This window comes from Paramacrobiotus metropolitanus, unplaced genomic scaffold, assembly GCF_019649055.1.
Source record: "Paramacrobiotus metropolitanus isolate TYO unplaced genomic scaffold, Prichtersi_v1.0 Parri_scaffold0000214, whole genome shotgun sequence".
Classification (NCBI taxonomy): Eukaryota; Metazoa; Tardigrada; class Eutardigrada; order Parachela; family Macrobiotidae; genus Paramacrobiotus; species Paramacrobiotus metropolitanus.
In genome coordinates this window covers 4180-134703 of record NW_026570434.1, presented here as the reverse complement: position 1 = coordinate 134703, position 130524 = coordinate 4180, and the positions used below count along the sequence as shown (strand labels likewise).

At 42.3% G+C, this 130524-nt stretch overlaps 14 protein-coding genes, 1 long non-coding RNA gene and 1 pseudogene across 18 annotated transcripts in view; 13 read left to right on the top strand and 3 right to left on the bottom strand.

Moving 5' to 3' along the window:
- Positions 1 to 5417: 5417 nt before the first annotated feature.
- LOC129601105 (uncharacterized) lies at positions 5418 to 6451 on the top strand. The gene is made up of 2 exons (XM_055499832.1): positions 5418 to 5881; positions 6356 to 6451. The coding sequence occupies exons 1-2, from the start codon at positions 5528 to 5530 to the stop codon at positions 6449 to 6451; spliced, it is 450 nt and encodes a 149-aa protein (XP_055355807.1). The 5' UTR covers positions 5418 to 5527.
- Positions 6452 to 10019: 3568 nt separating this feature from the next.
- LOC129601115 (uncharacterized) lies at positions 10020 to 105922 on the top strand. Of its 3 annotated transcripts, none has more exons than XM_055499844.1 (4): positions 10020 to 10055; positions 103077 to 103452; positions 105224 to 105308; positions 105436 to 105922. In XM_055499844.1, the coding sequence occupies exons 2-4, from the start codon at positions 103099 to 103101 to the stop codon at positions 105804 to 105806; spliced, it is 810 nt and encodes a 269-aa protein (XP_055355819.1). In that variant the 5' UTR covers positions 10020 to 10055; positions 103077 to 103098; the 3' UTR covers positions 105807 to 105922. The 3 variants fall into 3 exon arrangements, with proteins under 3 accessions (XP_055355819.1, XP_055355817.1, XP_055355818.1); XM_055499842.1 differs by lacking the exon at positions 10020 to 10055 and adding an exon at positions 102822 to 102990; XM_055499843.1 differs by lacking the exon at positions 10020 to 10055 and adding an exon at positions 102822 to 103002.
- LOC129601114 (uncharacterized) lies at positions 16934 to 18639 on the top strand. Its single transcript, XM_055499841.1, has 2 exons — positions 16934 to 17401; positions 17864 to 18639. The coding sequence occupies exons 1-2, from the start codon at positions 17045 to 17047 to the stop codon at positions 18317 to 18319; spliced, it is 813 nt and encodes a 270-aa protein (XP_055355816.1). The 5' UTR covers positions 16934 to 17044; the 3' UTR covers positions 18320 to 18639.
- On the bottom strand, positions 19630 to 20335 carry LOC129601118 (acidic leucine-rich nuclear phosphoprotein 32 family member A-like). The gene is made up of 2 exons (XM_055499846.1): positions 19794 to 20335; positions 19630 to 19738 (listed from the first exon to the last, which is right to left on the bottom strand). The coding sequence occupies exons 1-2, from the start codon at positions 20302 to 20304 to the stop codon at positions 19644 to 19646; spliced, it is 606 nt and encodes a 201-aa protein (XP_055355821.1). The 5' UTR covers positions 20305 to 20335; the 3' UTR covers positions 19630 to 19643.
- On the bottom strand, positions 30682 to 31272 carry LOC129601121 (uncharacterized). Its single transcript, XR_008692192.1, has 3 exons — positions 31162 to 31272; positions 31000 to 31093; positions 30682 to 30929 (listed from the first exon to the last, which is right to left on the bottom strand). It is a non-coding gene; the product is annotated as an uncharacterized LOC129601121 (long non-coding RNA).
- LOC129601104 (uncharacterized) lies at positions 31373 to 32869 on the bottom strand. Its single transcript, XM_055499831.1, has 5 exons — positions 32864 to 32869; positions 32416 to 32485; positions 32105 to 32286; positions 31762 to 32031; positions 31373 to 31640 (listed from the first exon to the last, which is right to left on the bottom strand). Exons 2-5 carry the CDS (start codon positions 32452 to 32454, stop codon positions 31373 to 31375), a joined length of 759 nt encoding a protein of 252 aa, XP_055355806.1. The 5' UTR covers positions 32455 to 32485; positions 32864 to 32869.
- LOC129601113 (uncharacterized) lies at positions 45335 to 46946 on the top strand. The gene is made up of 2 exons (XM_055499840.1): positions 45335 to 45861; positions 46208 to 46946. The coding sequence occupies exons 1-2, from the start codon at positions 45463 to 45465 to the stop codon at positions 46658 to 46660; spliced, it is 852 nt and encodes a 283-aa protein (XP_055355815.1). The 5' UTR covers positions 45335 to 45462; the 3' UTR covers positions 46661 to 46946.
- On the top strand, positions 51532 to 57506 carry LOC129601103 (uncharacterized; the record flags this gene model as incomplete). Its single annotated transcript, XM_055499830.1, has 7 exons — positions 51532 to 51732; positions 56115 to 56188; positions 56544 to 56633; positions 56690 to 56854; positions 56947 to 57056; positions 57143 to 57251; positions 57406 to 57506. Coding segments are annotated over exons 1-7 (846 nt in total), but the record flags the coding sequence as incomplete, so codon positions are not given.
- On the top strand, positions 57514 to 59077 carry LOC129601117 (uncharacterized). The gene is made up of 5 exons (XM_055499845.1): positions 57514 to 57645; positions 57705 to 57769; positions 58065 to 58346; positions 58428 to 58519; positions 58582 to 59077. Exons 1-5 carry the CDS (start codon positions 57575 to 57577, stop codon positions 58792 to 58794), a joined length of 723 nt encoding a protein of 240 aa, XP_055355820.1. The 5' UTR covers positions 57514 to 57574; the 3' UTR covers positions 58795 to 59077.
- LOC129601120 (uncharacterized) lies at positions 61090 to 61855 on the top strand. Its single transcript, XM_055499848.1, has 3 exons — positions 61090 to 61192; positions 61330 to 61576; positions 61636 to 61855. Exons 1-3 carry the CDS (start codon positions 61093 to 61095, stop codon positions 61694 to 61696), a joined length of 408 nt encoding a protein of 135 aa, XP_055355823.1. The 5' UTR covers positions 61090 to 61092; the 3' UTR covers positions 61697 to 61855.
- LOC129601111 (uncharacterized) lies at positions 62763 to 73161 on the top strand. 2 transcript variants are annotated; one of them, XM_055499838.1, is made up of 3 exons: positions 62763 to 63023; positions 63081 to 63202; positions 72066 to 73161. In XM_055499838.1, exons 2-3 carry the CDS (start codon positions 63100 to 63102, stop codon positions 72884 to 72886), a joined length of 924 nt encoding a protein of 307 aa, XP_055355813.1. In that variant the 5' UTR covers positions 62763 to 63023; positions 63081 to 63099; the 3' UTR covers positions 72887 to 73161. The 2 variants fall into 2 exon arrangements, with proteins under 2 accessions (XP_055355813.1, XP_055355812.1); XM_055499837.1 differs by having other exon boundaries at positions 62763 to 63202; positions 72066 to 73160.
- On the top strand, positions 95632 to 97268 carry LOC129601112 (uncharacterized). Its single transcript, XM_055499839.1, has 2 exons — positions 95632 to 95746; positions 96017 to 97268. The coding sequence occupies exons 1-2, from the start codon at positions 95647 to 95649 to the stop codon at positions 96835 to 96837; spliced, it is 921 nt and encodes a 306-aa protein (XP_055355814.1). The 5' UTR covers positions 95632 to 95646; the 3' UTR covers positions 96838 to 97268.
- Positions 99731 to 101635, top strand: LOC129601110 (uncharacterized). Its single transcript, XM_055499836.1, has 2 exons — positions 99731 to 99858; positions 100658 to 101635. The coding sequence occupies exons 1-2, from the start codon at positions 99753 to 99755 to the stop codon at positions 101476 to 101478; spliced, it is 927 nt and encodes a 308-aa protein (XP_055355811.1). The 5' UTR covers positions 99731 to 99752; the 3' UTR covers positions 101479 to 101635.
- A 4775-nt stretch (positions 105923 to 110697) lies between the features above and the next one.
- LOC129601107 (uncharacterized) lies at positions 110698 to 112448 on the top strand. Its single transcript, XM_055499833.1, has 2 exons — positions 110698 to 111174; positions 111673 to 112448. The coding sequence occupies exons 1-2, from the start codon at positions 110818 to 110820 to the stop codon at positions 112126 to 112128; spliced, it is 813 nt and encodes a 270-aa protein (XP_055355808.1). The 5' UTR covers positions 110698 to 110817; the 3' UTR covers positions 112129 to 112448.
- Positions 112449 to 112705: 257 nt separating this feature from the next.
- LOC129601108 (carbonic anhydrase 2-like) lies at positions 112706 to 118327 on the top strand (annotated as a pseudogene).
- An 11628-nt stretch (positions 118328 to 129955) lies between these two features.
- Positions 129956 to 130524, top strand: part of LOC129601109 (uncharacterized) — a 782-nt gene continuing 213 nt past the window's right edge. Inside the window, exon 1 of the mRNA XM_055499834.1 lies at positions 129956 to 130208. Within this exon, the coding sequence (XP_055355809.1) occupies positions 130071 to 130208 (138 nt within the window). The 5' untranslated portion in view covers positions 129956 to 130070. The remainder of the gene's footprint in view (positions 130209 to 130524) is intronic.

Below are 130524 nucleotides of genomic sequence, written 5' to 3'. Positions count from 1 at the left end.
TCTGTGACTATAACAAACGTCAGGATTGTTGCAGTAGCTACACCATCGCATCTGGTTCCAAACCTTGTTCCATTCCGTACCAGACATTTCAGGTTGTCACAGCAAGAAAGGCTTCCTGAATAACCCATTCATGGAAGATGTCATCCACCCTGAACCAGCACTGATAGCGACCTGCGTGGTTGGTATCCACGCCCAAGATTTCCAGAGTGGAGTGACAGTGGCACATTCCATCTGTTTCGATGTTAACACTTGTTTTAAAATCGGTTCTTGCGGAACTTCCGGCTGTAATATCCTTGAACCCATTAGCATAGATCACATGATCTGCGGCTTTTCCTGTTGGCCTATCGGCACAGGCTCTCCTCCTTTGCATCGCAGTCTTACTTTGGATCCCTCTGGTGCACGAATGATTTCATCCATTGGCCGTATTTCCGCCTGCTGGTTGATTGAATGCCTTAAATAAACGAATCCGCTCTTTGCGTTGCGGATTGCATCGTTCAGCCGTCCATTGACTGACAAAGTCCGCGTCAACTTAAAAGCTTACTTGTTCAGTTTTTTTTGACAATGTGAATTTTAGTAATTCATGCTTACTGAATTCTTGGCTTAGCTCTGATTGCACGGAGCATGTTAGGGAGCTCTGGAATGCAAGGCTCACACACAGCGCTAAGTGCAGAGTCTGTACCGGTATTGCTGGTAAGACCATCGTCAATGTCATAAACCATAACCAAACTAAAATTGTATCCAAATTGCTTAATAATCTAGTTATATACCATGTGGCCAGATATTAGTTATTGGAATAGCGTCGCCATCTTCGTATAGTTTTTTACGTCAGCTGCCGTGAAGATAAATTATCTGGACTGGCCATCACCCTTGCGGTTCGATCAACAGCAGATAAAAATGCAGTGCGGCTGCGGTTTTCCAGTAACCGTGCATTATGCGCTCTCAAAAATAACTCAGTTGCTCAGCAATCGGAATACGCGTAATACTTCATTTGTTATAGTTCTTGTCGTTGTTTATAATTTCTCAAAAATGGTTGCTAGCATGGAGTCCACTCTTTTAAAGATGACCTTACTTATTAGCGACACATTGCATGTGATTCTGTATTTGAGCCTAGTATTGCACCGCATAATGGCATGCTCCGTACAAACAAGACTAAGCCGAGAACGTAGTAAGTACTAGTAGCTAGGGTACTGTAGTACAAAATGCTTACTTTCGTTTCTGTATGTGTGCTGCCCTCCACGATCACACGCAAAATGGTTTAATATCGCACACACCCATGTTTATCGTTGCCACGTAGTAACTACTTCAGCACCCGAGTACAGTAGTACAAATAGCTCGTACATGTACTTGTAATTATTGCATAGTTAAATGCTGTAATAAGCCTACGGTGCATATATCGCGGAGTCTACTGGAACCGTGTGTTTCGGTTTCCATTTAACCTCTGCGCATTCGAAAAGCAATCTACAAAGCCTGATCGTTGTAAAATTTAAAACGCCGAAAAGGAAAAACTTTATCGGATCATTTAGTTTTGTTGTGACTTTGTTGTTTTGTTGTGACTTTTTAGTCAGTGAGCCCCTGGACGATGCACTTCGTAGCGCGAAGAACGGTATCGAAATAATTTGAAACCGTCTTCGCTTAGCGAGCAAGTGGAGATAAGGCCTGCAAACAGCATGATTAGGGCACCCGAGGAAAAGAGAGTTAGAGTACGCTGCCAAGGCGGAAAGCCGGTGCTAGTAGTCCGAGAGGAAAAGCCACAGCTCTGGTTAAATGGAGAACGAATGTCCACGCAAAACCCGCTAAGCTGTCGTTTGACGTTTAGCAAAGCAGTTGCCTCGCTAAATCGTTTACCGTGCGTGTTATACGAGCATCTTTAGTCTGGTAGAAAGCAAACCTATTACGAGAGAACTGATTACAGATTTACCAGGATTTTCCCACGCCGATGCCGGCAAATATGCACGTGTACAGTACAACGGCAGCCGCTTTCTAAATCCCCGACATTCTTTGTTAGTCCGACTGTCACACCTACTGAAATCAAGTCTTTCAGCCACCGATGCACATCGTGACGCTCCGAGTCGGTGACACCGGCCGTTTTCCGTGCTATGTGAAATTTCTGGCCATGCCGGGTGACTTTGGTGATCGCTTTCTCTGTTGAAACGAATAAGATGTGATTTAAGCCAAAGGTTTTAAGGAATATCAAGCCTGACGCTCCACACTAAAATTAAACGCAAATATTCACAACGATAAACGCAGATAAACCCAGATATTCGCACTGATGGGAAGTGCCCTTGTCGTTCGTCCATAAAAATCTCGTGCGTGCAGCGCCGCCACACGGGGCGCTACCAGTGTTGGTTTAAGTTTGAATGGATTATTCAAGAATTGTAATTGGTTGAGAAATGTGGTGTGTAACGGAAAGGTTACGAGTATGAGAGCTACGTGTCACGGTGTTATTCGGCCTGTTTCGTACCCTCTTCCGAGCTATGACAATTTAAAAAAGGCGCATTTTTTTCTCCCTACATTGCATTTTACACCCGTATCAGCTGTTCAATGTGCATTCAACCTATCTACTACTAAAATATGCGCGTCTGGCCATTACTTTTAGAAGTATGCTTATTACATCTGCAAATGACCAAAACGTCCACACGAATTTTGCCGATTCTTTTGATATGCTTTTTAGTGCCACGTAAGTATGCTGAGTGCGTTTTTGAGCCGGGTCGTTATACAATTTTCAACCGCAAACTTTGGTCGTAATGCAAATTCTTTTCTCTAAACTCGGTATATTCCTACCTAAAGCTTACACGAATCTGTCGATTGTCATAAACTGAAGTCCCACTAAACCGCCTTGATAAAACTTCGATTACAGAAAACGTGCAAGCACGTAATATATCGTACCGTGACTACTAACAACGCTACCACCAAAGCGTCTAACACAAAATTCGTACAGCCTTGCCGACCACACCGTCCGACTCGAACAAACATCCTTAACATCATGGGCGCAATGAAAACGCAAAGAAAATGGGTTGGTTGAATTTGCGAGGGAACCTGCTGATTTTATATTACTTAACTTTTAAACTTGGCCGAACGAAGCACATTTGTACATATTGGAATCGTTAATCTTCTTCTGGGGTTTTCAGTTAACGAACGCCTGGACGAAGCCATTCGAAGGGCGAAAAACGGCATTGTCCATTTAAAGGAGTCGTCAATCAGCGCGCCAGCGGAGACATGGCCAGTGAATAGCATCCTGAGGTCACCCGAAGGAAGCACAGTGAGACTTCACTGCAAAGGAGGAAATCCTGTGTCGGTGGGCAGAGAGAAAAAACCACAGCTCTGGTTGAACGGAAGGCAGAAATTCATCGTGAAATCAGAAACGCTGCCGTTCGAGGTGCAGACATGCAGTTGCCTTGTTGATTCGATTGCTACGCCTTTTTCGAACAAGTACACCGTTGACCTAAGTAATCCTAGCACGGGAGAAATGATTATTGATTTACTGGCATTTTCTCATGTCCATGCCGGGAAATACGAATGTCGACGGTACAACGGCAGCTCTTTCCTCACCACCCAAACATTCTTTGTGAGTCCAATGGTCACACCTGCGCAAGTCTTTCAGCCACCGATGCGCAACGTGACCGTCACAGTGGGTGACACCGCTCGTTTTCCATGTTATGTAAAATTCATAGCCATGCCGGACGACTTTGGGAATCGTTTTCTCTGGAGAAACGAAGATCACGTGATTTATGCCGATGGGCTTAAGGAATTTCAAACCGGGAGCTCTACAATGACCAATTTTAGGACAACCGTTTGCCTAACAACGGATGGATTTTGCCACTTTCACTCAACTCTGGAAATCTTGCGTGTGCAGGTCAACCATGCCGGGCGTTTCCATTGTTGGTTCAAGGTGATGACGTCTTCCACGAATTGAGATTGTTCAAGATGCTTACCTAATTGCTTACCTGAAAATATTTTGGGACCGCAAGGTTACATATGCGATGGTTGTCCTTTGCGCAGGGAAGCTACGTTTCGTGATGCCCTACTCATGTGTATGCTGTGAGCAGAGCGTATGTTTGTGTGTCCTGTATATATTATGTGTGCTGTATGAAGTATGTTTATCGAAGGGCACTTACGTGGCATTGGTTATACATCGTGCCACTGTAAGCTACATATAGAGCTAATTCTAAAGTTCATACTCGTTCGCGATTGCACTGCTGCTAAAAAAACAACACCAAAAAGAACAGGAAGGTGCCAGATTGGTTCGTGGGCAGACGGAGCTCAGCTGTGCAATTTATACAACGTTAGAGTGTACTACGTCAGAGCTCCTAGTAGTGCCCGGTACAACCTAAGTAGGAACATGCAGTTATTGCCGTGATTTTTTAGTCAATAAAAACCGTAGACAATGCGCTGCGCGCTCTGTTTTGCGAAAAGCGGCACCGTGCATTGAAAGGAGAAGTCTTCAGGAGCAAGACTGCGGAGACATTGCCAGCGGACAGCATTATCAGGTCACCAGAGGGAAAAACAGCAAATCTCCACTGCAAGGGAGGAGCGCCTGTGCCGGGCAGGCAGGAGGAAGACCTCCAACTTTGGTGGAACAGCAGGCGGAAATGCACCGAAACTGAAATGCTTCAGTCCGTGATAGCATTGCAGGTGTCTCGTTAACTCTTCTACTGCGCCTTTTATAGCAAGTATAACCTCGTCGAAAGCAATCCTATTACGGGAGAAATGATTACTGCTTTTCTGGTGCTGTCTCATTTCATGCCGGGAAATACGAGTTTCTACGGTATAACGGCAGCTCTGTTCTCAGCACCCAGGCATTTTTTACTATATTCATTCCCGAAATAATTTTTATTTTTCTGTAAAAAGAAATACCGAATCATCCATGCTGCACACAATCAGGGCAGTATTCGTGTAAACCTGACAGCCAATTCCACAACGGTGTTATTGCGGAGCATACTTTTGTTTGTCTAGCCAGGAAAGCGATAAAAGCTAGATAAACACCCACATATCCATGGATTTTTATTATTTTCTTTTCTAGTAGTTGAATAGACCAACAAGAATTTACAGCTTTGTTTTTCGACAATGATGGGCGGAAAAAGCCTGATTCCGAGCGTTAGCACCTGACTGCCATTACAATGGAATTTAGGTTGTCATAAGTAAATAAACAAGAGAATTTGACGAGTCTGTCGTTGCACAACCACGATGTACGGCATTATAGGCCTCGTAAATAGAAAACAATATTCCCAGTTTCACAGTGCAGCTAGCAGGGCTCCTTGCACTTAGTCTGGTAACAAAATTCCATGATTTTACGCGACTTCAGTTAGGATGAAAACATCTTTATTATCGTAAATAATGGTCCTGTTTTTCGGATACCGTGCGTATAAATAGCAGCTGAAGTGGCAAGCCAAAACCAGTTTCCGGTTTCAAGACCAAAGGTTTCCTTCTGCGTTAGTGTACCTACTGCGTTTCTCCGTTCTGTCTTACACGTTTCCAATTTTGCGGCTGTTAGCGTTTTTCTGAAAGGTCAAGCGGTAATTCTCTTAAAATGCTTCTGGAAAGTGCCCTGCTTCTGTTGGCCGGCCTTGCCGGGGTCTTCGGCCAGGTCCCATCGCCAAGTGCGCCGGCCAGCAATTTCTCTTACATCTCCGGGAAAGGCAGTTACCTGTTGGCTATCGATCGAACCGGCGCCGTTCATCGTCTAAATGGGACAACGTGGGTTGCACTGCCCGCGCCGACGCTGGTGGGCAATCCAGATATCCCTGTGATCTCAACACACGCACGCAGTGTGGGCGCCAGTCCGGATGGCTGGCATCACATGTGCACCAAGACGGGTGAACCCTCCCGCTTTAATCCAAACAGCAACACGTGGGAGTATACGAATAATGTCTTGTGTAAACAAGTAAGTGCATGTTAACGATGAAGCAATTCGCTATTGGCGCACTTCCCACTGGATGGTTCAAAGACGGTTAATACATGTAGCTCGGTTAATAACGAAAACATGCAGGTGCATTTCTTATATCCCATCACATCTACGGTAATTTCACACTTACTGAATTTAGAGATGCAAGTGCTTGAAAGTAAAAACCAAATAAAACGTTGTAAAAACTGAAAATAGTCGGAACTGATCATGTTATTAATACTTGTTCAGATTATTAGTTCAGCTACAGATTTTAGAATTAGATACATTGTTGTTCGTAAACGATAAAATTCGGTAACTGCTTTGCTTACTAGATCCAGATGCTAAAAGTCTGTCTGTGAGCACTGCCTTTGCTGTTTAAATAAGGTCTGTACATAAATTACTGTTGCTGCGTCTGCTCATGTAGAATGACGAGGAACCTCGAATGTAACAGGACTGCATGCACTTTTCTTTTAGATTAACGCAAGGAACAAGGACAACGCTGCGGCAATCAAGTTGGTGGCCCCGAGGTTACCAGGGAGTAGCATGGTCCTATACAGGTTAGAGGGTTAACCGAAAATTCTGTTTGAGCTACCCATAGAATTGTAGATGCGCATCGTTGATCCCGCGTCTTCAAAATCGCAACTATTTCAAACTGCTGATGCACTTTTAAAATTCTTCGTTGTACAGCCACAGGTATCCTCGCAACCGGAACGTGGAACCTCTTAGGCGCAACCACGGATAATAATTTCGACTACCTAGAATGGATCAGCATTGGGGAGGACGGTGAGATCTGGACTATTGCGAATGAAGGCCGCCCAACGCCAAATTTGAACTATGTTACTACGGTATTACGAGTGTTGCAAGACGACGGTCGTTCGAGGAAAATACGACCATGGTTTTCTTCGTTGTAGCGACACTCGGGGATTCTTCGTTAATACCGTAGTAACATGGTTGTCAACCGTAGTAAGACCGTCGTAATTAAAACAGTGGGCGTAGTGTGGTATGTAACTACCGTAGAAATACGGTGGAGAAACAAACACATTCTACGGTGGGAATACAGTCGTCCGTACTATGGTATATCTATTTTATATTTGTGTGGGCAAAACCATCAACACGGTAGTTTTATTTCAACTCAAACTTTAACATTTACTAAGCTCACTAAGAAAATGCTAACAATATTAATGATAAAATAAAAAGTAAAATAAAGTCCAGATCAGATCTCTGCTCACTGTCAGTTGATGCAAAACAGTAAGCCAGGAAAACGGAAAGATTTTAGAACTATGAATGCAAACAAAAACAGGAATAATGTTTTATGGAATGCTTAAACTGCTCCGGGTCAGTGGAATATTTTCCGATAAAGGGAGACTGACAGTTTCCGACCCTTCATCCGAGCTTTTCCGTGGCGCATTTCTGCAAAATAGTAAAAATAAGGATCAATTAAATTAACACTGGACACAGGGTATCGAGAGACGGTAGTGTCAATAAATGTAAAACGACTAATTTAAGTAAATAATAGCGTGCGGTAAGGCAAGTGATTTTTCTCAGTAAATTATATAAGTAATACTACAGAAGCAAGGTATTTTGCGTGTAGATTTAGTTCAAGCTATGCGGGCGTATACGAGTATTTTGTGCAGAGGACCTCCTGTGATTACCCTAAGAATCTCCTGCTGGTTACCCTAAGAATATCCTTTACCAATTGACAGCAGTTCATGATTATTCTGTAATTATTAGACTACATTGTCCTCAACGTATTAAGTAATCTGTGAACCGTCAGCATAATAGAAAAGTGAGTGCAATAACAAAGAAATTTGAAATCTGTCTGGGTGGAATCATGAAAAAATCAGATATTGGTACATGCTTGATGCTACATAGCGAACATGGACAGGTAAGTCAATAAATTATTACCAATTGCAGTGACAGAACGTGGCTGCCGTCACGCGATGGCAATGTATGGTGGCGCCGTCAATGCGTAGTCGCTGGGATGCATTCAGGATATCTGCAACAACAGCGGTTTAAGAGAGAACTAAGGTCTTAGAATATCGGCAATAACAATTGTTCGACCCGACGGAAAATATTGCACCCATCCTATTATTTTACTTCTTGCATAATACATGGAAGAAAATGATGGCAATCTTAACTCGGTTTAGAAAATTATATGAGTCACAGTCACACCCAGGGCTTTTTTTAGACAACACCCCACACGCCAATCGGTTTTTTGAATAAGCCGATTGCAGATTCAGGATCAGCGAATTTTTTTGACCTAGAAAAACTATCCCCCCTTGAAAAATAAAATGTCGCCCCTGAGGGGTCCAGCGCCCCATACGGTACCGCCACCTCCGGCGGTCGCAATAGCGCCCCAGGGGGAATGTTGTTTTTCGGGTTTCAACCACATATTCTAGTCAAACCAGGTGCGCTGATTCTGAATCCGCCATCAGAAAAATTATAGAGCCACTCGATTTTGCCACTTTCACTCAACTCTGGAAATCTTGCGTGTGCAGGTCAACCATGCCGGGCGTTTCCATTGTTGGTTCAAGGTGGATGACGTCTTCCACGAATTGACTGTTCAAGATGCTTACCTAATTGGGCTTACCTGAAAATATTTTTTGGGACCGCAAGGTTACATATGCGATGGTTGTCCTTTGCGCAGGGAAGCTACGTTTCGTGATGCCCTACTCGTGTGTATGCTGTGTGACAGAGCGTATGTTTGTGTGTCCCTGTATATATTATGTGTGCTGTATGAAGTATGTTTATCGAAGGGCACTTACGTGGCATTGGTTATACATCGTGCCAATTGTAAGCTACATAGAGCGCTAATTCTAAAGTTCATACTCGTTCGCGATTGCACTGCTGCTAAAACAACACCAAAAAGAACAGGAAGGTGCCAGATTGGTTCGTGGGCAGACGGAGCTCAGCTGTGCAATTTATACAACGTTAGAGTGTACTACGTCAGAGCTCCTAGTAGTGTCCGGTACAACCTAAGTAGGAACATGCAGATATTGCCGTGATTTTTTTAGTCAATAAAAACCTACGAGTAGACAATGCGCTCGCGCGCTCCGTTTTGCGAAAAGCGGCACCGTGCATTGAAAGGAGAAGTCTTCAAGGAGCAAGACTGCGGAGACATTGCCAGCGGACAGCATTATCGGGTCACCAGAGGGAAAAACAGCAAATCTCCACTGCAAGGGAGGAGCGCCTGTGCCGGGCAGGCAGGGAGGAAGACCTCCAACTTTGGTGGAACAGCAGGCGGAAATGCACCGTGAAATCCGAAATGCTTCAGTCCGTGATACAGCATTGCAGGTGTCTCGTTAACTCTTCTACTGCGCCTTTTATAGCAAGTATAACCTCGTCGAAAGCAATCCTATTACGGGAGAAATGATTACTGCTTTTCTGGTGCTGTCTCATTTCATGCCGGGAAATACGAGTTTCTACGGTATAACGGCAGCTCTGTTCTCAGCACCCAGGCATTTTTTACTATATTCATTCCCGAAATAATTTTTATTTTTCTGTAAAAAGAAATACCGAATCATCCATGCTGCACACAATCAGGGCAGTATTCGTGTAAACCTGACAGCCAATTCCACAACGGTGTTATTGCGGAGCATACTTTTGTTTGTCTAGCCAGGAAAGCGATAAAAGCTAGATAAACACCCACATATCCATGGATTTTTATTATTTTCTTTTCTAGTAGTTGAATAGACCAACAAGAATTTACAGCTTTGTTTTTCGACAATGATGGGCGGAAAAAGCCTGATTCCGAGCGTTAGCACCTGACTGCCATTACAATGGAATTTAGGTTGTCATAAGTAAATAAACAAGAGAATTTGACGAGTCTGTCGTTGCACAACCACGATGTACGGCATTATAGAAGCCTCGTAAATAGAAAAACAATATTCCCAGTTTCACAGTGCAGCTAGCAGGGCTCCTTGCACTTAGTCTGGTAACAAAAATTCCATGATTTTATTACGCGACTTCAGTTAGGATGAAAACATCTTTATTATCGTAAATAATGGTCCTGTTTTTCGGATACCGTGCGTATAAATAGCAGCTGAAGTGGCAAGCCAAAACCAGTTTCCGGTTTCAAGACCAAAGGTTTCCTTCTGCGTTAGTGTACCTACTGCGTTTCTCCGTTCTGTCTTACACGTTTCCAATTTTGCGGCTGTTAGCGTTTTTCTGAAAGGTCAAGCGGTAATCTTCTCTTAAATGCTTCTGGAAAGTGCCCTGTTTGCTACGGCCTTGCCCGGGGCTTGACAGGTCCCATCGCCAAGTGCGCCGGCCAGCAATTTCTCTTACATCTCCGGGAAAGGCAGTTACCTGTTGGCTATCGATCGAACCGGCGCCGTTCATCGTCTAAATGGGACAACGTGGGTTGCACTGCCCGCGCCGACGCTGGTGGGCAATCCAGATATCCCTGTGATCTCAACACACGCACGCAGTGTGGGCGCCAGTCCGGATGGCTGGCATCACATGTGCACCAAGACGGGTGAACCCTCCCGCTTTAATTCAAACAGCAACACGTGGGAGTATACGAATAATGTCTTGTGTAAACAAGTAAGTGCATGTTAACGATGAAGCAATTCGCTATTGGCGCACTTCCCACTGGATGGTTCAAAGACGGTTAATACATGTAGCTCGGTTAATAACGAAAACATGCAGGTGCATTTCTTATATCCCATCACATCTACGGTAATTTCACACTTACTGAATTTAGAGATGCAAGTGCTTGAAAGTAAAAACCAAATAAAACGTTGTAAAAACTGAAAATAGTCGGAACTGATCATGTTATTAATACTTGTTCAGATTATTAGTTCAGCTACAGATTTTAGAATTAGATACATTGTTGTTCGTAAACGATAAAATTCGGTAACTGCTTTGCTTACTAGATCCAGATGCTAAAAGTCTGTCTGTGAGCACTGCCTTTGCTGTTTAAATAAGGTCTGTACATAAATTACCGTGTTGCTGCGTCTTCTGCTCATGTAGAATGACGAGGAACCTCGAATGTAACAGGACTGCATGCACTTTTCTTTTAGATTAACGCAAGGAACAAGGACAACGCTGCGGCAATCAAGTTGGTGGCCCCGAGGAGTTACCAGGGAGTAGCACGAACCTATACAGGTTAGGAGGGTTAACCGAAAATTCTGTTTGAGCTACCCATAGAATTGTAGATGCGCATCGTTGATCCCGCGTCTTCAAAATCGCAACTATTTCAAACTGCTGATGCACTTTTAAAATTCTTCGTTGTACAGCCACAGGTATCCTCGCAACCGGAACGTGGAACCTCTTAGGCGCAACCACGGATAATAATTTCGACTACCTAGAATGGATCAGCATTGGGGAGGACGGTGAGATCTGGACTATTGCGAATGAAGGCCGCCCAACGCCAAATTTGAACTATGTTACTACGGTATTACGAGTGTTGCAAGACGACGGTCGTTCGAGGAAAATACGACCATGGTTTTCTTCGTTGTAGCGACACTCGGGGATTCTTCGTTAATACCGTAGTAACATGGTTAAGTCAACCGTAGTAAGACCGTCGTAATTAAAACAGTGGGTTGGCGTAGTGTGGTATGTAACTACCGTAGAAATACGGTGGAGAAACAAACACATTCTACGGTGGGAATACAGTCGTCCGTACTATGGTATATCTATTTTATATTTGTGTGGGCAAAAACCATCGTAACACGGTAGTTTTTATTTCAACTCAAACTTTAACATTTACTAAGCTCACTAAGAAAATGCTAACAATATTAATGATAAAAATAAAAAGTAAAATAAAAGTCCATAGATCAGATCTCTGCTCACTGTCAGTTGATGCAAAACAGTAAGCCAGGAAAACGGAAAGGATTTTAGAACTATGAATGCAAACAAAAACAGGAATAATGTTTTATGGAATGCTTAAACTGCTCCGGGTCAGTGGAATATTTTCCGATAAAGGGAGACTGACAGTTTCCGACCCTTCATCCGAGCTTTTCCGTGGCGCATTTCTGCAAAATAGTAAAAATAAGGATCAATTAAATTAACACTGGACACAGGGTATCGAGAGACGGTAGTGTCAATAAATGTAAAACGACTAATTTAAGTAAATAATAGCGTGCGGTAAGGCAAGTGATTTTTCTCAGTAAATTATATAAGTAATACTACAGAAGCAAGGTATTTTGCGTGTAGATTTAGTTCAAGCTATGCGGGCGTATACGAGTATTTTGTGTGCAGAGGACCTCCTGTGATTACCCTAAGAATCTCCTGCTGGTTACCCTAAGAATATCCTTTACCAATTGACAGCAGTTCATGATTATTCTGTAATTATTAGACTACATTGTCCTCAACGTATTAAGTAATCTGTGAACCGTCAGCATAATAGAAAAGTGAGTGCAATAACAAAGAAATTTGAAATCTGTCTGGGTGGAATCATGAAAAAATCAGATATTGGTACATGCTTGATGCTACATAGCGAACATGGACAGGTAAGTCAATAAATTATTACCAATTGCAGTGACAGAACGTGGCTGCCGTCACGCGATGGCAATGTATGGTGGCGCCGTCAATGCGTAGTCGCTGGGATGCATTCAGGATATCTGCAACAACAGCGGTTTAAGAGAGAACTAAGGTCTTAGAATATCGGCAATAACAATTGTTCGACCCGACGGAAAATATTGCACCCATCCTATTATTTTACTTGCATAATACATGGAAGAAAATGATGGCAATCTTAACTCGGTTTAGAAAATTATATGAGTCACAGTCACACCCAGGGGCTTTTTTAGACAACACCCCACACGCCAATCGGTTTTTTGAATAAGCCGATTGCAGATTCAGGATCAGCGAATTTTTTTGACCTAGAAAAACTATCCCCCCTTGAAAAATAAAATGTCGCCCCTGAGGGGTCCAGCGCCCCATACGGTACCGCCACCTCCGGCGGTCGCAATAGCGCCCCAGGGGGAATGTTGTTTTTCGGGTTTCAACCACATATTCTAGTCAAACCAGGTGCGCTGATTCTGAATCCGCCATCAGAAAAATTATAGAGCCACTCGCTCACAAGTTTCGGGGACCTCGACACACCAAATTTAGACCTGTCTCAAAAACTTGGAAATCTGGTAAATGAGTGGTTCGACAATTTTTCTAATGGCAGATTCTAATGGCAGACTCACACCTATGTATATATTCGTGGCATAAAAAATCATTAAAAGAAATCTTACGAGACTTAATCCTTATCTTTCCTACTGCAAACTTCGGGCCGAGGACTGTTGAAGGCTTTAAACGCTTCCAAATTCTTTACAAAATGCATATTGATTCAAAACCTTGCAGCCTGCACACAGTGACTGCAGTCCATGCAGTTCTCAAAGACTTTAAATTTTACTCCTATTTAGCAATAACGCGATAATTATTCATTCTCACAGACTCGTTATTGCAGAAACATGCATTATATTCTGCTGCATTATAAAGTTTTTGACAAGCTTTTGTAAACAATACAATGTTTGAGGTATGTACTTCGAAAAGGTAATTTTACCCTTATAGTTCTTAGTAGTTCTTACCTCCGCCGCAGTCCGCCGTCCGCGGGAATATTTTTGGCCACCAGTCCAGCCGGCACAAGCTGTATGGGTCTTTTGAAGCATTACGAGTTATTCCAAACTTTTCCAGGCCAAATTCGAAATAGTTACAGTTTTAATAGATTTTAAGCAAATGCGTTTCGAAAATAGTGGTTTTAGGTTTACGTATATTTCAACACATGCAGCTCGAATATTATTACAGTCCGGTTAGCTCTGATCCGGTAACGTGGCCGAGAGCAAAAAGCAATGTCTACCGCCACAAGGTGATAACTACGTTTTACCGCCAACAAGATAAGTCAGGTAACTACCGGCTAGGCCAAGCCGCGATGACCACCGTATCCGCCAGCGACGGTCGTTTCACCCTCGGTTACCACTACGGTTGCTGCATCGGATGGGCTACTAGTGTCGTAGCGACTCGTAATTCACTACGGTAGTTAATACCGATGAATGTCCCAACAATCGTTCTACCCTCGGAAATTTCCTATGGGTCGCTTTACGGTTGTATTCCGACCACAGTCGCTGAGACAAGTGTAAAACTACTATTGCAATACCGTGGAATACCGTCTTACGATGGTCATCACCATCGTTTTTCAAATTTGGTTTTGGCGTTGGGCGCGAGTGTTCCGCTACAACAGTGCGGCGAACCGATTTGACGGGATCCCTATTCTCAATGCCCTGCGACTGGATGTGCGCAATGCCAGCTACGCCACTGTCGTCACAGCGGGCTGCACCGCGTGGACCTTCACGAGCGGCACATGGGCCAAATGGTACATCGTCAGCGGCTGTCCGGTGCAGACAACCTCCACCAGTAACAATGATTATTACCTGGACGAGCGCGGTCGTTTTGGTTCGCGACACTGAAAGACTTGATTTTGTCATGTCGTGGATTTATCTGTATTACAACGCATACTTCGCTTGGCCCATTATTTTAATCAGTACCGCTTTAGGGATCAATATACGCGTATTAATCACTTTTACTGCACAGATGCAGTGCTGGTCTTACTGCATAGATTGCACACTGATAAGCTGCATAGGCTGCTTACTGCATAGACTGAATGGTAAAGCATAGAGATAGACTGCATTTCAGTCTGCCGTGGTCTGTCAACTCGGTAAAGTGATTAATATATTGATCCCTAAAGCGGTACTGATTGAAATAATGGGCAACGCGAAGTACTGACAAAGGCGAAAGCTTAATTATAAAAGGGTAAAGTCCTACTTGTGCCCTTAAAAGTGACCTATGCCCTTGAAAGTTTGTATAAACGCTTCAGCTAATTTTTAATCGCATTACTAAAAGCTCGACAAAGCAACCTGGCTGACATACTGCTATATACATTCCTTACGTCGATTATAGACATAATGTGCCGCGCGTTTGGAGTTTTCCTGTATCAGCAAACATCTTTCATGTTCTAAGTTGTGTCCAGCGAATGGACAAGCGATCAGTAAATCAGTTTTAATAAAGTGTAACGTTTATCTGTATAATGTATCAGCTTGTGCATAAAGTGACACATATTCCCGACTTTGGTTGCATTTTAGAGTTAATTTTTGCCAGTTTTGGCTTTCTCGACAAGCTTAGTCGTTATTGTTATCGAAACCGACCGACCAAAAAAGCAGAGAAAAGCATGCAATATTTCAAAGCGGAAAATAGCATACAACAATCTGTAGGATATTAACGTAACTTGTAAGACACTTGTACTTGTACACATTCCAGCGCTGACAAAACGATCATTCAGAAAGTGGCCGTAGTGCGGAGCACAAAGTACGTATATAAAAGTCGAGACGCTGAAATTTAGAGTATCGCGTATAGCTGAAACATTTAACAGAAATACTGTACTATTAAACTAAGTGGCTTGTTGACAAATAAAGGAACACATGCATGTTGACATGTTGACAATAAAGAAACACTCGTAATAAAACTCGTTTCTGAGGACATTACTGCTGAAGTAATGCAAAACGTCCGCAACAGTTGAACAGCAATAGACGATCGCTAAAGTGGATATGTAATATAAGAAATTTTTCTTCTCCCTGTTGCGCAGAATATTAATGTCATGCCTAAAAAAAGTTATAAACTAAAATACAAGGATTTTATTGCACCAGTTTCCGATCCCATATGGATTCGTCATCTGCTTCCACCAGCGGCTCCTTGCCCATGTGAACATATTTTTCGACGATCTAATTTGTGTCTAGATCATGAAGCCGGCAATGCCAGGAAAGATCCGATTGCATTAAAAAGATCGGCCCGAATTTCAGTGTAAGTGACCACAATTTCAGAGTTTCCGCAGAATACGCGAACATGAATTCAGGTGTAAGCGAACGAGAATTTAAACAAAAAATAACCTTTCGCCTGCTTACTGCCGGCAACGACAACGAGTTGCCAATGTTAGCTTTGAGCAGCAAATTAGAGGTTTATAAACGAGAAACCTTACAATTAAATTAGATGTACAGAAAAGAGCGGAACGTATCTAACAAATTTTCCGCAGCACATGTTTTGTACAGAGTGCGCGTTTTGTAGTTTGTGCTTATACGAGCCACTGTGACGTGTGCAAAAGTTTAATACTGCACTCTAAATCCCAGAAATATGTAACGAGTTGACGAAATTTTTATTCCTCGTACGTGAACTAGCCAAAAAAGTTGGGAGCAGCTGTTATACTTATACGGAAAGCAAAACGAATGTTGCTACACATAAAATATCTTATTTTTTTGAAAGTTAAGCGTTTGTTTAGCGCTTAAAATCTCCGTTAATTTTGAAAGGATAGCGTAATTACGTAATTATGCGCACACGTGAATGCTACAGTCTTTGCGATAACCTGATACGTTACGCTAAAACAACGATCCAGAAAAGTTTACTTTAGAAAGTAAAATGATGGAAGTTTTTAATCTTTTCACGTGAATCTTCCGGAAAATGCGAAGCGACACGTCACGCAAACGTTAAATCACATAAAATGTTGCATTTTTATGGAGAAGGCAACAGTAAGTTCACGCAGTACTGGCAGTGTTGTTTGTGCCGGACAAGCAAATCATGGCAATAAACACCGATATGCAAAGCAGACCTTTTGCATGTCTAGCCACAAAGACGATAAAAATTAGAGAGACACCAACTCGATTGTTCATTGTTGACATTGCGTCTGGCCGGCAAACCGGAGCGGGCTAGTTCCATTACAGTTTACGGCTTTGTTTTCGACAATGAAGTGCGGAAACAGCCCATTTCCGTGTGCTTTTGCAAGCTCAGTGAGGAATTTAGGTTTTCATATGTAAATAAGCAAGATACTTTCCCGAAATTGTTACTGCAGATCCAGGGTTTACGATGTCATAAAATCCCGCAAGTAATGTGAATTATTGCAAACTTCATAGGCTATTTTTACTTTTTACATTCGCTATTTTTCTGAAGACCCTGGTAAAGCTACATTCTTTTCCTTCTTCCAGAGATTTCGGCCAGACAAAAACAATTTTATAACTGCAATAAAATTCATTTTCAGCGGGTCGCAGCTCTTATAAATAGCGCTTCCACTGTTCAACTAAAGCCACAAATCCTTCCATCGAAGTACTGACGTTCTATAGCAGACACTGCCATTTTCCCGAGAACGTTTGAAGAGTGAGTTTGCACAGGTCAATCCGTAGTCTCCTAACCATGATTTTGGAGGGCCTCCTGATTCTGTCGGTCTGCGTGATCGGCATCTTCGGCCAGATCCCGTCGCCGAGTGCACCGTACAGTAATTTCACCTACATTTCCGGGAAAGGCAGCGTGCTCCTGGCCATTGATCGAGTTGGCATCGTCCACAGTCTCATCGGTGGGGCATGGACTGCATTACCCGCACCTGTGCCGTTCACTGACCCAATTGACCCCGGAGTTACTTCGACCAAAGCCGTCACTGTCGGCGCCAGTCCGGACGGCTGGCACCACATGTGCACGGTGACCGGTGAGGCGTACCGTTTTAATCCAACCAGCAATGCCTGGGAGTACTTCAATAGTGCCAGATGTCTGCAGGTAAGCGTGGGTGCTGAGTATTCGCTAGCAGACCAACCGTTACTGTAGTAGTACCGCATTATTATGTTAGTATTTCCTTTCTTCGAATGTTTGGATCAGGCGCGGTTCAAATAGACTGCAGCGATGCATCGTGTTTGGACAGCGTTTTGGCACGCGCAGTCTTGCGCCTGCCTCTGATTTCTAGTTTGTCCGATTGTGTCGACCATCCGGCACAAGATTTTGTAGGTTATAATAATTATATACCGTAGATCCCATTTAACAATATTCATGCTTTCATGTTGGTGTCGAAATGCGGTTCTGTCCATAATCCATTTGCCCCAAAAAGTTTTGCTGTACCTGACAGCGAGTATCAGAACAGTGTCAACGAAGATTTGCCGGAACGACCATAAATTTGAAAATAGTTTTTTCTTCATAATCGTTGAAGTACGTTCAGCATTAACTGTGGCTCAAACCGTATTGCAGATCAACGCGCTGAACAAAAACACCGCTCTGGACATTCTGGCGCCAACACCAACCGCGGATTATGGAGATGTTCAAAAATTAAATGGGGCCCTCTTAATCCCTACATGGAGCGAACTGGGCGGTACCGGGCAGCGAACCAATCAAGCGTTCCGCTGGAGCAAATGGGTCAGTGTCGGGGAAGACGGGGAGATCTGGACGATCTCGCGCGCTGGCGAAGTCTTCCGCTTCAACGCCGCCACCAACAACTTTGACGGGATCCCCATTCTGGATGCCCTGCGACTGGAGGTGCGCAATGCCAGCTACGCTACCGTCGTCACCACCGGCTGCAACGCGTGGACCTTCAGGAGCGGAACCTGGACTAAGTGGGCCATCGCGACCTGCCCGAAACAGACGACCTCTAACAGCAACAACGATTATTACCTGGACGGCCGTGGTCGCTTCGGCTCGCGCCATTAAACAGCTTTTCATCCATGGCAAAACTAATATCGGCAATAGTTTGCTACTGATGCTTCTTACCATTAGTAAATGTTGGCCTATGGCTCCGCAAATGCGGTTTGATTTGCATTGATTTTAAAAGTGGTCGTCACGTGCTTGGCAGTTTTTCACACGAGCAAACCTTCTTTCCTCGCCTTCTGGCCTGGAGCGCTATTGTCATCCCGGAAGCAGCATAATCTAATCTGAAAACCAAATAACAACTAACAATAAAGCTGCGGCTCGATATTTCATAACGCGTCAGTAACGTTTCACGCTTGAGATGGTAATAAAAGGGGCTTCTGCCTTAGTTAGTGCTTCATGCACGATATGTGCATGAGAACCGGTTCTCGGCGTTTAACAAATAAAGAGCCACTCGCATGTGCATGCCGGCGATAGTAGGGAGTGGTCGCCTACGAGATATTTATTGCCGGAGCGGCACTGCACATTTCTTAATACCAGCGAAAATTTCCTTCTCTTCGTCTCGATATGATAGTCAGCTGCGTTAGGTTCCTAATAGCCGTTCCTTCTCTGTAACAAAAATAAGGGCGGCAAGGCAAACATGTCGTGTCAGTTAAGAAGAAATCAGCGCCCTGAGTTCATCGTGTGCATTCTGGGCAACCTAATTGGTAAAGACTGTAAAGTTTTACTATGAAACAGTTTGAACGATTATCTTTTTTTTTAGCGGCAGTAACCAGCGCCGTTATCACCCTTGTGGACCCGAATTGTCCGGCAGACCCTACAGTAGTATTCTTAACAGGTAAGACCACTTTTTCAAGACTAGCGGAGGTATACAAATATAAGCCAAGTGGTTTAATGGACCGGGTGGAGAAAGAAGGCCCGGGGCATTATAATATATTATTACGTACTGTATATTATACAATGTATCCTGCGCAGTCACTCGGCAACGTAAATTGTTCAGCACTTAGAAGTGCAGTTTGTTTTGGTTCTTTTCGAACACAGCATAACTTTATAATATAATAAAGAGAATCAGAAAAAAAACGCAACTTTTATGTGAGTGTGAGTGTGTGTTATAATTTTTGGTAATCGTAATCTCGTATTAAAATAAAAAATTGTATCGTAATACTCTGTCGCCGCACGATAATCGAATATTTTCATTTTTATTTCTCAACACCCATATCAGACCAGCAAGTGCACAATGGTTAATAAGGAAGAACAAAACCAAGGGAATTAATATTACAAAAAATTCCAATGCGAGACCTGAAAAATAAAAGTTATTTTTAGAAAAAAAATCTTTTTAAAAAAAACAACAAAATGCGAAAACAAATCCGCTTACCGTCTCCAGGCATTAATCAATTGTGATGACCTCTGGCACCGATTCTCCAGGTCCCTCAAAGGCATCGCCTTCATCCTCTTCCTCGTTATCGGCATCCATGGCTTCGTCTACAATTGTAGTATTAATAAAAGGATTTTACAATAATTAGAGCTATCGACTTACCGCTGAGAAACCAGGAAATGTCGTCGTTATCGTCTTCATCGCTGTCGACATCGTAAGCGGTGATGATGAACTGCTTAACCCGAGGGAACGTATCTACCATCCAACGATCGTGGCCGCGGATCTCGCATAGGTCGTTGCCTTCCACATCCAGTGCGCGTAGCTTCGGAAGACGCGTCAACGGTTCCAATTCATCGCGGTGCCCTAGCTTGTTCCCGACAATGGATAACTTCTCCAAGTTGGGGAAGCACGCTGGTATGACGCTCAGGTCTTCTAGGTGGTTGTCGCCCAACATTAGTACGCGCAGATTGGGCAGGCGTGGCATCCCCTCCAAGGACCAGAGATTACAATCAATAAGGCTGAGCTTTTCCATTCCCTGGAACTTGGCGAACCCAGGAAGGACAGATGGCGGAACCTGTTTTCCGTCGAACACCATTTTCGGTGTTTGGGGGTTCAACTTGCTAAATAAGTTGCTGTAAGCTACCTCTTTGTGAGCGAGAGAAGTTACAGGCATTTTTAGCGATTTATCGATTAAGAAAAACAGGTAATTTGAAAAAACAGACTGCAAGGAACGCAGTGCCAGCTCTACCTTTATATACTGAACAGGATAATTTGTTTTGAGAAGGATAATCGTTTCTGATTATCCTAGTACTCTATGGTAACGGTAGTACGTATAATCGGTTCTGATTATATGACGTACGAGTTAAAGTAACCAAAATCGATTATCCCATCAAAGATAATGGTTTCTGATTATACCCAGAATAATATATAAAGCAGCCAAAAAGATCGGCAAAGGTCAGTAACGCAATGTTTTTTCAATGAATTACTGTGCACGTTTTAACATGACCGTTCGCGATTGTCATCCTACCTGCTTTTGTTCGGCCGTGACGTCGGTAAGTCATAATGTACCATTGGCCTTAGAACCGTTGGCCTTCGTAAGGTACGGTACTCCGTCCAGGAATGATAGTTGGACGGCCGTCAACCTTGGTCATGTTTGTAATACGGCTTACCAATAATTCTTTATATACTGTATTGATGTGAATGCAGAAAGTTTGACACGTCTGGAATCGGTTTTTGCAGCGCAGTTTACGGGACATTATGCAACCGCACCGGAAATCCGTGGTGGCAGCCTGGGCGATGATTATGTATTCCTACAATTCCATTTTCACTGGGGTTCTGTTAACACCCGTGGGTCGGAGCACGTGATCGACGGATAGCGATATCCACTTGAAGTAAACGTCACCTGTGGCAGACTGGCAAATTACATTAATTATCTTTATAATATGTTTTGCAGTTTGCATATCGTGCACCGCAAAAGCATTTTCTACGACAACGAAGCTCTTGGAGATTCCACGGGTTTCGCTGCGTTGGCTATCATGTTTGAACTGACAGACAATCCTGTGGATGAAAATGATCCTCGCTTTGTGCATATCAATACGTTGTTCACGGCTCTCTTGGAGCTTACACATCCCGGTGAGAGATAAATAACAAATTATTGAAAGAAAATGGTCCTATAAGGATTGTCGAGCAAGAAAAAAAACAATGAAAAAATGAAACTCGTACATTATATTGTGTATCACATAACTAAAATTAGACGCCCTCTTTTCGTGACTAAGGAGTAGGTAAAATATATTTTGACGGTTTTTGTGACACGTCCTTCTCTTAAAAAGGTCAGGCCAAAGTTGTGACCCTGAAGGACTTCCGGCTTCAGGATTTCATCCCGACCTCACCGGTGTACTACCGCTATCTCGGCTCGCTTACAACACCGCCCTGCGCCGAAGCAGTGATGTGGACTGCGTTCAAAGAACCGCTAAAGGTCACGCAAGCCCAGCTCAGTATGTTCCGTACCTTGAAGAAGCATCCACATGGTGACGCGGCCAATAACGTGCTAGTAGATAATTTCCGACCGGTGCAACAGTCACATGGACGAGAAGTCAAAATTTACCCTGGACAGATTATCACCACTATCACGCAGGCTACAGCAGTGACACCGCGATGGTTATCATCTAATCCTTGCTTGAGCCTTAAAAGGGTGGCACGACGCCATAAGCGACAACCAAACTGGGCTTGGGCACGATCGCAGGATTGTGTAAACTCCGAGGAAGACGATGACCGACGTTAAAGGGAGAACGAGTCGACCTTGATTGTTTTATGCTGATGCAGTGCATTTTGCTGGATGTAAACTGTACAGAAACAACACATAACGAGCAGAATGACTTAATACGGTCACGTCGGTCAGCGTGTCACAGTGCAAGTACTCGTAACCGTATTCTGTTGGAAAGCGGCTAGTTACCGTCTATGTTTACTGTATCTGCACACCCAACATAAAGGAATAATAAACATACTGTACAGTTACCATGCACTTGCCGAAATTTTGCACAGTATGAGCTGTACGATACTGTAGCTGTGTGAGAGCTAAAGCCTCTTGCGTTCGGACAACCGTCTGCACGCTGTTGTAGTGTTGCCGTTTTGACTTTTCGTGAGTTTTCATATCGTTTTCGTGCGACCTCCAGATGAAACGGACTTTTCATATTTTAAAAACGGTTTTCGTATTTGCGCCGCTTTTTCCAAAACGAACATTTTACGAAAAGTCCGATCGTTGGGTCGTGAGCGATAAGTAACGAAAAGCCAAAACGGCAAGACTACGCTGTTGCAGGCCTAGTGAACCTTGAACCTATGTGAACCTTGAATGGTGACTGAGCGCGCTCGTACAACGTACGTCTAGTTTTGAGCCACTGAAACTTTCGGCAAGTGCAGGGTAACAGTACGAGGAGGATTATAGTTGAGTCGGTAGCGCACGGGTTAACCCGTTCCATACTATGCGTGTTAGACCGACATGGTGGAGGACTTCTTCTCTCTTATCCGTAACTATGGTCCTAGGTTGGTTTTAATGGTTTTATTTCAAAGAAAAGATGTTAGACTACAGTTAACAATGTATAACCGTTAACTCCCTCATGTCCGTAAAGTCCAGGGAGTGGCCAAACATGGTCAATACTGACCAAACGGAGTTCTCTGAGGTCCTGCTTCCCTTTACAGCCACCTCCACATCAGTTAATTTCCAGAAAAATCATGAAAGAAGTAATTGCTGAGCTCTATACAAAATTGAAACAAAGTTCAGAGAAAAACCGTTCACTGGTCAGTGCTGGTCAATTGAAAATACCATGTCGGCTTTGACACGGTTGGACATAATACTATTTAATTATTATTCTTTAAAAATTCATATCTATGGGCAGAAGCATCGTACACGGGACGATAAACAGTCAAAAGAAAGCCCATAAAATGCTGTATTAACTGATTGTACCATAATGGTCAGCAAAGTGACCACTGGTCAGCACAGGCCGGAAATCCGAAAAATATAATTTTTGATTAAACGCCATTAAAATCAGCGTAAATGAAATGTAAGACATTTGTGTAATGACTGCTCTCGGTAGCTTTAAAATAGCTATAACCCGTACTACCTATATTAAACCGCAAAAACGACTCAACGTAGGACCGGAGACACCGGACTAGGTGCGTGAATAAATTTTTCGGCTGTGCAGTGCAGTTGCTTGTGTGTGGAGCGTTTCATGCCATGTCCTGTAATCTGGCTACTCCATTGCTCATGAGCAATGCGTACATTCTTTGCAAATTTTATCTGAATTAAATTAAGTAATAATGGGTGAGAAGTCCTGTAAAAGTTATTAATCAAGCGCTAGTGCGTTAACACTCTGATAGTAAAGCTTGTGCCCTTGCATCAAGTACACATTTGGACCTTCCGGTTTATGAGCACTCATGCGGCCGGCATGCCTTGTAACCTGTAGAAATCAATCTATGCGAAGCTGAAAATAAAATGGATATTAGAAGTAATTCAGAAGTCCTGTCTTCCTTTCTAAATATTAAAATTTGTTGTTTGTGAATATGTAGTCACAAGAAACAGGCTTAGCAGAACTTTGCTGACTTTGATAGTCATACTCCCGTATTTCTTAACAACTGGTCACTTGTAAAACACTGAAGAATTGACCACCGGTCTATTAACGATGGTGATCATTTTCTGGAACCAGCCCTGCTCTTTATCTCTACTATCCCATTCCGTTGCACAACCGGATATACAGCAGTATTACTTATTACTTCCAGTATTACTTCCACTGTACATGTCACTCGAACTGTGATCCACAGTTTAGTTGATGACCGGTTGTCCAAAACATAAGCGGAAGTGACCAATTGCTGCGAAATGTTCAATTAGCACTTATGTAATGGTGCATTTGAGCGCTTTTTAGTTTTTAAATTTTTGTTGACCACTGGTCATTTCGATGACCATCACAATGCACCTATATTGAAGTACTCGTTGAGATCTATCGGTTGAGCTATTGACATATTCTGTGCGATTTTTTTATCAGTTGTTATAAACGGCAATGGATAACATGTCGGCGCAACATGGTTACCATGCATGTCAGGCCGACATGGTCATCTCCTGCTTGACCTCTGGTCGCTAAAATTTTGAAAAAAATATTTTTTTTCTTAATTGAATTTTTCTGTCCCGAACTGCCAATTTTCAAAACTGTAGTCCCATCCCTTCTAGTACCCGGTTTTCCTGGGTTAACTCGCAGCAGCTATGCGCTACCGACTCAACTATAATCCTCCTCGTACAGTACATTACTACCCTAGCTTGTATAAATAAAATTATAGCGGTTGTCTACCGTTGTTTATCTGTAGGATTAATCGGCGTTGAATACGTTGAACAAGCTGCCGACAACGACAGGTATTGGTTTACAGTACGTATAGAAAAACGCACAAATATGTACGGGTACCGTTCAGCCGGCCCGCAGCTAATACCATAAACATACCATAAATACCCGTAACTACTGACCGAAATTATTAGATAACCTATTCGTCTGTTTATCGTCTGTGCGTTCGATATTTGCGGTCTGTTATTAGTCTGGCTCCTGGGTTGACTTGAAGTAAATTTATTTACCGCATACCGCTATCCCGGTGGCTATAGTCTATGATGCCGTTGCGATCATTGCTTTGCCCGAATAGTCTGTGAATTTAGATCACATGCATACAGAGACCTGTGGGTCAAGTTAATAGTAACGTCAATAACTAACGTCCGTCTGTGCCAACCCTCATCAGTGCTCCTTTCCGCAAGGTTTTTGGCAGGCCGTGTGGAAAGGCACACATACAGATACAGTATAGAGTCAAGTATAGAGCACCTTAACGACCAAACCGGTAATGCTAGCGTTCCAGTTCAGAGTACCGGCAAGGACGATTTGATTGCCGCACTACCTGAAAAGTCACAGGATATAACTGTAAACGCGGGAATGATACAGAACTGCGTATCCTATCCTTTACGGGTTATCTACCTAAATGTGAATTACGAAACTTTTTACAAAGAATTCATGTCAGTTATTATGAAAATGGATATTATCGTATTAGTCGAAACCCGTACGAAAAAACATGAACCAGTTCTGCGAATTGGTGGTTTTAGATCAATAAGTAAGAGCAGAGTATCATACAGTGGTGGTGGGATTGAGGTGTTTGTAAGAGAACCGCTAACGGTAGCCCTCAAAATTTGTACTGCAGACCACGATGACATACTTAACGTAATTATTGGTATCCCGTTCTTAAACACTGAGATCAGTTTAATTGCAGTTTACATTCCGCCTAATAATTCCTGTCTTCAACCTGACAGTACTGTATATTTCGACGTCCTTGGTGAAATGGTAACACAGATAAATGAAAACCAAATCCTTTTGATATGTAGCGATGTAGCGTTTTTTCAACGGTAGAATTGGAAAAAAATGTCCGACGCTATCAGAAGTGAACAACGTATTTGAAACTGGAAAAATCGATTTGGTAAATCTTAAATATAGATGATCAGTGTAATACTCGAGGTAAAGATATTATTCGATTGTGCAGTACTTTTTTGCTGACTCCAATAAATGGGCTGAGAGCTTGCGGTAAAGAGTTTCCCTCTAACTATACACTTGTCATAACTACTGCGGAATGTCGGTTGTAGATTACATGTTAGTACAGCAAAAGCCCGTTTTGGTTTCTGAAAGTTTTTTCGTATCAGAGGATAACTTTTCGGATCACCAACCTCTTCTGGTTTGCCTACGCCTTCCAAAATCTGCGAAACAAAAAAGAATACAGAAGAGAAAACAAATAACAGCAACGTCTCGAACACAATATCCCGTTATCGGCACACTACTGAACACAATCGTGGAAGAAGTTTTTGCAAACAGGAGCGAAGAATGGTTGACAGTAGCTGTTATGTGTATCGCATTGTCACCATCGTAGCACACAGACTACAAGATTACGGTATCAGTGAAAAAGGTCACACGTCGCAATCAGACGCGCACAATCAATGCAAAGAAATAACAGCACTACGACAAGAAAAAAACCGGTTATGGAAAGAAACGAATGCAACAAAAGATGAAAGCACGAAAAAATCTTTGATGGAAGCATTTTGCACAATTCGGAAAAACTACCAAGAAAAATTACGAAATAAAAACCGTGCATCTCACCGCCAAGTATGGCAGGAAGCTGAATCGCTTCGGAACTCGAACGCTGAGAATTTTTGGACTTTTTTAAATCGTTCAATACGGATAGCACTACACCAGCAGATTTAATCGAGATGAATCAGCTGTTCGCTTTCTTCTCCAACCTACCGAAACCGCGTAACCTTCCTTATGCGATAACATACGACGCTCTTCCCTCGCTTCCAGTTCTTGATGACCAAATTAGCACTAACGAAATCCTGAATGCGCTATCGCGGTTATCAGATACGTCTTCAAGCGGCGAATATCATTTATAAACGGAATGTTTTAAGCAGCTGATGAGAAATGAAAAATTTTTGCATGTGTTATGTTCATACTTTAACACAATCTATAATAATGCAACGATCCCACCGTCTTGGCTAACAGGAACTATGTCTCCGATACCAAAACCTGATAAACCCGTATGCGCTGAAAACTGCCGACCAGTGGTAGTCGAAGTACTGCCTATGCGAATTCTTTCAATGATTCTTGCGGAAAGAGTTAACCAATGGTCAAATATCAATGAAGATCCGGGAGGCTATCGAAAAGGAAGAGGATCAACGGACCATGCTTGGTTTTTGCGCACAATATGTGAAACGCAGTTGGTACAAGGAAATGAGGTTCATGTCGCATTCCTTGATTATTCGTCTGCATGTGGCACGGTAAACCATGATAAACTTTTTCAAATCCTCCAAAAATCAGGCATATCACCTTAGCTGCGGAAGTTTCTGGTGGCAATGTTCGAAGGCGGTGCCAACCGCATCAAATGGGGCGGTAAAATGTCAGCTACATACGCACTGAGTACGTAGCGGCGTACGGCAGGGAAATCCTCTTTCTGCGATTCTTTTATCATATATCTCGATGCGATTTCGATTTATGTTGCAAGAAACCGAATCACTCTTATATGAATCGGAAGTGTGCAGATATTGTTGTTAAAATATGCGGACGACATCGTTTTAATTTCCCGATGCCAGTTGGAATTGCAGATACCAGCTGATCGAGTTGCTCAGTTTTCTGCCGATTTCGACTTAACTTTAAACATCAATAAGTCGTTTACCATGGTAGTTAAAGGTGCTGAACGCTGTGAGTTTATACTAAAGCTTAACGTATCGGGACAGCAGGTCGAACAGGTTAAGGAGTTCAAATACTTGGGCCTTGTCATTAACGAAAATTTGTGTTTGAGTAAAATGGCCGCACATCGACTGAGAAGCTGTGAAAAGGCTTATTTCAGAATGAAGCAACAACTGATAAAGTATAAACATACGACCAGGTTACGGTTTTCCAACGGCAGAAACGATTTTGAAGCAACGGTTGGAGGTATTAGCTGTTTCGGCTCCGAGTTGATTGGGCCAGACCCATCTGTCAACAAGTTTCGCCTTAAATCTTGGAAAGGTCAAATTGATGTCGAACGCCCCTCACGATGCGTTGTACTACCTCACTGGATCTTTCCCACTGCACTTTCGTGCGATCAAAATGCAGTTAACGTTTATTAAAAAACTTCTGCGCTTTTCGAACGGCTCACTTTTAAAGGCAGCACTAATTGATAGCATAAACAACGCAGTCAAAAGGAAAAAAACCTGGTTACGCCGAGCGTTAAAATATCTAGCAGAAGTAATTAATTTTTCTTGGAAATCACAAGATATTCTGTTAGAAGAACTAAGAAACGTTACAAACGTCACACGAAACGTCACAAAAATTATGTCACTGATTGAAGGAAAATTTCAGGAAGCTTTAAAAGAGCGAGTGCGAGCTAACGCCGCTCGAAGCGGTCGTTTTTTTTTGTTACAGGTACACCCAACTATGCCGTTCAATGTAACGCTGCTACCTCTCCCTACGTATCTTTTGAGGGCCCTTTTCGCGTTGTTTACTTCGGGACATCATTTTCGGATAGAAACTGGACGTTGGGATGGGACCATACACGACGAACGATTGTGCCCTGGTTGCGAGGCGGTGGATACGGAGGATCACAGTCTGTTCCTGTGCCCGGCTTTTGAACCTCGTCGTCAACTAATTTGGTCACATATTGAAACCCTGAAACCGGAATGGATGACACTGAAGGACTCATTTTTTAATATCCTAAGACAGAATGTGTTTATTATTGACGATGATAAAAGTTGTTGTTCTGGATCACCAAACTTATATATTTTGTCCTTAAGGACGCTCGTGATGTATACAACGGCACGCTACGATTACTGCCGAACTTTAGCTGAACGATTCCAATGTTTTACCTAATACAAATTTTTATTTATTTTTCATTACTTTTATTATTCTATTGTTTCTAACCCGCGACATCATGACAATGATGTCTCTTCCAGACTATGTGTCCTGGGGAAAATAAATTCATTCATTCATTCATACACACATACATGCGTATGAAAATGAAAATGTACAATACTGAATCGCCACTAGAATTGCACGAACTTGAAGACTCTTTGCCTGCCACCAAGATCACGAGCAGCAGAATGTAATGTAGACAGATTAGCTAATTTTTCTACTTGCAATCTTATATTTCGGAGTATAATCTGCTTTGCTCTGTTATGTTCTGCTTACAATTACACTACATGTTCAGCAGTCGTTGAAGTTATACTGCCGTTGAGCAAAATTTACTACTTTGCATACTATGTAGTAGAAGTGCAGTAAGTACACAGTGAAGTAGCGCAAAACGGGTGTTGTAAGCAAATAAACTGCTTTCACTAGTATTAGTACTAGTATTAGGCTATTTCGCAATTACCCATGTCGATAAACTACCGCAACTATAAACGGTGACAAACTTGGCGAAAATTGAGAAGAACGATAATGTTCAAAACAAAGGATAAAACTGCGTGGCACAGCAGAGCCGCGGCGACCAGCAGCCGTGCAGGCTCTGATGGTCGTCCCGACTGTTTACGCTACTGGTGGCAGATTCTTGTCGGCGACAGAAGAACGGCCGGACGGCCACACCTGTGTTCAAGCTGAAGATGGCGACGTAGTTGGCAAGCTAGATCGCAACTTTCTCGCTCGTAAATACAAAATGTTTACTTGTAGTGCCAATGCTGCAGTTATGCTATTTTCTATGCTAAACACAACACTCAGCGTTTTATTTTAGATATACAGATGCTGTAAACGTTTTAGATTTAAGAATGCTGTTTTCAAGAATAAATATAACGTTTAGCGTTTGCTATGTTGTACAAACGTTTTTTGCTCAATTTGTAATTGGTGCAATCATTTTATTTTTATTTACTGGCTTCTTAAAGAAGTGCCCGGAAAGTACCCGGAAATAAGAAGTACCCGGAAACTGACTTACTACGGCTGCTTGTTGGGGTGCTCCATTTGACCATGTAATGAGGTAGACAGATCAAAAATAGAGGGCAACGTTCGTCATCATTAAACTGTAATATAACAGAATAATAATAACCCACCAACTTAAACACCGCGTACGCTGCAGCAAGGACAAAACTGCTATAGCGAATACCACTGATGACCCTCGTCTCGCTGACACTTTTCTGAAAAGGCCGCATGACATGGGAAGAAAACCTAGAAACCATTCAAACAAATCAACTAAGCCCTGCTGAAGTAGCCTCGTGGAAATGTCAAAAGTTTTGGTACATACAAGAAACCACCCGTGCTGATATTATTTTATAATAAACCTAATTTAAGAATATAACCAGCCTAACAACACATTTTAATTAGAAACTTACCAGTCGGAACTTGTTATAAATGTCTCTTTCATGAAAGTGCAGATTCCTTGAAGAATAACTATACTCTAAAAACCATTGCCCTCGTGAAAATGAAAGTTACAAAAAAGATCTAGTGAAGAATTCGTGTACTATAGAAGTTACTACTAAACGTTGTAAAATATTTTGTGAGCAGCCGATTCTATGTCGAAGTTTAATGTAACTTCTCATCTTTGTTTACTTACACTGAATGCTACACAAAACTTCCACGATAGTTCAGCATTTTCATTATCACAAATCGAGAACAGACGCGGCAAAATACTATTCGTAAAAAAATTAAAAAAACAATCAGAACGTCGCAATTATTTGCTGAAGTCTGTCCGAAATTACTGATTTATTTAAGTAAGCCAGGAGAAAAACAACAAATTTATTGATGCGAAGCAAAAAATAATAGGGCTAAGATGATGATTGTAGGAAATGAGCATCGTCGAAGAGGGTTTAAACAAATCCAGGCAGAGGAAATGCGATCGGCTAATTCTAACCAGAAACACCAGAGTCGCAGCGGTCACGACGGCATGCGTGTCAAAGCCAAAGGAGCATACATCTGGAAACGAAGAACGTAATATTCTCAAGCGAATTAAAAATTATCAAGTGAAGTTGGACAAGAAAAATTGGAAAAACATATGTTTTTGCTTACTTTTCTACGTGTTGCACAAAATGACGAGCTGAGTACTCCCATCCTTCACAGTCTCGTATGTCACCAGCTCGATCAGGTCGTCCGTCGCCGGGATGTTCAGTGGCGGGATTTCAAAAATTGTATGCGGTGGAATCACTCGCCCCCTCGTGGCCAGCGGTCCAGAAGCCAGAGGACACTCCCGAGCGTTGCACTCAGTTGCATGTGCAACATCACCTTTATAAAAAGGTCCAGACAAAGGAGCGAAGCAGCCTCGGCATTTCAGGTAAAACTTTTTCTGCAGAGAAAATATTTCCATCAGAAACAGAATTATTAGCCAGAACTGGAGTCGACTCCTTAATTCTTACCGCGTGAATCCTCTTCATATGCGTGGTAATATGCAGCCAGTTGATATTCTCACCGCAGAGGGTACACAAGACGTAATAGAACTCCCCCTTTGACCTGCATTAAAGCAGTCATTACAAACTGTATACTGATGGAAAAAAATCTACACAATAATAACTAACTACCATTTATGAGCGTGGTTTAAATAAGAACGGACTTCCGATCTAATCAGACACATCACGCAATGGCAGGTGGCAGTTTCTGTCCAATGCTTGTGCGGCAGGGACAGGTCGAGCCGACGGGTGGCGAGGCGACAGAGTCCCACAGAGTCCAGCATACTTTTCGCCGTCTGTTAAATGCGCAAATAAAGTGACTGAAAGTCGTACAAATTATGACTTAACCGAACAATTCCTCTACCTCCGGCGAGTTTGAAAGGAACGGTTTAATCCAGTCGTAAACATAACACGACACCGAAGCCTGGTCTTTGACGGATGGCGGCTTCTGTAGACTGCGGGGGAGGAAGGCAGAAGATGCAAGTGTAGGTCGACCTGTGTGTTTTGCCAAGAACTGCGCCCACTCCTGGACCGCCTTTTCCATATCCATGGAAAAACGAATGTATTTATGGAGCTCAGTGCCCATCAGCTCACAGTCAATGTCAGAGTTTCTATAAACCCGGCAAATGCTTGATTAATGATGATTTTGCAAAAAAACTGAAGAAATATTCAGATCTTTATGTTAGATACAAATACTGCAAGTTATTTATGCTCTGGGGAATTCTGCAGTACCCAAAAATTGGGACTTCTTTCGTGATCGTGGCGAATATATTGAGCCGCGTGAGGTCATTCCCGCTCAGGTAAAACTTCCCCTTGTTTTCGTATCCATCAAAACTGTCTGGAAAAGCGCAGCGGAAAGTATTCAGCGGGATTACAGTCGAACTCATTCCCGGAAGAGGAATCTCTGGTGCCATGGACACCAACGATACGACGGTGTCTAAATTCTGCACTAGATCCGACATGGCAGTGAATCTCAGCGCTGCAGAAAGCCTCCACCCCTCGCTGCAAACAAGAAAAAATTACAGTTAGAAAATGGGTCGACCCTACATAGACTGTTAAAATATATAAGTATTACACGTTGCAATTCGGACAACGACAGACGATGTCATGATTCTCGTCAGCATTTGCACCGGGCTGTTGTGCAATCCATTCGTCTGCGCATTTATGACACACTATTCCACTACAGCAGGGCGAAATTACAAGGCTGTGGAACGGACAATCAACGCCAATCATACACTGAACGGAATTCTTCACTTCCTGCAAACAAAACAGGAAAATATAAAAACAATTCGTCAATGCCCATGGGATAAGTTGAGAATTAATTTTGGAAAATCTTAAGACTTAAATTTTGCATTTAATCCGTTATTCAAAGGTGGCTAAACTTACGTATACTGCCTCTAATAATCTTCTTCGGTGATCTTCCATTTTAGGAGTCGACTCCACTAGTAGCGGAATCCTGTAACAAGAAATTCGATTTTTGGTAAATATAGTACAACCTCCATTAATTAATCATATGTAGAGGTATTTCCGCGATTTCAAACGATCAAACGAGAAGTCGTTACTACTAAAATCGATACGAGTATACATGCCAACAGTTTCAAAGAAAAGTCGAATTTTTCAGTTCTCATTTATTCCTGCTGTGTGACTGTTTCAAAGCAGGGATCTTTTCAGTTGCCTATATTGGCTGCAATTCTACGCGAAACTCAAACTTAAAGAAGCAACTCTTCAAAGCCGTCAAGAAAAAATAATCTATAACCTTCTCGCAGTGTAATCCTTTAGGCCACAATGCACGGTGCGCCATGCGAGTCTGCTGCCAACACTGTACAGTACTTACCCATAGATAATGCCGATCAAGTAAATGTGCCAAACGCCAGTCCAGAAAAGTTATGATTATGGAAAGTACCAAGCCACCGCATCAATCAAGGATACACTGTGATACATTCGTATGGTGAGAGAGATCTCCCGGTTTCGATCCCGGCCTGGTTGTATTACCGTCCTGTGGCAGCTGCGGCTTGTGCGGCGCGGCCTGATAATCGGGGCACAATGAGATCCAAAGAATCTGCAATCAGGAAACAAACTGCAATAACGTTTCAGAATTCCCCAATGCTTCCGATCATGTTACATTTCACACAAAGCTCAAGCTGAATAATCCCAAATCGCACGCCTATAAATGGTATTTTCAGTACTGAAATTTTTTTGCTAAATGCGTACTCCTGACACATGTCACATTTCAGCAGAAAACACGATAAATTTATGAAACAGTAATAATCCGTTAAACGGATTGTTAACGCTACTACTTACTAGTGATTTATTGTGAAGTTATGGCAAAACGGAAAAAATAAGTAATGCTAAATAGCTAAAAGTAAACAACTACCTGCCCACAGCTAAACGGGCCGGTCCGGGCGTAAACTGTCGCAGAAAAAAACGCAAACAATACAAAAATGGAAAAGCGCGATTTCAATAAATTATATTTTTAAAAAAACGCGTATTTTTGATAAACCACCGGCAATAATTTACCATAAGCAGTGCATCGAATTGTATGGAAGGGTTAGCTATCTGCACAAAAGCAAAATTAGTGGTCCTAAAATAACTGTTTCAGTTAAACTAGCCCTCATCATAAGCGGAACGTTAATAGTACTTTCGACCCATTATTATGACGAAAAACACGTAAATGCTAAATACAAGAGACCCTTAACTTTACCGAAACCTTCCTCGAACAATGGGGCTACCGGTGGTACTTAAACTTGGAGTAGTACTTAAAATCCTAGTTTATCGCAAAACTGAAGGTTTTTCAGTCTTGCATTCTACCGATAAAGACGCACGTAACAGCTATTTATTAAATTTACCCCCAGCGGACAAAGCACTTACACTACGGCAGGCAATCAGTAACGCGTCGCGCAACCGATAAACGTCCACTTGGGTCGTTGGGGCTGTGATCCTTCTTTTTCGGCTGCAGAAACGGAAACCCAATCACGAAGGCAAGCGCCACTATACAATCAGATCATCCGACTCTTAACCGCAATTCACCACACCGCCGCACTCAGCAAAATAAGGAGAATATGAAACAAGAGGACACCGCAGTTCCTAGTCCATAAAAATGAGAATATTCGTTACAAGGGGAATGATCAACAATTGTAATTCTTTAGATCCGTCAACGCTACGCATCACACAATCATAATCCAGGAGAATTTTGGGTTGAAACGTTGACCGGGATGCTATCCAAATTAAAAGTTCTCAGTGGCATTTACTCGTCGAAAAGTAAAAGTAAAAAACCCGAATATTCCGCGCAATTTTTGGTTCTTCCAGTTTTCTGTGCACAACGATCTCACAGTTCAGTGGAAAAACCTGTTGTCGGAACCCAGCGTCTGCGCATGCGGCACGACTGTGGCTTACCAAAACCGTCTGACGCGCCACCTACCTATCGTTGACTTGCCTTCATTACTTAGTATTAAACGCATACGTACTTATAATTAGTACATCTTACTCACACATTACTAACTATGTTCTTATTGAATTAATTAGTTCAGTTGAGCTTAGTTTAGTTTTTTTCAGTTTAGTTTAACTTTTAATCGTGTTTCGTTTATATGTTTGGTTTGTCCTTTCCTAGCATCGTTTCCTACTCTTACATTTGTGTTAACTCTTACTCCTGCATGACATTTTCGATAAATATTGACAGTGACTACATGCGACCCATATCGACCTAGGCACATTTTTTAGAGCAAATCTGACTTCGGGATAATTCTCAGCACATCTTTCCGATACAGAAACCATTTTTCAATATTCTTCTGGGAAGAAAAACTTAGACTGCCGGGGTCCCTTACGCACCTTTATAACTTTGGGCGGTTGCAGTGACGCCATGAGCGAATCTTTTTCTGGATAAACCGGTATCGCTAATTCTGAATATGCTGTCAGAAAATAGTTTGACCCAATACAAAGAAAATTTTGTTTATAAAGACAAAATTTTGTAAAATCTCTACATAAATATTAAAACTTTCAGTCTTATAACTAATACATTTTTGCTGACAAAATATTAAGAATCAGCGGTATCTAAGAGATCTAAAAAATCTTAAAAATTTAAGACCTCCGATAGCTCTAAGTGATTAAAATACCCTAAGAAATTAAAGAATCTAAAAAGTTTAAGTAATTTTATAAATCTAAGAAATCTAAGTACTCGTATTATTCTATGTAGTAAAAAATGTAAATAATCTATTTGACCTGATTAATTAAGAAATCTAATAATTTAATAAATTAAGAAATCATAGGAATACCATAGGAATATTCAATTCAGAATTGTTGAATCACGGCGGTCGTCTAGTACGATTTAGCAAAGCTTGGTCACGCCCACACCTAGCCTTAGTTTGCAAATGCCTTGTGTTGCTTAAAACTGCCGGTCTTTGTCTTGTTTGCAAAAATCGGTAATTGTATCTGCAGTATTTGCAATTTTGTCTCTACAACTTTTTTTCGTTTTTTTGCTGATATCTTTTCATCTTGGTGGTGCTATTGCTGGGTCGACCCGTGCCAAGTAAGAAATGCCTGCGTTTTGCCGCGAATTTTTGTTCCACAGTAAAAAGTGGTTGTTTTTAGCATGTCGAGCGATGATGAATCGTTATTTGAAGGATGCTTTATAATTGATCCCCGACCTTACAAGTCTCGAGAAGCAATCCTCGAAGCCCTGAAAACAGCTACCACAAGGGTTGTGAAAGAACCGAAAGAAGAGATGAAAAAGGTCGACCTTCCGTCTGAAGAAAAGACGCCTACCACCGCAACATGTGATACACCAGAAGATACATGGGAAGCGCTTCCTGTTCGCGTAAGCTAAGCCCCGTACGATGCAGTGGTGTTATGCATGTTCTGTTTATACAAATTTTCTGCAAATGCGCATAAGTGTTGCCCATATATCATCAAAGTTAAGTAATTTCTATTTATTTTGTTAACTAATACAATGCAAAAAATTTCAGGTACACAAACGTGAAGCTCCTATCAATCAAGAGCCGACCGGGTCGAAAAAGAGTAATGACGAATTCGATGATTTTGACTATGAAAGTCTAGCTTTTGAAGACGAAATGGTCCTACCGAAAAGAAAAACACAAAAGTAACTGATTAAAATTACTTTATAAATTCCATCCTGTTGAAAGCGGTGCTAGGGTCGACCCGTTTTATTTATTCGAAGAGATCTGATTTTAATTACATGATAAATCGCTCATTCGGTATACAGACATAGAATTCAGGATAATTATGCTTTCCATATATACACACAACAGGTCTGAACAGACTACCGATAGGCACTACATCGTATTGCTGACAATTAAATCGCAAGCATTTTCTTATAAAACGCGGATTTGTGCCATCTGGTAGTGTAATGGCACTAAACGGCTCAGTTCTGATATGTTCAACAGCAACATAAATACTTCGCACAACGGATTCAAAAATAACGAATTTTAACAGCTTCACTATTCCGCCATTCGCCGTTTGGAACCAGTAGTTGCACCGCCGCTCTTTTCTGCTAGTTCCGTAACACTCCAGTTCAACACCATCGCTCCGGATTACTCGGTTTCGGAAGCTCCGTGGACAACCTTCTAGCGCTTCTTGCAAATGTCCTATCTTTTCTAGAATTTGCAGTGCCAAATCCGCATCATATATGGGTCGACCCGTTAATTTATACGAAAAATGGGGAGTCTTTATGTCATCGCTAGTGCCAGCCGCTGACTGGTGACAGCGCGAAGCCTCTAAATGTTGATAATTTCGTACAATTTGTGAAGCCACGTCCGTACTGCCATGAACCGATTTCATTAATCCACCCAAAAAGTCCTCAAAGTAAAAGGTCGACCATTGATATGCGGGCCCCCAGTTTTCAAGGGCTGTCGAGAGGTGAATAAGTTGGTGAACGTTAAACAACATCCGACGCTCTCCGTACAATTGTTGAAATCGTTGGCAATAACGAGAAATAAGGCTATGAGCGGTAGCAGCGTGGTTATTTAGTGACCCTCCATAATCCAACATGAGATAGTGCATAGCCATCACTAAATCCAACAGATTTTTGTAAAGCACATGAGGCAACTGTCCATCCAATGCATAAAACGCTCCATACATGAGAAAATTAAGATACTCAGAGGCGTGATACGACGAACATTCCGATATGGGGGGAATTGTGCGGCTGAATTGTGATGGAAAGCTGATACGGGAAATTCGTAGGTCGACCTCAGTCTGAAGATTTGCAGGCAGAATTTTCCTCCTCCGGTTACTGATATTGGTGTAAATAGGGAGACAACACATAGGATCCTGCATCCAGTACTTGCAGAGTTTTTTGGTAACTCCTAAACCAACGGCGTGCAGAATGTCAGGAGGACAATGTACATCGGGACTAAAAGAGGCAATTCGAAACAACCGGCTTGCACGAATTATTCCGTGGCACTGTTGACTGTGCTGCAAAGCAACCCGTGCACTGCCGATATACTCCTTTCGATCTTTTTTTGCGGAAACACCATCGAACGGGTAAACCCGAACACCATCGACTACTTTTCCTGTGTGTAGGCACGCAGTGCATCCGTATTCTCCAGCAAAAGATCCATGACACAAGATGTCATTTCTCGCAATGGTATCAGCCACCCATAATGCCGGCTTTATCGAACTGATTCCGTCCGCTTGGGTCGACCCATTCGCCGCATCTGTAAGTTCCGCTGCAAGGAGCTCAAGGATAATATCCATGTTCGGTTTCACCTTTCCCACCGCAAGGGCAAATAGAAACCGGTCCCGGTAGCGCTTACGCGTAGGAAGCTCGTTGATTATGTAACTAACAACTGTAATTGATCCATTTAAGCTACCATTGAACCCAAACGTTTGTCCATCGTCCACATGAAACGTCAGCGAGACATCTTTTCCGTCTATATTGAGCCTTTGATATTCCTTCCCACAAAAAATGTCCAGATTTGTAACGCTGTTTCTGAATTTAAAAACATCGCCTCCTTTGTCCGACTTTATATAGCGTTCGACAGTGCAACCAATCGGAAACGTGTGGAAAAAACTCCCTCGCCTCCGGTTGTCTTTGATGGTTTTATGGGTCGACCCGCATTCTGCACTGGAACAGCATATTGGATCCCGAAGATTGTTTTCTTCTCCGATATAGTTTTGATGTTCATAACAAAAATGATGAATATTCGGATTCAGTAGATAAGGCGCAAGAAATGAATCGAGATAATACAGGTTTCCAGGAAACTCCGACGTATCCTTGGGTAGTTTCTTGAAGAAGCGCAACATTGCCCCTTGTTGAACGCGAGACATTTTGTGTTTCCTGCAGATCCTGACGAACTGCATGGCATTCCCCAGGGTGTCGACACCGGAATCACCTTCAGCCTCTTCAGACGAATCCGAGCTGGCATCTCCGTGAGATGTAGAAACCACTCGCGAAACATACGCTCCGTCATCCCGGGTGCCGCCAGGAGACATGCTCTTAAAAAAAATTTAACGCAATGAATTCCTTTATTTAATTAATATATCAGATAAAGCGGACAAAACATGATTTTCCATTTTCCTTTTATACGCAGAACAATTAACATCGTTAATAAGATCAGTTTTTTAAACAGTAACACTCGTAGCAAAATAAATTAAAATTTTTAATGAATCAAAATAAAAATACCAAGGAGTCGACTCCGTCCGGCTGCGATTCGCCATCACTGGACTCAACAATTCGAGGGTCGGCCACTTTTCTACGATTTCTCCAGTGAGTTGTTTCCGGCAATAGTCCATCTTCATACAAGTACGATCGATACCGTTTTCGGCGTTTGCGCTGTTTTTCCGCCATTGTTGAAATTTAATGATGAAATTTGTAACTAAAAAAATAAAAATTTTAGACAAAATATCGTCGCGTGAACTGTAGCTGCAAGAAGACAAAGACGCCGCCACTATTGTTGTTTCGTTTTATGAAGCCGCGCGCATAATTTGCCGGCAGCGCTGGCTTCCGCTTTTTTTTCGGTTGAACTGAACTGCGCTTGCTTGTGTACGGTAACAATTGTACTCGTAACAGATAGGCACCGCGGGCCGATGGCTACCAAATCTATCTGTACGTATCGAAAAAGAAGGGCTCGACCCCGGTAAACGTAGATGATATCGGTACGCCCGATTCGTGCCGTCCGCATTTTTTTCTTTCAGTCCCACCTGTGCATGTAGCCTCTTAGTTGTGCGCGGTGAACAGGTTCACGATCTCTATTCTCCAGATTTTTCGTTTTGTTAGCTTAGTTTTCTTATTTTCCTGGTGCTCTGCAGCTACAGCTTACAATGTCAGCTCTGAAAGATAGACCGCTTACTCAAAAGGGTAGACCGCAGCGTGTGAAGAAAGTTTCCGGATCCTTGAACGAGGACGACATAGAAATGGATGATCAACAGCGTCAACAGAAAGAAATTCATGCCCGACATGCCGCTCGAAAAGGTAGCATCCAACTTAAAACGGCAAAGATTTCTGGGAGTCGACTCCTGATCAGTTTTGCTGTTTTTTAACAAACCCTACTTGATTTGCAAATTTGCAAGTAGTCGACTCCGGTCTGTTTTATTATTTTTTAACAGAGTTGAGAAGACAAAGGTAACGGAAGTAATTGTTGATGGATACGTATTCTACTACTACTAAAAATAAGAAAATTGCAGATTATTGTGTTGTTCAATTTGTTGACGACGGTCTTGTTCACATTATTTCGATGGAGCGGTTGTCCAGCAGCGCGGCATGGCGTTTGGAAGAAATGTCCACTTATGAAGCACTGCTGAAAGAGGGAGATATTATTAGCGTGAAGGCGCCAAGGAACCAAGACGCTCTGCAACGCTTCTTCTCGGCTCGGGTTGTTAAAATTTCTTCAAGCGAAAAAGATGCTGTTTCCGTTGCAAAGAACTCGGAATCGCGAAAGGTAAGATAGTGTTGCAAGACGTGCATTATTGACAATTTATTTTTTATTATCGTATTTCGTCACTGTTAAAGTCGTCGAGCAGTTTGTCAGCAAAGCAATATTTTGCAGAAAGGAAAGGGCGCGCGGACGCTGGAGTCGACTCCATCTAAAAAGAAAAGTCAAGAAGACCTGCTTAACGAAATCAGTTCAGAGCCTGAATCCAAAACGGATGCTAGCAACAACCGGGATCTCAACTGCAACTGGAAATTTGATCCCTATACCGGAAAGCCCGTTGGACAATGTAGTCCCGTCGCAACCGGTAGCGGAAGCATGAAAGGAAAGCAATCAGGTACAGAGAAACTCGGTTGCTGTTTCCGTTTGTTTTAAGTTATTTTGAAAATATTAGTCAATTTAGAGCTGCCGGCTCATAAGCGGAAACGACAGGAATTTGAGGAATTTGATGGTAAGTGGTTCCGATTGCTTCGTAGTACAGCAGGTCGACCTTTTCTATGGTGAGCTCAAGATGGCGTAAGAACGCTTGAACACTGCCACAAGTCAGCAATACATCTGCGAGCCATTAACATGTACTGTACATTCTTGGCAGGAAGTGATGGTGACAACTATACATGGTACAGGCTGTCTCCACCTACGGGCAAGCCAAAACTGCCAGCAATAGCGGCCCGAGAATTGTTTCCTCAAAAGATTATGCGTAGGTTACCCGTTAAAGAGCCAAATAATCGCATTTGACTATTACGGTGTTAACGTATCATTTAGGAGCCGACAAATGTGACGAAGCAGATTACCCAGGTTACGGCAAGGAGTCGACTCCACCGATGAAAGGTAACAGAACTGTTTGCATGTAAATATGGTGCTCTGATTACTTTCAGCATTCGCTTTTGCCGCGATTTTTCAATGCATCTCTTTTATTCATAGATTTTGACGCTGAGCGATGTGGCGGCTCATCAAAAGTGGAGAAGCAAGCTAGCGGTACAGGAACTTATTAAACAATTAGCTAACAGTTGTAACCGGCAAAATCATATTTATATAGGCACAAAAAGTGCTGGGAATGCGAAACATAAAGGTGCGGCATATCCTATTTCAGCTTTTTCATACAGATGCTGCACAGATAAGCATGGTCTTTTTTCGATAATTTTTACTAAATAACTTATTGGATGAGGTCGACCTTTTCCCGTGAAGTTTTTTTGATGTTTCACTTAGATGCAATCATGGAAGAGCAAAGAGAATTGGCTGAGATCTGTCGGCAGCAGCTGAGATTGAAAACCAAAGAGAAGGTGGAGCTCTATCCGGGATCCGGGGTGTATTTGCCGAAGGGGCAGTTCATCAATTTCGAGGCCCACTTAAAGCCAAAGAATGCCCTCATGGACGGTGTCAACCTTGCGGTGATGTTTTTCCGCAATACAGAAACGGCAACCCGGATCTTTCGGGGAGACCATTATGGCTTGAAATCTGCGCTGGGGACAGATCTGATGGGCGAATTGATGGGTATTAATTGAAATTTCAAAAACCGGTTATGACATTATCACCATAGAAAATTTTTGGTCGTAGCTTACATCAATGGATATCATCCAGCTACGGCCGGGAAACAGTTGAAGATCCAGGAAGCAGAGCTGATCCGCGCTTTCAGCCGTAAGCTGTACTACCTGCGCAATCATGGGAAGGAGTCGACTCCACGCAAAGGTTAAGCGTTTCCTACGAAATCAGTGTTAACTTTGGCGCGATGATGTTTTATTGGCTATTTTACCACCGGCGGAATATGTACGTCCGATTTAGCGTTTTGCATTTATGATACCCACTAGCATATTTTTGATACCTTACGTGAATACCTAAAGCGCACGCGATGTTTTATTTTTATGCACTTTTTGAGTACGTTTTCTGTATCTTTAGTCTCCGAAATGTGCTGCACTGTTACCTACAAGTGTTACTGGGGAACTTACAATAAAACTTCTAAAAACGACTGCCAAATTAAGTTGGGAATTGTAAGTTCTACACTAACTTTTGCGGCACAAAAAGGTATAGCTGCTGTTCAAAAATTGTTACAAAAAAACTTATACATTTTCACGGGGGTTGTAAAACTTAGTACGTAAACTCAAACTCGGATCAATACCACGAATTCCGAAAATGTGTTGATCTCGATGCGTATATATTACATCTGCGACTGTCAAAACCTATGTCGATGTCATTTTCTTCTGCTGCATAATTTGTACTTTAGTGTTTGTATTTCCGAACAACGTAGGACTCGCAGAAGGAGAAACCGTTAAGTCCGTTATGTTTAAAAGCGTATTAATATTAGTGAAAGCAGCATGGGTACAAGTGTGCATAAACTCGCCAGCACTTGAATCGAAGATCTTGTTTGCAGCATGCGTAAAACAGAACGTTCTTGAAGGATTACTTTTTCTAAAGTTTATCTAGGGCCAACATTCATCTCAAGTAAAATTCCGAAAAACACGACTGGCATTTGCTGATTTGTTGGCTTTTATTCGCTTATACAACTTTTTGCGCAACACTTGTATAAATGAGCCAGAAGGTAAAAGATATTATGTGTCGCCGGTAGCAGTTCCGTGCTGAAGTTGGAGTTGCTTATTCATTACCAAGAAAAAGAAATTGCCGGCGCAGGTTGCAGTGCTGTTACTTTCTTGTTAACGATAAAACTGTAACCACAGGTCCAGAATTACATATTTTTGTGCTACAATAAATTGGTTATCCGCGTGAGACCGTGAGTCAGTCGTGCAAAGCGGTGTCTAGCGGAACTGTAAGGAAGACAAAAGATGTCCTCAAAAGACATTGACAATCTACTCGTAGATTGGCGCTAGATCTCTCTCTAGTCTCTCTTTGGTATCTCTCTCTGGCGATTGGCGCTGAGTCTCTCTCTCCCTGGCGCTAGGCCGAAGTAGGCTCCAACATTTGAGTAAGTGTATGCTAGACTTTTTCTTGAGAAGAACCCAGTTGTTATCTGGTTCCGACTGACTGTGACAGTATTTAATGCTACTCGTACCGAACTCTAGGGTTTGACTTTTTGCAATGTGCATTTTGAAATAATTTGCATCGAGCGTTAGCGAGATGCTACTTTTTAAGCCTTCGTCTAGAGCATAAAATTTGTCTGACGCCACGAAGAGCGTACTTCACGCTTTTCAAATTCCACAAATCCAATACCATTTTCTAGTGGTACTGGCGCTCGCTCGGTGCCCTGATGTGGTTAACAAGCTACATAATTTATTGGTTTGCTTATCGTTCAAAAGTTTTAACATCAACATCAAAAAGCAAAGTAAACAGCGCTAAAACCATCAGAATGCGGTACGGTTGAAGTCACAGACAGCGCATTCCACCGCTGTACAGATATTTCCATGCTAATACGCTGTAGCAGAAACTCGTAAGAGCGTCGCTCTCCCGTAGCATCCTTTAACCGCCTGCGTAATTCTCGCAAAAACTTAATACATGAAGGGCTAGCGACGCCAAAAGTTTCAAAAGCCAATGAAACAAAATAGTACTCAGGTGCTGAATATTCATATTTCCGCCGCTTTTCGTCTTCTGCTTTTCGGGCCGCTTCTCCTGCCTTAACGCTGCTGCTAATGACGTTGGAAAATGCGACGGTATCCACACACGTCACGTCCCAGGCTAGCCGTAAACCGTTCTTCCAAGGCATTTGGGACACACCGTCCGGACGGCGATCGTCTTCGTCATTAGTTCCAAGCGGTTCCAGTACAGCCGGCGTTTTAGCGGTAACCAAACTTCTCCGAATCAGTTCGTTCAGTTCGGTGTGGCAAAGAAAATGCCCAGCGCTCTTTTTGCAGGACAAGCCGTGGTGACCGTATTCGTCCACAGGTAGACGACAGTCCGTGCAAAGGTGCGGACGGCAGATAGCTGCTCCGATTCGAAGGCCGACTGCTACGCGAAAACTCGTCCGACATCAGGGTTCCAAGTGAAGAAACAGGCAGAGCGTTCAGCCATTTGCCAGATTCCGGCTCTGCAACAGCAAGCAAACGCGCACAGTGGGTGACATCACAAGAAAACATTTCCTTAATAATTCGGCAAGCTTTTTGTACCAGAGCTACATCCCACACTTTTTGTACACGCCGTAGTGTCCTAGTAAATAGTTCATTTTAGGAACGCCAATACAAGTGCGCAGCAGAAATTAAGCCTGATGAGCAGGCAGTATACTTAGCTTGGATGCTAGTCTTTGCAGATCCACGGACTTCCGAAGAATGGCATCAGGAATGGCAGCCTGCAAAAGAGGAGCACCGAGCAGTATCAATTCGCTTTCAGTGGGATGTACAAATTCCGGGTAACGGTTAACAAACCCCCGCTAGTAACTAGCGGTGGTTGCGAACCACATTATTGCACGAGGGCGAGCGCCAATACCACTGGGAAATGGTATGGGGTTGTGGAATTGGAAAAGCGTGACGTACGCTCCTTGTGGCTGCAGACAAATTTTATGCTCTTGACGATGACTTATTGCAGCACCTCGCGCTTCGCGCTCGGTGCAAATTACAGTATTTATTACTGTTTTCGTGCGCGATCGAGCACATACGCGTACATACAGATACATGCGGGAAGCAGTTTATGGAAAGGTAATATTATACGCTGAAACCCAGGAGCGTTAACGTGAATTATTAAGCTGATGGAAGTCTGGACTTTCTTAACGTGTTATCCTCCCGAAAATTGTGAGAAACACAGCGCACAAACATCATGTTACATAAAATTTATCAGTTTCGCTGTGGCAACGTAGTTGTTATGTGAGTGAGTGGCAACAGTATGCTCGTACAGCTGTGACAGTATTGGTTAAGCCGGACCAGCAAATCTTAGACATAAACACCGCAAGTGCAAAAGCTAACATTTTCCATGCCTAGCCACAAAAAGATAAAAATTAGTTATACACCAGTTTTACGGATTATTATCATTCCGTCTGGCCAATAAATTTGAGTTGGAGCTAGATTGCTTCATAAGAATTTACGACTTCGACAATTAAAAATACGAAACAGCTCCATTTGATGTGCTAATGCATGCTAACCGAAGAATTCAGGTTGTCATATGTAAATAAGCAAGACACTTCCACGAGCCTGTTTCTGCAGATCCAGGGTTTACGATATCATAAAACCTCGTAAACAAACAGGAATATTGCAAACTTAACAGTACGACTGTCTAAGCATTTTCCGAAGAATCTGGTAATGATACTGTAGCCGCCCGCACAAGTTACCCCACAGAGTGAGGTATACGGATATTTGCACCCACATTGCTCGCTTTTCAGCGCAGTGTGTGCAGGGCAAAGGCAACGGCCGGATCTGCCAGTGGAGCAACTTGTGCGGGCGGATACAGTACATTCCATTCTTTCATCCCCAGATTTCCGTGAGACCAAAATAGCTTTACAACTACAATAAAATTCCTACATTTCGTGTCGCAGCTCTTATAAATCTACTTTCACTGTTCAACCAAAGCCGCAAGCCGTAGTTCATCCACCTGATGTTCGCTCTATACTTCTAGTAGGCACTGCCATTTTTCCGAAACGCATGAAGAGCGAGTTCCGTAAAGGTCAATCCGTAGTCTCGTAACGATGATTGTGGGAGGTGTCCTGATTCTGTCGGTCAGCGTGATTGGCGTCCTAGGCCAGATGCCCCCATTCGGCCCGATGCCACCGTCTGGCCCGATGCCGCCGCCTGGCCCGCCGAGTGTACCGCCTAGTTTCTCCTATATTTCCGGGAAAGGCAGTGAGCTCCTGGGCATCGATCGAACCGGCATCGTTCACCGTCTGGTCAATGGGGTATGGGCTGCATTGCCCCAATCAGTACCGACTGGGCCCTTAAACGCCCGATATATGTCGGACAAAGCCGTTACCGTCGGTGCCAGTCCGGATGGCTGGCATCATATGTGCACCCAGACTGGTGACATTTTCCGCTTTAATCCAATCAGCAATGGCTGGGAGTTAGCTTACGATATTTCCGACTGTGTGCAGGTGAGCGTATCTCTTGTTGGGCGTATCTTGTAAACACAAACTGTTGTTGGGCGTATAAACTCTTGTTGGGCGTATTTTTCATCACTGTCCGTCAGTACAGTTCTTTGAATTTCTTTCTATTTAATGCTTTAATACTGATTATTTATAAAATATGCCTTGCACGCCATTAATGTATAAGTAAATAGAAATTATATGGACACGATCGATTGCAGCTGCGTTACGCCCCGTTCTCGTAAACGAGCAAGAGAACTATAATAAAACAGTCGTCTATGCGGAAAACATCTGCTCTTATCGGCTGAAGTCGTTGCACTATACTGAGCGTAAATCGCAATGACCAATTTTGTAGATCAACGCCATGAGCAAAAACACAGCTGTGGCAATTCAATCGGAGAATGGCGACAGCGGAAATGTCCTACAGTTTAATGGAACCCTAGCATTCGACCGATGGAGCACCATAGACATTGACAGCCACTACCACAACGTTCAAGTGTTCCGATCGAGCAAATGGGTGAGCGTCGGGGAAGACGGTGAGATTTGGAGCATCTCCAGCAAAGGTCAAGTGTTCCGCTTCAACACCGCCACAAACAACTTTGACGGGATCCCGATTCTCAACGCTCTGACGCTGGATGTGCGCAATGCCAGCTACGCCACTGTTGTAACAGCCGACTGCAAAGCATGGACCTTCAACAGCGGCACGTGGACTAAGTGGCACATCAGCACCTGTCCGGTGCAGACCACCTCCAACAACAACAATGACTACTACTTGGACGGACGCGGTCGCTTCGGCTCGCGCAATTAGAACAGCTTTTTTATCCATGATTTGATAAAGCTAATATAGGCGATAGTTTGCATACTGAAGCTTGTTTGTAAGCTTTAGTCTATGGTTCCGCAAATGCGCTTTAATTTCCATTGCTTTTAAAACAAGTCGCTGTCACGTGCTTGCTAGTTTTTCAACGAGAAACCCTTCTTCCATCGCTTTCTTGCCTCGAGCGCTATTGTCATCCCGGAAGCAGCATAAGACATAACCTAATCTGAAAACTAAATTACAACTAACAATAAAGCTGCGGCTCGGGAATTTAATAACGCGCCAGTAACGTTTCACGTTTTAGAAGTTTACAAAACGGGCTTCTGCCTTTGTCAGCACTTTGTGCGCGATGGGTTCATGGGAACCGGTTCTCAGGGTTTAACAAACAAAGAACCGTTCTCCTGCTAGGATGCCGGCAACAGTAACGAGTGGCCGCATGACTCGCATACGAGATATTTATTGCCGAAGCGGCACTGCACATTACAGAATCCTAGTCAAACAATTCTAGTCTAGTCTTTATTAAATTCTAGTCAAACTTTCCTTATCTTCGTCTCGCATGTGATAGTCAGCTGCGTTACGTACGTATCTTACACCTCTTTCTATGTAACAAAAAAAGGCGACAAAGAAAACATGTCACGTTCAGAAGGAGTCAGCGCCCTGAGATCATCGTTTGCATCCTTTTAAAATGCAGACCCTTGTTGAAACGGCGCGTTACGGGTGGTAGTCTACCTGCTTTCCTGCCTAAGAGGCATTCTTCATGCATATTAATATATGTCCATTGCCGTGGCAATAATATAATGCCTACGCGCGGCAGCATTCCGCGGTTCTATACAGGTTTCCACTTGAAACGTCAAAATTCTTGTAGAATGACCGATGAGTTGGGCAAACAAGTGGTCAGTTGACAGTCGATCTGCCATTGCATTGCAAGAATTGGGTATGTGTTACACAAAGGTTCCAGTGCGCCGCGTAATGAGCTCGGCCATTAGATATGGACATTTTCAATTATACCCAAATATTCTGTCAACACTTTCTCATCATCTTCCAATTCAAGCGTCATCTCAAAAGAATTTTGATGAATAAAAATTTAGAAATGGAATTTTACGTCTCGTTCCAGATTTTTTAGATTTAGCGTGAACTATTTCTGTTTTTAGCTATTTATTTGCAATATTATTTTAATAGATGAACGAGTCCCGAAAGGAAATTTAATTCCCGGGTGGGAAACATTAAATAATCACGGGTTTAAATAAGCTTTTACTCTTTCCCAACTGTCACCGTCTAATTCTTCCTGACAGCAATTTAACTTACAATAAACGGTAGCCTATTCACCGATAGACTAAAATGTTTTCCTTATAAAAGGCCCTAATCCCGTTTTAATTCATCCTGACGGTAAATCCCGGCTATACGTGTCATAATCCATCTGCATGTGACAAAGCACCGAAAATGGCCCTTCATCTATTGTTACCGGCTTAATCCGCCAATATTGCTTTGTCAATTGGTGTACACACTTTGTACCGTCCGTAGCATGCACACATCTGTCTGGCACTCTTCACCCGCATAACGAGACAGCAACCGGTTTCAGTGCACAGTGGTCAGTGCGGAACAATGGACCAGTCAGCAACCGTACGTACTGGTCAGTTGAGTGATAGGAAGCAGAGAGGGCTGTCTGCGCTGTGTCCCCAGCTGCACTTTAAAACGCAAATAGCCGGCTGTCTGTGTGCGTGCGCAGCGACTGTGACCGCGTGCCGGATGGTCAGTATTGGTCATGGTTCAGTACCGTACGCCTGCATCGTGCGATATTATAATCATAATCCAAAACCGGTCGCTCGGGGCCCTCTGCTTGTAAAAAGGCGGATTACATTGACGACATAACGGTCCTATTTTAAATTGTTCTCTTTCCCCCCACGCTATAGTCTCTACCGGGATTGGAATGTCAGTGATTATAATCGACCATTATTACACAAAGCCGCGATCGGATTCCTCGATGTCGAGTCAAATTACCCCCGATCGGATTTAGCCAATTTTCCCTTTAGAAAATGTTAGTCTACTGACTCGACTCTCAGCGCTCTGACGAGCGGATGTTAAACAACATGGATCGGACCATGAAACGGAAAAAAATGTAAACATCGAAAACCGATATAAGCAAGCGATTATAAAGTGCCTTAGTCAACAGATAAACAGCCGGAAGTTGAAATAAAAATTACGCTAGAAAACACTTGATACATGGTGACGCTGTGACATGCACAAATATTACTGCACTAATTTAGGTAATTTTATGTAGATTGCCAGATTTTTTTATTGATTGTGATGAGTCGAATGGAAGTTTTGCGCAGTACCCGTATTATGGAAAACGATTATTACAGTATTCGTTACAAAACAAAAATAAAAAATGTTCGGGTAATAGTAAAATCACGAAAAACCATTATTGTTCGCTATACAAAAAATAATTACAAAAACAAACTGATTGACTGGAAACGTTGCATGTATAGCAATCAAATAATGCAGAGAGCCTTTCTTAAATAATTATGCAAAAAATAATTACAAAAATCTGATTGACGGAAAAGTTTTGCATAACGACAAAAGCGCATAGAAAGCAGTTTTTAAAAAATTTTGCAAAAAAATAATTACAAAAAGATTGACTGCTTAAGTTACTTAAGACTTCCACAAGAGTGACAAAATTTCATTTTAACCTATAAATACAACGCCACCAGCCGCATGACTACCGCATGTAATCCATCTGACAACAATGTAACCGGCTCACTTGACATGAAATTAAATTTGCATTGTTCCGGCCGCACCACCGCTAACAACGTTGTCCGTTTTCACTGTTGTCTGTTTAAGTCGCATTAAGGCGGTTGTACAACTTGTACTGTGATAATTTACGGCGCATTTTCCATGCCGGCCCGGCTCTCTGTCTAGTAGACATATCAGGCAAATCCGAAACGGTTAACGATCCCATAAAAATTTGGATTGACCGGCAGTGTAGCGTGTAAAGTGAGCCGAGGAATTTAAATGTTTGGGGTTTTAATGAATTTCCCCGGGGGTTCTCAGCGGGGAACAACAATAACTTCCGCATCAGTGTAAGAGACGGCTGCATTTATATCGAATTATTATATTTGTTGGTAGTAGCGAAAAGCCAGTTCTACAAGGTCGTTATAAATTTTGTAAATTAAATTAGACATCATTTGTGTGCATAAGATGCGCAACTAAAGCTTCTGTCTGAATTGTCTGAATGCACAAATAATTTCCAGTACGGATCAAACCGATTATCATTTAGGACATTCGAAATCCAGAAGGAACAAAAATGATTTTTGCATAATTTTTCAAAAGTCTCCAAAAGAACATCCAACCAAAATATGCATAAAGTTTGGAAAATAAATACTGTTGTACCTTATTATACACACTTTGCCAAGAAATGAGAAAACGCAAAATGTTCTTTTAGCGGAAACATTTTTGGTAATTCTTCGGCAAAATTTTTGAAATCAATTTCTATGAATAAATTAATTTATGAAATTTGCTGAGTATTTTTGGAACATCTTCTTGTTTAGTTCAGCTAATTTTTGCTAGAAATGTCAAATAGAATAATAAAAATAAATAAATTCACTCAGGGTGTTTTCAGTGAAAACGTTGACTTTCCGGTGCCGAACTGACCAGCACGAGCAAATCCCCGTGTACACGTTGGATATCCGACCACAAATCCGTGGCGATTGTTTTTACGATTGTCACCGTCACTGGTGCGTGTAAAGCCGATGTGCGCAGCGCTGAATAGATCGTAAATCTTGCTTAAATAGCCATTCACATGTCGCTTTAAGAAGCCATTAAAAATCCTCACAACAGACTGCTCCAAAAAACATTTATTTTATCAGCTACAACAATCGGGCTGGCCCACAGCCAATCATGGCCGGTGTGTGTGCACTCACTGCACTGTGCAGACGAGAGAGTTAAATGGCAAGTAGCACTCATAATTCAGCGGAAGAATATTAATGCCTTGTTTTGCTGGCTAGTTAATCCAACCAAATACACTCTCTTGCCGGTGCAGTGTGCCGTAACCGCTTAGTGCTCATCAATCATCAGCTGTACTTTTTAAGCATGCCGAGGAAACTCGGCAAATCCGCAGCCAAAGATGCAATCGCACCGGGTGGCCGGAGTTCACGTCCACACGAAACATGCATTTCTGATTAAATATTTGTACTGTCATTTGTTGCAAAACGATACTTAACAACTTTTCCCATTAACTACGGATTTGTTTTATAATTAAGGGTCGTGGCAGAACTATCGAGCAAAAAATTATACATTCGCGACAGGAGCAAAGTTTAATTTTGTGTGTAAATAATTCTAGGATATCAGTAATTTATTAGATATGTAAAGAATTTTATTAGTGGTTGCTAAATATTTAAAATGATTTTTCGACATTAGGTACTTATAAAAATAATTCAGAAAGTAAAAACAAATAAGACAAAAAATTATCAAAATTGTTCTAAACTTGCTGTTTCATATTGAGCAGCGATTTCTGTGTTTGCCATTTAATTAATTGCAAACTGCAGTAATTTGGGAGCATTTTTCTGGTGTTAAATGTTTTCATAAAAACACTTCTGAGAGCAAATGCAAATATGTCCGTTAAAGGAAACGTAAAATTTCTACGAAAATAAAGCACCAATTTAAATTTATTGCTATTTTTATAAGAGAGACGATTTGTTAGTGTTTTGCTGGTTTTTGTTGCTTTCTGTGGTATTAAAAGAAGAGAGAATGCCGGTTGTGAACGGTGGTAGACGGTAAACAGTCAATCAGCCGCGTAATGATCATGAGATGGTCCTGACAAAGAGACAATAGGGTGACCTGACGTGATCTCTTTCTTCTCTCCTAGCGGCAGACATGTCGGCGCTAACGAGGGAGGCTGACAGGCCGTCTGACAGCGGCAACTGTGCCCTGCCGGATGCCTGGAACGGCGAATGGTTCCTTTCCGGCGTGGTCGGTGTGATCAACATTAATCAGAATTCCATCACCGGAAAAGGAGAGTGTGTCCTTCAAAAGTCCGATAAATTCATCCACAAATTTCTTCTCTATAATCGGTGAGTGTCAAGGTTATGTAAATGTAAATGCAGTTTGTTTACTAGTACTTTAGTAACTTAAATTGCAAACCGTATCGATTGAATAAACGCTCGAATCAGAGAAAAACCGTCTAAAAAACATGCCACACAAAAATGTAAAATAAAAGTTCAAATTTCATATTAAGCACAGTAAAGTTTAAAATTTTAATCTGACGTAATACCTATAACAGTTATGCAATGTGCATTCGTCGTCGAGCCACTGCACTACGAAGACTAGCTATGCTTCGGCTTTTGTCGCGTGGTGCACAAATCAGTTTTACACAACTAAATGCAAGTGAACGCTTAAAATAGTAAAATAAGCCTACATTTTTAAAAAAAACGATTGTGTTTTCGGCGAGCGCATAAAAATTTTTAGTTTTCTTTTCAAACCTTTCAGAATTAAGAAACATTGTGCTTTCGTATATTTTCACCGTGGGGAAAAATCTGGAAAGCGTTAGAAATCACATTTGTGGAAAGAGGATTTTTCTTAACGATTTGCGCTAAAATTAATTTGAATTGTACATAAACATGTGCATCGCACTTCTTTAACGCTGTCGAACCAGTAAAACTGAAATCACGGTAATTATCGCAGAATAGAGCGAAGAAAATAATTAATACCGGCATATCTATCAATTAATGCACCGTAAATTTCAGCTACAATGTGGGGCAGAGCTAATTTATTGCACATTTTAATTCATGCAGTGTCGAATGTGCCGCAACGGGGCCGGGCGCAACTGCAACATTTGTGTCCATGAACCGGCAATTTTCGGCAACGGACATGTCAAACCCTTTATTTACTCTTTAACGATAACTGACACTTAATTATTTCCATCCATTTTGACGCGACACTGGCGTATATACGCTGTTTGTTCCAGATATTCATGCTACTAACGTATGACAATCATAATTGCCTATTAGTCCGTGTCCAACAAATTATTTACGCATTTTCACCTTGATTTAAACCCGGTAATTCTTGCTAAGCCGACAACAACAAATCATTTTGTTCCGTACTATAACGGATAAGTGCCGCGTGCCACAACGCGACCGGTGTGGCGGGCGGCTGCGTCGCTGACAAAATAACGGTGTTTTGTTGCCGGTATATACACTATACAGAAACCAGATCGCATCAGCATCAATCATCGCAGCGAAGAATCCATCTTGCTGTACAGATGCCGTGATGAGCGTGCAACTGACCCACATTACGGCAACTCCCGGTGTGAGGCACGCCGTCCACCTTTTCCGCTACATTGACATATGATGTTGTTATCTAACATAACAAGCTCATTAATATTGTTCTGGGCTGTTGTTCTTTCAGCGGCTATATCATACATAGTTTTGTTGTACTAGAAAATTAATCAGTGTATATTTAGAACTCCACATAACGCATTTTAAACATTGTTAATTTTATTAATATGTTTTCATATTGTTTTGATGTGCGGACAGAATTTTGGAGAGCAGTTACTTTATTTTTATCGAATTAATTCTCGAAGATAAAACTAATATCGTATTCACATCTGCTTTCTGTTGCGTTTTCCCAGCGTGGAATTAGGCTCTAAATTGTGATACATATTATATAAAAATATTATGTTTTAACAATTTTAATTTCAGTTTTTCATTTAAAAATATGCATACATATGCATGTATTTAAAAAACTCATAAAAATATTATAAGTTTATTGCATACCGTACCACTTACGAGTACAACCGTATTTGCAAAAGTGAAGGGCTTTTGTAATGTGTTATGTTCTTTGGCTTTGCTTGATCATCTGGTTAACTGGCAAAATATTTCTGAAACTAGCCTTTTTAATTTTTAAATAAAAAACTTAGGTACTTCGAAATGAAAATTCAAAATAATGTTAACATGTTGTGATTGCAAATAATTTAAATTGAAATTTTTAAATTTCTACAAGGTATCTACGAACCGTTCGAGATCTTAAGTTCAGAAAAATGTCTGGTAATCGTAGTGCAGAGGCATTAGTGAAAACTGCTAGGTCGGTTTGGTCGGTTCTGTCTAAGCAGCAAAATCACAGCTGGGAGTCAAACAAAACTTTTAAAAAATAGAATTTTTCGAAACGTATTTGACGAGTCTGAAAAGGCATTTTGACCAAATTAGCAAAGAAATTACTTGGGAGTCTTTTTTAAGAACGGTCAATTTTGCTTTTCGCTGTTCTCAGTGATGGAATTTCAATATTTTTTATTCGGTAATTTTATTTCCCGATTCCTCGTGGATGGTTTAACAGACTTTGTGTTTGTCCCAACTTAAGCCTCTTCCGCAGCGCGAGTGTTCCTCATTTTATTTCCCGATATAAATGAGAAAATTACGCGCGATAACCATCCGAAAATGCCCCACGTCCATCAATCTCAGCCTACAGTCGTAACCACTGATCCCCGGCGTCCAGTCAATGATCCGTGACGAAAACGGCCCGTCACAGCCTCTCGCTAACAATAATTCTTATACCCTATGCATTTTATATGCAACTCCAACTGGACACTGCCGCATACAATTAAGCGCAGCGATCATCTGTCAGGGAAAGCTGACCAGCGCGCGCGATGCCGTAATCAACGCCATTTCCCATTTCGCGGCAGGAAGTTAACGATAACATTACGCAGATCGACGCAATACTCGCCGTCGTGTCTATAATATTGACAAGTTGGCATGTTGTAGTGTTTGACAGTTCGGATCACATTCCGGATGGTCAGTCGCTCCGTGGCGGTGTGTACGTGATCGGCTTAGAACGGTCGAGATGCTATGGTCAACACAAACATTACAGACACTGCTTTAATTATGGGGATCGTGTGGCCATTGAGGATGGTCAACATGGCGTGTGTTGGCGATAACATAACAGCCGCTACAATAACACCAGCGTGTATTCATGCAGTTCTCTTTATATGCAAAGTTGTAATGTGGTGGCAGCAGCAGCAGCTTTTAGCTTGCTTCGTTGGTGATGTTCTTTTAAAACTGGGAAGGATGTTTCCACAAGACAATATTGGTTTAGAATTTAACTTTTTCGCGGTTATTTTTTGCGAGATATGTATCCCGGTTCAGAAACAGAAACATGAGCACAAACGCAGGAGTCGGGTTAAGTAAGAATAAGCTAAGAAGCAAATTATGTTTTCAGTGGCCCTTTACCTACATTTTTTCCCGATTCAAATTTTATTGGAGCATGTGAGGGTTTTGTAGTCTAGTCACTAGTCACTAGTGGACGCAGTTGTGCATAAAGCACTGAAACTATTTCAACCCTGCTGTGTGTTCTGTAACTGGTGAAACGTGGGAACGTTATTTGAGTGCAATACCGATTTATACCTTTAATTTTTTTTGTAATTATTTTGTGGAACATTAATCCCAAAAAATTTTAAGCGCAGCTATGAAAACTGTAAGATAAAGTTCGGTTTTGAAAAAAAACTGAAAATTTGTAATATTCTGGCTCTCCTGCCTCCAGCAAATCTTCAACATCCAAATTTCTTTTAACGTATTTTTTTTAAAAACGCGATACTCATGTTTATTTTGCGTTGTCCGCCGAAAAATAAGTCAAACAGTTTTTCGCGTATCTATTCCGTATTAAAAGTATTCGGGCATTCAGCATTATAAGGTTGCTTCTAGAAATATTTTACCAAACTTGCTACCAAAGAGGACACAATGCCGGCGCAGAGCCCGCAAATTAGCGCACCATACCCGGTGCAGTGGTGCACCGTGCCCATCCATTTAGACCGTCCATTGTCCAGTGCGGCCCGGGGTTAATACAGGGGCGTCACTGCTGCACTCGCGCTCATACCCATCCATCCCGCGTCCATCCTCCCCCCATTCACACATGACTGATTGCGCTGGCCTCAGTAGCTGACCACGGCGTGCACTCCTGCCGTGCCGGGGTCGATTCTACTTAGCAGAAATATTCCCCTTCCATTCAGCATTATGAATACATTTTCATTAGTTATGGAAATGACGCTACTCGGCGCTTCGGTCAATCTTTTGCTTGGCATGACGCGCGGTGGTCAGTTGTAATTGATTTAACGCATCTACGGTGCGCGCGCTCCACTGCAGCAGCTCATCACCGTGTGCATTGTGCGGTGAGTTGATTTTTCGCGGCTCGAGTGTTTCCGCTGTTAAGTGGGGGGATGCGGAGCGAATGAATCAGGGTCCGGTTGCCCGAAGGCGATACAACACTTTCCCGTTTACGCGTTTAGGGTCTAATGCGCCAGGAGTGGGCTGCATACATTAAAGGTCATCGTCCAAACCATCGATGCCTCGTTACTCAGACAATTCGTATACATATTTTTGTCGAATTTCTGTATTCAATAAATCAATACAAAATAGAATCTTGAAATGAGGTTGATAATACTGAATGATGCTGTGTTTGTCTTTTGCAGAGTGCAGAATTGCAGTCAGTGTATCATCACATCTAGTCCACAACAGCATCCGAATGTCATACAGTTTAAAGAAAGTAAGTATATCATTTAAAAAATATAATTTGAAACTTTTTCCTTTGAGATTTTTAAAAATTTGGCAGTAGCACTTACTCTGATTATTTTACTGGCAAAGTTCTTTAAATGGTCCGTTCGGTGCTTATTTGCACCGAAAATGCATTGTGCGATGTTGTAGAGTATGGGCTTTTAATTAAAAGGGAGTTCTTTCTCACAAAGTCGTTTTAAACTCAAGTTGAACTTCTTTCAATAACTTTTTTTTCAATACTTTTCAAATTTGCCTCCTTGTATTAAGTTTGTCGATTGTGTAAAAATAAGATTGTGTAAAAATAATTGAATGGGATGATAATAATTACAATAGAGAATTCTTTCCAGGCTACTGTGTGCCATCCGAAGAGCAATACTCCTTTGAGGAACTCTGTGATACGATAACCGGAAACGCGGATTTATTCACAATGTTTCGCCGTACGTCAAAATTTATTTTTATCTGTATAATTATTGTAAAGATTTTGTTGTTGCAGTTAATGCAGAACCGGAACGGTGTCCCTTCAACGGACGATATTCGTTCACATATACACAAGGCTACACGGAATGCAGCAATCCGGTATCGCAGACGGAGACCTGTGTTAAGGACTCGGAGATGATGCTGCATTACAAATCCTGCCCGGATGCCACAGAAGAACGCAGTAAGAGCGATACAACCGAAAAACGCTCGAAAGATTTTGATTTCAGTTGTTTTAGCGCGACTGATTTATTTCATGTGTTTTTATTGCAACAGATGTCAAACTGGAGTGTCTGGGATCGTGGCGCAACGGAGAGAACTGGTACCTTATCGGTCGCATCACGCACACGATGGCCAACAGCAATGAAGAGATTTTTCGCTGCTTTGTAAGGATAAGGAGTTCTTCCAACTATCAACGAATATCAACAAACGTTATCAAATATTGTAGCTGAGAAATTTAACTTTTTTCCAGATGTATAAAATGACGGATTCTGGAGTGCAGTTGGCGCAGTCGGCCGACGCAACATGTAATGCACTGTATTCCCCACAGGAGGGACCGCAGACGTTAACACTGACACCAGGTACAAAAACAAGAATAGCAATAAAATATTAAATTTCTAAAAAAATTATTTTACTTGGTTAATTTTACTTTGATTTACTTAGTTAATTCGGCACACGTAAAAAAGGTGAGGAAACTGAGTGGTTTAATGAAATCCCGACTGTGTTTCCTATTAGAAAATGACCCCGAGCCAAACTGCGTGTTTCCGCTGTGGCTGAGCGAGCGGAGAAGCTGGCACGCCATGGAATCAGATGTCCAGTTCCGTTTTGCCGCTTCCGGACGTCACTGCGGCAGTACACCGGGAATTCGACGGACGACGACGATGTCATCCTGGAGACGACGTGCATGCGGGATTTCCCGACAAGGATCACCATCGGGGAATCATTCAAAGCCGTCATGTTTGCCACTCGCGGATGGTACAGATAGAACCACAAATTCGAGAATTCCTATTAACAATACAAATTTTTTCGTGTAGCTCGAGCGGATACATGTGTATGCAGTTTATAAAATTGAACGACCAGATTGTCCAACTACACCAAGGTACGAAAGAATTCCATTATAGAATACGCACTTGAAAGGCCACGCACACCAACTAGGAAAAATTATTACATAAAAAATTTTTATAAGAAGTTTGGGTGCACAAAAATGGTGAAAGTGAAAGATCACTTACGCTAATACGGGAAAAATGTATTATACAAAAGCCGTATGTACGAGTATACTAACATAAATGATTGATGTACACTGAACTCCAGAATTATCCAAAGTACTGCACATAAAAATTAAAGATTAGACTATGTAAAAATAATTTGTGATTTATACAAAAGATTGATTGTAGGACGATTAGCGAAAACAGTGGACGCGGCATGTACGAAATCATACTTCAGCGTTAACCGCACCGACTGGACAACACTAATCCCGACGGTCGCTTCCGGTGTAACATGCCCCTTTCCGGGAGAGTACGTCGTCGGCCCGGTTCCCGTCAACAACGTGGAACCAAAATGCCGGCAAGGAACCAAGATCTCCATTGGATGCGCTCGGGATTCGTTTGTACGCTTTCAGCCGACAGCGGCGGACGGCAACGTACAATGCCCGAAACCGGTTGAAGAGATCAACCTAAGTAAGAAACAGGACCGAAATGCTGCGAATAAATAAGTAATTGCTAGAATTGAGCAATGGTGATAATCGTTGACCTATGTAGTGGAATTCGTCTGCCACGGACACTGGAAGGAGAACGAAATCTCGTTTTTCATTGCCAGTGATAGAAAAAATTACTCAGCACGATACTGCTTCGTAAGTATCTGAGTTTATTCGAAATTACCTATGTGAAAATTAGAAAGTGAACTGTTTTGCAGATGTATCAAGCCGAGAGTGGATCCGTCCGCATCAGCAGCATCCCGCAGCGCTGTCCCAATCTGATCAATCCACAGAACGACCTCTTCAACGTGACCAAGTTTACAGAATGTACAGCGTCCGCCGCCAACTCGGTGTCGTCCATTTTTCATCTTGTCGTCGGCCTGCTCTCTATCATCTTTTCTTCGCTGCTGCTGGGAGCGGGAAGGAGATGATACCCGGCAAAAAAATTGTGAGGAGTGCTCAGTTTGCTTACCAAAGAGTCCAAATCCAACATTCTCAATAGTCTGCGGTTGTTTTGCGTTTTTGATTGGAGATTTTTGTTGAGCTGTGATATAGACGTGAATGGCAGGTTTTTATGTTTGGTGAAGCGTGGCGGATCAGTTTCCATTTTTTTACGTTGGTCATAAAAAATTTACTACGCAGTACTGGGAACCCGGAACAACATACGCATATTACAACGACCGCAGGCTGTAGTTAGATCTGGTGCTCAGTGAACGCCGCTACACGAGCTCAAGAAAACTTCATGTATCCTGTAGAGTTGCGCACTCTTCCGCCATGTATATTATTAATACTAAAAACAACAATAACAAAAAATTACTTACAGGTGCAGTACTTGCGAGAATTATATCTGCAGAGTTATACTTTCCGGTAGGTCGTTATTAGTATCACCTGTTGATTGCCAGTGGTGTCACGCATCATGTCTACATTGCAGCCACTTACAAGGTAACATCATCCGACTGTATTCGCCATTGCGTACGTTTTTTTTTGTTTTGCGCCTTTTATTGTATAATTGCTGTAAAGGGCATCAGTAACGATGCCGTGATCAGTTAATCGAAAAATAATTGATTTACGGACACATTCAACAGCGATTCTGCGCAGAATTATGGACGCCGCCTTTTCGACTGTTTTGGCATCCAAAGGGACACCTTGTAACGCGGGTCTAGAATTTGTCTCTTGATTTAGCAAGAATGCAGCACTATCCTAATTTTTCGACAAGGTTGTTCTGCTAACCATCGCGGACAAAAAACAACAAGGAGGGTAAAGGAAAAATATTAAAAACTGGTGTTTTTGTGCGTGTGAACGTTCGATGTTGCGCTATATAGAAGTTCTGTATTGCAGGCTTTGACAAAGAAGCGATTGAAAAATGTATCTAACTGTTTGTAGGAGTACCGCAGTATGTGTTAGATCTTTCAACTTGATTTATCGTAATCTGTGCGATCGTGAAAAGTTATATAATTCCAAATGCCGTCGAAGGAGTGCTGCATCAAGCACTAACTACGATGTAACAGACTATCTAATGGCTCACGGCAGATTCAGCATTTATGGCTGCACGGTATGTACAAGATATTAAATCTTTAGTAAATAATATTAACCATCTCATACCATTATCAATAAGTAATATAAAGAAATAATGAATCCCCGTAGACTGCCCGCAGGCGCCCGGGCGTCGGTTCCTTGGCACAAGTATCAACGAAGCGCGACGCGAAGTGCGGTTCGATTTCCCTTAATATCGCGTAAACACGGAACAGCAAATAAAAACAATTACAGTACTAATTTGAAGTACTGTACATTTTTTTGGATTTTGAATTATTAATGCAGCTTACAGCACTGTGAAGTCTTGTAAGAATTTTGAAAATTATTTTCGGATTTAAAATCTGTTTTGGATGTGCTGTCTTGGTTCTGCATTTTATGTATTCGAAGGGATTCCGGACCAATCCAACCTGCCCCGTCCCATGCAAACAGGACCAAGCTAAGAACTAGTAAGACATCTGCAAAGAAGTCACGTACTATACTAGGTTTGATTCTCATTTTGTGCATTTGAATCTGTTATTTTCCGAGCTGTAACCAATTTTTTTAATTTAATTTATGCATAAAATAGCTTTATATTTAGGGCATTGTCTCTGATACCAGAATCGAATCCTAACAATAAGTAGTAAGTACTTGGTTTAATCCTGTATGGAACCCTCGAATTTATTAATATTGATTCAATTATATTTTTGCTTTTGTAAATTAAAATTTCGTTTCTCCCACTTGTTAATATTATAGGAAATAAGATGATATTATTTTTGTTATGATTTGTGGAACCGGAACAGTGTCCCTTTAATGGACGGTATTCTCTCACGTACAAACAAGGCCCCACGAAACGCAGCAACCTGGTGCCGCAGACGGAAACCTCTTGTTATTGACTCGAAGATGATGCTGGATTATAAATCCTGCCCGGATGCCACGGAAGAACGCAGTACGATTGATAGAGCCGACGAAGACTCGAATGATTTTTATTTCCGTTGTTTTTTTAGCGCGATTAATTCATTTTTATGTATTTTTATTGCAATACAGATGTCAGACTGGAGTGTTTGGGATCGTGGCGCAACGGAGTGAACCGGTACCTTATCGGTCGCATCACACATACCGTGGCCAACAGTTTCGCTGCTTTGTAAGAATACGGGATAATTGTCGTCGAAACGTAAAGGTTATTTTATATCTGACAAATTATTGTACAGTTGTATAAGATGACGGACGCTGGAGTTCAATTGGCGCAGTCGGTCGACGCAACATGTAATGCACTGTTTTCCCCACAGGAAGGACCGCAGACGTTAACACTGACACCAGGTAAAAAAAAACAAAAATAGCAGTAAAATATTAAATTTCTAAAACATTTATTGTACTTTGATTTACCCGATTAATTCGCACACGTAAAAAGGTGAGGGAAACAAGTGGCTTAATTACAACTGTATTTCCTGTTATAGAAAATAAACCCCAACCAAACTGTGTGTTTCCGCTGTACATGTGGCTGAGCGAGCGGAGAAGCTGGCACGCCATGGAATCGAATGTCCAGTTCGGTTTTGCCGCTTCCGGGACGTCAATGCGGCAGTACACCGGGAATTCGACGGACGACGACGATGTCATTCTGGAGACGACGTGTATGCGGGATTTCCCGGCGCGGATCACCGTCGGGGAGTCGTTTAAAGCCGTCATGTTTGCCACTCGCGGATGGTACAGATAGAACCACAAATTTGCGAATTCTTATTAACGAAACGAATTTTTTCGTGTAGCTCGAGCGGATACATGTGTAGTTTGACCCTGAGCCAAACTGTGTTTTTCCGCTGTGGCTAAGCGAGCGGAGTAGCTGCATGGCACGCCATGGAATCAGATGTCCAGTTCCGTTTTGCCGCTTCCGGGACGTCATTGCGGCAATACCCCAGCAATTCGACGGACGACGACGATGTCATCCTGGAGACGACATGCATGCGGAATTTCCCGACGCGGATCACCGTCGGGGCGAGTCGCACATACTGTAGTTACTTTTATAAGCATGTACTGTATTTACACAAGTTTAAGAGCCTCAAAAAAGTCCGGGTGTGCGCAGAATATCCGACGGCTTTTTTGAACTTCAAAGAAGCCGCGCGCTATTGTTTACGGATTCCGCCATTTTGGTGGCTCTTAAACTTGTGTAAATACAGTAACAGTGATATCAGGAGTTGATATATATAAAGCATAGCATAAGCATTTTACTGCAGCACTGTGATATTTGCTCAGTCGTACAGTGCATGCCGCATCGTAAATGTGAGATTGATGCGACCTTTATGAGCGTCTTGAGCGCAGCTAGATGTCGTCGATTGAACCTGATGCGCTTCCGGACGCAGCGATACATGTACGTGTCACGGCAGCGCTGAACGCACCGTATAACCCAGACGATCCAGGTGCACCACTGTCCGATCCGGCCGCTTCCTTCTCCCTGCATTTTATATCGGAATCGTTTATTGTTGCTGCCCGATCAAGCTGTACCAGCGTGTGGCGCACCGAAAAAGCACTACATGAGCTGTTCGATGAAGCGTGGGCTGTGCCCGGCAGGAAGAAGGAAGCTGCCGGATCGGGCAGTGGTGCTACGTCTGGGTTATACGGTGCGTTCAGCGCTGCCGTAACACGTACATGTATCGCTGCGTCCCGGCAGCGCACCAACGACCTCATTCAAGGTTCGATCTCACTACGTCATCTAGCTGCGCTGTTAGCTAGCAATTTACGGCATCGAAAAGCTTTTGCGTGTTGCATCAACTTCTGATATCAGTACTGTGACATGCATACTTTTCGGCCAGTCTCCAATCTGCATGATTACAATTTACGAAGTTAGACTAACTAGATTGAATTTAATTTGAACGCTGGTTGTTGTTGTATTGTAGCGTTGAACGAGAATTACTGCACAAAGCCACGTGCGTGGGTGGATTCTCTTTTGCTGGAGACGCGTACCACTGCCAATCGGACGAGACTGGTGATGTACGCAGCTTTTAGTGTTTTGCCTGTTGAATGGTGATGATCAAAAGCCACGCACCATTGCCCGGCCAGCTGTTCATCAAACGCTTACGCCGAAGTATCTAAGCGCTATCATTTAGGAAGTGCTTTATTTTGGATACTTGCACAACTGTCGGCCATCGGGGAATTTACAGTTAAAGTAAATCAATTTGTCGTTGTGAACCGTTAATACAAAGCTTTTGTTGCCAAGGAACCCAGTAACTTTGAAGATGACCGCTTTGGATATGCTGCACCTGGTGCTCTCCGTGGTCCTGGTACTACAGAGTTCATTACCATGTCCAGTAAAACAGGCCGGATTGACCCGAGAACTTAGTAAGAATTAATTAAATTGCGTACCTTTTATACCCAGGTGCACTGTACTCGTAAATCGACGGGGCAAGCGTAACATCGCAAACCTTTCGATGGACCAGTTTCTAGGAGCACGATTAAAGCTCAGTATACATCCATATTTTGGCTTATTATTATTCATACCGTTTTTTAATGCGTATTTTTCAAAACGTCGGTAGCTATAGAATTATCGAAAAAAAACAGCATTGTTGGAAAAAAACTGTACAAATCTGATGGTAACATTCAATCTGTGTTTGAATGCTCAGAGATTAGCCGTGCCTTTGGGTTTACAAACCGCGTGTGCGTTACCGTAAATACTTACGCACTTATTACTCCTCTGTGGATTTTTATTGAACCGCTGAATAAGTAACTATTCGAATCGCCGAACTAAGAATAATATCATCATGTAACAAACCTTTATTCAGTGTACTTAACAAGCGACAACGTCTTGCTTTTACATGTTCTAAATTAGAACTCCTTTCCAGTTAAAATAACAATGAACAGCTCCCAGAACGCTCTGAGCATTACCACGTTAAATCTCGAAACTTAAACGTTGAAAACGAAAATGTGTACAGATTTTTATTATGTGAAGTACAAAGTAACGAGTAACTACCCGATATCGTATGCTGGAAGTTAAAGGTCACAGCCCAGTGCCCAGTAATTAGAGTCAGCCGTGATAAAGTCAAACTTCTGAACTCGAGCTACGCCGTAGACGTATAATCAATCGCTGTGGTATACTCATAGTATAATCATTCAATGCTCGAGTTATTCAACGTGATTCGATTTTAAGCTCTTCGGTGACCTTGTGTTTCTTGAAATAATAATTTCTAGTCTGTAAAGATTAGCCTTGATTTTTTATTTTAAATTATTTTATCATGGCATAATCGAAAATCGTGGCCCTCTGTGTTGCCCGTTGCATTGAAAAAATGTTAACACACTTTATTTTATGGGTATTATGTAGGGGGAAGAGAAGTTAGTCCCGGAAAAAGAAAATTCTGGCACTTATGTTTAAGTAGTAGTTTTCGTCTAACCACTATGAACAATGTGTTATTACTACGAAGACGGTATTTACTGCATACTTCTATTAATGCCTTGAATACCGTAAAGTAGTAGTGGACGCACTGACAGGTGTATGGAGACGCGAGCGAGTAATTCGATATTTCTCAACACCCAATTTTATTATGCATTTTGAATTCTGCACGTTATTGCAACTGCGGTCAGCAATTAATCATCATTCCGAAACGTCACAATGGTGGGGGCTGGTGACCGGGTGTTTGAATTGCAAAGTGAGAATGACGGGTTGTCAACAAGTGCCGAAGTATTAAAATTCATTGATATCAATTTTGTCAGTCTCAGTACGAAAGGTTTAAAGCCGTTGCTGGTTTGCAGCGAGCACATAGCGAAAACATTGTGAGTGGTTCTTGTTAATGACACATTAAGCTTAATACGGTATATAAGTTTAACTGTTTATTGAGCACAGTGAGGAAGTTGTAGTGATTTCATGATAAATACTTACTTAATGCGCCACATTACAGACTATACGAGTATCGTTACTAACTACTAAGCATCAGATTCTAGGTATTAAAGCACATGATAATATGCCGGTTATATTGTTTTTATTTTTCGGCTTGCTGTTTGAGTTCGCATGCGGTTCAGTGAGCTCACTGTTATTAGCAACCAGAAGATGCAGCAAAATTCGATAAAATAATCATATGTGAACACTGTTTTTCGTAGTTATTTATTAGGCCAGTCACCAGGATCGCCGGCAAAGGCGAGCGAAAGTATGACAGGCGACACCATGTTAGTGCTATGTTCTATGTATTAATGCACTTGTTTATGAATATATCCGTTCTTCGTCGATGCGAACGTTTTATCTCCTTTTTCCCGCCAATCAGAGGCGATAACAAGCTGGCTGTAATTTAGAAAATGGTTGGACGGAAAGACGCTCTGTAGTGTGAGAAAAAGAGATAGTGTGATTTAAATTTGCTCTCAGAATGGTGGATCTGCCGTAATCTTAACGTTGTTATTGCAGTGATCAGACGTTGAAGTCCCGTTAATCGGGTTGTCTGCCCTTGATGTAATAATAATAATAATAATATAGCGCGATCGAAAAAAGATAGGAAATGAAATACACCCATATCCCTATGCATTAACCACAACTTTGATGCCATCAACCTTCAGTCTTTATTTTGGCGCCTGTAGCGTGGTCACTGATAATGGAGGCTATTATGGAGCCCTGCTTTACCAAGGCTAAGCAGCTGATGGTGCCGGCACGCCGCGCTCCTTAACATGATTTCTACTTAATGGTATTATGTACACCTTTGAGTACGAGTACACATATCTATATTAATTTTTATGTCGTAAAAGTACTCTCTTCAACTGCGCCGCTATTACAACCGGTACCGTGACAGCAATAAAAGCTGGGATGGGGAATCGGGAATTGGTACTGGGAACTGAAACTGGGAATGCGAATGGTAACGGGGTTGCGTTTCATTATGGAAATGGTATTTCAGTGTGGGAATGGGAAATCAACTGCACAACTGCCAAAAATTTCTCAGATTTTTTACTGTGCACAGTGCACAGCTTTGATATTTTATGCTGTAGTTTTGATAACAAACCACCGCATTCATCCCTGCATTTGTTCGTGGCAACTCACAGCTGCGCCACAAGAAATGTTTTATGCGGCGGTTTACTGGAAGTACCAGCGATTTCGGAAACATTTACAAAACTTATTACATAAGGAAGGATCTTTATTCGTGCGACGGAATTCAAGCATTATATAAATGGAACCGGTTTGGGTTAGCCAGTGGAAGCAGCGTGCGGAGTGAAAATTTGTATCGAAAAACAATTGTGCACGGAACTCAGCGTAAAGTAGTGTTTTAAGGGTGGATTTTGGCGCCGTGGGGAGCAGCCGCGGTGCGATTTTTCGCTAAAATCGCACCGGTGCACCTCAATGTGCACTGATCACGGTAAAAATCAAAGAACCGGCAATGCTAGCAAAATATAAGCTGACGATAATCAAAAACTGCAATCAAAACAACGATTTCTTTATTCACCATATACAAATACTCTGTATGCTTAAGCGGAAAAATAGTGCAAAAGGCAAGCCTAACTTAACTGTACAGATACTTGTCACTTAATCTAACGTAACTGTACGTGACACTTACTTTGAAAAACCTTACAGATTTTCTATTAATATTAGAATAGCCAGCAGTTAAAAAGGCTAGTTCGGCACAGTCGTTCACAAACTCTCGACCTCTATATTTGCGCATTTCTACACTTTCAAAACAGTTCTAAATATTTAGAAATATTTTAGAGGTTGCCCACACATATATCTGTATTTATTAAAAATAAATGATACTAAATAAAACTGCTGATCAGGATAACCCTAAATAAAAGAACATTACTTAAGTTAAGAAGATGCCATCTGGCTACACAACCATCAGAGCAGCAAGATTGAACATTCTGGGGCTTTAAACATGCCCTCCTAAATACTGGATACGATCGGGATTAACAAGAAAAGAAAGTCATACAGTTTGCGCATCGCTGGTCGGCTGACCATCAAACCAGTGCGGCATCCAAATGTGGGAAACAACGTTAGCATGGAGAATCATGAGTAAGCTTTTGGATAAGATTAACCGTTGCGGCAGCACTATCCTAGAGTTCCCTTCTTTTGGGTTGATTTTTTAAATGAATGATGCCCGTCTGGTGATGTGTTTTTTTTTGTTACAAAATTGCAGAACTGGGTCTGTCGATTGTGCTGTGTTCAGTGTGGGCTTTTAATCATTTCTACCGTACAATGTACATTGATCTCCATGTTTTTCCTTTTCAGCGTTCACCAGCCAGGATAAAAATCATAGGCTAGATTGTCATCTTAGCAGGAAAAGGGCTGCCAGCTCTGATTTGAATTAAAGTAAAATTAGATAAGTATAATAAGCTGCTCATGATTCAATGATTAAGTGCAGTTACCGTAGTACGAGTACTCGTATTCGTACAGTACTTATGGTAGGTCTGTACAGAAGTTTTAAAGCTTTATGAATTGAATTTATTTTATTCGTTTTAAACCTAAAGAAAATTCCATTAAAACGGTTTTGATTGAGTATCTCTCTTTCCGTAGTTTATATATGAGCTTTACAAGCACACAAAAAGGTTGCGCGAGAACTTGGCACGTCAGCACGACTTACGAGCACGACTTACGAAGTAAAGCACGACTTACGTGCAGTGCATAGGAACAAAGAAAGCACTTTTTGGAGCAGATAAATGCAGAGGTACTAGTAGTAAAATGGAACGAGCTGTCAGATTTTTGCGCTTGTTCTTTGTGTTTTCCATCACCTGGTGCGCGTGCGGAAGTGCTTGCCTCAGTTGCCTGGACGCACCCAACCAGCAAGCGAGACGATGAGGTTGCCACTTGGTGTTGCAATTGTGTGCAGTGTTCTGCATCAGCAACTTGGACAACGACAATCATCTCTGTCGCAGCGGACGAACAAACGACCGCTGTAACAATAGTACTGCAGTGTTTAGTTATGTGCATTATTACTGCACTCTGTTAAACTGAGGAAGCCCGTGTTTTTTTTTTAGAAACAATTTTAGATGACAAGCGAAGGGGTTTGACCGTTGTAACAGTGTACTGATACTATAGTTGAAGCCCAACCATAGAAAAAGCCTAATCTTGAAATTGCTTTTATTATTCCATTTTTATGTGTTAAAGGTTAATGCAGTTTTAAAGTAAACTGAATTTTAATGCGCTGTATTAACATTTTTTTCGACAGCAGGCGGTCAGTTGCCGCTTTTGTGACCTTCGAGGAACGAGCACTCAGATCGGAGGTTGCTTTACTGATAGGAGTGTACTGCACAATTGTACACAGCGTTGCCCGCTCCCTTTTGTTCATTCACACTACCCGGTAGCGATTAAAGTAATCCGCCACGAAAAATTCAAACTGTGGACTTCATAAAAATGCTACTCTCACAACCTATATGTATGTGAACATGAATGGAAATGTTGTAACACCATTTCGAAGTCCATTGTACATACGTAAGTGGGAATTCGGAAATCCAGTGCAATATCTCTGCTTTTAGGAGATCCGAATATGCGGTTGAATTACAGTACTACGTTCTGTCCAAGAACGCTTAATGCCTTTAGAATTTAACCAGGTAATCCGGCAGCAATGCCGCGGAGTGGGCACCACTGAGCGAGTAGATAACTGAAAGAAATTTAATTGCTACAACTACACCGTATTGTTTTCCCTTGTCGTTATACGCAATCGTTATGTCGCTACTCGTTGTGTGCACTTCGCTTGATTCGATCCGCGACAGATTAGAACAGCTTCACCGGAAACAAATCAGCTGGGTTTCTGTTTGTTCTCAGGCCATATTATTGCACATTGCACATAATTATGATGTCCTAGATGTATGCTACAATAGAAGCTATAATTATTTTGCCGATTCTTTGTAGTGCGATGTTATGTTGACCGTTTTTCTACGTCGCTGTGCTGACGTGTCTGCATTGCCCAGAGAAATATTATTGAATCGAGAGCCACCAGGTTGATAACTTTAGCAGTGCCTAGTGCGTAAAGGTGGCAGTTTTAGTTATCGACAGCAACATAGATGGTTGTGGATTCACGGTGTGCAGCTATAATTAATTTTATAAAGAAAACAGAAATATATATTACAGTACCTGTGCTGATAACATGTCATTCAACCAAATTATTGCAGAAGGGAAATGTTTCATCCTTTATAATAAAAGATTAAGAGGAGGTGTGGCCATCGTGTCTGCGCATCCATCCCGAGCGACCCAATGGATCAATCTTTTAGCTCTATATATTATTCGATAGCCCTAATTTGGTTGGTTTTTACGAAATCAGTTTGATCTGAAAAAGCGAATACATTTTAAAGAAACTCTGGGAAACCTTACTATACAAAGTCTACGGAACATTGCAACAGCCAATCAGGAAAATCGGAAAGGACTCCGAAACCAGGGGGTGGTAAAGTAACTGCCTTCAGGAGTGGTATGCTTGAATTAAACGTATCAGCCTGTCCATGGGGTAGGACAGCATTTACTGTTCAACTGCAAGGGGCTGCTGCAGGAGAAAGCGGCTATCCTGTGAGCGTGAACGAAGTTCTATCTCTCACACTTCGCATTCTTATCGTTTGTTCAAATTTAATGACTTTATTTAGTTAAGTACGTAAAGGCTAAAGATTTAGAAAGCACAGTTGAGAATTTGTAGACAATTAACCGAAGGCGGAGCCGCAGGCGACGCCGAGCTGCGGCGCGAGCGGAGCTCGCGGAGCAGCAAGCGAAACGTCCAGTTTCTGGGTAAAAAAAGAATGAATAAGAATACAAGTCCGAGTGTCCGACGTGGTCCAGAATATAACGTGCAATCTGCTTATGCAATTTATAGAAAACAGGCATTGCCGCGATTTAAATATTACGTAACTTAAAAGGGCGGGGGCGGTTGGGCTGTTAGCAATTTTTGTTACAAGGGATGGGAATCGGAAGACGTTTCATACGGGACAGGCCGACACCATAGAAAACAATAAAAAAATTAAATTTAAATAAAATAATTAAAATTTAATTTTATAAGGTGAGGTTGGGCTTTGTGCTACGTTTGCGGGATATAGGGTTGTAACAAATCGGTTACTCTAGCGTTTTTCAACAAGGTGGTAGAGGTAAAAAATTGTGCGAAAAACGTTACGTAAACTTGAGTCGCGCCGTAGTACTTACAGCTATCATGAACTATGGCACCGGGTATGGCGGGTAGAGTAACAGCTTTTACTGGAGTGCATGAAAATTAATGTTATTATGGTACTGTACATTTTAAATGTAAACATGCAGTTTGGACAGAACATCATTTAATCCGAATTAAGCGTCATACGTATTTATTGTAAAAATTAAGTATAGAAGCATCCCTGAATACGCTTAGAAATCAGTTAGAAAATAGTCTTTTCAGTGACGCAAGTAGTCTGTAGTAAGTAGGTAAGGTAAGTTATACCACTTATATAGTATATGTATACACTGTTATACAGTAGTTCATTAAATCTCTTCCGCGCAGTTTGCGCGGGGTCTGCTAGTACAGTATAATGTAACGAGATTTTAACATTCACTGAAATTTTTTACATTGTGCACTGAAAGACGGCACAAATATAACGGTGTGACTGTACGTACTGCATGATACTCTCGGAAGTCTCCTTCACTCAGTTCACTGAATAGCGTTTCCGTTGAATGCAGCGAAGAAAGAGTGATAGTCACATTTGCGGCCAAAAGACTAAATCTTAGAGAAGCGGGAATTATAAGTCCGTTCGTAATTTTCTCAAAAAACTTTTATTTTCGTAGTTTATTTCTGCCATAAGTATCTTTACAGCTGTCTCAGTGCATATACCTAAACCTGTTTCATCCTTTTGCATTGGTTTCTGGTGAATTTGTAATTTTATACACATACGAGAAATACGACGGGATGTCAGTAGTGCTTCTGAGCAATCCCAGTACAGTAAAACCTGCGTACATTGAACACCTGCGGTTCCAGCTTTTTCGCTCAATTTCGTTCAACAAATCAAAAATCGTGTGGTGTTAAAGTTGGAACAAGCGAATGGCTAGTGAACTCTGGTCCGTTGACCGCTTTTCTTGTGTTTTTTCGCTCCCAAAACCAGATTCTGGCGCTTTGTTCATTTTCGAAAGGGCTAAATATTAGTAAATAATTAGCTTCGTTCCAGCTAATTTGTTCAATGTTCACACTTTAGAGAGATGTTCAATATACGCGAGGTCCCCCCTGTGTTATAGTCTACGAGACGCGCCGGTTCCGTAATGACCGTTCAATGTACACCAGTGTTCAATTTACGCGAGTGTTCAAAGTCACAGGTTTTACTGTATATGGCGCCGAGAACGACCCTGCGACACACTACTGGCTAAATCTGGCACGACAGAATGATATGCACCACTGCACCATGTATCGCCACAACGTTATATAAGGGGAATTCAACTGCTAAGGCCAGCACTCCCTGTACTTGCTGCCGTCAGCCGGCTGGAGTTTTACGTTGTGGCTAAACATGGTGCTTATGTACCGCGCCTGGTTTAACCGTATGTATTGCTGTAAGGTCACACTCCAGGCGGGTGACGGCAACAAGTACAGGGGTGCTGGCCTCCGCAGTTAAATTCCCCGGCCCCGGGCTATATTTTATATTCCAGCCTGCTAACAGCATCAAGTACAAGGGTGGCCTAGATGCTATAGCTCAGTAGCAATCCCTAGTCGGAAAATTCAGCGTGTATTGAACTTGAATTCTATACTCAACATTTACAACGCAGGTGACCAGCCGCCTTCATGATCTTTTGCACTGACAAACGAGTGAGCAGGTCGCCGTTTTTTTAGATACAGTAGTGGATACTACCTTCATAGCTTGCACTAACTGGTCAGTGGACGAACATAAGACTGTGAATTACTCGGTATCGATCCGGGATTTACGTGAGGGTTTAAAGCATTCCGCCGTAACTATCGTTATCGGCAGTTTATTGGGATTAGTTTTTTCGTGGTTATTTGGGTATCGCGGAAAAAGGAAAGGATTTGTCTGTTGTTTAAAAATGTATAAGGAGTACAAGTATCACCATCACTTCACTATAATTATAATAACCGCGTAAACCTTTACGAACTTCTTACTCTGTCGAGTTCACTAGTCCGATACACTGAACCAAACTTTCATGTCTACGTATCGTTCGATACCCTTTAGCGGCCAGATTTGCCATCGCAAGTCAGTTTGTAAAGAAAAACAAACGCTTGAAAGAAATGCCACAAAAAGAAACACAGTACATATGCCACAAAAAAAGGTGCGCAAATCTTTAATCTTGCATTGGTTTTATTAGTTAATGGACACTTGGACGAAGCAATCCGCAGCGCAAAGAATGATATTGTCCATTTGAAACAATCTTCAATCAGTGATCCAGTGGAGATTCGGCCAGCAGATAGCATTATTAGGGCACCGGAGGGAAGAACAGCGAGAATACATTGCAAAGGCGGTAAGCCGGTGCCGGCGGGACAAGAGGAAAGACCGCAGCTCTGGTTAAATGGAAGACGATTGTTCGTCTCGAAATCAGAGAGCAGGTCGTTCGAGATGCACCGATGCAGCTGCCTCGTTGAGTCGGCAGCTGCGCGAATTCATAGCAATTATAGCCTTATCGAAAGTAACCCAGTTACGGGAGAACTGATTACTGATTTACGGGAGTTTTCCCATGCCCATGCCGGGAAATACGAATGTGTACAGTACAACGGCAGCGACTTTCTGACCACCCAAACATTTTTCGTCAGTCCGACGATCACGGCGTCTCAAATTTTTAGGCCACCGATGCCCAACGTGACTGTCAGAGTGGGTGGCACCGCCCGTTTTCCATGTTACGTAAAATTTCTGGCCATGCCGGGCGACTTCGGAGATCGCTTTCTCTGGAGAAACGATGATCATGTGATTTATGCCAAAGGGTTTAAGGAATTTCAAACCGGGAGCTCTTCACTGGCCAACTTGAATGCAGATATTCACATCGCAACGGATCGAAAGTGTCACTGCCACTCGACCTTGAAAATCTCTCGCGTGGAGGCCAGACATGCTGGGCGCTATCAGTGCTGGTTTAGAGTTGATGACGTCTTTCACGAATGGGTAGTTCAAGAAGCCTATCTAATTGTGAATAACTGACATTTGTGCTGCGCGGCGGAAACGTTATAAAAGGACTAGAAGGGTGTGATTTGTTTCTGTAATGATAGCGTTTTTCCTGAGCTTAAGCTTTGAAGAGCATGTTTGGTTTGTCACTCTGCCTTGTTACTGGTCTGTTAGTTGTCATTTCGTGCTTCGTGTGTGGTGTTTACCTTTCAAATGAATCTATATTTACAGTTAACTGCCATGGTAATTGCTTGACTCATGGATATCGGAAATCTACAGTATACTGGCACTGCTGACAGCAGTTTTTAACAAAAGTGCTGAGTCTACTGACCTAAGCCTGTTGGTTTGAATACCGGTACGACTATACTGGTTTCCAATTGCTGTTTGTACTGTATAGTACGACTTACTCAAAAAGGCAGTCTATTAAGTACATACTACATACCACGTAAGCCATTGCACACGAAGCAGACTGCAGCCAACAGACCAACTGTACATCCACTTTTCAGCGGCCCGCGCTGAGTCTGAGTCTGAGTCTGACCCCTAAAAGGCTGAGTCTGACTACTGAAAGGCTTAGTCTTAGTACTAAAAGGCTGAGTCTGACTATTAGAATGCTGAGTGTTCATAAGACTGCTAAAGTAATATCTCAATAACTTTAACTCTTGACCGGAAATATGCACCATATGGTCCAGCGAATCCCCATATTACAAGATACAAGTAACGCTAAAACAAAGCAATGTACAACTGCAAGATTTTATTTGGCAGCAACCCATGCGGTAATCGAATACGGGACGTTTGTACTCGTACTAGTGTAACTGCAGCAACACGAATGGTGAAAAGAAAGAATTAACCAAGCGAACTTTTTGTTTCTGTTATCATGCGTCACATGATAGGGGTAAACATAATTACTAGTTAGCTAAATAATTATTTAATTAATTAATTATTTAGTATCAGCATTTGTCTAATTAACTGGCGAACGGTGTACCTAATAAATTAAAATAAGCTGTGAGCTTAGTAAATACTCGTGTGATGAACTGAACTGGGACCGGCAACTTTTCACGGTAATAACTTACAGTAATTTGAAGATGTACCGATTGTATTAAAATTTAACGATTAAGCGGTAAAGAGCAGTAATCATTCATTTTCTTCGGCGCTTTCCGAATAGCCAGCCCACTCGATGGAAATATGTGATGCATCAATGGCGTGCAACATCTGGTCTTTCACGACGTTCAAACTTCAATCTTTTTATGCTCTGCATAATGCAGCACATCAAATCGCATTTCTTTAATACTTACTCCAGGTTATTTTTTCTCACGATATTCATAGCACACTAAGTGCACGGGTAATTACAGATACTTTTCTTCGACAAATGTGTTTAGCTGTAACGCTTATTGCAGTTGCAATTATTGCATTACTTACTTCATTTACTTTTGTTTTTAAAACGTACAGACCATCAAGTGCCTGTGCCACTACAAAACTTTAAATTTTTAAGCGCATTTTCCTCTTGTTTTGGACCATCAGAAATCTAATGCCATTTTGGCCGGGAAAATTTCCTTCCTTTTTTTACCACCGAAATTGTTTTCCTCTTTTTACCCAAAAAACATTCCGTCCTCTATTTGTTCCTTCCTCTTTGTGACCTTGGTCAATGGTTCGGCATTAACGTGAAGTTTGGAATCGACTCAGACGTGAAGTTTTCAGCATTTTATAGTTATACATGGTATTTACAGTCATAATTAAAATAAATTTAATTTTATTTTGGCCGGAAATGTCTAATAGTGGCTACAATTATGGCTAATTCTTTTGTTCTTTGCAATGTTCGGGTTGCTGCAAGTTATACTCGTAAAAACGTACGGTGCACGTCCCTTATTTGATCCCGAATGAGTTGTTGCCAATCAAATTTTGCAGTAGTACTTGTACATTACTTACTTGCGTTGCATGTAATACGGGGATTCGCGGACCCGGTCAAGCACATTTCCGGTCAAGAGTTAAAGTTATCGAGATATTACTTTTGCAGTTTTATGAACACTCAGCATTTTATTAGTCAGACTCAGCCTTTTAGTACTCAGACTCAGCCTTTTAGGGGTCAGACTCAGACTCAGCGCTTCAGCGCGGGCCGCTGTTCTGCTCGGTTACCGTTACCCGTTCCTGCGCAATCGGGTTGGGCACAGAGATAAAAGTTGCCTGTCCATGAGTGTAGGCTATGCTGTTTCCAAAAATGATTTGAGTTTTGATTATTTCGTTGGTAACGGATTTTTAATAAAAGAAGCCTACGATCTGGCCTGAGTGGCCGCACAGTAATTTTGTGTTTTCGGTTGCCACCCTCAGGGCTTAAAGCTGGCCAGACCAAACAGTACAACATACAAATACGGAACCGCTCAGACAACATTCATCCGCTTTAATTGTCACCGCAGCAGACTGCTGCAACGTCGTCAAGACGTAGCGGAAAAGAAAGCATTCGCCGCACCAATATGCAGTCTTATGAACTCACCCTGCATGGTTGCACCTGAGTCCCGACCGCGCTTGAGCCCCTTGCATTAAAATAATGTTGGATGATGAGAAGTTCACCACGCTCATAACGATGTGTGTGCAATTCAAACTTTGCAGATTTCTACAAATAGCATTTGTCAAATGGTAGCCCCGCAGGAATTTTAACAAAACAGTTTGCTGGTAGAACTTCCCTGTTTTTGATGTGAATAGCGTTACTAATAACGCAGCAACTTGCGGTGGTGAAATTAATTTTAAAAATACACACTGAAAGGGCACAGACAAACAAAGCAAAGCAAAGCACTGACTGACCCTTGCATGCAGATTTCATTCCGTTAGCTGCGATGAATCAGCCTACTTTACTTTACCTTTGCTTTCAGTAATTCAAGCTTTGCCTGCCGGTGAACACCTTCGTCTTGACCTTTACCGTTGCAAATCACACCGTTCCGACAGGCTTTACCTTTATTAACCACACAGAACCGAGTTACTTGTACTGTACTTTGTACATTCTACTTGTACTGTACATGCCTCTGCACCTCAGAAAGCTTTGTAATTATGTAGTTTTACAATCTTCTTTGTAGCATGACGATAGCATAATAAAAGCGAATGGTCATAAAAACGAAATAACAAAATCTTTTAAAACATGCAGGTTTGTGATTTAAAATTTCTACGACTCACTAAACAGGCCACAGGAGCAGTGTCTTTCAATAATCATTTGATTCTTTTTAAAATAAAAGCAACGAAAACGTACATGCATAATTTTAGGCTGTAATCCCTGATTTTGAAATGCGATGTAACAGGAATTTGAACGTAGTAATTGATGTGACTGGTGTCCACTTTATTTTCGTCCCACCAGACTGGTGGGACGAAATAAAGTGAATTTTATTTTCAAATTTTATCTTGTTGTTTTCACAAAATATAAATATTATAGAAAAAGCTGTTACAATTTACAATTGAGAAATGCATTATTAACCAAATCAAATGGACTATGTGGTGTAAGCGGCGCAGCGTATCGTTATTGCCAGAATGCTCAATGGCCTAACAAATAAATTCTCCCCACACCGTTCTTGTGATTTAGAAGGATGAAGGGCGCAAAAATTATGCGGCATCGCTGAAGCACAGTTAATTGTGGCACTAAAACACGTAATTGTCATCGATTTCAATTGGAGGTCATCCCATCACTTCCCAGTCGCATAATTTCATCACATCACATTATCACGGCCACAACTCTTTGGCAAGATGGGATTATGAACACGAAATTTGCGTGTTGTTATATAATGCGATGACGTGATGACAACCTTCGTATGTCTCTCTATGGTACCTACAGTGCAGTACCTGCAACGTAAGACTGCGGGGGTGCAGTCTTGTGTCTCCGATATATAAAGGCAGCACACGGCGGCGCGATGGGACGTGGTAGGTTTAGTGTTTGATTGAACTGTTTCTTCGGTGTTCAGTGCTTCATACAATATGGCGCCCCTGCAGAGCCTGAATCTGTTTATTTCAGCGTTACTGGCTTCCTGTAAATCTTGCACAAATACGGACTGCAGTACTTGTGCTCATTATCGAGCAGAGCTGCTCGCGCATATTAAAGCTCTAGACGAAGTTATTTGGACTCCAAGTTTGGAATCCATCTTCGTTAAAGATGCGGTTCCTCTCGGACCTGGTCCCTCGACAACCCCGAGGCAGAATGAGTTTAACGTCAATTATGGGCAGGATTCTTCTCCGCAGGTTGCAGATAACGACAAACGGAATGACAAAAATCAGCACGGCGTACCCAACGATAACTTTATCTTTTATTTATCTTGCGCAGGATGTTTCCTTCTTGGAGTTGTCTGTAAGCGTAATTAAGTAAATTCAAATATACCAGTACAGTATTAATATTTAATATTTTTTAATTCAATAAATTATATCATTGTCATTTTTCTTCTAATAAACTATATCGTTAGTCTTGCTTATATTTGCTTATACGCCTTTTAGTCTCGGCTACCGTTATTTCAGTTTCGACTAAACGCTTTGTGTTATGGCCGCTGAACTGTTCTTAGTATAATTTTACTGAGCAACATGGCCACAAGAAATTCAAAGAGGTGCAAAGAGGTGCTGTTTGGTAAACACAACCAGTGTGTTTGTAGTTGTCAGTCCTGAAGCGGGCGCAGTAATACTGCAAATGAGTTTGGTTGTCAAATTAATTTACCTTTGGATGACGCGTGTAAATAAATCGATGCAGTGCAGGCGTTAATAATGGACTCTCAATTATGTTAGCGACTAGAAGACAAGACAATACAATGTCTGTCGAATAAAAGTAAATGGCTTGATGCTACTGCGCAACGCAAAATGCGCAAAACACGCGATACTCTGTTCGCACTTAATGATGACATTGTAATTGCGCACCGACTGTGTCCCAGTTGCACAGGGTTTTGTCGGTTTATTTTTCAAATTTCTGAACCGTGTGCGGACTTACTGCGGCCTGGCCGACTTCCACTTTTTTGCCACTTTTACGCACAAATCGGCACAATGAGATCAATGGCATTGGGACGAGAGGCGTTTAGTATCTGCCATGGGCTTTTCTTTCAGTTGCCTAAGTTTTATACATATTTAATTATTTACCTAGTTAAATAGTGCGTAAAGCGCAACTAGTATCTGGCCGTATCTGATATAATTATGTAGAAACACAATGAACTCTACGTACGATGCCGGTATAAGTTGCTGTAACAGACTGGCGAGTTACAGTAGAACGAAAACGTATTTTGGCGACAAAAAGTTCCTACAGTACATGTGTTTGATATGCTCTGCTCTCGTTCTCGGTTAAGGGCCAAACCTAAACGTTTCGTTTAATTTACAGGTACTTGTGGGGTAATCTGTATTCGCAATCTCACCACGTCTCAACGCGTATCCCCGGATGCATGGGATGACCGACTAAAAGCGAAAGAGGATAAAAAAAGAGCAACAGCTGCGAAGCGGATCGAAGAGATGCAGAAAAAGGAAGAGGATGCGCGAAAAAAAAAGAGCAGGCGCGAGCAAAGAGAGAAAAAAAAGCAGTCGCAAGCAAGGAAAGGAAAGGAAAGGAAAGCCGGCGCAAGCATAGAAAAGGCAGACGATGGCAGTTGCTTTGTAAAATGCCAACATTCGAATGTATTGTATTGAATGTTTTGTCTGTCTGGTGCCGCGAAGAGGGTTTCTTAAAACTGGTTCTCCTAATCCGATGTTTTTACTTCAAATTGTAGTAGAACTTGCAAGTTGTAAAGGCTGTGATTAACACTCACCCACAAATAAGTGAGTGACTCATTCCCATGTTCAGCCTACCAGCACGCAGCACTGCACAGGGCCGTCCATATAAGACTTTAAAGAATACGCCTTCAGTAAACTTGGGAAAAAATAAGCAAAAAAGAGAACACCATAGACTTTCACATGACTGGAAAGTATAAGCTATGGCATGTTAAATAAGATTTCTGGAAGCATCCGCTGGTGCGGGAATTACTTTAAACTCAAGGTGACTTTGAAGCCTGTCAGCACAGCGGCATATAGTTTTCAATCGTAGTGTACTCGCGCTTCCGAGGAGCAACAGCAATCGGTTCGAGTCGGTATACCTGTCCAGCCGCCAACGCTTCACGTGCGGATTGTTTTGCGATAGGTTACTTAGTGCTGCGCAGCTGTGGCAACAATCGGCACCGTCTCCTAGGTGTAAATGCCGCCGCTAAAATTTAATGATATTTAAGAAGCGAATTGATAAAAGCAATCATGAAAATTTTAAAGACTGACGATTTAAGCTGATTAGATTCATAAGCCATAAGAGATCGCGAGCGCAAGGAGGTGGAATGTGTCGCACCAGCATATGGCACCTTGCGGCCAATTTTCCAACGAGCAATTATGATTAGAGCATGTTAAGGAAATTGTAGCTGACTAAGACCTCTGCCAATCTGGGCTTTATAATTTTAAATGGCTAGAAATAGTTAATACGGTTTACGATGCTACCTCTCAAAGATTTCCGCTCGGCTTCGGTGTCCGTCAACGTCTTCACAATTTTGGCATTAAGTTAGACCACTTCTTGACAGAATAGTGCAGATGTTAATACTCATGACAGACTACAGTACAAACGTGGCATTTATGGAATAAGAAAATTATATACCTATTACACAAACGGTTGTGCCCATAACACTGCACGCAAATAGCTGTTGCTCTTCGAATCTGGATAGGGATCCGCTATGCGCCGCCGTAAAATTCTTACGCCTGCAGTGGCCCTATGCCGGCTGCGATAAGATGTCCCTTTCTGTCGGCCAGCTAAGAAACTGGTCGCAAGATTTCTTTCAGTTGAAATACTCAAGTTTACTCAAATTATAAGAGTATTGCATAGCTTTGCCCGAGCTTTTAGCATTTGCGCATATATGTCTATTACTCTGTAATCACAAACAAAAATAACCTTACGTTCATCACGATAAGTGCTCGATGAGCCAACGATAGGTATGGTATGAGTATATGCGTATAATGCCGACAAAAATAATACCGAAATTTAGCGAACGATCTGTGAATTTCATTTTTATGAAAATAAATATTACAAATAAATATTGTATATACAAAGTCATGCACTCCTGCGAACTTCTCCTTTAGCTGCTTTTTGGCTCCGGGATTATCAACCCGAAGTGCTTTATATGACCGCACATTTTCCTAACTGTTTATTGGATTAGGCTGGACGAGCTTTCTTTTTCCGTATGTAACTGGAGTATCAGTTCTATGCCTCGTGTTGACCAGTACCGGCATGGCGAGTGCTGCATAACTACAGATACGTAGGTACATGCGGATAAAAACATGCGTCAAAGACGAGAGCTGGAACAGATTGCACCGCGGCGTTAGTGACGAAAATGCTGTGGATTATTTTCATATCTGTACAATACCAAGATATTGTATGCACATCACCCACACAGTTTATCCTTCGGCCCGACTGCTCGCTCCCGTGTTGGTGCTGCTGTTTTGCATGGAGTCTTTATTTCACCGAAGACTATAAAGGCAGAGAGGTTTTGATTTATTACGCAGAGAGGTTTTGATTCATTAGAGAGAGTGTGTGGAAAATCTGGAGACACTGTAAGACAAAGCGAGCGTTATATCGTAACACTGTAAGCGTTATATCGCGACACTGTAAGCGTTATATCGTAAGTGATATATACGTATATTAGTGGTTTCGAAGTTGTTGTATATACAGTATTCGTTGTTTAATGATATCGTTTAACTGCAATACGCAATCAAAATTTTCTTGCAAGTCAGGTTGTAAAAAAGAACAAAGAGCGGACTACTGCGTCAGTCTGTACGCCAAAAAGTAGATTGCCGATATTATGGCCCGATGACGGAATAAAATCAGCATGCACGGGTCAGCCAAGTTAACCTATGCCTTTACTTTTTCTTTAGTCTTCAGTTACCTTTTTTCGAATTAATTTTCGAACTTGTTGGGACGAAATTCTAGCAATCCAAATCGGCCTTTTCCAGAACTTTTTCGAACAGTTCTTGCTACTTTGGTTGCCGTCGTCGAAGACGTTACCGGTTCTGAATTAGCTTGGGGATGTGCAGTTTGCGTACGGGATATGGGATGTTTTGTGCATAGAGAATTATTTGGGCAGTTAAACTCGTATCATTCTCATTATTGTCCGGCATGAAAGGCTGTGCGCGATACCTTCGACAGTGAATCAGTTTATCAGGACAAAATTACTCTTGTGCTCATAACAGAGGAAGTCACACTGATACACACTGACAATAATGCCGTCTGTGGAGAACTTGAATTGATCGGCAGTGAACGGTTACCGGCGGAACCGCTGGCGCCTTCAACTTGCTCGGTATCACAACAACACCAGCTGAACTGACTATTACACCCCGTACCGTCGAGGAACGCATTGAACACCGTGTAACTCAAAAAGACGAGACGGTCGATGAGGAGAAAATCGTGCCAGTCCTACCTGTAAGACCAACGACAGTTGCGGTGGTAGAAGAAGAATTTGGAACAGGATGTGTGCGATAACTTCGACATGAATCGGTTTACCAGGACAAGTGCATGTACTCTTGGCCTCATACGAGTACCAGCTAATGTCACACCGATGCAGACAGGCATCAGTACCGTCTGTGAAGAACTGGAACTGATCGGCAGTGAACGATTTCCACAGGGACTGATGACGTCTTTCTGCGTGGACGATGTCACAACATCACCAGCTGAACCGACTGTTGCACCCCGTCCTTTCGAGAAACACATGGAACCCGTGTCACTCCAAATGACGAGACGGTTGGAGAGGAGAAATCGTGCAAGCCCTGTTTGTGACACCACCGACGGTTTGATGAAGGTTTCAGCTGTTTGACAATTTTATGACGTTTATGTTTCATAGTTTTATGAATTTTATGTGGCTGGAATATCAGGTGGCTTAAGTGTTAAGGATTCATGCATCCGGATGAAAAACTCAAAGTTTTTAAATTTTGGTTTTAAAGTCAACGGAGGAGAAGAGTGTAAAGCATGTCACACAAAGTGACCGCCAAAAACTCGCGATTTCCATACATAAGACTATTTATTGAATCAATCTTTTTGTCTTTTACGCTTCGCTTCTGTAGTGACCGCTAGTCGCAGACCTCATCTGCGCATTTCGTGTTGGGACTAATTACAAAAATTACACGAACTTTTGCGGCAGTTGCTGCCCGAGACAATGCGCAATTAGCCTGTCCCTTTCGCGCTTTAGAGTAGCTTTTACTGATTGTGGCTTCTTTCAACATTTTATGCCTGCACGACCTCTTGACGTTTTCTACTGTAGATTGTCGGGAATCTGTCCCTTATTTTCTCTGTCCCTGCGCAGTGAGGGGGGTGGGATAATAAGGAAGTTTTGGAGAAATAAGAAATTTAAGGGATAAGGAAGCGACGACGTAATAAGGAAGTTATCTTCCACTTCCGTATACGTAGCACACAGACAGACGGACAGACAGACAACTTTCCACTTTTATTGAGTTAGAGGACTTCGCTGCGCTCCGGTCGATTAGATAATATAGCTTCTATCCTAGGCCGACGTAGTATGTGTGTGTAATATTTAATTACGAGTGTGATGTAGTATGTAATTTTGTAGCTTGTAATTTCAAACTAGCCAAAAAATGGGCATATCGGTGGTTGGTATAACGCGCACAAGCTCTGCACTGCCGTAAACTAAGTAATTATCGTCACATGATAGAGCTAGATGGTGTCTCAAGATCGAACTTTTGATGAGGTCGTTGGCGCGTTTCCGGCGCTCAGCGATACGTGTATGTATGTCACGTTAGCGCTAAACGCACCGTACCCGGACGATCCAGATGCACCACTGTCCCATCCGGCCGCTTCCTTCCCCTTCCGGGCACCACACACGCTACATCGAACAGCTTGCAGGACTTTCCGGTTGACCAGAAGCTGGGACAGCTTGATCGGACGGCTACTGTAAACGGTTCAGGTAATCAATGTTAAAATGTGTAAAAACGGACTTGCAGTTGCAGCAGCATTCGCCAAATCAGGCACGACAGGTATGAAAAACGAATTTCTCCAGACATCCGTGTGTTTCTCAAACACAATGAAAAGGGAAAAAGTGACCATTAAAAAAATTTTGTGACACCTTATTCATTATTGTATCTGTATGTACTATGTACAGTTCTAGGAAGGGTTTACTTGCAAAATAGTTAGACTACTACAGTTAAGGGGCAAATCTCTACCCAGTACCTTAGCGCTATTAGCATGCAAGTACATAGTACAAACACTTATACTGTACTCAGTACAGAGTCATTTCTGTGATGTATCGAAGCAAGTTTTTATAAAATTACTGAGGTAAGTACGTACGTACGGCACAGCTTATACTGCGCTCTGTTTGCATTTTTAAGCAGGATTTGTAGTGCAACATTATTTCCGAACCCTTCACGCAAATTTCCGCCTGTGAGCACCACATTGCTGCATATTTCCGTGCAACTTTGTGTGGATGTGAGCGAAAAGCCCCCGGTGAAGGGGCATCGTTTTGGTTCCGCATTTCCGGTTATCGTGTCAGGGATTTCCTCAACGGCATATGGCACACTGTAGCCTTGAAAGAATTCACTATTATTATAATATTATTATTACCCATATATATGTACAAAGTAAGCCTCGTGCATTCGCGCTCGGCAAGTGTGTATTGGAATGGTCAGGTTTGAATTTATGGACTGTTAATTCCGGCAGTCGTCCGGCAGTTTAAAAACTGAATTACTTAAAAATCCACCCTTACCTAATTACTGTACTGACCAAAGTGTACCTACACATCAATATCCATGGTTACAGTACCGTATGTACTTTTGAGTTACTGTGCTTCACAATAGTAAAGTATTCTTGGCACTGCACTTGCGTTTCGCCATACTTAAGACCAACTCCTAATATTTCCTGACCAGAACGCTTTAAAAAAAATCAAAATTCAGGATAAGTTGGTCAAGAAAATATGGATTTTTTTCAAGACCAAGCTCGACTTAAACTGACCACACGTTGACGAATCCATAAAAAACAAAATTAATTACGTCTTGGACGGTAGGAACTTTTTAACAGACATTTTTAATGTTTAAATAGCAGCCATACTGGGTTTCGAAATACCCATTCACTACAAAACCGTTACCACATGCACGTAATATCTGCATGATAAAGAAGGCAAATATCAGTTTTGCATATGCATATTTGACCGAATATTTTCCACAATAACTGTAATTAACTCAACCGGATTATTTTATCGTTTTATTCATAAGTACTGTCTTTACGGTTCCTATACTTAAGAACCATTGGAAGAATTTTCTGACCAGAACGTTTTTAAAAAAATCAAAATTCAGGATAAGTTGGACTGGAAAATATGGAATTTTTTAAGACTAAGCTTGACCTAACCTGACCACGCGTTGACGAATCCATAAAAAACAAAATTAATTACGTTTTGAACGGTAAGATTGTATGAATACAAGGTAAGCCTCGCGCTCCGCGCTCGGCAAATGTGTATTGGAAAGGTCAGGCTTGAATTTATTTACTGTTACGAGATACGACAGTTGTGTTAACGACAGTAGTCGTGGCAGCGGACAGTGGTGGTAGCTCGGTCACTCACTCACCTACAGATTGCTTGCTGGACAACGGTGGCAGCTAGTTCACTCACTCACATACCTACAAATTTTGCTTGTTATTCGTGGTAGCTTGGTTACTCACTCACCTACAGATTTCGCTCACGGGACAGTGTTGGTAGCTCGATCACTCACTTACCTACAAATTTTGCTCATGGGTCGTGGTAACTCGGTGGGGACAGTGGTGGTAACTATTCCACTCACACATCTAGAGATTTTGCTCACGAGTCATGGTACCTCAGTCACTCACTCACCTACAGATTTGGTAACGGGACAGTGGTGGTGGCTGGGTCACCTACTCACCTATAGATTTTGCTAACGTGACAGTGGTGGTAGATATCTGTAGTTGACTCGCTTATCTAGAGATATTGCTCATGAGAGGTGGTAGCTCGGTTACTTAATCGCCTGCTGATTTTGTTCACGGGACAGTGGTGGTACAGTAGCTAGTTCACTCACTCATCTAGAGATTTTGCTTATGAGTCATGGTAGCTCGGTCACTCACTCACGTACAGATTTTCCTCAATGGACAATCGTGGCAGCTCGGTCACTTTCTCACCTGCAGATTTTGCTCATAAGTCGTGGTAGCTAGTTCACTCACTCATCTACAGATTTTGCTCACGGGACAGTCAGTCACTCATTATTATGCTATCGCAAAAACACATTCGTGACAATTCCTCCGTAGAGGAATTGAATACGTAGGCGGTGGTTATATCATTATTACATAATAAAAATATGCAGTGAAAAATTTGAAAAAAAGCTAAATTTTACCGTCTCACCGAATTTCTTTTGCGACTGCAGTATTTTACAAAGGAATTCTAAATAGATCGAAAAAGTGCACCCATACCACCGGACCATCGCTTCCAGTGTTCCCTTTCATTATGGCTACACCGGTGACATGGGTGTAGTTTTTCGATCTATTTGGGCTTCCTTTGTAAAACACTGCAGTCGTGCAAAAGAAAGTCGGTGTGGATACTGGATACTGAAGAGGAAAATACACATTTCACTGATGCCAGTTAAATCGGAACCATGCGTTCATCTGCGTATGAGTTGTCTAGTTCCAACGTGGATTTTCTAGGGTAGAATTTCGGAATGCCTGAACTATTCTGGTGTATAGCAATACGTTATTTTGACATGCATTGTTCATCCTGGACACAGCATTCTTGTCCTGGGAAACAAGCAATTAAGTGTTCCAGTTCAATAATTTTTTCTGAGCGCAGATAGACTGGAGAGTGAGGTGAGTCATCCGCTAATACTGTCGCAGGACAATAAGAATGCAAGCCTGCTGCCCTACCTGTATGATTGTTGTTGGAATACCGACCGTCTAGCTTTGCGATACATGTACTGAGTGCGATATATGTACTGATGTTCAGCATCTCTATGTACAGCGATACATGTACTGATGTACAGCATCTTCACTACTCAAATGGGAATCCGACAGAGAATCGGCAGCTGAACAGACAGGATTGAGGCTAACCTTTAGTGTCCTTTACTTTCCATCTTTCCCCGTTAGAGGATAGACAGACGCAAAAGCTCAGAACAGACAGAATCATTCTGACCTTTCACTTAGATGGTTCTGACCTTTCAGTTACACGCTGGATCCTATACTAATATAATATATAGACAGACTACGTCTGCCATATGTTATATTAGGCTTGCCCGTTTCAACCGTGCAGCGCCTACGTAAAATCAGCTAGCGTACACTCGACGTACAGTTCAAACTACATTAATGCATGTTGTCCCAGATCCATGGTTACAGTTGTCCTACTTCAAATGTCATACTTACTGAAATTACAGAGTTCTACGCAATGTTGTTGTCAGGCTTCTCAAGTACTGTAAGCACTTAAGTAAAATAATACTTTGTCTGGATCGTTCCGAAATTTAAGGAAGACTAATTAAGATAAAATTCTCACCCGTCCCCCACGGTGGTTGACATTCTAAGTATGTTAAATGTAAGGTGCCGTAAATTTTATCCGCCCCTCACTTCTTGGTATGGTCCTTACGAAATTTCTGGATGACCTCGTATTGTAATCCATGGAGATTCAGGCTTTCCTATACTTGAAACGACTAAGAGAGTTTTCAAGCCTGGCAGTTCTAGGGACAATTAAAATTCAGCGTAAATACCTATGGAAAATAAGGCTCATTTTCAGACTAAGCTGGACTAAAACCGACCGTGCGTTGGTTTTTCCATAATAACCCACGAAAATACGCGTTTTGACGGTAAGATTGTATGAATGTATAGATATGTACAGCACATATCCATGGTTACAGTACAGTACGTACTCTTTACTTCAGAATGCTTAATGGTAAGGATTCTTATAATGACACAAATTCTCAGGAATTCTTATAATTATACTGTCCTTACGTTTCCTATACTTAAGAACCATTTGAAAAATTTTCTGACCAGAACGTTTAAAAAAAATCAAAATTCAGGATGATTCCCTATGAAAAATATGAATTCTTTTAAGACCAAGCTCGACTTACTCTGACCACGCGTTGACGAATCCATAAAAAACAAAATTAATTACGTTTTGGACGGTAAGATTGTATGAATATAAAGACAAGTATCGGTCGCGCACTCGCGCTAGCGCGCGACCAATAATAACTGGTTTATTGTCCTTCGCTACGAGGCAGCGCCTCCTTTTAAGCTAAGACAGGGAAACAAACGGACATGGGATACATTCAGGTTACAACTACACAAATCAGTGCATCCATTAGACACGTGCTTAATGTAAACAGTATCATGCAACAAATTACTTCTGAAAATACATGCGTTGTAACGACGGCTATTTATACAAACTTAGAAAACCCATTCTCGCACAAATACGTTGGATGGCCAGATCTTTGGGTCCAGGAACTTCTCGGACATCTCCTTAAACGTTCCAACACGGGCAAAGGTTGATGTTCGTCTGTCACCCAGTGGAGGGATAAAAACGCTCACGAAACGTGTGGGAATTCCGTTGGCTTTCAGTTGGTCAGCAAGGAAGTCGTTATACTCTTTCACATTAGCAAACTTGGAGTTGTGTTTGAGGTAATGGAGGTGTTAAATAATATAGTCTTGAATTTCAGGAATCGTTTTTCATTTGCACTGATTTAATCGATTTTTATTTTTTTTATTTTTTCCATTTATTTTAATTTGTAGATATTTCTCCATTTATTATTTTACTCTATTTATTCTCCATTAATAAATTTTCCTCAGCTCAGTATTTTATTAATATGTAACTTATTGGTTATTTTTAAACCTTCTGTTGTTTTAGTACGTTTTTGTTATTCACGTATTCTAATTATTGCCACTAGTGATAGTCACCGAACTAGTGATAGCGTAGAAAGTGATAGTGTCCAGCGCAATCGCACTATAAGTTCAAAATTTAATGCCTTATAGACGATGAAATTTCGGGTTTATTTACGGGTGAGAGGATAGGCAAAGCCGAGGGTGTTTATAGATTTTACTTTATCATTTTCCTCAATTCATTATGTGCTTTTGGATTTAGTGCATAATTTCAGAATTTAATACTTCGTAGACAATGAAATTCCGGTGACAGACAATTCATAGACAATGAAATTCCGAAAGTTTTGCTTTAAAATCTAGCTTTTGCGTTGTTGTGATGTACCGATCATTTCTCGCCGAAATAATTATAGTTGTTACACTGATAATTACGCCATTCGAAATAAAACAAAGTGGCCGTCGACCTGCACTAGGAACGCGGAGGCGAAGCCGAGGGTTTTTATCGATTTTACTTTTTCATTTTCCTCTGTTTATTATGAATTTATGTGCTTTTAGTTTTAAACCAAAGTTTGCACTGCAAACTCACTTTCTGTACATGTACTCTGTATGTGACGCATAGCGGCATAGGTGACCTACATACAGTACGTACCGGCTTCGGTGATCTTTTTGGCGTTTTACTTCGATTTATTTTATAACTATCAAAACTAGTTTCACCAAATTATTTCAATATTTAGAAATCGAATTTGGCGAAATTTTGCTATCTTTTTTCCTCAGTCAATTCTGAATTATTCTGGAGTATTTTTCTGAACCGCTAATTAATCTAATTAGATTTATGTACCCTATTAGCGAATTTGCACATAAAGAAATCCTTTGGTACGAAATTCTTGCTGCGCTTGTTCGAAACTACAGAAGTTTTACACAGGTTTACACAGGCAATGTTTAGACAGGTTTTTTTGACAGAAGTTTTGAAGAATTCTCACGTGGACCCGTGGTTTCTGCTTATCAAAGATGTCGAACGGTTCGAGTTTAAAACTCTTAAGGTCCAGATTACCCGATTTAACGTTAAGGGATTTGGCCCGGTACATAGCACTGAAATCGTGTACATTGACGGGAATATGCGCTTTCGCGCACTTTCAAACACTTTTTTAGGTTGTTTTTTGATATTGTGTAGCCAAATGATTGGTGTACTTAGGCGTGGAATCCGTTTTCGCGCAACATCCGGTTGCGGAGTTATGAGGGTAGCAAGAACCAAAAGTTTAAATGCATTCAGGTGTAAAAGTCTCATTATGGACCGATCCTTTCAAATTTTGCGCGTAAATGCATAACCATGAAGATCGTTTTGACACGGATCCACTGTTCCAGCATGTTTTTCAAATTTTAAAATGAATTTCAAAAGTTTTAAAATTCATTTTAAAATTCGAAAAAAATCGTGGAAGTCTGGATCCGTGTCAAAACGATCTTCATGGTTATGTGCCTTTACGCGCAAAATTTGAAAGGGATCGGTCTGTAACGAGACTTTTGGTACACCTGAATGCATTTAAACTTTTGAATTTTGCTACCTCATAACTCCGCAACCGGATGTTGCGCGCGGATTCCACGCCTAAGTACACCAATCATTTGGCTACACATCAAAAACAACCTAAAAAGTGTTTGAAAGTGCGCGAAAGCGCATATTCCGTCAATGTACACGATTTCAGTGCTATGTACCGGGCCAAATCCCTTAACGTTAAATCGGGTAATCTGGACCTTAAGAGTTTTAAACACAATATCAAAAAACAACCGCGCACTTTCAAACACTTTTTTAGGTTGTTTTTTGATATTGTGTAGCCAAATGATTGGTGTACTTAGGCGTGGAATCCGTTTTCGCGCGCAACATCCGGTTGCGGAGTTATGAGGGTAGCAAAATTCCAAAAAGTTTAATAATGAGACAAAAAGTTTTTTAATAATGAGACTTTTGGTACACGTGAATGCATTTAAACTTTTTGGAATTTTGCTACCCTCATAACTTCGCAACCGGATGTTGCGCGCCCAAACGGTTTTCTCACCTAGGTATACAATTCGTCTGGCTACAAAATACCATAAAGCAATGCAAAAAAGTGTTTGGGAGCGCGCAACAGCGAAAGTTCCCCTGGATGTACGCAAACTTGGTGCTATGTACCGAACCAAATCCCTTAAGGCAAAAAAGTACATAAATTTACAAACAAAACGAAGTTGTACAAATTTAGCGGGCATAAATTTTAAAGTTTTTAAAGACATGACCTTTGGTCGTCCACAATTTTTAATGCTGGAAGTAATTCAAAATTTACAAATTCTATAAATACGAGATGCTGTTAAATCAGCAATCGTTTTGATAATATTATAACGAGTGCAGACGTGCTAAACTAACTGCTGTCTCTGTACGGTCAGTACAACTGGATGAAGTGTAATCACTGTAATGGAACGAGCATGCTTCTGTTTTGCAGCTTTCATTATTATTACAGTAATTTTATTATCAAGTAAAAGAATGTATTGCTCGGTTTGCACCTTGTATCAGTTGCTAAGCTAGGTACGCATCCATGTATCCAGTAAATATGAAGTAAAACAATATTACATGGAATTGTTTTTGCTTGTAACATGTGCTTAAGTTCTGTTAGATCTTTAAAAGATTTTTCAAACCTTTTTGGGATTGCGATCATTTTTTTCAAAAGCGTCCTGATCTATTCTGCTAAGTGCTTGATTTTTCTAGAAAAAAATTAAACTTATCTTATGAATATTGAATTACTTCTTGAATTGCAAACTTTTTAGAAGGTAATAATGTATAAATCTCAAGATAAAGATAAATACTGAAACTGTTCGTACACAAGCGATAAATACATTATATTTTATTAATTTCCAATAATTTTTATTGTCCACTGCGTTCTTCCGTGGCATCTGGGCAAGAATTTGTAACACAACATCATCCCGAGTCCGTGACACAAATGTCCGTCTGCGATGCCGGACTGCTGCATTTCGTGTAGGTAGGCTTTATATATTTGTGACGAAAAATAAAGGGGAATCGTTCCGGTTCCGCAGCTTTCCAGTTAGTTACAACAACATACCGCAAGTCTCCTAAATATTCATAAGAATTTCTATTGTAAATAATCTCTTTTGCGTAGCGCGAAACAAAAAAACTTTTCAGAGACACCACTGTTCCAATATTGAAAAAAAAATTTCCGGAAAATATGACAGACCCCAACTTGGGTCGGCGTTTGCGGTTGTCGTATCACAGGCAGGAAGCAATGTAACTCTGCGGATGGCACATAGTAATCTGGAAAACATTCGCAATTTCACAGTCATTACTCCAAATTTCAAATGGTGCAGTTCGTTTGTTTACTGTGATATAATTTACCGTAAAAAATAATGTCAAATATTTATGAAAAGATTTACAAAATTTTGGTTTGCCGTTTTTATGATGGTTCAGCAAGACCACTGAACAGTTCGAATTGCACGGCTACGAGCGGAGTATAATCTGGATGCGCCCACTCATGAAGTACAATACGGCACCATAAAAGTTAAGAAAAAATTATATTAATGCTTAAATTTAAATATTTCTATCGCGCTTCCTGAAGAAGGCAGTAAGCGCGATGCAACCAAGTAAACGCTTAAAAGGTTTTTATTTCAGTTGCTTTTTATCGCGATAGTTCATTTTAATTTATTTTGCTGCAATAGATGTCAAATGTTTGTGATCGTGGCGCATAGGAGAGAACCGGTACCTCATCGGTCGCATCACGCACACCATGATGATGATGATGGCCAACAGCAATGAAGAAATACAGTATAATTCGCTGCTTTGTAAGTTCAGGAGATTTAAAGCAAATTTTCTTGAATTTTTGTAAGGAAACTAACTAACGTCTCTGTAGGTATATAAAATGGCGCACTCTGGAGTACAACTGGCGCAGTCGGCCGACGCAATATGTAATGCACTGTAATCCCCACAGAAAGGACCCCAGACGTCAACAGTGACACCAGGTACAACATCGAAAACGTGAGCGATAACATATCTATATTACATTTGTTTCTACAGTATTTCATGTATTTGATTAATTCGCAAACGTAGGAAAGCAAAAGGAAAAACTAATGGCTTAATCGTTATCGCGTGTGCCTTTTAGAAAATGATCCCGAGCCAAACTGTGTGTTTCCGCTGTGGCTGAGCGAGCGGAGAAGCTGTGGTATATTGCGGTACATGTACAAGCCGGTCCGGAGATAGAGCACGATAAAGAACAGCGAAAAATGTAATTTCATGGGTTACACCAAACAGCATATAGTACGCCACACCACGCCACTCTGTTTAAACACGTAACATGCGTTTCTCTGGGTGGTGGCTTGGTGCACACCATATATTTTAATGAATATAATCGTAATTGTCTGACGGAAGGTGGCTACAAAACGGTCGGTGCGGTCTAACTGCCGAGCGCATTTACGCATTAGCCATTATGACAAGCGTAGTGTAGTGGTCATCGTGCTCAGCGCTAACATCGCACTAATTATGCATTAGCTGTTCTCTATCGTGCTCTAAATCCGGACCGGCTTGTACGTACGTACCATATGCATTACAACGAACGCCATAAACGTGATTAACCCGATAGTCGATAGCGCTATGCATGCACAATGCACATCATGCCCTATCGGTGTAACCACATTTGCGGCGTCTACTGTAATGTACTTCATTATATTGTTATATTTAATAATTACCCATAACAAGGCGGTGTAAACAAGCAATTTGTATTAAATATTCCCTAATTACGGGATTGCCAGATTAGTATCAATTGGAGTCGTCATACTTTACTAATAACATATAACTCCAGCGGATACATGTACATATTAAGCTTTATATATTCAGTTTACAGCACTGAACAACCAAATTGCTCAATTACACCAAGGTACCAAAAAATTGCTTGATCAAAAGACAGTACTCGAGTAGGTCACGTACGCTAACCGGAAAAAATATATTGTATAAAATGTTTTTCATATTAACAAATTATGTTTATTTAAAATAACGTATATATGTAGTGCATGAAAGGCCACGTAAGACAGGAAGGCAAAATTTTGATACGAATTTATGTGTGTAAAAGATTGATGTACTGTACCTATCTGTAAATAATTAAATACGCCTGTGCTGCATGATAAAAATAATAGATATGCCTGTGATGTACAGAATAAAATAAACATGCCTGTAATGTATAAAAACTGATTACAGGACGATTAGCAAAAACAAAAGACGCGGGATGTACCACGTCATATATGCTTCAGCGGCAGCCGCACCGACTGGACGACACTGATCCCGACGGTCGCATCCGGCGTTACTTGCCATTTTCCGGGAGATTTCGTGGTCTGCCCGGTTCCCGTCAACAACATGGAACCCAAATGCTGGTAAGAAGCCAAGTTCTTCAACGGAATTAACGGATGCGCTCGCGACTCGTATGTGCGTTTTTCAACCGACGGCGGTTGACAGCAGCGCACGATGTCCGAAACCGGTTCAAGAAATCAACCTAAGTAAGAAGGCAAAAACCACGAACTAATCAATATCGATAAGCGTTGATTTTTATACTGGAGTTCGTCTGCCAAGGACTCGGGAAGGAGAACGAAAACTCGTTTTTATTGCCAGTGATAGAAAAAACTACTCAGTACGATAATGCTTAGTAAGTATCAATTTATTTGAGTTCATTCAAAATTATTTCAAAATTAGAAAGTGAACTGTTTCGCAGATGCATCAAACCGAAAAAGAATCCGTCCGCATCAGCAGCATCCGACAGCGCTTCCGCAATCTGATCAATCCGCAGAACGACCTTTTCAATGTTACCAAGTTTACGGAGTGTACAGTTTCAGCTGCCAACTCATTATCGTTCATTTTTATGTTGTCGTCGCTCTGCCGTTTTTTTCGGCGCTGTTTGGTACGGGAAGGGTATGATACCCCGAAAAAATTAATGTAGACTGCTCAGTTTGATTACTAAAGAGTCCAAATCCACCATTCTAACATTCTTAGAAGCTTGGTGTTCTTTTGCGCGTTTTGATGGAAGATTTTATTTGAGCTGTGATACTGACGTGAATGGTAGGTTTTATGTTCGGTAAAATGCGACGGTTGAGTGCGCCGTTTCTGTTGTTTGTTAAGCTCTTTGTCATGGGAAATGTACGTACTAGAAATGAAAATTACACTAAATAAAGGCGAACGCTATTGCCATTGCAGTTCACAACTTGATTTGGCTAAAGGCACTACAAAAGAGTCATTTAACAATTTTTGTGAAAAGCTACGCAATGCTAATGACACTGCAAGTCATCGACTGGCTATTGTACACACCTACAACAATGCGCTCGTCTCCGCCTCGACATAATTTGCACCGAGCGCGAAGCGCGAAAGCAATAAACCTTCGTCAAGTGATGCACGCTCCATAGCAGAGCATACACTTTCCACAGCAGAGCCTAACCAAAAAAAGCGTATGTGGCGCCACGCTTTTCAAATTCCACATATCCAATACCATTTTCCAGTGGTATTAGCGCTCACCTCAGTGCAGTGTGGTTAACAACCACAACTGGAACTAATGACGAAGATGATCGCCGTCCGGACGGTGTGTCGCAGTTGCCTTGGAAGAACGGTTTACGGCTAGCCTGGGACGTGACGTGTGTGGATACCGTCGCATTATCCAACGTTATTAGCAGCAGCGTCAAGGCTGGAGAAGCGGCCCGAAAAGCAGAAGACCAAAAGCGGCGGAAATGCGAATATTTAGCACCTGAGTACTATTTTGTTGCATTGGCTTTTGAAGCTTTTGGCGTCGCTAGCCCTTCATGTCTTAAGTTTTTGCGAGAATTGGGCAGGCGGTTAAAGGATGCTACGGGAAAACGACGCTCTTACGAGTTTCTGCTACAGCGTATTAGCATTGAAATACAGCGGTGGAATGCGCTGTCCGTGACTTCTACTGTACCGCGTTCTGATGGTTTTAACGCTGTTTACTTTGTTTTATGATGTTGATGTTTAAAACTGCTGAACGATAAGCAAACCAATAAATTCATACCACAACCACAACTAGTTATTATGTACAAAGCATTTTGCTCTACTGGAGAAATCCCTGGACAGCACAGAGGTTTTGTATGATTGTGCTGTCGGACTACACAGATAAAATGACATAATTATAGTATGTGCGTTTCCTGGATAATATTATGTGAGTGCGATGAGGTCACAAATCCACTGTAATTACATGAATACTAACTATCTGTGCCAGGATTTCGGCCCCTCTTCTTTGGCGCCGGTGATCTCAGCTTCTACTCATTCAGTTTTCCTGCTTTAAAATGCTTTAAAAACCTCCCGATCACGCGGGTGTTCTAAGACCGATCGTCGTTGCCAGTTTGCAGAACCTCAAGTCCAGTGGTCACTCAAAAGCTTGTTACCATGGATGCCATTGGGCTAACATGGGCGGGTTCACGCTCGTGTGCTTACTAATTTGCAAATTTCCAGGGAGACAGCTTATGTTCTAACCATGTTGCAACATACTGCATTATTCTGATAAAAAAATCTGAGATAGTCGCAAGCCGATATTCATCCGTGCTCAGCTTGTAAATTTATATCTATTGCTGCGTTACGGAAGCGGGCCATTGGAAAGTACCACGAGGATTCTCATATGATGCCGGGCGTACTATGCTCTAGCACTTCCAGTGAATCCGCCGAATCTTGATAATTATGATGATTGTTTTACACTATGCGCACTGGTATGGAAGTGCTGAATTACTGCTGAGTGTGGATGATGTCAATTTATTCAATGCATTACATGTACTGCATTACATATACGAAAAACACCTTCGCATGGCACTGGCAAACCAATAATACCCATTCCAAGGTGCCGTATTTAAGCGCTGCCCTTCACAAAGTGTTTTCCCGGTGAAAACTACTGTAACTCTGTAGCTATCGGGAAATCGCAGTACTACCCTAGTAATTTTCATCACAGTGTGATCTACTTAAGCCTTTTGGTTGCCAGGGAACCCAATTTCCTTGAAGATGACCTTTTTGGATGCACTACAGGTAGTGCCCTGCTTGGTCCTGATATTCCCTGGAACTATCACATGCCCCGTACAGCAAGGAATGAGCCGAGAAGCCAGTAAGCGTAATTTAATGTTAAACAAAATAAGTAGAGTACTTACTTACTGGCTGCTAATACTGTACAACCCTTAAGGATGAGCACTACTTCTATAAATGTTTAACCGTATGAAATCGTCCGGAATGTGAGCATGCAAAAGTATGGAAATCGCGGCTCGCCCCATTGTGATGTGCATTCAATAAGTCCTGTACATACTTTGTACTTCTACTTCTATGCTTTGGCCTGCACAGAAAAATGCATGAACCTTTAATGAGATTTTGCGTTTGTCAGTTAATGGACTCCTGGACAATGCGATCCGCAACGCAAATAACGGCATAATTGATTTAAATGCTTTATCAGTCAAGAGGTCAGAGGAAATCAGGCCAGCGGATAGCATCATTAGGTCACCGGAAGGAGAAACGGCTAGACTACATTGCAAAGGAAGAGCGCCTGTGCCGGCCGGCCAAGAGGAGAAACCCCAATTCTGGTTTAACGGAAGACGGAAACACAGCGGAGCGAGCGAAAGAATTCCGGTCGAAGTGCATCGGTGCAGTTGCCTCGGTGACTCGAACACAACACGCTTTTCTGCCGAATATGAAATCGCCGAAAGCAATCCTGTTACCGGGGAACTGATTGTAGATATCCTGGCGTTTTCCCATGCCCAAGCCGGGGAGTACGAATGTATACAGTTTAACGATAGCCCCTTTCGTACCATCCAGACATTTTTCGCCAGTCCGACGGTCACGCCGTCCAGAGTTTTTCAGCCGCCGATGCCTAATGTAACAGTCAGGATGGGTGACACCGCCCGCTTTCAATGTTACGTGAAATTTATTGCCATGCCGGGCGACTTTGGTGATCGTTTTCTCTGGAGAAACGAGGATCATGTGATTTATGCCGATGGGCTTAAGGAACTTCAAACCGGCAGTTCCACACTGTCGAATTTCAGATCCACTGTTTACGTCGGAACGGATGGGTTCTGCCATTGCCACTCAACTTTGGAAATCTCTAGTGTGCAGGCCAACCACGCCGGGCGCTACCAGTGTTGGTTCAAGGTTGACGATGTCTTCCATGAATGGATTGCGCAAGAATCTTATCTAATCGTGGCTACCTGAAAATGGGGTACCTTGCGGAATGGTTATGGAAGCCACCTGCGACTGCAATTAATGGCTTGAGTTCACTGTTCACTAATCAAAGGGAGAAAATGACAATACTGATTCGTTATGTTTTATTGCGTATTGTCGAGCTATGGAAGCGCAGCCAGGCTGTTACGTTTGTCAGCTAATGAGCTCCTGGACATTAGTGGACAATGCCATCCGCAGCGCAAAAAGCGGCATCATTGGTAGCATTGCTTAACCATGGAATGTCGATAAATGTTTTCTACAGATCGCTACCTTTAACGAATTCATGCGCAAGTGCAAGAAATCTTGCGCGTGTTTTTTGTTTCTAAGCTTCTAAAACCTTGTATGGCATAACGTACACAGCTCCCGGTACTCAGCTGGGCATATGGCTCGAGCGGATACATTTGCACATGCAGTTCATTAAACTCAACAGCCAAATTGTCCAAGTGCACCCCCGGGGCACCGCGACATTTCGCCGCGGACAATTAGTCGCAGGACTTTGGTCGCAGACATTTCACCGCCAGGCAATCACGCCACGCGACGTTTTGTTGCAGGACATCCCGCCGGTAGGACTTTATGCCGCCAGACTTTCGGTCGCATGGCTGTTACGACGCGAGGAAATTTCGTCGCAAGGATATCTCGACGAAGCGACATTTCGCCTATCAGATAAATGATTTAATAAGCTAAATCCTACAGTCAGAAAAAAACCTAAGAAACCCAAGAAACCTGAGGAACCTAAAAAACCTAAGAAACCTAAGAAACCTAAGAATCCTGAAAAACCTGGGAAACCTGAGAAACCTAAGAAAATCTAAAAAAGCTAGAAACGACCTAAGAAAGTCTAAAACAGGCCAAAAAACCCTAAGAAAAGCTAAGAGCAACCTACAAAAACCGAAATGACAATAGAATTAAGCGCGGTGAACTCTTCTGTGGCGATAAGTCGCATCGTTCGAAAAGTCTCAAGACGAATTGTCCGCGACCAGACGCCTTGCGTCGAAATGTCGCAAAGGTAAAATGTCTCAAAGCATAATGTCCCTAACCGAAGTGTCCCAGCGTCCGAATGTCCGGCGGCGAAATGTCTTCGCGGCGAAAAGTCGCGCGTTGAGTTTGAGTGCGGCGAAATGTCACACTCCCAAATGTCCGGGTGCGGCACCCCGGTATACTTATTAAAAGGTCACACAGGTTACTCCGAAAAAAATATCAAATGCAAACTGTCTGTTGATAAAAACTTTAAAACGCATGTGGAAAATTACGTATTATGCGCATTGAATTTGTACAATTCCTAAAATTCAAATGATTATCGATTTTATTATTATTGATTACTATTGTTTATTGCTACTTTTTGCTGTACATACACGACGACACGAAATGAGTCCCCAGAAACCAGTCAAGAAGAAAGAAGTTTGTAATAAAACTTTCCTCTGACTGTAACAAACGTCAGGATTGTTGCAGTAGCTAAACCATCGCATCTGGCTCCAAAACTTATTCCATTCCGTATACGTACCAGACATTTTAGGTTGCCACAGCAAGAAAGGCTTCCTGAATAACCCATTCATGGAAGATGTCATCCACCATGAGCCAGCACTGATAGCGCGCTGCGTGGTTTGCATCCACGCGCACGATTTCCTGAGTGGTGTGACAATGACACATCCCATCTGCTTCGATTTTAACATTTGTTTTAAAATCGGTTCTTCTGGAATGTCCGGATGTAATATCCTTGAACACGTTGAACCCATTAGCATAGACCACATGATCTTCGCTCCTCCAGAGAAAACGCGTCCGAAATGTCTTCTGGTAAGGCCAGAAACCTTACGGAACACTGAAAGCGGGCAGTGTCGCCCGCACTGACAGTTACGTTGCGCATCGGTGGCCGAAAGACCTGCGTTGCGTTGACCCTCGGACTGACCACGAAAGTCTGGGTGATTAAGAAAGAGCTGCCGTTTTACCGTCGACATTCGTACACACTCGTATTTCCCCGCTTGGGCGTGGGAAAATTCCAATAAATCAATAATCAACTCTCCCGTATCAGACTTTCTTTTAACCAAGATATACATATTTGTAATTGCTCCAGAACGGCGTCGTAGGCGAATCAACCTAACAACTGCATCGCTGATACTCAAAGCGCAGCGTCTCGCGATGTGAAGCAAATACTCGTCTTCCATTCAACTAAAGCTGCGGCTTTTCCTGTTGGCCTGTTGGCACAGGATCTACTCCTTTGCATCACAATCTTACTTTAGATCCCTCTGGTGCTCGAATGATTTCATCCGTTGGCCGTATTTCCGCCTGCTCGTTGATTGAATGCCTTAAATAAACGAATCCGTTCTTTGCGTTGCGGATTGCATCGTCCAGTCTACCATTGACTAACAAAGTCCGCACACAGATTAAAGCTTCCACAATAGTAATACTCACTTTTTTGACAATGTAAATTTTGGTAAAAACATGCTTGCTGAATTCTTGGCTTAGTTCTGATGGCACGGAGCATGTTAGAAAGCTCTCGAATGCAAAGCTCAAACACAGCGTTTAAAGTGCAGAGTATGTATTGCTGATAAGACCATCCTAAATGTCATAAATCATACCCAAATTAAAACTTTATCCAAACTGCTTAATAATCTAGTTATATACCAGATAGCCAGATAGCAGTTGTTGGAATAGCGTCGCCAACTTCGTATAGTGTTTTACGTCAGCTGCCGTTAAAATAAGATTAGTATCGGCCATCACCCTTGCGGTTTGATTAACAGCAGATAAAAATACAGTACGGCTGCAGTTTTTCAGTAACCGCGCATTATGCACTCTTACAAATAACTCGGTTGCTCAGCAATCGGAAAACACGTAATGCTGCACTGGCCACAGTTCTAGTCGCTGTTTAAAATTGCTCAGAAAAGGTTGCTGACAAGGAGTCTACTCTTTTGAAGATGACCTTACTTGTTACCGACACACTACACGTGATCCTGTATTTGAACCTAGTATTGCTGAGCATAATGGCATGCTCTGTACAAACAGGACTAAGCCGAGAACGCAGTAAGTACTAAATTGGTAATGTAATACAAAATGCTCACTTTCGATTCTGTGCAGATATGGTGTGCTGTAGCGATCCAAAGATCACACCCAAAAGGGTTTAGTACTGTACATACCCATGTTATCGTTGCCACGTAGTTAAACTACTTCAGCACCCGAGTAGTACAAATAGCTCGTACTTATAGTTATTGCATATTTTTATATCCGTACCACCCTTTTTAATGTGCATTCAACCTGTGTACTACTGAAATAAGCGTATTTGGCCATTGCGTTTAGAAATATGCTTATAACATCTGCAAACGACTAAAACGTCCACACAAATTTTGCCGATTTTTTTCATATGCTTTTTTAGTGCCACGTAAGTATGCTGAGTGTGTTTTTGAGCCGGGTCGGCATATAATTTTCAACCGGAAACTTTGGTCGTAATGCAAATCCTTTTCTCTAAACTCGGTGTATTCCTACCTAAGGCTTACACGAATCTGTCGATTGCCATAAACCGAAGCCCCACTAAACTGCCTTGATAAACGTCGATTACAGAAAACGTGCAAACACGTACTACATCGTACCGCAACTACCAGCAACGCTATCACCATAGTGTCTAACACAAGATTCGTATGGCCTTGCCGACCATATTCTCCGACTCCAACACACATCCTTAACATCATGGGCGCAATGAAAACGTAAAGAAACTGAGTTGGCTGAATTTGCGAGGGAACCTGCTGATTTTATATTAACTTTTAAACTTGGCCGAACGAAGCACATATATACATTGGAATTATTAATCTTCTTCTGGGGTTTCCAGTTAATGAACGCCTGGACGAAGCCATTCGAAGGGCGAAAAACGGTATTGTCCATTTAGAGGAGTCGTCAATCAGCGCGCCAGCGGAGACATGGCCAGCGGATAACATCGTCAGGTCACCCGAAGGAGGCACAGTGACTCTGCACTGCAAAGGAGGGAATCCTGTGCCGGTGGGCACAGAGAAAAAACCACAGATCTGGTTGAACGGAAGGCAGAAATTCATCGTGAAATCCGAAACGCTGCCGTTCGAGGTGCAGACATGCAGTTGCCTTGTTGATTCGATTGATACGCCTTTTTCGAACAAGTACACCGTCGCCTTGAAGAACCCTAGCACGGGAGAAATGATTATTGAATTACTGTCATTTTCTCATGTCCATGCCGGGAAATACGAATGTCGACGGTACAACGGCAGCTCTTTTCTCACCACCCAAACATTCTTTGTCAGTCCAACTGTCACACCAGCTCAAGTCTTTCAGCCACCGATGCGCAACGTGACCGTCAGAGTGGGTGACACCGCCCGTTTTCCATGTTATGTAAAATTCATAGCCATGCCGGGCTACTTTGGAGATCGGTTTCTTTGGAGAAACGAAGATCACGTCATTTATGCTGATGGGTTTAAGGAATTTCAGACCGGGCGTTCTACAATGACCAATTTCAGGACTACCGTTCACATAATAACGGATGGCTTTTGCCACTGCCACTCAACTCTGGAAATCTTGCGCGTGCAGCCCAACCATGCCGGACGTTACCAATGTTGGTTTAAAGTAGACGACGTCTTCCAGGAATGGATTGTTCAAGATGCTTATTTAATTGTGCTTACCTGAAAATATTCCTTGGGACCGCAAGGTTACATAATGCGATGGTTTGTCCTTTGCGCTGGGATGCTACGTTTCGTGATGCCCTACTCATGTGTATGCTGTGTGACAGCACTGACAGCGTATGTTTGTGTGTCACTACTGTGTATGTTATGTGTGCTGTATAAAGTAGGTTTATCGAAGGGCACCTACCTGGCATTGGGTGGAACGCATCGTGCTAATTGTGAGCTACATAGTACTGTAAGTGCTAAATTCTAAGCTGCATATTCGTTCGCGATTGTATTGCTGCTAAAACAACACGAAAAAGAACAGGAAGGTGCCAGATTGGTTCGTGGGCAGGCGGAGCTCAGCTGTGCAGTTTATTCAAAGTTAGAGTCTACTACGTCAGAGCTCCCAGTAGTGCCCGGTACAACCTAAGTAGGAACATGCAGTTATTGCCGTGATTTTTTTAGTCAATCAAAACCTAGACAATGCGCTCGCGCGCTCCGTTTTGCGAAAAGCGGCACCGTGCATTGAAAGGAGAAGTCTTCAAGGAGCAAGACTGCGGAGACATTGCCAGCGGACAGCATTATCAGGTCACCAGAGGGAAAAACAGCAAACCTCCACTGCAAGGGAGGAGCGCCTGTGCCGGGCAGGCAGGGAGGAAGACCCACAACTTTGGTGGAACAGCAGGCGGATATGCTACGTGAAATCCGAAATGTTTCTGTCCGTGATACAGCATTGCAGGTGTGTCATTAGCTCTTCTACTGCGCCTTTTATAGCAAGTATAATCTCGTCGAAAGCAGTCCTGTTACGGCAGAGATGATTTATGCTTTTCTGGTGCTGTCTCGTTTTCATGCCGGGAAATACGAGTATCTACGGTATAACGGCCTCTGTTCCCAGCATCCCGGCATTCTTTACTATATTCATTCCCGAAATAGTTTTAATTTTCTATAAAAAGAAATACCGAATTATCCATGCTGCACACAATCAGGGCAGTATTGGTATAAACCTGACAAACAATTCCACAACGGTGTTATTGCGGAGCATACTTTTGTTTGTCTAGCCAGAAAAGCGATAAAAGCTAGACAAACACCCACATATCCATGGATTTTTATTATTTTCTTTTCTAGTAGTTGAATAGACCAACAAGAATTTACAGCTTTGTTTTTCGACAATGATTGGCGGAAAAAGCCTGATTCCGAGCGTTAGCACCTGACTGCCATTACAATGAAATTTAGGTTGTCATAAGTAAATAAACAAGAGAATTTAACGAGTCTGTCGTTGCACAACCACGATGTACAGTATCACGGTATCATAGAAGCCTCGTAAACAAAAAACCGTATTCCCAGTTTCACAGTGCAGCTAGCAGGGCTCCTTCCGCTTAGTGTGGTAACAAAAATTCCATGATTTTATTACGCGACTTCAGTTAGGATGAAAACATCTTTATTATCGTAAATAATGGTCCTGTTTTACGGATACCGTGCGTATAAATAACAGCTGAAGTGGCAAGCAAAACCAGTTTCCAGTTCAAGACCAAAGGTTTCTTTCTACGTCGGTGACCTGCGTTTCTCCGTTCTGTCTTATACGTTTCCAATTTCTGTAGCTGCTATAGCGTTTTTCTGAAGGTCAAGCGGTAATCCTCTCAAAATGCTTCTGGAAAGTGTCCTGCTTCTGTTGGCCGGCCTTGCCGGGGCCTTCGGCCAGGTCCCATCGCCGAGTGCGCCGGCCAGCAATTTCTCCTACATCTCCGGGAAAGGCAGTTACCTGTTGGCTATCGATCGAACCGGCGTCGTTCATCGTCTGAATGGGACAACATGGGTTGCACTGCCCGCGCCGACGCTGGTGGGCAATCCAAATATCCCTGCGATCTCAACACACGCACGCAGTGTGGGCGCCAGTCCGGATGGCTGGCATCACATGTGCACCAAGACTGGTGAACCCTTCCGCTTTAATCCAAACAGCAACACATGGGAGTATACGAATAATGTCTTGTGTAAACAAGTAAGTGCATGTAAACGATGAAGCAATACGCTATTCGCACGCTTCTCAGTGGATGGTTCAAAGACTGTAAGTAGCTCCGTGAATGACGAAAACATGCACGTGCATTTCTTATATTCACCACATCTACGGTAATTTTACACTTCCTGAATTTAGAGATGCACATGCTTAAAAGTAAAAACCAAATAAAACGTTGTAAAAATTAGAAATAATCGGAACTGATCATGTTTGACAAACAGTTCATCCTTAACGCTGCTAAGTCCGTCCATGTTCGTTTCTCAAAGAAGATTTCTCCTGATTCCTCATGTCAGTACAGTATCAACAATGCTCCTATACCAAAGTCTGATTACGTAAAGCACTTGGGAATATTTGTTGATCGAAAACTGAACTTCAAAATCAACAGCGAAAATGTAGCAAAAAAATGCAACAAAAGAGTCAACTACATTAACCACGTTTTTCGATACACTGACTACGGTGCCCGCATACGGCTCTTTGAAGCACTTGTTCTTTCAGTTATCGATTACTGTTGCGTCATCATGAAGCCGTCATTAAAACAGTCGAAAAATGCCATCGAAAGTTGTCAGAGAAGGTTTTCTAAAACTTTACGACTCGGCAGCAATGTCTTGAATTACGAAAAACGTCTAAAAGAACTTGAATGGGACGATCTGATTACACGCCGTCTGAAAAAAGCACTATTGTTTATGTACAAATTAGTTTTCCGGGTGGTTCCGATGGGTGATCAAATTGTATCTCCCCTGAAACTCTCTACTGCTGTGCTTGAGTCTGTTGCAGGAAATACCAGAATATCAGAACGCCTCCTGAAGCACCCATGCCCGATCGAGCCGTCCCCGACAACCGTTTGTGGAATAACAGTGACCACTGCCCATGACTCGTACCTCAACAGACTTGTGTCCGTCTGGAATGAACTTCCCTTGCTACCCATCGCCTACGTCACGTTGGATACCTTTTCCGAAGCCTTAAAGACAGTAAACTGGACCGATTTACCATCAGTTAAAGCTTTCAGAACAAGTGTCTAGCATAATTAATTATCTATTGTATTCTTTGTTGTTCAATGTTAAAAGAAGTAAAAGTTAATTAGTAAGTACCATGGTTGCGACTCAGTTGAATTTGTACAAAAAGGCGATTACGTGCGTAAGTGTCCTTGCTTTCCTTTTTCCCACGATTTCTTTTTGAAAATATTTTGAAAATTTGTAATTGTTAACGTGGGTTTTGGTTTTATGCATCGACCCCAGCGCGATCGTCTCCCTCCCTTTGTCCACGATAACACCAACTGATCGCAACCGCAGCCAATGTGTCTCTCTGTCCTGCCTTTACAAGTTTTTTGCTGTTTATTATAAAACTATTGTTTGTTGTTGTTATCGTAATCACTTAATGTTTTCGTGCTTCACTTCATGATGCTGTTGCAATGCTTTGTATGGTTTCCCTTACGCTGTCTCGCTGTCTGAAGCTTAAAGGGGGCACTCGCTCCGTGCAAGGACAATAAACTTCCATTATATGTTGTTAATACTTGTTCAGATTATTAATTAAGCTGCAGGTTTTAGAATTAGATGGAGTTTCTAAATGCTGAACTTCGGTAACTGCTTTGCTTACCAGATCCAATTGCTGAAAGTCTGTCTGTGAGCATTGCTTTTGCTGTTTAAGTAAAGGTAAAGTCTGTACATTAATTAATAATTACCGTATTGCTGCGTCTTCTGCTCATGCAAAATGACGAGGAACCTGGAATGTAACAGGACTGCATGCATTTTTCTTGCAGATTAACGCACGGAATAAAGACAACGCTGCGATGATCAAGGTGCAGGCCTTGAGAAGTAACCAGGGAGTAGCAGTAACCTATACAGGTTAGCAGAAAATTCTGTTTGCTCAATCCATATGATGTGTTGATGCGCATCGTTATTCCCGTGTTTATGAAATCGGAACTACGTATTTTAAATTTCTACTGTGCTTTTAAAATTCTTCGTTGTACAGCCACAGGTATCCTCGGAACTGGATCGTGGAATCTCTTAGGCGTAACCACGGATAATAATTTCGACTATCTAGAATGGGTCAGTATTGGGAAGGACGGTGAGATTTGGACTATTGCGAACGAAGGGCGCGTGTTCCGCTACAACAGTGCGGCCGACAGATTTGACGGGATCCCTATTCTCAATGCCCTGCGACTGGATGTGCGCAATGCCAGCTATGCCACTGTCGTCACACCGGGATGCACCGCGTGGACCTTCAAGAGCGGCACATGGGCCAAATGGTACATCGTCAGCGGCTGTCCGGTGCAGACAACCTCCACCAGTAGCAATGATTACTACCTGGACGAGCGCGGTCATTTCGGTTCCCGACACTGAAAGACTTGATTCTGTCATGTCGTGGATTTAATACAGCGCGTACTGACAAAGGCGGAATGCTTAAGAGGGTGAAGTTTTACTTGTGCTTTTAAAAGTGGCCTTTACCCTTGATAGTTATGTATAAACGCTTCAGCTACTTTTTAAGCGCATTACCGAAAGCTTGGCAAAGCGGCCTTGACAGGCCGACAAAGTAGTACTATAATTATTATATGGCTAAGGCTATTTTGCCGCAGTATTCTACAGTGCGTCAAAATAGCCTTTTGCTATTTTGCCGCACACTGCGCTACAATAGCCTTTCGCTATTTTACCGCAGTATGCGCGGCACATTAGCCTTTCACTATTTTACCGCACACTGCGTTATAACAGCCTTTTGCTATTTTGCCGCAGTGTACTCGGAGTTACGGGTATCTATTAAAAGTGCTATGCTGTGGCCATATATTAAAAATTTAACACTCACTATTTTGGCTGCCGATTCGGCAAAAAACGGGTTTCCCATCCAGTTGTCGTATGCCGGGTTGTTGACAATCCGTCTCCAGACCGGCTATTTGTTTATCAAGTTGTTCGGCCTAAATTTTTGCTGTTCCTAGCTCCTGTTCTAAGTTGAAGTATTTCATGCATAAGTCCGTCCGCTCCATTGATGCTTTGACGGCTCGTGCGGCAAAGTCGGTTGACTCGATTAAGGCCCTATCGTACCTATCCTTTTACTCGTCCCGTTCTTCCGTTGCCGTCCGGAGCTGTCGTTTTAACATGCTTGTCGCCTCGACCCATTGTTGCACACGTGCCTAAGGTTGGCATTCTCAGCTGTCGCGGTGTCCAGCCGTTTTCAGAGTCGGTGGGTGCCTTCTGTAAGGTCCGCGTTTTCCCTGCTTAGGGTGGTAATGGTCGTTTCCTTACCTGTTGCCTCCATCCAGTCAATATTGTTCCGGTCACCTGCCAACTGGACTCTTACATTGGCCGAGTTTAATCCTTTTATGATATCCGTTTTCAGTTTTATTCAGCAGCACATCGCTACACTTTTTGCGCGATTTTTGCTGGACGTTGTCCGCTTGTACTTGTACGCATCCGCAGTAAAGTCACACAACGTAGTCCTATCCTGCGTTCCAGTGCGGTTCGTGGCCACTTTGTAGCTTCTGCCTTAGATGGTAGCAGGAGCGTTGCATTCTCCACTTGGAAATTTTTGAGTCATCCCCGGAGTAAAGGCATCAATCGGGCAAAAGCGTTTAATTCCATGGTGCCGAATTACCCATGACAGTCTGCCGGAAACGACTTTCTGCATTTTTCAAGGACGTAAGGGCCTGATTCGTGTGCGGATCCTCATGCGACAGGAACAGCATCCCTATCTCCCTTGAAAACTGGGATCCGACCAAGAAGCAGGAGAAAGAGAAGAACGGCGGGAAGCTCCCAAGAACTCGATGCGACCTATCGGGCACACTTGTTTCGCAGCCTCGCGTTCTGGCTGGCTAAGCGGACCAACTCGGAACTCTCAAACCACAACCTGGAGAACATGTACAGGAACCTGCAGTGGGTGGACCGCGCCGCAGAAAGGTTACCCGGGCCGGGTGGATCGGATCAGCCCACACCAACGGTCACTCGGCGGAGAGCTCGGTCAAACTGTTGACGGACAACTCGATCATACCGTCGCCGGCCCGGGAATGCTCCGGTGTCACACCAAAGTCCGGGGTCGACACCAAAGGCGAACAAATTTCGACCCGACCTAACCAACCCGACATTCCGGACGCCGATGGGGCAGCAGTCCCAAGTAAACCGACCCGATTGCACCGGGCCGCGACTCCTTGACTGGATCAGATTGTGGATTTCGTCGAACTACGGCACCGAGCGACGGAGCTATCGCGTGGACTAAAGGCGGCAAGCGATCTGACCAAAGTCAGCAAAAACCTACGGATCGCCAGCATGATAAAAGTCTACCATTGACGGGCTCCCACAGCATGACAGAACGTGAATGCGTGGCTTTGACACCAGAAGCGAGTCGTCTGGCCCGGTTGAATAGTGTTATGTGTGTTGCGCGTGCACACTGAGCGCATGCTGCAGCCAATCAGGAGCGACAATAAGCCAAATCTACGGCTGAGCGAACGCACTGATGGGTTCGGCATCCACAATAAGTACAATCGTACAGCGGCAAGCACTTGAAAAGTACAAGCGCTCAACGGCGTACGTAAAGGAAACCGCGCGGTAAGCACGGCGGCTGGCGGAACAAAATGTCCGTCACTGCCTGAGCCGCCGGGCATCTGGTATCCGTTTAAATTGTGTTAAGCAGTTTGCGCAGGGGAAGACAAAAGCGAGAAAGAAAGAGGTGCAACTACGTCGAGCTTACTGATCGAGTTACTTTTTCCAACCTATAGCCTTTGAGACTACGGAAACTTGCTGCCCAAGTAGACGCCAGTTCATCAGTGAAGTGGGCCGAAGTATAAAAAATCAAACCGGAGAAGTGCGCGCTACTGAATTTTTGTGGCAGCCTATAAGTGTAGAAGTTCAACATGTAATGCGGCTTCTATTCTGGGAACTGTCGATTGTTCAAAACAGCTAGAAGAGTTGTTTTATTTGCTCTAGCGATTGGATATTTGAGCTTTAAGTTTAAACGGCATTTGCTTGCAGAAGTTTGGAATACGTTCGTTCGGCCACCCAATATAATTTTTTATCTAAAGTCTAAAAACCCAACACAGCCTGGCAAAAAAATCTTAATGGTATTTTTTCCATGCTCTTAGTTTGTTGTCTCATATATTTATGAGTCTTACCGGTTCACCGAGTAACTATTTTACTGTAGCAACTCTAAATTCTCTTGTTACCCTACACAGTTGGTATGTTTAAAGGTAAGAAACCACGTGGATATTTAACCACACCCTCCATACGTCGATTTTCTCCATATTAACTGGAAACTGCGGCAAAATAGCAAAAGGTTATTTTGCCGCCCTTACTACGGTAAAATAGCCAAAGGCTATTGTAACGCAGTGTGCGGCTAAATAGTGAATGGCTATTTTGCCGGCCATAGTGCGGTAAAATAGCTAAAGGCTATTCTGCCGCAAATACTGCGGCAAAATAGCCACTTCGTTATTATATTCCTTACGTCGATTATAGACATAATGTGCCGCTCTTTGATTTTTTCCTGAGTCAGCAAACGTCTTTCATGTTCTACAGTTGTGTCCAGCAGATGCACAGGCGTTCAGTAAATCAGTTCTAATAAAGTGTCTTTCTGTATAATGTATCAGCTTGTGCATAAAGGGACGCGTATTACCGACTTTGGTTGAAGTTTAAAACGTCGCTTATAGCTAAACATTATTACAAGAAGTACTGTACTATGAAACCAAGTGGCTTATTGACAAATAAAGAAACAGCCGCACGTGTTTCCAAGGACATAACTACTTACGTTAAGCAATGCAAAACGTCAACAGCAGCAATAATGGTGGATAATAGAGAAAAATTTCCTTCTCACTATTGCGCAGAATATTAATGTCATACTTAGGAAAAAAGTTATAAACTACGTAAATTACAAGGATTGTATTGCACCAGTTAGCGATCCCAATATGCATTTGTCATCTGCATCTACCAGCGGCTCCACGATTTATTTTTTGTGTCAAGATCATGAAGCCGGCAAAGCCAGGAATGATCTGATTAATTTAATAGGGTCGGCATAAATTTTCAGTGTACGTAATCGCAAATTCAGAGTTTCCGCAAAATAAGCGAACATGAATTTTACCTATAAGCAAACATGAATCAAAACATGAATTCAGCCATAAGCGAACATGAATTCATACAAAAATAACCTTCCGCTTGCTTGATGCCGGCAGCGACAACGAGTTGCCACTGTTAGCTTCGAGCAGCAAATGTGAGGTTTATAAACAAGAAAACTTTACATGGAAATTAAGGTACAGAAATGAGCGGACTAACGAATTTTCCGCAGCTCATGTTTTGTACAGAGTGCGCTTTTTGTAGTTTGTGCCTATACGAGCCACTGTGACGTGTGCAAAAGTGTAATACTGCACGCTAAATCCCAGAAATATAATATAACGATTTGACAAATTTTTTATTCCTCGTACGTGAAAAAAAAACCAAAAAAGTTGTAAGAAACCTAAAATATCTTATTTTTCTCGAAAGTTTAGCGTTTGTTTAGGGCTTTGTCTCTCCGTTAATTTTGAAAGGATAGCGTAATTATACGCACACGTGAGTGCTACAGCGTTTGCGATAACCTAATACTTTACCCTAAAACAACGATCCAGAAAAGTTGATTCAGAAAATAAAATGATGGAAGTTTTTAATCTTGTTACGTGAATTTTACTGGAAAATGCGAAGCGACACGTCACGCAAACGTTAAATTATAAAAAAATGTTTCATTTTTATGGAGAAGGCAACAGTAAGTTCACGCAGCACTGGCAGCGTTGTTTGAGCAAATCCTGACAATAAACACCGCTATGCAAAGCGAACCTTTTGCATGTCTAGCCACAAAGACGATAAAAATTAGAGAGACACCAACTCGATTGTTCATTGTTGACATTGCGTCTGGCCGGCAAACTGGAGCGGGTTAGTTCCATAACAGTTTACGGCTTTGTTTTCGACAATGAAGTGCGGAAACAGCCCATTTCCTTCCGCTTGTGCAAGCTCATTGTGGAATTTAGGTTTTCATATGTAAATAAGCAAGATACTTTCCCGAACCTTTAATACTGCCAATTCAGGGTTTACGATATCATAAAACCCCGCCAGTAATGTGAATTATTGCAAACTTCATAGGCTATTTTTACATTTGTTATTTTTCTGAAGACCCTGGTAATGATACATTCCTTTCTTTCTTCCAGAGATTTCGGCCAGACAAAAACATTTTTATAACTGCAATAAAATTCATATTCAGCGGGTCGCAGCTCTTATAAGTAGCAGTTCCACTGTTCAACCAAAGCCGTAATTCCTTTTATCAAAATACTGTTCATTGTGTAGCAGACACTGCCATTGTCCCGTTAACGTTTGAAGAGTAAGTTTTCAAAGGTAAATTCGTAATCTCCTAACCATGATTGCGGAGGGCTTCCTGATTCTGTCGGTCAGCATGATCGGCGTCTTCGGCCAGATCCCGTCGCCGAGTGCACCGTACAGTAATTTCACCTACATTTCCGGGAAAGGCAGCGCGCTGCTGGCCATTGATCGAGTTGGCATCGTCCACAGTCTCGTCGGTGGGGCATGGACTGCATTACCCGCACCTGTCCCGTTCGTTGACCCCATTGACCCCGGAGTTAGTTCGACCAAAGCCGTCACGGTGGGCGCTAGCCCGGATGGCTGGCATCATATGTGCACGGTGTCAGGTGAGACGTACCGTTTTAATCCAACCAGCAATGCCTGGGAGGGCACCAACAGTGGCAGATGTCTGCAGGTGAGCGTTGGTAATATCCACTGAGTATTTGTTAGCAGATTAGCCATTACTCTACCGAATTAAGATGGTAGTCGATCTTTTCTTCGAAAATATGGATCGGGCGCGGTCCAAGTATTGTAATCTGCAACATTGCATCGTTTTTGAGCAACGTTTTGGCCTGTGCAGACTTCTGTCTGCCAGTTTTCCTCAGTTTGTTTTGTTCGATTAAAGATAGCCATCCGCGACAAGAAATTTTGAAGAGCTATTTTGTAATGCAGTTATCACAATTTTACATGTTTGTATCGCTACAACAAATAGTATTAAACCCAGAATTAAACCCAGTTGGTACCAAAATGCGGTTTCGTTTCGATCATTCGAAAAAAATTTTCCGTACCTGAAAATAAGAACAGTGGATTTGCAGGCCGGACCAAAATTTTGTAAATAAGTTCTTTGTAACCGAGAGGCCGAGACCGCTGAAATATTTTGAGTTTTAACTGTAGCTCGAAACACCTTTTGCAGATCAACGCGCTGAACAAAAACACCGCTGTGGACATTCTGGCGCCAACAGCAACCGCGGATTATGGAGATGTTCAAAAATTAAATGCGGCCCTCTTAATTCCTACATGGAGCGAACTGGGCGGTACCGGGCAGCGAACCAATCAAGCGTTCCGCTGGAGCAAATGGGTCAGTGTCGGGGAAGACGGGGAGATCTGGACGATCTCGCGCGCTGGCGAAGTCTTCCGCTTCAACGCCGCCACCAACAACTTTGACGGGATCCCCATTCTGGATGCCCTGCGACTGGAGGTGCGCAATGCCAGCTACGCCACGGTCGTGACCACCGGCTGCAACGCGTGGACCTTCAGCAGCGGAACCTGGACTAAGTGGGCCATCGCGACCTGCCCGAAACAGACGACCTCTAACAGCAACAACGATTATTACCTGGACGGCCGTGGTCGCTTCGGCTCGCGCCATTAAACAGCTTTTCATCCATGGCAAAACTAATATCGGCAATAGTTTGCTACTGATGCTTCTTACCATTAGTAAATGTTGGCCTATGGCTCCGCAAATGCGGTTTGATTTGCATTGATTTTAAAAGTGGTCGTCACGTGCTTGGCAGTTTTTCACACGAGCAAACCTTCTTTCCTCGCCTTCTGGCCTGGAGCGCTATTGTCATCCCGGAAGCAGCATAATCTAATCTGAAAACCAAATAACAACTAACAATAAAGCTGCGGCTCGATATTTCATAACGCGTCAGTAACGTTTCACGCTTGAGATGGTAATAAAAGGGGCTTCTGCCTTAGTTAGTGCTTCATGCACGATATGTGCATGAGAACCGGTGCTCGGCGATTAACAAATAAAGAGCCACTCGCATGTGCATGCCGGCGATAGTAGGGAGTGGTCGCCTACGAGATATTTATTGCCGGAGCGGCACTGCACATTTCTTAATACCAGCGAAAATTTCCTTCTCTTCGTCTCGATATGATAGTCAGCTGCGTTAGGTTCCTAATAGCCGTTCCTTCTCTGTAACAAAAATAAGGGCGGCAAGGCAAACATGTCGTGTCAGTTAAGAAGAAATCAGCGCCCTGAGTTCATCGTGTGCATTCTGGGCAACCTAATTGGTAAAGACTGTAAAGTTTTACTATGAAACAGTTTGAACGATTATCTTTTTTTAGCGTCAGTAACCAGCGCCGTTATCACCCTTGTGGACCCGAATTGTCCGGCAGACCCTCCCAAGTCGCCGGTCCCGCCGCACTGGTGATACACTGACAGAGCGAACCATACAGCAGGCAAGAGACTGCTTAGTTAATGTAGTTTCACCATCTTGACTCTTTCGATTTGTGGCTAGTAGATCTTATACCGGAAACATAGGCGAAAGCGTATCCCGATGTGAGGGCCGTCGTCAGTCACCCATCCCCATCGATACACGTTTGGCGGTGCGAGATCCCGCTTTAGAACCGTTGGCCTTCGTAAGGTACGGTACTCCGTCCAGGAATGATAGTTGGACGGCCGTCAACCTTGGTCATGTTTGTAATACGGCTTACCAATAATTCTTTATATACTGTATTGATGTGAATGCAGAAAGTTTGACACGTCTGGAATCGGTTTTTGCAGCGCAGTTTACGGGACATTATGCAACCGCACCGGAAATCCGTGGTGGCAGCCTGGGCGATGATTATGTATTCCTACAATTCCATTTTCACTGGGGTTCTGTTAACACCCGTGGGTCGGAGCACGTGATCGACGGATAGCGATATCCACTTGAAGTAAACGTCTGTAACCGACTAAAACGTCCGGACGACCAAGACGTCCGGCGGACGTTTTAGTCGTTAAACCGACCAAACCGTCCGGGGGCCAAAAAAACGTCCGCCGTAAATTTTGCCCACTCAAAAATTTTTGCATTTTCGATGTGACCCTAAGTTCCTGAGAGCGTCTAAACCCGGACACTTTGGTCTGAGCACTATTTCATCCCGGACACTTTGGTCGGAGCACTATTTTGACCGGATACTTTGGTCGGAGCACTATTTCAGCCCGGACACTTTGGTCGGAGCACTATTTCAGCCCGGACACTTTGGTCGGAGCACTATTTTAGCCCGGACACTTTGGTCGGAGCACTATTTTGACCGGACACTTTGGTCGGAGCACTATTTCAGCCCGGACACTTTGGTCGGAGCACTATTTCAGCCCGGGCACTTTGGTCGGAGCACTATTTTGACCGGACACTTTGGTCGGAGCACTATTTTAGCCCGGACACTTTGGTCGGAGCACTATTTTGACCGGACACTTTGGTCGGAGCACTATTTCAGCCCGGGCACTTTGCTCGGAGCATTATTTTGACCGGACACTTTGGTCGGAGCACTATTTCAGCCCGGACACTTTGGCCGGAGCACTATTTCAGCCCGGACACTTTGGTCGGAGCACTGTTTCAGCTCGGACAATTTGGTCATGGGGTTCATCACATATCAGTCGACCTTCGGCGGGAAAGCGGATGGGATTTATTTTACAATATCTACATTAGCGTCCACGGCGATACGAAACTTTTGGATAGCGAAACAATGAAAAAAAACAGCAATTAGCGATTGAATAAAGGCAGTGCGCAATAGCGTATAGGATGCCGCGCATTTCATTGCCTGTAACCTATTGAGCATTCCCATTAGAGAAACGATATGCCAGCGTGAATTTGGCAAGATACGAAGTAATCAAAAACCGAGTAGCTGCCAAATCTAAGTTTCTTAAAATTTTGATGTTTTCACTTTCTATTTGGTAAGGCTTCTTTTAAGGAAATACAGCTTACCTTAAAAATTACGGTGAGATGATGAGTTGTAAGGGGCGACAGTATGCTGGCGCTTTCCCCCCAAAATGTTTAATGGTTTACGCTTTCTAGTTTAATATTTTTTATGTTTGTTTTTCAGTATTACATTTTCGACCGAAGCGAAGCGAAGGTCCTCTATTTTAAAGGAAACGGGACTTTCTGTCACGTCGGCCACGTCGGTCACGCACACATAAATTATTGCGCTTAATAAAAGCTTAAGAGGGGGCGTGGCCAGCGTCGAATCCCCGAGATCCCTTAGCGGTGGATTTCAAAAACCAAAGTTCGTTTGATAGAAAACTTCAAAAAACCCTATCATACAAAGTCTACGGACCTCCACCACAACCAATTAGCGAGGACGTTAAGTAACTGCTGGCTTCAGTTGTTTGGGAGCTTGTGTGATGATATTGAAATTTGGCGAATTTGGTTTACTTGGATATTTTCGGTCTTTTGTTTCGGTCTGACTGGGAAGTAAGCTTCTAGAAACCTTTGTCTATAGTGTTGCGTTTTAGGATAACAAAAACATATACTCGAGAAAGGTCTGAATTATTTTGAAAACTGAACACACAGAAAACTAGGGGAACCTATTAAAGAAGTGTTCCAAGTGAGATTCGCGAACCTTTTGCTGACAACTGGCAACTGGCAAGCTTCGAGTAGCTGCGGGATGGCGGTTAGCTGCTTGATACTTATGTAGAGGGCAGTGTTCTGTATCAGAAAAATTTTGTGATTTGGACGGTACGTAGGGCGATTAAAACAAACCTGGATCCGTCAGTGAATCCGGGTGCGCAACTCTGGTTCCGTGTTCATTGTTCTTCGCCGGGCGATGCGACAACCCTTTGGGGCGATTCAATAAGCTTTATTTTCAACAAATATTTAACTTTATCAACACAACACAGTTAACTTTAACAACGCAGCATTCGTCATTTATGCATTGATTTGCTCAAAACAGAGCAACAGTTATACGAAAGGTTAATACAACGGCAAAGGCACGGTATTGATATTTCCACGCTTAACGGTCGCAGACGAACGTATTACCGTTTCTTTGTGCGGTAGTTTATGCATTTAGAATAGTTTGCTGATACCCCCATGTTCCACCGTTTGTCGAACCGCCCTGTCAATTGCGTAAAATGTATAGACTAAAAATACAATAGGCCTTTGTGAAGTCTAAGCCATTGCGGGCTATTGTTATCGAATCGCCCTCCGAACCGATTTGGACTCCAAATGTTGAAGTCCCACTTTGTGGAGACTTAAGACTACTACAGATCTACTGTTGAAATTTCTATATGTACATCGTTCCACGTTTTTTATAAGTTTTTGTTCGTGTTTGTGGACTAGAAACATAGCGATTTTCGAGAAACATGAATTAAAATGAACTTTATGATGAACGCTTTAATTACATAATGCTTGAACTTGAAAGTTCACGCCAAAATTGTCGATTTTCGACGAATAATAACAAATGCTTGCTGAGGAATGCTACTCTTGAGAACCGGCAAGATGTTTTGCGAATAAAATGGATGAGCGCAACTAACCTTACTCAAATGATTCCAGCGTCACTGTTTCAAACGGTATCTTCATGAAAAAAATTATCTTTGAATTTTGGTAGTAAATAAGTGATAGGAACATAAGGCGAAGCCGAACTGCTGCACGAGGAAAGCTCGCAAAGTAGCACTCAAGCGAAAGCATGTTTGGAGGTTTCTTCAGTGTATCAGCCAGCTTTGCAAGAATTTATCCTTTTAAAATAAAAAAAGAAGTTCATGTAAGTAGCTAGCTGGTGCGTAATTGACGCCTGCCAGTGGAAAAGGCAATGAATTTGTTAATAACTGGGTAATTATCAAGGTAACTTCGATAAGCATCATATGAAACCTTAACAGTCTTTCAATAACGTAATTTATCTGTAACTAATTTGTTCCGCGCAGTTTGCGCTCGGTCACCCGGTTATTTAAAATAGCTATGAAAGGCAGCCTTTACAAGTCAACCATTATACGGTCCGTTTGTATAGTATTTAGGCTGACCGAAAGCTTGCACTTAATCATACCGTCCATACGGTAAAGAAAAGTATCAAAGCATGATTGACTAGAGCACTCATTTCAGTTCTTCTACCATAATCAGCAAAGAGTGTACTTTCAAGAAAAGCACACTCGTTCAGGCGGGTGATGAATGACTGTAACAAATAAAATTTATTCATAGAGTGACGACGAAAACATTTTTGCATAATAACATGAACCGTAGAACCCTGTCCAAGTAGTAACACATTTTGCCAATGCGCCTGATTTCCAGATTTGACTGTCAGGAATAAAAAAGTGCTCCAACCAAAGTGTCCTGGCTAAAATAGTGCTCCGACCAAAGTGTCCGGGCTGAAATAGTGCTCCGACCAAAGTGTCCGGGCTGAAATAGTTCTCCGACCAAAGTGTCCGGCTCCAAATAGTGCTCCGACCATAGTGCCCGGGCTGAAATAGTGCTCCGACCAAAGTGTCCGGGCTGAAATAGTGCTCCGACCCAAGTTTCCGGGCTAAAACAGTGCTCCGACCAATGTGTCCGGCTCCAAATAGTGCTCCGACCCAAGTGTCCGGGCTAAAACAGTGCTCCGACCAAAGTGTCTGGGCTGAAATAGTGCTCCGACCAAAGTGTCCGGGCTGAAATAGTGCTCCGACCAAAGTGTCCGGTCAAAATAGTGCTCTGACCAAAGTGTCCGGGCTGAGACGCTCTCAGGAACTTCAGGTCACATCGAGAATGCAAAAATTTTTGAGTGGGCAAAATTTACGGCGGACGTTTTTTTGGCCCCCGGACGGTTTGGTCGGTTTAACGACTAAAGCGTCCGCCGGACGTCTTGGTCGTCTGGACGTTTTGGTCGGTTACAAACGTCACCTGTGGCAGACTGGCAAATTACATTAATTATCTTTACAGACTGTATAATATGTTTTGCAGTTTGCATATCGTGCACCGCAAAAGCATTTTCTACGACAACGAAGCTCTTGGAGATTCCACGGGTTTCGCTGCGTTGGCTATCATGTTTGAACTGACAGACAATCCTGTGGATGAAAATGATCCTCGCTTTGTGCATATCAATACGTTGTTCACGGCTCTTTTGGAGCTTACACATCCCGGTGAGAGATAAATAACAAATTATTGAAAGAAAATGGTCCTATAAGGATTGTCGAGCAAGAAAAAAAACAATGAAAAAATGAAACTCGTACATTATATTGTGTATCACATAACTAAAATTAGACGCCCTCTTTTCGTGACTAAGGAGTAGGTAAAATATATTTTGACGGTTTTTGTGACACGTCCTTCTCTTAAAAAGGTCAGCCCAAAGTTGTGACCCTGAAGGACTTCCGGCTTCAGGATTTCATCCCGACCTCACCGGTGTACTACCGCTATCTCGGCTCGCTTACAACACCGCCCTGCGCCGAAGCAGTGATGTGGACTGTGTTCAAAGAACCGCTAAAGGTCACGCAAGCCCAGCTCAGTATGTTCCGTACCTTGAAGAAGCATCCACATGGTGACGCGGCCAATAACGTGCTAGTAGATAATTTCCGACCGGTGCAACAGTCACATGGACGAGAAGTCAAAATTTACCCTGGACAGATTATCACCACTATCACGCAGGCTACAGCAGTGACACCGCGATGGTTATCACCTAATCCTTGCTTGAGCCTTAAAAGGGTGGCACGACGCCATAAGCGACAACCAAACTGGGCTTGGGCACGATCGCAGGATTGTGTAAACTCCGAGGAAGACGATGACCGACGTTAAAGGGAGAACGAGTCGACCTTGATTGTTTTATGCTGATGCAGTGCATTTTTGCTGGATGTAAACTGTACAGAAACAACACATAACGAGCAGAATGACTTAATACGGTCACGTCGGTCAGCGTGTCACAGTGCAAGTACTCGTAACCGTATTCTGTTGGAAAGCGGCTAGTTACCGTCTATGTTTACTGTATCTGCACACCCAACATAAAGGAATAATAAACATACTGTACAGTTACCATGCACTTGCCGAAATTTTGCACAGTATGAGCTGTACGATACTGTAGCTGTGTGAGAGCTAAAGCCTCTTGCGTTCGGACAACCGTCTGCACGCTGTTGTAGTGTTGCTGTTTTGACTTTTCGTGAGTTTTCATATCGTTTTCGTGCGACCTCCAGATGAAACGGACTTTTCATATTTTAAAAACGGTTTTCGTATTTGCGCCGCTTTTTCCAAAACGAACATTTTACGAAAAGTCCGATCGTTGGGTCGTGAGCGATAAGTAACGAAAAGCCAAAACGGCAAGACTACGCTGTTGCAGGCCTAGTGAACCTTGAACCTATGTGAACCTTGAATGGTGACTGAGCGCGCTCGTACAACGTACGTCTAGTTTTGAGCCACTGAAACTTTCGGCAAGTGCAGGGTAACAGTACGAGGAGGATTATAGTTGAGTCGGTAGCGCACAGCTGCTGCGAGTTAAACTGAACACCATTTCGGTAAGCTGTTGGCGTAACAGCCAACCGTGGATGGTTGCACAAGCCAATGGCTGCGGTTGGTATGTTAATAATGCAACCCCCCACGGCGACTGATGTTCAACTGTTGGAAATGCAACCATCCACGGTTGACTGTTACGTCAGTAGCTCACGGAACTGGTGTTCAGTTTAACCCGTTCCATACTATGCGTGTTAGACCGACATGGTGGAGGACTTCTTCTCTCTTATCCGTAACTATGGTCCTAGGTTGGTTTTAATGGTTTTATTTCAAAGAAAAGATGTTAGACTACAGTTAACAATGTATAACCGTTAACTCCCTCATGTCCGTAAAGTCCAGGGAGTGGCCAAACATGGTCAATACTGACCAAACGGAGTTCTCTGAGGTCCTGCTTCCCTTTACAGCCACCTCCACATCAGTTAATTTCCAGAAAAATCATGAAAGAAGTAATTGCTGAGCTCTATACAAAATTGAAACAAAGTTCAGAGAAAAACCGTTCACTGGTCAGTGCTGGTCAATTGAAAATACCATGTCGGCTTTGACACGGTTGGACATAATACTATTTAATTATTATTCTTTAAAATTCATATCTATGGGCAGAAGCATCGTACACGGGACGATAAACAGTCAAAAGAAAGCCCATAAAATGCTGTATTAACTGATTGTACCATAATGGTCAGCAAAGTGACCACTGGTCAGCACAGGCCGGAAATCCGAAAAATATAATTTTTGATTAAACGCCATTAAAATCAGCGTAAATGAAATGTAAGACATTTGTGTAATGACTGCCTCGGTAGCTTTAAAATAGCTATAACCCGTACTACCTATATTAAACCGCAAAAACGACTCAACGTAGGACCGGAGTCACCGGACTAGGTGCGTGAATAAATTTTTCGGCTGTACAGTGCAGTTGCTTGTGTGTGGAGCGTTTCATGCCATGTCCTGTAATCTGGCTACTCCATTGCTCATGAGCAATGCGTACATTCTTTGCAAATTTTATCTGAATTAAATTAAGTAATAATGGGTGAGAAGTCCTGTAAAAGTTATTAATCAAGCGCTAGTGCGTTAACACTCTGATAGTAAAGCTTGTGCCCTTGCATCAAGTACACATTTGGACCTTCCGGTTTATGAGCACTCATGCGGCCGGCATGCCTTGTAACCTGTAGAAATCAATCTATGCGAAGCTGAAAATAAAATGGATATTAGAAGTAATTCAGAAGTCCTGTCTTCCTTTCTAAATATTAAAATTTGTTGTTTGTGAATATGTAGTCACAAGAAACAGGCTTAGCAGAACTTTGCTGACTTTGATAGTCATACTCCCGTATTTCTTAACAACTGGTCACTTGTAAAACACTTTGAAGAATTGACCACCGGTCTATTAACGATGGTGATCATTTTCTGGAACCAGCCCTGCTCTTTATCTCTACTATCCCATTCCGTTGCACAACCGGATATACAGCAGTATTACTTATTACTTCCAGTATTACTTCCACCGTACATGTCACTCGAACTGTGATCCACAGTTTAGTTGATGACCGGTTGTCCAAAACATAAGCGGAAGTGACCAATTGCTGCGAAATGTTCAATTAGCACTTATGTAATGGTGCATTTGAGCGCTTTTAGTTTTAAATTTTTGTTGACCACTGGTCATTTCGATGACCATCACAATGCACCTATATTGAAGTACTCGTTGAGATCTATCGGTTGAGCTATTGACATATTCTGTGCGATTTTTTTATCAGTTGTTATAAACGGCAATGGATAACATGTCGGCGCAACATGGTTACCATGCATGTCAGGCCGACATGGTCATCTCCTGCTTGACCTCTGGTCGCTAAAATTTTGAAAAAATATTTTTTTCTTAATTGAATTTTTCTGTCCCGAACTGCCAATTTTCAAAACTGTAGTCCCATCCCTTCTAGTACCCGGTTTTCCTGGGTTAACTCGCAGCAGCTATGCGCTACCGACTCAACTATAATCCTCCTCGTACAGTACATTACTACCCTAGCTTGTATAAATAAAATTATAGCGGTTGTCTACCGTTGTTTATCTGTAGGATTAATCGGCGTTGAATACATTGAACAAGCTGCCGACAACGACAGGTATTGGTTTACAGTACGTATAGAAAAACGCACAAATATGTACGGGTACCGTTCAGCCGGCCCGCAGCTAATACCATAAACATACCATAAATACCCGTAACTACTGACCGAAATTATTAGATAACCTATTCGTCTGTTTATCGTCTGTGCGTTCGATATTTGCGGTCTGTTATTAGTCTGGCTCCTGGGTTGACTTGAAGTAAATTTATTTACCGCATACCACCATCCCGGTGGCTAGTCTATCATGCCGTTGCGATCATTGCTTTGCCCGAATAGTCTGTGAATTTAGATCACATGCATACAGAGACCTGTGGGTCAAGTTAATAGTAACGTCAATAACTAACGTCCGTCTGTGCCAACCCTCATCAGTGCTCCTTTCCGCAAGGTTTTGGCAGGCCGTGGAAAGGCACACATACAGATACAGTATAGAGTCAAGTATAGAGCACCTTAACGACCAAACCGGTAATGCTAGCGTTCCAGTTCAGAGTACCGGCAAGGACGATTTGATTGCCGCACTACCTGAAAAGTCACAGGATATAACTGTAAACGCGGGAATGATACAGAACTGCGTATCCTATCCTTTACGGGTTATCTACCTAAATGTGAATTACGAAACTTTTTACAAAGAATTCATGTCAGTTATTATGAAAATGGATATTATCGTATTAGTCGAAACCCATACGAAAAAACATGAACCAGTTCTGCGAATTGGTGGTTTTAGATCAATAAGTAAGAGCTGAGTATCATACAGTGGTGGTGGGATTGAGGTGTTTGTAAGAGAACCGCTAACGGTAGCCCTCAAAATTTGTACTGCAGACCACGATGACATACTTAACGTAATTATTGGTATCCCGTTCTTAAACACTGAGATCAGTTTAATTGCAGTTTACATTCCGCCTAATAATTCCTGTCTTCAACCTGACAGTACTGTATATTTCGACGTCCTTGGTGAAATGGTAACACAGATAAATGAAAACCAAATCCTTTTGATATGTAGCGATGTAGCGTTTTTTCAACGGTAGAATTGGAAAAAAATGTCCGACGCTATCAGAAGTGAACAACGTATTTGAAACTGGAAAAATCGATTTGGTAAATCTTAAATATAGATGATCAGTGTAATACTCGAGGTAAAGATATTATTCGATTGTGCAGTACTTTTTTGCTGACTCAATAAATGGGCTGAGAGCTTGCGGTAAAGAGTTTCCCTCTAACTATACACTTGTCATAACTACTGCGGAATGTCGGTTGTAGATTACATGTTAGTACAGCAAAAGCCCGTTTTGGTTTCTGAAAGTTTTTTCGTATCAGAGGATAACTTTTCGGATCACCAACCTCTTCTGGTTTGCCTACGCCTTCCAAAATCTGCGAAACAAAAAAGAATACAGAAGAGAAAACAAATAACAGCAACGTCTCGAACACAATATCCGTTATCGGCACACTACTGAACACAATCGTGGAAGAAGTTTTTGCAAACAGGAGCGAAGAATGGTTGACAGTAGCTGTTATGTATCGCATTGTCACCATCGTAGCACACAGACTACAAGATTACGGTATCAGTGAAAAAGGTCACACGTCGCAATCAGACGCGCACAATCAATGCAAAGAAATAACAGCACTACGACAAGAAAAAACCGGTTATGGAAAGAAACGAATGCAACAAAAGATGAAAGCACGAAAAATCTTTGATGGAAGCATTTTGCACAATTCGGAAAAACTACCAAGAAAAATTACGAAATAAAACCGTGCATCTCACCGCCAAGTATGGCAGGAAGCTGAATCGCTTCGGAACTCGAACGCTGAGAATTTTTGGACTTTTAAATCGTTCAATACGGATAGCACTACACCAGCAGATTTAATCGAGATGAATCAGCTGTTCGCTTTCTTCTCAACCTACCGAAACCGCGTAACCTTCCTTATGCGATAACATACGACGCTCTTCCCTCGCTTCCAGTTCTTGATGACCCAATTGGCACTAACGAAATCCTGAATGCGCTATCGCGGTTATCAGATACGTCTTCAAGCGGCGAATATCATTTATAAACGGAATGTTTTAAGCAGCTGATGAAATGAAAAATTTTTGCATGTGTTATGTTCATACTTTAACACAATCTATAATAATGCAACGATCCCACCGTCTTGGCTAACAGGAACTATGTCTCCGATACAAAACCTGATAAACCCGTATGCGCTGAAAACTGCCGACCAGTGGTAGTCGAAGTACTGCCTATGCGAATTCTTTCAATGATTCTTGCGGAAAGAGTTAACCAATGGTCAAATATCAATGAAGATCCGGAGGCTATCGAAAAGGAAGAGGATCAACGGACCATGCTTGGTTTTGCGCACAATATGTGAAACGCAGTTGGTACAAGGAAATGAGGTTCATGTCGCATTCCTTGATTATTCGTCTGCATGTGGCACGGTAAACCATGATAAACTTTTCAAATCCTCCAAAAATCAGGCATATCACCTTAGCTGCGGAAGTTTCTGGTGGCAATGTTCGAAGGCGGTGCCAACCGCATCAAATGGGGCGGTAAAATGTCAGCTACATACGCACTGAGTACGTAGCGGCGTACGGGAAATCCTCTTTCTGCGATTCTTTTATCATATACCTCGATGCGATTTCGATTTATGTTGCAAGAAACCGAATCACTCTTATATGAATCGGAAGTGTGCAGATATTGTTGTTAAAATATGCGGACGACATCGTTTTAATTTCCCGATGCCAGTTGGAATTGCAGATACCAGCTGATCGAGTTGCTCAGTTTTCTGCCGATTTCGACTTAACTTTAAACATCAATAAGTCGTTTACCATGGTAGTTAAAGGTGCTGAACGCTGTGAGTTTATACTAAAGCTTAACGTATCGGGACAGCAGGTCGAACAGGTTAAGGAGTTCAAATACTTGGGCCTTGTCATTAACGAAAATTTGTGTTTGAGTAAAATGGCCGCACATCGACTGAGAAGCTGTGAAAAGGCTTATTTCAGAATGAAGCAACAACTGATAAAGTATAAACTTACGACCAGGTTACGGTTTTCCAACGGCAGAAACGATTTTGAAGCAACGGTTGGAGGTATTAGCTGTTTCGGCTCCGAGTTGATTGGGCCAGACCCATCTGTCAACAAGTTTCGCCTTAAATCTTGGAAAGGTCAAATTGATGTCGAACGCCCCTCACGATGCGTTGTACTACCTCACTGGATCTTTCCACTGCACTTTCGTGCGATCAAAATGCAGTTAACGTTTATTAAAAACTTCTGCGCTTTTCGAACGGCTCACTTTAAAGGCAGCACTAATTGATAGCATAAACAACGCAGTCAAAAGGAAAAAAACCTGGTTACGCCGAGCGTTAAAATATCTAGCAGAAGTAATTAATTTTTCTTGGAAATCACAAGATATTCTGTTAGAAGAACTAAGAAACGTTACAAACGTCACACGAAACGTCACAAAAATTATGTCACTGATTGAAGGAAAATTTCAGGAAGCTTTAAAAGAGCGAGTGCGAGCTAACGCCGCTCGAAGCGGTCGTTTTTTTTTGTTACAGGTACACCCAACTATGCCGTTCAATGTAACGCTGCTACCTCTCCCTACGTATCTTTTGAGGGCCCTTTTCGCGTTGTTTACTTCGGGACATCATTTTCGGATAGAAACTGGACGTTGGGATGGGACCATACACGACGAACGATTGTGCCCTGGTTGCGAGGCGGTGGATACGGAGGATCACAGTCTGTTCCTGTGCCCGGCTTTTGAACCTCGTCGTCAACTAATTTGGTCACATATTGAAACCCTGAAACCGGAATGGATGACACTGAAGGACTCATTTTTTAATATCCTAAGACAGAATGTGTTTATTATTGACGATGATAAAAGTTGTTGTTCTGGATCACCAAACTTATATATTTTGTCCTTAAGGACGCTCGTGATGTATACAACGGCACGCTACGATTACTGCCGAACTTTAGCTGAACGATTCCAATGTTTTACCTAATACAAATTTTTATTTATTTTTCATTACTTTTATTATTCTATTGTTTCTAACCCGCGACATCATGACAATGATGTCTCTTCCAGACTATGTGTCCTGGGAAAATAAATTCATTCATTCATTCATACACACATACATGCGTATGAAAATGAAAATGTACAATACTGAATCGCCACTAGAATTGCACGAACTTGAAGACTCTTTGCCTGCCACCAAGATCACGAGCAGCAGAATGTAATGTAGACAGATTAGCTAATTTTTCTACTTGCAATCTTATATTTCGGAGTATAATCTGCTTTGCTCTGTTATGTTCTGCTTACAATTACACTACATGTTCAGCAGTCGTTGAAGTTATACTGCCGTTGAGCAAAATTTACTACTTTGCATACTATGTAGTAGAAGTGCAGTAAGTACACAGTGAAGTAGCGCAAAACGGGTGTTGTAAGCAAATAAACTGCTTTCACTAGTATTAGTACTAGTATTAGGCTATTTCGCAATTACCCATGTCGATAAACTACCGCAACTATAAACGGTGACAAACTTGGCGAAAATTGAGAAGAACGATAATGTTCAAAACAAAAGGATAAAACTGCGTGGCACAGTACAGCAGAGCCGCGGCGACCAGCAGCCGTGCAGGCTCCTGATGGTCGTCCCGACTGTTTACGCTACTGGTGGCAGATTCTTGTCGGCGACAGAAGAACGGCCGGACGGCCACACCTGTGTTCAAGCTGAAGATGGCGACGTAGTTGGCAAGCTAGATCGCAACTTTCTCGCTCGTAAATACAAAATGTTTACTTGTAGTGCCAATGCTGCAGTTATGCTATTTTCTATGCTAAACACAACACTCAGCGTTTTATTTTAGATATACAGATGCTGTAAACGTTTTAGATTTAAGAATGCTGTTTTCAAGAATAAATATAACGTTTAGCGTTTGCTATGTTGTACAAACGTTTTTTGCTCAATTTGTAATTGGTGCAATCATTTTATTTTTATTTACTGGCTTCTTAAAGAAGTGCCCGGAAAGTACCCGGAAATAAGAAGTACCCGGAAACTGACTTACTACGGCTGCTTGTTGGGGTGCTCCATTTGACCATGTAATGAGGTAGACAGATCAAAAATAGAGGGCAACGTTCGTCATCATTAAACTGTAATATAACAGAATAATAATAACCCACCAACTTAAACACCGCGTACGCTGCAGCAAGGACAAAAACTGCTATAGCGAATACCACTGATGACCCTCGTCTCGCTGACACTTTTCTGAAAAAGGCCGCATGACATGGTGGGAAGAAAACCTAGAAAACCATTCAAACAAATCAACTAAGCCCTGCTGAAGTAGCCTCGTGGAAATGTCAAAAGTTTTGGTACATACAAGAAACCACCCGTGCTGATATTATTTTATAATAAACCTAATTTAAGAATATAACCAGCCTAACAACACATTTTAATTAGAAACTTACCAGTCGGAACTTGTTATAAATGTCTCTTTCATGAAAGTGCAGATTCCTTGAAGAATAACTATACTCTAAAAACCATTGTAAAACTTAGTACGTAAACTCAAACTCGGATCAATACCACGAATTCCGAAAATGTGTTGATCTCGATGCGTATATATTACATCTGCGACTGTCAAAACCTATGTCGATGTCATTTTCTTCTGCTGCATAATTTGTACTTTAGTGTTTGTATTTCCGAACAACGTAGGACTCGCAGAAGGAGAAACCGTTAAGTCCCGCCCATCCGTCCGTCCGTCCGTCCGTCCGTTATGTTTAAAAGCGTATTAATATTAGTGAAAGCAGCATGGGTACAAGTGTGCATAAACTCGCCAGCACTTGAATCGAAGATCTTGTTTGCAGCATGCGTAAAACAGAACGTTCTTGAAGGATTACTTTTTCTAAAGTTTATCTAGGGCCAACATTCATCTCAAGTAAAATTCCGAAAAACACGACTGGCATTTGCTGATTTGTTGGCTTTTATTCGCTTATACAACTTTTTTTGCGCAACACTTGTATAAATGAGCCAGAAGGTAAAAGATATTATGTGTCGCCGGTAGCAGTTCCGTGCTGAAGTTGAGTTGCTTATTCATTACCAAGAAAAGAAATTGCCGGCGCAGGTTGCAGTGCTGTTACTTTCTTGTTAACGATAAAACTGTAACCACAGGTCCAGAATTACATATTTTTGTGCTACAATAAATTGGTTATCCGCGTGAGACCGTGAGTCAGTCGTGCAAAGCGGTGTCTAGCGGAACTGTAAGGAAGACAAAGATGTCCTCAAAGACATTGACAATCTACTCGTAGATTGGCGCTAGATCTCTCTAGTCTCTCTTTGGTATCTCTCTCTGGCGATTGGCGCTGAGTCTCTCTCTCCCTGGCGCTAGGCCGAAGTAGGCTTCAACATTTGAGTAAGTGTATGCTAGACTTTTTCTTGAGAAGAACCCAGTTGTTATCTGGTTCCGACTGACTGTGACAGTATTTAATGCTACTCGTACCGAACTCTAGGGTTTGACTTTTTGCAATGCATTTTGAAATAATTTGCATCGAGCGTTAGCGAGATGCTACTTTTTAAGCCTTCGTCTAGAGCATAAAATTTGTCAGACGCCACGAAGAGCGTACTTCACGCTTTTCAAATTCCACAAATCCAATACCATTTTCTAGTGGTACTGGCGCTCGCTCGGTGCCCTGATGTGGTTAACAAGCTACATAATTTATTGGTTTGCTTATCGTTCAAAAGTTTTAACATCAACATCAAAAAACAAAGTAAACAGCGCTAAAACCATCAGAATGCGGTACGGTTGAAGTCACAGACAGCGCATTCCACCGCTGTACAGATATTTCCATGCTAATACGCTGTAGCAGAAACTCGTAAGAGCGTCGCTCTCCCGTAGCATCCTTTAACCGCCTGCCCAATTCTCGCAAAAACTTAATACATGAAGGGCTAGCGACGCCAAAAGTTTCAAAAGCCAATGCAACAAAATAGTACTCAGGTGCTGAATATTCATATTTCCGCCGCTTATCAGTTCGTTCAGTTCGGTGTGGTAAAGAAAATGCCCAGCGCTCTTTTTGCAGGACAAGCCGTGGTGACCGTATTCGTCCACAGGTAGACGACAGTCCGTGCAAAGGTGCGGACGGCAGATAGCTGCTCCGATTCGAAGGCCGACTGCTACGCGAAAACTCGTCCGACATCAGGGTTCCAAGTGAAGAAACAGGCAGAGCGTTCAGCCATTTGCCAGATTCCGGCTCTGCAACAGCAAGCAAACGCGCACAGTGGGTGACATCACAAGAAAACATTTCCTTAATAATTCGGCAAGTTTTTGTACCAGAGCTACATCCCACACTTTTTGTACACGCCGTAGTGTCCTAGTAAATAGTTCATTTTAGGAACGCCAATACAAGTGCGCAGCAGAAATTAAGCCTGATGAGCAGGCAGTATACTTAGCTTGGATGCTAGTCTTTGCAGATCCACGGACTTCCGAAGAATGGCATCAGGAATGGCAGCCTGCAAAAGAGGAGCACCGAGCAGTATCAATTCGCTTTCAGTGGGATGTACAAATTCCGGGTAACGGTTAACAAACCCCCGCTAGTAACTAGCGGTGGTTGCGAACCACATTATTGCACGAGGGCGAGCGCCAATACCGCTGGGAAATGGTATGGGGTTGTGGAATTGGAAAAGCGTGACGTACGCTCCTTGTGGCTGCAGACAAATTTTATGCTCTTGACGATGACTTATTGCAGCACCTCGCGCTTCGCGCTCGGTGCAAATTACAGTATTTATTATTGTTTTCGTGCGCGTCGAGCACATACGCGTACATACAGATACATGCGGGAAGCAGTTTATGAAAAGGTAATATTATACGCTGAAACCCAGGAGCGTTAACGTGAATTATTAAGCTGATGGAAGTCTGGACTTTCTTAACGTGTTATCCTCCCGAAAATTGTGAGAAACACAGCGCACAAACATCATGTTACATAAAATTTATCAGTTTCGCTGTGGCAACGTAGTTGTTATGTGAGTGAGTGGCAACAGTATGCTCGTACAGCTGTGACAGTATTGGTTAAGCCGGACCAGCAAATCTTAGACATAAACACCGCAAGTGCAAAAGCTAACATTTTCCATGCCTAAGCCACAAAAGATAAAAATTAGTTACACACCAGTTTTACGGATTATTATCATTCCGTCTGGCCAATAAATTTGAGTTGGAGCTAGATGGCTTCACAGAATTTACGACTTCGACAATTAAAAATACGAAACAGCTCCATTTGATGTGCTAATGCATGCTAACCGAAGAATTCAGGTTGTCATATGTAAATAAGCAAGACACTTCCACGAGCCTGTTTCTGCAGATCCAGGGTTTACGATATCATAAAACCTCGTAAACAAACAGGAATATTGCAAACTTAACAGTACGACTGGCTAAGCATTTTCCGAAGGATCCGGTAATGATACTGTAGCCGCCCGCACAAGTTACCCCACAGAGTGAGGTATGATATTTGCACCACATTGCTCGCTTTTCAGCGCAGTGTGCAGGGCAAAGGCAACGGCCGGATCTGCCAGTGGAGCAACTTGTGCGGGCGGATACAGTACATTCCATTCTTTCATCCCCAGATTTCCGTGAGACCAAAATAGCTTTACATTTTACAACTACAATAAAATTCCTACATTTCGTGTCGCAGCTCTTATAAATCTATTTCCACTGTTCAACCAAAGCCGCAAGCCGTAGTCCATCCACCTGATGTTCGCTCTATACTTCTAGTAGGCACTGCCATTTTTCCGAAACGCATGAAGAGCGAGTTCCGTAAAGGTCAATCCGTAGTCTCGTAACGATGATTGTGGAGGTGTCCTGATTCTGTCGGTCAGCGTGATTGGCGTCCTAGGCCAGATGCCCCATTCGGCCCGATGCTACCGTCTGGCCCGATGCCTGGCCCGCCGAGTGTACCGCCTAGTTTCTCCTATATTTCCGGAAAGGCAGTGAGCTCCTGGGCATCGATCGAACCGGCATCGTTCACCGTCTGGTCAATGGGGTATGGGCTGCATTGCCCCAATCAGTACCGACTGGGCCCTTAAACGCCCGATATATGTCGGACAAAGCCGTTACCGTCGGTGCCAGTCCGGATGGCTGGCATCATATGTGCACCCAGACTGGTGACATTTTCCGCTTTAATCCAATCAGCAATGGCTGGGAGTTAGCTTACGATATTTCCGACTGTGTGCAGGTGGGCGTATCTCTTGTTGGGCTTATCTTGTAAACACAAACCCTTATTGGGCGTATAAACTCTTGTTGGGCGTATTTTTCATCACTGTCCGTCAGTACAGTTCTTTGAATTTCTTTCTATTTAATGCTTTAATACTGATTATTTATAAAATATGCCTTGCACGCCATTAATGTATAAGTAAATAGAAATTATATGGACACGATCGATTGCAGCTGCGTTACGCCCCGTTCTCGTAAACGAGCAAGAGAACTATAATAAAACAGTCGCCTATGCGGAAAACATCTGCTCTTATCGGCTGAAGTCGTTGCACTATACT

Coding starts and splice junctions, on each gene's coding strand:
- LOC129601105 (XM_055499832.1), top strand. CDS start 5,528: ATGCTTCTGGAAAGTGCCCTGCTTCTGTTGGCCGGCCTTGCCGGGGTC. Junction 5,882..6,355: donor ATAATGTCTTGTGTAAACAA/GTAAGTGCATGT, acceptor CTTTTCTTTTAG/ATTAACGCAAGGAACAAGGA.
- LOC129601114 (XM_055499841.1), top strand. CDS start 17,045: ATGATTTTGGAGGGCCTCCTGATTCTGTCGGTCTGCGTGATCGGCATC. Junction 17,402..17,863: donor ATAGTGCCAGATGTCTGCAG/GTAAGCGTGGGT, acceptor ACCGTATTGCAG/ATCAACGCGCTGAACAAAAA.
- LOC129601118 (XM_055499846.1), bottom strand. CDS start 20,304: ATGCCTGTAACTTCTCTCGCTCACAAAGAGGTAGCTTACAGCAACTTA. Junction 19,739..19,793: donor CATTTCCTGGTTTCTCAGCG/GTAAGTCGATAG, acceptor CTACAATTGTAG/ACGAAGCCATGGATGCCGAT.
- LOC129601104 (XM_055499831.1), bottom strand. CDS start 32,454: ATGGAAGATCACCGAAGAAGATTATTAGAGGCAGTATAC. Junction 32,032..32,104: donor CGTTGTCCGAATTGCAACGT/GTAATACTTATA, acceptor TCTTGTTTGCAG/CGAGGGGTGGAGGCTTTCTG. Junction 31,641..31,761: donor AAAGAAGTCCCAATTTTTGG/GTACTGCAGAAT, acceptor CCGGGTTTATAG/AAACTCTGACATTGACTGTG.
- LOC129601113 (XM_055499840.1), top strand. CDS start 45,463: ATGATTGTGGGAGGTGTCCTGATTCTGTCGGTCAGCGTGATTGGCGTC. Junction 45,862..46,207: donor ATATTTCCGACTGTGTGCAG/GTGAGCGTATCT, acceptor CCAATTTTGTAG/ATCAACGCCATGAGCAAAAA.
- LOC129601117 (XM_055499845.1), top strand. CDS start 57,575: ATGCGGGATTTCCCGACAAGGATCACCATCGGGGAATCATTCAAAGCC. Junction 57,770..58,064: donor GATTGTCCAACTACACCAAG/GTACGAAAGAAT, acceptor GATTGATTGTAG/GACGATTAGCGAAAACAGTG. Junction 58,520..58,581: donor ACTCAGCACGATACTGCTTC/GTAAGTATCTGA, acceptor ACTGTTTTGCAG/ATGTATCAAGCCGAGAGTGG.
- LOC129601120 (XM_055499848.1), top strand. CDS start 61,093: ATGACGGACGCTGGAGTTCAATTGGCGCAGTCGGTCGACGCAACATGT. Junction 61,193..61,329: donor GACGTTAACACTGACACCAG/GTAAAAAAAAAC, acceptor TTCCTGTTATAG/AAAATAAACCCCAACCAAAC. Junction 61,577..61,635: donor ATGTTTGCCACTCGCGGATG/GTACAGATAGAA, acceptor TTTTTCGTGTAG/CTCGAGCGGATACATGTGTA.
- LOC129601111 (XM_055499838.1), top strand. CDS start 63,100: ATGACCGCTTTGGATATGCTGCACCTGGTGCTCTCCGTGGTCCTGGTA. Junction 63,203..72,065: donor CGGATTGACCCGAGAACTTA/GTAAGAATTAAT, acceptor TGGTTTTATTAG/TTAATGGACACTTGGACGAA.
- LOC129601112 (XM_055499839.1), top strand. CDS start 95,647: ATGACCTTTTTGGATGCACTACAGGTAGTGCCCTGCTTGGTCCTGATA. Junction 95,747..96,016: donor AGGAATGAGCCGAGAAGCCA/GTAAGCGTAATT, acceptor TGCGTTTGTCAG/TTAATGGACTCCTGGACAAT.
- LOC129601110 (XM_055499836.1), top strand. CDS start 99,753: ATGACCTTACTTGTTACCGACACACTACACGTGATCCTGTATTTGAAC. Junction 99,859..100,657: donor AGGACTAAGCCGAGAACGCA/GTAAGTACTAAA, acceptor TGGGGTTTCCAG/TTAATGAACGCCTGGACGAA.
- LOC129601115 (XM_055499844.1), top strand. CDS start 103,099: ATGCTTCTGGAAAGTGTCCTGCTTCTGTTGGCCGGCCTTGCCGGGGCC. Junction 103,453..105,223: donor ATAATGTCTTGTGTAAACAA/GTAAGTGCATGT, acceptor TTTTTCTTGCAG/ATTAACGCACGGAATAAAGA. Junction 105,309..105,435: donor AGTAGCAGTAACCTATACAG/GTTAGCAGAAAA, acceptor TTCGTTGTACAG/CCACAGGTATCCTCGGAACT.
- LOC129601107 (XM_055499833.1), top strand. CDS start 110,818: ATGATTGCGGAGGGCTTCCTGATTCTGTCGGTCAGCATGATCGGCGTC. Junction 111,175..111,672: donor ACAGTGGCAGATGTCTGCAG/GTGAGCGTTGGT, acceptor CACCTTTTGCAG/ATCAACGCGCTGAACAAAAA.